Source organism: Pantherophis guttatus, chromosome 6, assembly GCF_059756535.1.
Source record: "Pantherophis guttatus breed Tessera chromosome 6, ASM5975653v1, whole genome shotgun sequence".
NCBI lineage: Eukaryota > Metazoa > Chordata > Lepidosauria > Squamata > Colubridae > Pantherophis > Pantherophis guttatus.
In genome coordinates, this window is record NC_142068.1 from 5,364,416 (window position 1) to 5,487,500 (window position 123,085).

General features: G+C 43.8%; 3 protein-coding genes across 4 annotated transcripts in view; 2 read left to right on the plus strand and 1 right to left on the minus strand.

Moving 5' to 3' along the window:
• The first annotated feature begins 7,139 nt into the window (after window positions 1–7,139).
• LOC117659653 (cytochrome P450 2J2-like) lies at window positions 7,140–32,562 on the plus strand. 2 transcript variants are annotated; one of them, XM_034407698.3, is made up of 9 exons: window positions 7,140–7,384; window positions 15,071–15,233; window positions 19,085–19,234; window positions 22,041–22,201; window positions 24,825–25,001; window positions 26,534–26,675; window positions 28,242–28,429; window positions 29,912–30,053; window positions 31,053–32,562. In XM_034407698.3, the coding sequence occupies exons 1-9, from the start codon at window positions 7,214–7,216 to the stop codon at window positions 31,241–31,243; spliced, it is 1,485 nt and encodes a 494-aa protein (XP_034263589.2). In that variant the 5' UTR covers window positions 7,140–7,213; the 3' UTR covers window positions 31,244–32,562. The 2 variants fall into 2 exon arrangements, with proteins under 2 accessions (XP_034263589.2, XP_034263591.2); XM_034407700.3 differs by having other exon boundaries at window positions 7,177–7,379.
• An 11,375-nt stretch (window positions 32,563–43,937) lies between these two features.
• Window positions 43,938–75,721, minus strand: LOC117659652 (cytochrome P450 2J6-like). The gene is made up of 9 exons (XM_034407697.3): window positions 75,482–75,721; window positions 64,801–64,963; window positions 61,816–61,965; window positions 59,006–59,166; window positions 54,726–54,902; window positions 53,597–53,738; window positions 50,976–51,163; window positions 46,502–46,643; window positions 43,938–44,718 (listed from the first exon to the last, which is right to left on the minus strand). The coding sequence occupies exons 1-9, from the start codon at window positions 75,653–75,655 to the stop codon at window positions 44,453–44,455; spliced, it is 1,563 nt and encodes a 520-aa protein (XP_034263588.2). The 5' UTR covers window positions 75,656–75,721; the 3' UTR covers window positions 43,938–44,452.
• A 26,110-nt stretch (window positions 75,722–101,831) lies between these two features.
• LOC117659655 (cytochrome P450 2J2-like) overlaps window positions 101,832–123,085 on the plus strand; it is a 32,811-nt gene continuing 11,557 nt past the window's right edge. Inside the window, exons 1-5 of the mRNA XM_087872400.1 lie at window positions 101,832–102,133; window positions 110,444–110,606; window positions 117,772–117,921; window positions 120,393–120,553; window positions 121,504–121,683. Of these exons, the coding sequence (XP_087728526.1) occupies window positions 101,969–102,133; window positions 110,444–110,606; window positions 117,772–117,921; window positions 120,393–120,553; window positions 121,504–121,683 (819 nt within the window). The 5' untranslated portion in view covers window positions 101,832–101,968. The remainder of the gene's footprint in view (window positions 102,134–110,443; window positions 110,607–117,771; window positions 117,922–120,392; window positions 120,554–121,503; window positions 121,684–123,085) is intronic.

A 123,085-nucleotide genomic window follows, 5' to 3' on the forward strand; every position in this document is an offset into this window, starting at 1 on the left:
CCCAGGCCTACCGGAAGAACCAGGTCTTCACCGCTTTTCAGAAGGCCAATAGGGTGGGGATGGTCCGGACCTCAGGAGGTAACTGGTTCCAGAGAGCTGGGGCTGCCACAGAGAAGGCCCTCCCCTGTGGGCCCGCCAGCCGGCATTGTTTAGCTGACGGGACCCGGAGGAGACCAACTCTCTGGGATCTTACCGGTCGCTGGGAGCTATGCGGCAGAAAGCGGTCTCGAAGATAACCTGGCCCTGAGCCATGTAGGGCTTTAAAGGTATTCCTGATCAATTGTATGGTTCTAGTCCTTTTGCTTCAGTTGATGCTCAGGTTATTCTGCCAGCAGCCATTTTGCAAGTTTCTTCTGAATGTGCTTATCGAGCCTTCGGAAAAGTGCCTGTTTCTGACAAGCCTCAACAAGCCTTCTCTAACATCAGGTAGAAGGCTAATGAACAGTATCCTGATTTTATTAACAGATTACAGGATGCTTTACGGCAGTGTTTCTCAACCTTGGAAGCTTGAAGATGGGTGGACTTCAACTTCCAGAATTCCAAGGTTAAGAAACACTGCTTTACGGCAACAGATAGACAATCCTGAAGCTCAAAATGAGTTGTTGATGAGGCTGGCAAAAGACAACACCACTTCTGAATGCTGAAGAGCAATTGTTGGGTTGGGAAAAGATCCTGATTTGGCAGATATGATTAAAGCATGTCAGGATATAGGAACATTCTCTTATCAAACCAATTTGTTAGCAGCTGCTTTATCACAAGGCAGCAAACCTCAAGGAAAATGTTATAATTGTGGAAAACCTGGTCATTTTAAATGAGAGTGTCGAAATCCAGGGGGGGTGGGTATGTCTGCAACATCTCGCCCTCCCTTTCATCAGGGATCAAGGCCGAAAACAAAATGCCCAAAGTGTCAGAAAGGTTATCATTGGGCAAGTGAATGTCGTTCGGGGTCGGGAAATGGCCGGCCGGGTGAGTCTCTGGCCCCAGTCCAAACAGAGACAATAAATCAACAATAGAAAATACTCCTGCAGCTACAAAAGGTAGTGCCGGTATTGATTTAATCCTGCAGGAGGAAGTGAATTTTAAATTTCCTGGGGAGGTTCAAGTAATTCCATCCCAATTATCAGGCCCTTTAACAGAAAATCATGTAGGACTTGTCCTCCCACGATCAAGCATGGGTAAAAAAGATATTTTTCTCATTCCTGGAGTGATGGTTTCGGACTACGCTGGGATTATTTATCTTCAATTGTGGATCAATTTGCCCCAAACTTTGCCCATTTATACTAGCCCTGCTCAACTCCTGCTTTTGCCTTATTTTGTCCCGGTGGGGGGAGAGCAAAAGGAGAGAGGGACAAGTGGCTTTGGTTCTACTGACCCAGCCACCTCTATCATAGCTGCCATCATTACCCCTACATCCCAACGGCCCCGTCAGATCATTGTGTTGCAGGGAAAGCCCTTTGAGGAAATTTTGGACACTGGAGAGGATGTTTCAGTGATTTCTGCCAAGCAGTGGCCTGCTGCCTGGCCAACTGAGCCCTGTCCAAGTTTGTGGGGTGGGGGGGGGGGTCAACAAACTGCACGTCAAAGTGCAGAATTTATTTCAGCTCACTTGCCTAATTCAGATTTGGTCATACAGGTCCGCCCTTTTATATTAGATATTCATGTCAGCCTTGTTAGGATATGGTGTAAGTCTAACAAGTTGTTCAGGCAATATATGTGTTCTATAATGTTAAATGTATTATGTAACTTTAAGATGTAATGTTGAGTACTGATGAGTTATTGTAACTGACTGCTGACTGACTGCTGACTGCAATTATCCTAATTGTACTGTTGAGTCATTGCACTGCTGACTTCACTTATCTTAAGTGGATAATTACTAGTGTAAACTGTATATAAGGACGGAGCTGAGCTATAGTCATTGTTGGACCTGCTCTCATCATTGTTGGACCTGCTCTCATCATGTATGAAGGAGTTCTCATCGCGGATGGATATGCTACCATCGTGATTTGTCACCAGCGTTGAATTGCTGTTTATTACCTACTGCTGTTTGTATGGTAAGAAGATATCTGTAACTTCGGACTGATTTGAATGGCTAAAGACTTGGGTTGATTAAAAGACTATGCAATTGTTTTTCACTACAAAATAAAAGCTTTGTTAAACCAGTTTGTATGTATTGTATTCACTGCTCTCAGTACCGTTTCTCTGTGCGCTTACTCTGCTGGTTGGTAACACAACAATATCCTTAACAAGCCTTTGGGGGCGCGACCTGCTCAGTAAATTGGGGGCCATCCGCACTTTGAAGGACTGAAATTACTGCCCTCCCACTGACTTGGATGGTTAAAGAGCCGGTGTGGATTGACATGGCCCATGTCACACAAAAAATTAACGACCCTCCAGCAGTTAGTACAAGATCAGCTGCTTGCGCTGTGCCATCCACTAGTCCATGGAATACACACGGAAATTTGGCTTCCAAATGGCCAAGGTCTGGGAAAAATCCACCCACAGACTCAATGGGTCTATGCCAGCAAAGGAGGTTTACCCAGGCCAGGTCCGTTGGTCAAGTTAGTTTGGAGTCGCATCTTGGGATGCCAAACGATTGGAAGAAATATCCGTCTACTTCGGTTCCAAGCCAGGAAAAAGACACTGGAAGTAGATTCATCACACCCTTTTAATCCAACTGAATCAGTCTAATTTAGAAAAGACACCTGTTGTCTGATGAAAATGAATATGTAACAAAGCAAACTGCAGTTTTTGCAATGGCCGCATAAGGGAGATCCAAACATGCATACTGACAAATAGGGCTTTTTAATATTAGTTTAGTTTAGTTTAGTTTATTCATGCTTATATGACGCCCTTCTCCTGAAGGACTCGGGGTAGCTCACAAAGATAAAACAACGGAACAATAAAATTATTACTAAAATAATCCAATTAAAATCCCCAAGAAGTTAAAGCTAAGACTCCCAGCAGATCAGACAATTTTATTTATTTATTTATTTATTTGATTTGATTTGTATACCGCCCTACTCCCGAAGGACTCAGGGCGGTGAACAGCCAAACAATAAAATACATAAATACAAAAAAATTAAAAAACCAGATAAAATCGAATTAAACAATTTTGGCCCAGACAAATTAAAACACCCCAATAATTTAAAAACAGATTAAAATTTGCATATTAAAAAGAGGGAAAAGATTAGGCCAAGCCCGCCTGGTGGAATAAAAAGGTCTTCACACCGCGGCGGAAGGTGCGTAGATCCGGGATCCTCCGTATCTCCGGGGGGAGCTCATTCCAGACAGTAGGTGCCCCCACAGAGAAGGCTCTCCCCCTAGGGGCCGCCAGTCGATATTGTTTGGCTGACGGCACCCGGAGGAATCCCTCTCTATGAGAGCGTACCGGACAGTGGGCGGCTGTTGGTGGTAGTAGGCCGTCCTGGAGCACTCTAAAGGAGTGGTAACCAAAACCTTGAAGCGCACCCGGAAGACCACCGGGAGCCAATGCAGCTCACGCAGGAGAGGTGTTACATGGGAACGCCATGTCACTCCAATTACCACCCGTGCGGCTGCACTCTGCGCCAGTTGGAGCCTCTGGGTGCTCCTCAAGGGGAGCCCCATGTAGAGAGCATTACAATAGTCGAGGCGGGCGGTGACGAGGGCATGAGTGACCATGCGTAAGGAGTCCCGATCCAGAAAGGGACGCAACTGGCGAATCAGGCGAACCTGATGAAAAATCCTCCTGGTCACGGCCGTCAAATGCTCTTCTAAAGACAGCCGTGAATCCAGGAGGACGCCCAAGTTGTGAGGCCTCTCCGTGGGGGCCAATGATTCGCCCCCAATAGTCAGTGATGGTGCCAACTGACTATATCGGGACGTCGGAAACCACAGCCACTCGGTCTTGAATGGGTTGAGCCTGAGCCTGTTCCTCCCCATCCAGATCCGTACGGCCTCCAGGCACCGGGACATCACTTCAAGGGCATCGTTGGGGTGATCCGGGGTGGAGATGTACAGCTGGGTGTCATCAGCGTACTGGTGATACTTCACCCCGAAATCACAGATGATCTCACCCAGTGGCTTCACATAAATGTTGAACAGGCGAGGCGAGAGGACCGACCCTTGCGGCACCCCACATATGAGGGGCCTCGGGGTCGACCTCTGGCCCCCCTGTCAACACAGACTGCGACCGGTCAGAGAGAAAGGAGAACCACTGTAGTACGGTGCCTCCCACCCCTAACTCTTCCAACCGGTGCAGCATGATACCATGGTCAATGGTATCAAAAGCCGCTGAGAGGTCTAACAGGACCTGGACAGAGGAGCACCCCCTGTCCCGAGCCCTCCAGAGATCATCAACCAACGCGACCAATGCCGTTTCCGTGCTGTACCCAGGCCTGAAGCCAGACTGGAACGGATCCAGATACGTCGTTTCATCCAGGTGCTGGGGGAACTGTTGCGCAACCATACTCTCAACAACCTTCGCCACAAAACGAAGGTTGGAGACCGGACGATAATTAACCAACATTGCTGGGTCCAGGGAAGGCTTCTTGAGGAGAGGCCTCACCACTGCCTCCTTCAAGGCAGCGGGAAAGTCACCCTCACCCAACGAAGCATTTATAATCCCCTGGAGCCAGCCTCGTGTCACCTCCTGGGAAGCCAGCACTAACCAGGAGGGACACGGGTCCAATAAACAAGTGGTCGCTTTCAGTCTACCCAGAATCCTGTCCACGTCCTCAGGGGTCACAGGATCAAACTCATCCCAGATAACATTCTCAAGACCTGCCCCAGTCCCTCCCCCGAGACTACCCAGTCGCAGTCCAGATCTTCCGGAATCTGAGTGATTTTGTCATACAGATATTGAACAAAATCCTTGGCTCTACCCTCCAAGGGGTCCTCCTGCGCTTCCTGGTGGAGCAGGGAGCGGGTCACCCTAAACAGGGCGGCCGGGCGATTATCTGATGATGGAATAAGAGCAGCAAAATAGCTACATTTTGCTGCTTTTATTGCCACTAGGTAATTTCTAAAATGAGATCTTACCAGTGTCCGGTCAGATTCAGAAAGACTGGCCCTCCAACTACTCTCTAGGTGTCTTTTCCAGCGCTTCAACTCCCTCAGCTCCTCAGTGAACCAAGGAGCTAAATGAGATTGGCGCCAGGTCAGAGGCCGCAAAGGCATGACCCGGTCCAGACCTCCAGCGGCTGCCCTATCCCAGGCGGCCACTAGGTCTCCATTCGAGGCGTGTGCCAGAGCCTCAGGAAATGGCCCAAGCTCCATCTGCAACCTGTCAGGTTCCATCAGGCGCCTGGGGCGGAACCATCTTACCGGCTCCGCCTCCCTGCGGCGGGGTGCAGCAGTTCGAATGTCAAGACGAAGGAGAGAGTGATCAGACCATGACACGGGCTCGGTGACTATATCCCCTATCTCAAGATCACTCAACCACTGTCCAGAGACAAAAACCAGATCCAGCATGTTTTCCCCCGTGTGGGTAGGGCCATGAATTAACTGGGTCAGGTCCATAGCTGTCATGGAAGCCATGAACTCCCGAGCCACCTCAGACGCCTCGCCCACGGACGGTAGGTTGAAATCCCCCATGACCATAAGCCTGGGGGTATCAACCGCCACCACAGCAATGACGTTGAGTAGCTTGGGCAGGGCTGCTGCCACGTGGCAGGGAGACAGGTACGTGATCAGCAAACCCATCTGAACCCCGTGGCCCCATTTCACAAGGAGGGATTCTCAGCCGGTCGTCTGAGGAACAGTGGCCTCTCTCGGTTTCAGACCTTCTTTAATGATAACCGCTACCCCCCCTCCCCTCCCCTGTGACCTCGGCTGATGGAATGCGTGGAAACCTGGTGAGCACATTTCAATGAGGGGAACCCCCCCCCTCCTGGCCCAACCAGGTCTCCGTAATACCTGCCAGGTCCGCACCCCCCCTCCTGAATAAGATCACAAATGAGGGGGGCTTTATTTACTACGGACCTGGAATTGTATAGCATCAGCCGAAGGCCCGGGCCCTGAGGGTCTATGCAACCTGGGGAACGGGTGGAGCCTTGGGGGCTGGAGCACGCCATCACTCGTAAACAGCGAGTGCGCGCTCCCCTAACATCATATGGCCCCCTGCTCCCACCATATCTACCCCAATTTCTTGGAAAAGCCATGTCTTCAGGTCACCGCGGAAAGAGCGGAGGTCGGGGGCCTTCCAGAGCTCAGTGGGTAACCCATTCCGTATTAGAGGGGAAATATTGAACTGATATGGACTGTTCTCATTTTAGATGAATTTGCTAAAATTTATACTCACAAATATACGTATCAAAGATAACTTCTTTATGCTTCTGTAAATTCTTTTTCTTCAAGAGGCACGAAAGGCTAATTAAAAAATATCAGTTCCCCTTCATTTTTTTCATTTTTATGTGATTCTGCAAAAATGAGCTGATGTAGATAGCAATAACACTTAGACTTATATACCGCTTCATAGTACATCACAGCCCTCTCTAAGTGGTTTACAGAGTCAGCTTCTTGTCCCCAACAATATGGGTCCTCATTTTACCCACCTCAGAAGGATGGAAGGCTGAGTCAACCTTGAGCCAGTGAGATTCGATCTGCTGAACTGCAGCTAGCAGTCAGCTGAAGTAGCCTGCAGTACTGCACTCTAACCACTGCGCCACCTCGGCAGCCTTCAACTTGATTGGTGAATACAGTTGTGGTCCTTAGAAGTTAGACACCCCAGTATAAATTTTGTTAATCCTGTCCTGCCCATCAATTAATCCAGAGGTCCTCAACCCCTGGACTCAAGGTCATCTTGCCCTGCACCTGGACGGCTGGAACTGGGAGGCATATCCAGTTGGGACGGTGTTTGGATTGGACCATGTGATGGACTTGTGGGTGTTGGGCAGGGACTTGAACTTTCCTTTGGGTGGGGAAAACCTGGAAACTTTCAGATTCGGATTTTCCTAGATGTGCCAATATGACATCTCTAATAAAATGGAACTTTGAGAAAACTCAAGCCTCAGAGTTTTCTTTCGTTGAGAGTGTTAATTGGAACCCTGATACCGAGTACTGGGATTATATGCATAATTCGATTTTCTGTCTCTGAAATAGAAAGCTTTGGATCAGATCAATTCCAAGATCCAGGCCAGGATTTGGAAATGCTCAAAAACACAACTTGGCACCAAATGAACAATTAGCAGCTGAATCAAGGACAGATTCAGATTGCAGCAGAAAAAGCTGGGAAATGGCCGAGATCTGGGAAGTTCTCACTACTGTGCTGGTGGGATTTCTGATCCTGGATTTTCTAAAACTGCTCTGGTCCAGCAGACATTATCCTCCTGGCCCTCTTCCTCTTCCTCTCATTGGTGGACTCTGGCGGATTGGGACCAAGCTTTCCAATGATACTTTCAGTAAGGTATCTGTCTGTCTGTCTGTCTGTCTGTCTGTCTGTCTGTCTGTCTTTCTATCCATCTATCTATCTATCTAAGCCACGTAGCACAGTAGTTAGAGCAGTGGTGGGTTGCTCCTGGTTCTGTCCGGTTCTTGAGAACCGGTAGTAAAAGTGGCAGGAGGCTCCGCCCACCCGCCCAGATGTCATAATTGACATTCTGCGCATGTGCAAAAGCACAAGCGTGCTCCCGTTGCAAAGGTAAGTAGAACTCACTCCTGGGTTAGAGTGCAGTACTGCAGGCTACTTCTGCTGACTGCTGGCTGCCTACAATTTGGCAGTTCAAATCTCACCAGGCTCAAGGTTGACTCAGCCTTCCATCCTTCCGAGATGGGCAAAATGAGGAGCCAAATTGTTGGGGGCAAGAGGCTGACTCTGTAAACTGTTTAGAGAGGGCTGGAAAGCACTGTGAAGCAGCATATAAGTTTAAGTGCTATTGCTATTGCTATTGCTATTGCTATTGCTATTGCTATTGCTATTGCTATTGCTATCCATCCATCCATCCATCCATCCATCCATCCATCCATCTATCATCTACATACCTACCTATCTATCTATCTTCCTACTTAGCTATCTAAGTGGTCCCCAGAACTTTGATCTATCTAATTTTGAAACCATCCACCTTTCCCCCAGAGGGACTCTGGGCAGCGTACAATAAAATTTCAAAACATAAAAACAGTATATAAGAGTTGAAATTTAAAAGAAGGCAAGATTGATTAAAAACAATGTTAAAAAATAATTGAAAGGTAAAGAAGGGGGACTTTCAGGGGTGTTAATCACTTGTTCTCCCCCAAGGAGGAAACAAAGCCACAGAGCCACATTTTCACCCCTTTCCCAAAAGGTAAGAGAGTGGGAGCCCCCCTCACTCTTGGGGGGGGAAGGATGTTCCGCAGGGTGGGGCAATGGCAGAGAAGGATCTCTTCCTGGACCCCACCAGTCTTAATTCTTTAACTGACAGGATCCACAATATCCCTTCCCTGCCTGACTGGACGGGAGGGGCTGGTATAATGGGGAAACGTAGGGATTTATTTATTTATTTATTTATTTATTTATTTATTTATTTATTTATTAAATTTATATACCGCCCTACTCCCAAAGGACTCAGGGAGTAGGTCCTCAGCCAAAAGATAAAATACACATAGTACAAACATTAAAAAAACCATTTAAAAATACATTAAATACTTTGGCCCAAAACAAATTTAAAACACCCCAATTTATAAAACAAATTTAAAAGCAATTAAAAGGGAGGTTAGGCCAGACCAGCCTGCTGGAATAAGAATGTTTTGAGGGCACGGCGGAAAGTGCGCAAATCCGGGATCCTCCGTATCTCCGGGGGGAGCTCGTTCCAGATAGTAGGTGCCCCCACAGAGAAGGCTCTCCCCCTGGGGGCTGCCAGTCGACATTGTTTGACCAATGGCACCCTGAGAAGACCTTCTCTATGGGAGTGTACTGGTCGGTGAGAGGCTACTGGTGGCAGAAGGCGGTCTCGTAGGTACCCCGGTCCTAAGCCATGAAGCACTCTAAAGGTGGTAACCAAAACCTTGAAGCGCACCCGGAAGACCACTGGGAGCCAGTGCAGCTCGCACAGGAGGGGAGTCACATGGGAGCGCCACGTCGCTCCCGTAACTACCCACGCGGCCGCATTCTAGACCAGCTGGAGCCTCTGGGTGCTCCTCAAGGGGAGCCCCATGTAGAGGGCATTACAGTAGTCCAGGCAGGAAGTCCTAACACCTTGAATTGAGCCCAGAAGCAAACGGGCATCTAATGTATGCTCGTGCAGTAAAGGTGTTACATGCACCATTCTTTGGGTTTGCAAGATTGCCCATATAGCCCCATTCTGCACCAGCTGAAGATTTCAGATATTTTCAAAACTGGAGCACCCTGTAGAGTGTGTTGCATTATCCAAATGGGGAATGGCCAGATCATAAGTGACTGAGTCTCCCTCAAGAATCACTAAGCTACAGAAACTAAGCAGGAGAACTTATTTTTTTAATGAGGGCAAGAACGAGTTTCTGCGTGCAGTGCCTGAAAACCTACTGCTCCGTTGTATACCTCAGAAAGGTTTGACTATTTATTACATTTGAAGTAATGCCAGTGCCATAGGGAGAAATCTTCAAATGACTGCTTTCTCTCTTTTTTTCTTTTTTTTTAAAAAAGTTTTTTGTTAATCATTCAAAATTAAAAACATCGGACATAGATATGACATCACTGGTTAACAAATTATGTTAAAGTTAATATTATAATATAATTCTTTAACCTTATACGTTACTTACACATAACATCGTACTAACAATCTATATCATATTTCTACACAATTATATAGTACATACTTGTCTATTAATCTATACCTGTACCTATTTATGCAATTTACATACATATTTATCCGTCATAACGTATATATTTCTCATCCAACATTACACCCTTGTCTCGGCTATCCTCCTTTTGTCTAGCCATTTGTAAAAAATTTTCCAGATTATATAGTACTGTGTTTCACATTTATCCTTGAGCTCCAAGGAAGTCTGTCCATTTCTACTTTTTTTTTTATTTTTATTTTTATATGCCGCCCTTCTCCGGAGACTCAGGGCGGCTTACAATGCGTTAAGCAATAGCCTTCATACTTTTGTATATTTTATACAAAGTCAGTTTATTGCTCCCACAATCTGGGTCCTCATTTCACCTACCTTAGAAAGGATGGAAGGCTGAGTCGACCTTGAGCCTGGTGAGAATTGAACTCGCAGTAATTGCAGGCAGCTGGATGTTAAATGCTGGTTCAAAGCCATTGAACCAGTGTTATCCGAAGATATTTCTGTGGTCATGTGGTCAGCAGAAGATCACGGAGCAATGTTACCTTGCCACTGAAGTGGTACCTATTTATCTACTTGTATTTGCATGCTTTTGAACTGCTAGGTTGGCAGGAGTTGAGGCAAGAACAGGAGCTCACTCCGTTGCATGGTGCTCGGGTCTCAAACATGGGTTGCCGGCTTTCCAGCTAAACCAGCAAGAATTTTTACCACTGAACTTAACCACAAAAGTCCCAATATGTCACGTGACGACACAAGTTTGACACCCTGCTCTCCAGCCTCACTGATACGCTCTCCTGCTTTTGATTAAGGAGGAAAGTAGCTTGATCTAAAATGGACTGCTCCGACAACCTTCATTTATGTCCTACTTGATTTTAGAATTTGGGCTGCAGCATTGTCAATCCCCTTTGAAATTGACATGCCCGTGGGAGAAAAAAAAAACAGATAAAAGTATCAGAGGAGGGAATTAAAGCAAGAAGGAGTTCTATGAACTTGCATTCAGGGTCAGAGACACATTCAAGGGGGAAGAGTCAATATTCTTGGTCCTCTTGATGGAAAAAGCGATCAGAACTCTTGTATGGAGTATGGCTACTTCTGACCCGACCATCGATTTTCCCAAGAGGTCAATAACCTTCTGAAATAATTTCACAGACTGTGGAGGTTCTCAGTCATCTGGGATCGTGGTTATCCCAAAGCTGCCTTTTGAAAAGTCAACTGAACTTTGTTTTTCCTTGATAGATAGAGAGCTTTATTGATTAGCCTATAGGCCATGTCAAAGCACAAAGTCCAAACACATATCACCAATAAAATCCTATACAAACAATTTAAAATAAGAGTTGGGTAAAATACAATAATAATAATAATAATAATAATAATATAATAATAATATAATAATAATAATAATAATAATAATAATAATAATAATAATATAATAATAATAATAATAATAATAATAATAATAATAATAAAAATAATAATAAAAATAATAATAAAAATAATAAAAATTATTTTGGCAGCTCAAGAACAAGCCCTAGCCACAAACTGTATGAAGGCAAAAATTCAACATGTTACCACCAACAGCAAATGCCGCCTCTGCAATGAAAAAGAAGAGACAGTTGACCACCTGATCAGTGGGTGCAGCAAAATTTCACAAACTGACTACCTACAACGCCATGACTGTGTTGCTAAAATCATTCACTGGAAATTGTGCCAGAAGTTTGGATTTGAGTACAGCAAAAACCACTGGGAACATCAGGTTGAGAAAGTTTTAGAGAATGAGAAACTCAAGATCTTGTGGGACTTTAGGATTCAGACTGACAGGCACTTGGTCCACAACACACCTGACATAACAATAGTTGAAAAGAAAAAAGTATGGTTCATTGACATTGCAATACCTGGTGATGCACAAATTGAAGATAAGCAGCAAGAAAAAATCACAAAGTACCGGGACTTACAAATTGAAGTTGAGCGACTGTGGAAAAAGAAATCGTGTGTTGCCCCGATTGTAATTGGAGCCCTTGGAGCAATACCCAAAGGGCTACCCCGCTATTTAGAAATTCTAAATTTGCCGGACTTGAACATTTTGACTCTACAAAAAACCACCTTACTCGGAACAGCTTACATCCTCCGACGATACCTTAACAGTTCCTAGGTCCTTGGTTAGGACTCGAGCTGCTGAGCTATTAACCAGCCTCAAAGGCTGTGAATCTCACTAAAGATTAACCAATAAATAATAATAATAATAATAATTTTATTTCTATACCGCCCTTCTCCCGAAGGACTCAGGGCGGTGTACAGCCTAATTAAAAACAGAATAAACATCAATTTAAAATAATTTAAAAATATTAAATAAATTTGGCTTAATTTAAAACCCCAAAAATTTAAAACATCCAATTTAAAATTATGTTGCTAGTTATAGGATAAGATACAATATAATTTAATACATAAATATATAAAATAGAATAAAATGACATAGAATTATATTTCAGTGTCACCCTTACAATCTACCCCAATCAGTCCCACGTATGCAGATCTCATCCGATCCATTTTGTTTAAGGACTGTGCTGTGTTCAGTGTTATTTTCAGGTTCTGGCTGCACCTAAAGTAAGTTGTTTTGATGTGGGGATCCCAATGGGTCATTCGTTTGGTATATGGACCAAAATACCTGCCTCTCACCCCCTTATACAAGCAACAATCAAACAGGATGTGAGCCAGGATCTTCTACCTCTGCCGCTCCACAGATGCAGAGACGCTTATTGTAGGGCTTTTTCCTTGAAGATGTTTCGCATCTCATCCAAGAAGCTTCTTCAGTTCTGACTGAATGGTGGAGAATGGAAGGATTTATATTCCTTGCCAGTCATCTGGTTGCATTCTTTCCGAGGCCACTTGGAGGTTTATCTGTGCCCTCATCTGAATAGTGCAAATGGGTGTGGAGCAGGGGTGAAATGCTCCCGGTTCCGACCAGATCGCCTGATCCGGTAGCGATGGAGGCGGGTGGTTCAGAGAACCAGTAGCAAAAATCCCTGCCCCTGCCCCTGCCCCATGCCCAGCTGCACCGCACAATCATCAGAGGCTTTTTTTTTTTTACTTTTGAAAGCATTTTTTCTACAACCTCTTTGGCTAAAAAAATGCTTTTAAAAGTAAAAAAAAAAAGCCTCTGATGATCGCGCAGCTCAGCTGGGATTGTCACTTTTTTTCTTTTAAATGCCTCTGATGATCCAAGCTGAATTGCCTGATCGTCAGAGGCATTTAAAAGAAAAAAAGCCTCTGCCAATCAGGCAACTCAGCTGGGATTGTCAGAATCTTTTGAAAGCATTTTTTTACAACCTCTTCGACAAAGAGGTTGTAGAAAAAATGGTTTTAAAAGTAAAAAAAAAAATTGGCCACGCCCACCCAGTCACATTACCACCACCCCCCAAGCCACGCCCATAGAACCAGTAGTAACAAATTTTACATTTCACCACTGGTGTGGAGCCTTCTTGGAACTGCTGAAAGGACAGTGTTGTAGACTAGAGATAGATGGTGTCGTATCCTAATAACCAAATGTCTGCAAGGAATACAATTCCCTTCACAATTCTCCATCATTTACTCAGAACTGAAGAAGCTTCTTAGATGAGAAGTGAAACGTCTTCAAAGAGAAACAAAGTTCAGTTGCCTTTAAAAAAAAAAACACACACACACTTTTGCAACAAATTTTCCAGATTCTGCCATCTAGAAATCATCTAGGTCCGTGGTTCTCAACCTGTGGTCCACAGACGCCTGGGAGGGGATCGCTATGTCATCACAGGGGGTCCGCGAATGCTTGAAGAAATGTAATGATTTAAATCTTAAATCTTGGGGGTCCATGGTGAAGGAAAGACTGAGAACCACTGATCTAGATAATCACAGTGTCAGGTTTTGATGCTATCTCAAAATAAATGGATTTCCAAACTGCCGATCTTTAAGGAAATTTTCTCTTTATTCGAGCACAGCAATCTGATCCTGACTCTTTCACGGTCAGTACTGACCTTTGCCCCCCAATCCCTCCCTTTCCGATCCCCTATTCTCTGCTTCTCATTGGCTATCTTCCAAGTCACTTTCCTGATTCCTTCTTCGTCAGATCACAGGAATGTCTCCCCCCTCCCCATCTCCGAGGAGACAGAATCTTCAAAGGGATTTAGCAGGCAAAAGTTCAGGCTTCTCCTCCCTTTATTATATGTCAGTGCTGGGACGCTGACATACAGGTTGCCAGCCAGCGATTGCTACCGGTTCGACAAACCAGCCCCAATCTCCGCTACCGGTTCTCTCGAACCGGTCCAAACTGGTAGCATTTCACCCCTATATTATATGCACCGTTCTTTGGGCTTCTAATATTGCCCACACAACTCCATTCTGCATCAGATATTTTCAAAACAGTAGCACCATGTAGATTGTGTTGCAATATCCAAACGGGAAATGGCCAGAACATGGGTGACTGAGTCTTCTTCAAGAATCACTAAGCTACTAAAGCTACAGAAGCTAAGCACGAGAACTTATTTGCTTAATGAGGGCAAGAACTAGTTTTGGCGCGCAGTGCCTGAAAACCTTCTGCTTTGTTGCATACCTTAGAAAGGTTTGAATATTTATTATGTTTAAAGTAATGCCAATGCCATGCTTACCTGGAGCTCATGGGTGTTTCTCTTTTATGCACTCCAGGACCCAAATGACTTAGGACCGTGATGGCGAACCTATGGCACCGGTGTCACAGGTGACACGCAGAGCCATATTGGTGGGCACGTGAGTGTTGCCCGAGCTCAGCTCCAGCACACATGCGGCCAACTGATTTTCAGGCCTTCTGGTCCCCCCGGAAGTCGGGAAACTGGCTGTTTCTGGCCTCCAGAAGGCCTCCGGGGGGATGGGGAAGGCTGTTCTTGCCCTCCCCAGGCTCCTAGAAAGCCTCTGGAGCCTGGGGAGGGGGGAAAACAGGCCTACCGGGTCCATCGTGCCATCGCGTGCCAAAAGCAGGGTGAAGTGGGGGGAGGTCACATGCGCATGCGTGGGAGGGCGGGGAGCATTGAATTATAGATGTGGGCACCCGCACCCGTGACCCACCCCATTCCCCCCGCTTTTGGCACGCGACGGCAAAAAGGTTAGCCATCACTGACTTAGGAAAACAGAGATGGGACCCAAACTGGTCAGAAAGGAAATCCTAATTTCTATGGAACTGTTCCTTGGCATTTAATCCAAACCGCACCAGAAATAGATCAGGGGGACTTTTGGGGTCACATGGGAAATGGGATACTAATTCTAGCTCCTGTCATATAAAGGTGATGAAGGTTCATCTGCCTGCTATAAAGTCCGAGCTGTTTTCTCTTTTTTCTGTCCCAAATGTCAGATGAGCAAGCAATATGGAAACATTTACACTATGTGGGTGTGGCATCAACCTGTGGTAGTAATTTCTGGATTTCATGCAATGAAGGAAAGCCTGATCCACCGTTCGCAAGATTTTGCTGATCGGCCCCTTTCAACTTTTCTTTTAAAAATATGTAAAGGTAAAGGTAAGTTCTTCTGAAGACCAAGGTATTTTATGCAGGGGTGAAATTCACTTACCTTCCCTACCAGTTCGTAAATATGCGTGTGCCAGATGCGTGTTCGCTCCGCTCCTGTGCACCATCATCTGCGCATGCGCAGAGGCTTAAAATGTCACAAAAAAGCGACATTATGACATCCGCACAGGTGGGCAGAGCCTCCCACAACCGCTGCTACCAGAGTTCTCTGTGACTTTGTGAGGTTCCTGCTGTCAACTTGCAAAGCTTTCAAGTTGCCATGAGCAGGAGGGAGGGAGAACTGATAGAGCTGATTGATTTCCCTAACTGAAGTGCATTCCATACATTCTTCCTGACCGCAATCAGAAGGAGGGTGTTGGATTTCACAGCCAGCCAAAGTGGTTAATTGGAGAATGTGATTTATGACATGGCCAGGGAGGAGGGGAGAGACAGGGTCATGGGGGAACGTAAATCTACGTGGGATTAGTTCTAACTGCATCCGAATATTGCCGAAATGGTGCTCCTAATAAATGACTGTATTTCTTTTGAAGTTCGGCTCATGGCTCATGAATTAATTAGGGCATCTTTCGGAAACTTCACACCTGCTTGTTGCAGGGGCCATTTTGTGTGAACTCCAGCTGCTTTTGCATTGTGTGTGAGTCAGTTGTGTAGCTTTTGTGTTATTTTTGTGTAAAGTGTGATAGTTGGTTTTTCCAGTCACATGTCCACCAAGCCACGCCCACCCAGTCACATGACCACCAAGCCACGCTCCCAGAACCAGTAGGGAAAATTTTTGAATTTCACCACTGGGCATAAGGTTTTTTTGCCTCAGCTGGTGACTAGAAGACCTAAAAAGTCCTTTTAAACTCTGTTATTCTGTTAAATAGAGCATCAATATAGAAATTTATAGATTACAGCTATTTTTATTTTTATTTTAACTTGTAGTAATAGGAAAATGGTACCGTAGAATAAGACAGGAGTTTGTTTTGTGTCGAAGAAAGAAATACAATCCTAGTGTCCATTTTCTATACAGGTTCTCAGGTTAGACCAGAATGGAGCCTGTCCATTACAGTTGTAAATTGTAATGATTATAGAAACACAACGGAACCGATATTATGATATTTATTTATGTTAATATTAGGTAGTTTTGCCAAACTTTGGAAGGAAGTTCGGGTTTTCAGCAAAACCTTCATAAAAGTCAGTGACATGATCACAGGACTCTGCAGATAGCCATAAATGCAGTGGTGAAATCCAAATTATTTTACTACCGGTTCTGTGGGCGTGGCTTGGTGGGCGTGGTGTGGCTTGGTGGGCATGACAGGGGAAGGATACTGCAAAATCTCCATTCCCACCCCGCTCCAGGGGAAGCATACTGCAAAATCTCCATTCATTTTCCACTCCTGGGGGAAGGATATTGGAAAATCTCCATTCCCACCCCACTCTGGAGCCAGCCAGAGGTGGTATTTGCCGGTTCTCTAAACTGCTCAAAATTTCTGCTACCGGTTCTCCGAACTGCTCAAAATTTCTGCTACCGGTTCTCCAAACTGCTTAAAATTTCCACTACCGGTTCTCCGAACTGCTCAAAATTTCCACTACCGGTTCTCCAGAACCTGTCAGAACCTGCTGGATTTGATCTCTGCATAAATACATCCTTGTTGCCAAGTACCCAAAGTAGAGTCATGTGAACACAAGAGGGTGGGGGGTGGGTGGGTCTAACCATAGTAACTTTGGATCTGGGTCAGATGTCTCCATTTTCAAATAGTTTATAATTTTGAATGATCACTAAGTGACCGGTCATATGTCATGGACTACCTGTACCATATTTTTTAAAAAAAACATTAACACCTTGAAACCATAAATATTAGTTCGCAGAACGTATGAAAGTTAAATTTTTGTCATGTATTGTACAATCTACCTGTTGTTTCCTTGTGCTTCTCTTATGGCCACAACAAAAAGAACCCTCCGGTAAGGAAGGGGATAACTCGCCACAGCCAACTGACTGCGGAACAATCCCCAACCATTCGATTTCATTGTTTAAAATAATTTTTAAAAATATTTTAATTTTTCGTCATTCACATTTCACTTTGTCCCTCGTTTGGCCTCCTTTCTTCAATAATTCTATCCCATATTTAACGGCTTCGATGTTAGTGTCACTCTTGTCCCATGGCGAATTGGCCATGGAGAGTTGTCCTAGACCAGGGGTGTCAAACACAAGGCCCGCAGGCCATATATGGCGCATGATGTGGTGCAGAGGTGGGTTTCAGCAGGTTCTGACCAGTTCTGGAGAACCAGTAGCGGAAATTTTGAGTAGTTCGGAGAACCGGCAGTAAAAATTCTGACTGGCCCCGCCCCCATCTATTCTCTGCCTCCCGAGTCCCAGCTGATCGGGAGGAAATGAGGATTTTGCAGTAACCTTCCCCTGGAGTGGGGTGGGAATGGAGATTTTACAGTATCCTTCCCTTGCCATGCCCACCAAGCCATGCCACACTCACCAAGCCATGCCCACAGAACTGGTAGTAAAAAATTTTGAAACCCACCACTGATGTGGTCGCATCTGAACCACAGGGCTGTCCTGGAAAATGTAAGGGGCCAACCTATGTCGCTTCGGCCCAGTCTACCCAATGCAAAGAGGAAACATGCCAGCAGTTTGGGGAGTGGCGTCAAGCTGGCCACGCCCACCCATTCAGCCATGCCCAGTGAGTGGCATCAAGTGTCAGGGTTCCGAGTAACACCCCCAACAAGGGGGGAGCCTGGATAGCTCAACAGACAGAGCTCTGTAATTTAACACCAGCTGTCTGTAATTAAAGTAAGATCGAATCCCGCCAGGCTCAAGGTTGACTCAGCCTTCCATCCTTTCTAAGGTAGGTTAAATGAGGACCCAGTTTGTGGGGGCAATAAGCTGACTTTGTATAAATATACAAAAGTATGAAGGGTATTGCTTAACACATTGTAAGCCGCCCTGAGTCTCCGGAGAAGGGCGGCATATAAATCAAATAAAAAAAACAAAAACAAAACAAAACAAAAAAACAAAAATCCGAGTCTTGAGTTTCCTCAAAGTTCCATTTCATTAGAGATGTCCAGTAGTGGGTTCCATTTACCTTCCCTACCAGTTTGGAACTGTGAGCGTGCGCGGTGCTTCTGCGCATGCGTCCATGATGACGTCTGGGTGGGTGGGCGGAGCCTCCCACCGTTGCCACTACCGGTTCACTCAAACCAGGGCAAACCGGTATAAACCCACCACTGGAAATGTCATATTGGCACATCTGGGAAAACCCGAATCTGAAAGCTTCCAGGTTTTCCCCACCAAAAGGAAAGTCCAAGTCCCTGAAAGTCCATCACATGGTCCAATCAAAGCATCATCTCAACTGGAGATGCCTCCCAGTTCCAGCCCTCCAGGTGCAGGGCAAGATGTCCTTGACTCTCTGAGAAAGGAATGTTATTATGACTACGTATCACCCTGGCTCCATACAATCCCCCCTCCCAGTCTCCCACAGTAGGAAATGTGGCAGGCCTGAAGGCCCAACGAAACAGATGGCTTCTAGGCCTGACCTCAAGCTGGCTACGCCCACCTAGTTGGCCACACCCACTCAGTCGGCTCCTCGAAGTCAACCACAGCCCTGATGTGGCCTCCAATGAAATTGAGTTTGATACCCCTGTCCTAGAGACTCTTTGGTAGAAGAGCAGACAAGGCGTGCGAGTGAATGTGGGAAAGAGTGCAAGGGAAACTAAGAACAAAAAGGTTGCAAGAAGTTTTAGATAGTTATCCAGTTGCCTCACACACTGCAATTATTTGTGGAACTTGTAAGTCATGCTTACGGGGCTTTTTTTTTTTTTTAAATGTGACTCTCACATTGATTCCTCAGGGATTGCATTTTCAAATGGTCACGCCTGGAAAGAGCAGAGACATTTTACCATAAGCGCTCTCCGCCTGCTGGGACTGGGAAAGAAAGACATGGAACATAAACTAGAAGAGGCGGCACATCAGTTGGTGGAGATCTTTGCACGCACAAAGGGTAGGAAATAGTTTGACAGTGATGATATGGAGATTGGGATGAACTTGCAGGATTCAAGTGTTTTGTTCTCCAATCCTATATTCATTCATTCATTCATTCATTCATTCATTCATTCATTCATTCATTCATTCATTCATTCAGTTTAGGCATCACCCATCACCATATCAACATTGTGCAGCTCACCACGTGAAACAAAATGGCAGGTGTATAATCAGACTAAAAATACAAAACGTGAATGCAGCCCATGTATCGGTCACCCAGCAAAGGATTCCAACCAACTGAGGCCAGAGCTTGGCCTTCTCGAACACCAAAAGAATAGGGCCACCCAAATTTCAGGGGGAGCCTCATCTCTCCCCAGACTCCAGGACTGGCCTCTGTTCCTCCCCAACCTCCTCACTGTCCGACTCTGCTGCCAGTTGTGGTGGACCACAACAGTTATATCCAGCACTCTGAATCATACCTGGAAGCAAATAGATAGTTCAGTTTTGATTTATCAAAATTAATGAGTAGTTACGATCAACCTTTCCTCTCCCCTTCTCTCCTTCAGGCTGGCCCCACAGAAGCCTCTCCTCTCCCCTTTTGTCCCTCAGCCTTGCCCCACAGAAACGTCTCCTATCCTATCCCCTTCTCTCCCTCAGGCTTTCTAGCCCCTTCTCTCCATGAGGCTTGCCCCACAGAAGCCTCTCCTCTTTCCTTCTCTCCTTCAGGCTGGCCCCACAGAAGCCTCTCCTCTCCCCTTCTCTCCCTCAGCCTTGCCCCACAGAAACGTCTCTATCCTATCCCCTTCTCTCCCTCAGGCTTTCTAGCCCCTTCTCTCCATGAGGCTTGCCCCACAGAAGCCTCTCCTCTCCCCTTCTCTCCCTCAGCCTTGCCCCACAGAAACGTCTCCTATCCCATCCCCTTCTCTCCCTCAGGCTTTCTAGCACCTTCTCTCCATGAGGCTTGCCCCACAGAAGCCTCTCCTCTCCCCTTCTCTCCCTCAGCCTTGCCCCACAGAAACGTCTCCTATCCTGTCCCCTTCTCCCCCTCAGGCTTTCTAGCCCCTTCTCTCTGTGAGGCTTGCTCCACAGAAGCCTGTCCTCTCCCCTTCTCTCCCTCAGCCTTGCCCCACAGAAACGTCTCCTATCCTGTCCCCTTCTCCCCCTCAGGCTTTCTAGCCCCTTCTCTCCATGAGGCTTGCTCCACAGAAGCCTGTCCTCTCCCCTTCTCTCCCTCAGCCTTGCCCCACAGAAATGTCTCCTATCCTGTCCCCTTCTCCCCCTCAGGCTTTCTAGCCCCTTCTCTCCATGAGGCTTGCCCCACAGAGGCCTGTCCTCTCCCCTTCTTGCCATGAGGCTTGCCCCACAGAAGCCTCTCCTCTCCCCTTCTCTCCCTCAGCCTTGCCCCACAGAAACATCTCCTATCCTATCCCCTTCTCTCCCTCAGGCGTTCTAGCCCCTTCTCTCCATGAGGCTTGCCCCACAGAAGCCTCTCCTCTCCCCTTCTCTCCTTCAGGCTGACCTCACAGAAACGTTTCCTATCCTATCCCCTTCTCTCCCTCAGGCTTTCTAGCCCCTTCTCTCCATGAGGCTTGCCCCACAGAAGCCTCTCCTCTCCCCTTCTCTCCCTCAGCCTTGCCCCACAGAAACGTCTCCTATCCTGTCCCCTTCTCCCCCTCAGGCTTTCTAGTCCCTTCTCTCCATGAGGCTTTCCCCACAGAGGCCTGTCCCCTCCCCTTCTCTCCTTCAGCGTTGCCCCACAGAAACATCTCCTATACTATCCCCTTCTCTCCCTCAGGCTTTCTAGCCCCTTCTCTCCTTCAGGCTGGCCCCACAGAAGCCTCTCCTCTCCCCTTCTCTCCCTCAGCCTTGCCCCACAGAAACATCTCCTATACTATCCCCTTCTCTCCCTCAGGCTTTCTAGCCCCTTCTCTCCATGAGGCTTGCCCCACAGAAGCCTCTCCTCTCCCCTTCTCTCCTTCAGGCTGGCCCCACAGAAGCCTCTCCTCTCCCCTTCTCTCCTTCAGGCTGGCCCCACAGAAGCCTCTCCTCTCCCCTTCTCTCCCTCAGCCTTGCCCCACAGAAACATCTCCTATACTATCCCCTTCTTTCCCTCAGGCTTTCTAGCCCCTTCTCTCCATGAGGCTTGTCCCACAGAAGCCTGTCCTATGCTATCCCATTCTCTCCAGAGTTATTTTCAAGTTGGGAGGGGAGTAGAACATCTACCTAATTAGCATCAGAGCGTGTTATAATAGTATAGGAAATACTAATGATCTGATGGTCATTTCGAAAAATCCTTTTAGTGAGCACCTAGAAACCAAGAGGAACATACGTGGCAAATGTCAATTTTGTAGGCTTTACGGTTCTGGAGTGGTGGTTTTAGCTTTTATATATATAGATGGGAGACAGCGTTGAGCTATGAGACACCCCAAAGAGAAGGGTTCTAGGGAATGCCATATCCCCCAAAACCGACATTGGGGCTGACTGAAATCAGCCCCAAAGGAAGGAAGAGAACCAGCCTAATTCCCCTTCCTCTACAATCAAATCATATTTCTTGTTAGAATTTTTCCGACATGGAGAACAATCAACCCATGGAACAGAAGTTGCCTTCAGAAGCTGTGGGAGCTTCATCACTGGAGGCTTTCAAGAAGAGATTGGACTGCCATTTGTCAGAAATGGTGTAGGCAGGTCTCCTGTTTGGGCGGGTGGTTGGACTAGATGACCTACAAGGTCCCTTCCAACTCTGTTAATCTGACCTGATCATGAAGTCCTGCTCAACCTTCAAGCTGGCATATTGTTAAGACGATAATGTATAATTTCATTTACAGGGCAGCCAATTGATCCTTTACCGGCCATCATTAATTCAGTCTGTAATATGATTTGCCTCTTGAGTTTGGGATACCGGTTTCCCCCTGAAGACGGAAAGTTCCAGATGATTATAGAAGACATTAGCAATTATATGAAATTTGGCGGTTCCCCTTTGTTATTGGTGAGCAGTCAGTTTCTTATTGAGTCCCTTAGGACTTTCTGAGTCTCTTATTAGTACTCCGAAGACCACTGTAGTAAAGTGGTTAATACTGTATATCTAGGCAAGTAGGCCAAAGTTTTAATTTATTTATTTATTTATTTTTATTTTACAGATTTCTATACCGCCCTTCTCCTTTCGGACTCAGGGCGGTGAACAGCCAAAATAAAACATTTGTACACAAAAGTTAAAATCGATTAAAAATAATTCAATAAAGTTTGGCCCATAATTTAAAAACATTTCAATTAAAATCAATATCAAATTTTAAAAACTAACCATAAAATCAGGACAGCCCGGCTAACTGAAAAAAGTAGGTTTTAAGGGCCCGACGAAAAGTCCGGAGGTCTGGGATCACTCGTATCTCTGGGGGTAGATCGTTCCACCACAGAGAAGGCTCTTCCCCTGGGGGTCGCCAGCCGGCATTGTCTGGCCGACGGCACCCTGAGGAGGCCCTCTCTGTGGAAGCGAACTGGCCGGTGGGAGGCAATTGGTAGCAGAAGGCGGTCCCGTAAGTACCCTGGCCCTAAGCCATTTACACAGATACATGAACTAATTCAAGTGAAGTTCAAGGTGTTGGTGATTACCTATAAAGCCCTACAAGGCTTAGGCCCGGGGTATTTGGCGGATCACCTGCGGCCAGCAACAGCTCCCCATCGCCCGGTGCGCTCACACAGAGAGGGCCTACTTGGGGTCCCGTCGGCCAAGCAATGCCGGCTGACGGCTCCTAGAGAGCGAGCCTTCTCTGTAGGCGCACCTACCCTCTGGAATCAGCTCCCCTTGGAGCTCCGGGTGGCCCCCGACCTTCGCTCCTTCCGCCGTGACCTTAAAACATGGTTGTTTCACCAGGCTGACCTGGACTGAAGGGGTTTTAATGGGAATCTTAGATTCTTTTATCTTTTATCATTTGAATTTTAATCTGGACTTGTTGTTGCTTTATTGCTGTGAGCCGCCCTGAGTCCTTGTGGAGAAAGGGCGCATATAAGTCCGATAAAATAAATAAATAAATAAATAAATAAATAAATAAATAAATAAATAAATAAATAATTCCAGTTTTAAAGTTAATATTATAATATGCTCTTGGAGAAGAAAATGCCCAATGTTAGCTCCACATTCTTCTCCTTTGCCCCTGAACATTTGATATAGGGCTACAATGGAAAGAATGTATGGAATGTATGGAAACCACATAGCGAATTCTCTTGTGACTGGGCAAATGTGATAGAAGGTTAAGGAGTTGTCCTGAACTTCAAGAATGGCATAGGGCCTAGCTATCTTCGAGACCGCCTGCTGCTACCGACGACCTCCCAGCGACCCGTGCGCTCCCACAGAGAGGGCCTCCTCAGGGTGCCATCAGCCAATCAATGTAGGCTGGTGACCCCCAGGGGGAGGGCCTTCTCTGGGGGGGCACCTACCCTCTGGAACCAGCTGCCCCCAGAGATAAGGAGAATCCAAGACCTCAGTGCCTTCCGCCGTGCCCTTAAAACCCACTTTTTCCAGCAAGCTGGGCTGGCTTAGGAAGAAATTTTTAAACTTTTTAAATGTTTTAATTGGTTTGTGATTTTTAAATTTTTGGCCCAAATTTATATATATTTTAACTGTTTTTAATATTTGTATTTTATGTTTTTAATTCTGGCTGTGCACCGCCCTGAGTCCTCAGGGAGAAGGGCGGTATATAAATTGAAAAATAAAAAATAAAATAAAAAAAGAAGAGCAAGTTGCATGCATGTATCCTAATGTTCAACCAAAATGCTGGAGATGTGATTGCTTAGATGCTACATATTATCATATATGGTGGACATGCAAGAAAGCCAAGGCTTTTTGGATAAAAATTTGGTGGGTTGTGCAAAATGTTTTGAAGAAAAAAATTCAATTTTCTCCTCAATTGTTTTTACTGGGTATAGTTAAGGGCTTTTCAGTGGGTGAAACAAAATTGATATTGTGTATGGTGACAGCAGCTAGGTTATTGATTGGTCAATATTGGAAAAGGGATGATATGCCTACAATTCAAGAATGGACTTTGAAGATGGCCCGTTTTGCAGAAATGGCGAAGATATCAGCATATTTAAAAGACCGGACTCAGGAGACTTATGCATGGGAATGGAAGAAATGGATAGATTATGTGCAGAATAAATACCAAACTAGGAAGTACCAGATAGCTTTTAGCTGAATGTTGTGTAGAAATGTATAGTATATAGGGGGCAATATAGCTTATTGTTATGTAGAAATGTATGGTGCACAGGGGGGAGAATAGAGGGGTGGTAAAGCATGTTATAATACAATGTGGACGGATTTCACCTTGGGGAAGTCATGGGAGGAGGGGAGGGTTAGGGGGGGTTAGGGAGGGATGGGGGTGGAAATGGGGAAAAATTGGTATTTGTAAAACTTTTTTTAAAAAAAATAAAAAATAAAATAAATATACAAAAAAAAAAAAGAAGAAGAGCAAGTTGCAATTCACCTTCTGATACTGTATGGAAGTTCTAGCCTTGCACAGTCACTAAACGAACTGTTGTAAGTTGAGGACTGCCTGCATTATCTAACTCATCAGGGAGCTGGTAGGATTTTTATTTTATTTTTTTTACTTCTGTTGTAGTTCTATGAATTGTTTCCATGGCTAGTGAAACATCTCCCAGGGCCTCATCAGAAGATACAAGCATCCATCCAGACAGGGATGTCAATTGTAAAGGAAGAGTCAGAGAAACACAGCCAAGATTTGGCCCTGCGTCAGCCAAAGGATTTCCTGGATCTTTATCTTCTCCAGATAGAAAAGGTAAGGATCTTCTGGGAATTTTAGTCATGCCTGCTGGGATCCACAGATATGTCAAGAGGATTTTTTGATCCTTTGAGAACATGGGCTTTTCAGAGCTATTCAAGTTCTTAGCCTGTGTTAAAAACTGCCTGTTTGTTTGTTTGTTTGTTTAACCCTTCAGAACAGATAATGCACACTCCCCATGTGCTTTTCTGCTTAACTGCAACAAGGAAGCAGGAAACTTTATTAAGAGAAAACACATAGATTAGTATACCATAGATGGAGCTCCAAATTTATAAGCACTGCCATCTATTGTCTCTAATGAATATTGCTGTAGTTCAGTGATGGTTAATCTTTTTGGCACTGAGTGCCGAAACTGGAGCACACGCACAGCAGAGCACCAGAACGTGGAAGAGAGCAGCTGGCCGGTTCGCATGTGCTTCTCCAGATAGGAAAGGTAAGGGAGTGGTGCGGTGGCCTAGAGGTGGAGCTCTTTGTCCCGGTTTGGATTTTGACTGTGGGCTAATCTTCTCACCCTGGAGCTGAAGGCCTTTTGTCTTGTAGATAGGATGGCCCAGTCTTTTTGGGGCTATTAACAAAGGTGGGGGCTGCTTTCCAAGAGCACCTTTCTCCTTTTCTCATCCAGGGAAGTATAATATTCTGCCTTTTTAATATTTCCTAGAATATTGTTAGAGTTTGCAGCAATCCAACCCACACACGTAAATAATTCAGCAGGATTCATTTATAGAAGAAACTTGTTTATATACAATACTATAAAGCATGATGCATGTATACAATACACATGCAGCAGAAGCCAGAACCCCAAGCCGTCTCCCATGGCTCACAACAGATCCTTTTCCTTAGTCACCAAACAGTTCCCATTGGCTGACTTGTTGTTATGGCTATCCCAGCTCATAATTTCTTATACACTGACAAATATTTCATTCTTGTAGGACAGGGGTGGGTGCTAACTTATTGGAAAGGTAAACTGAGGCAGAACCTAGAGCCAGATTTGGCTTTCACTTCCTACATAACCCAAAGTTGGAAGGCACCAAAGTTACCGGTTGCCCTTCGGGTGAGGTTCAAGGTGCTGGTTATTACCTACAAAGCCCTTCATGGCCTAGGCCCGGGATATTTGTCGGAGCCCCTGCAGCCAGCGACAATTCCCGATCGCCCGATGCGTTCCCACAGACAGCGCTTCATCAGGGTGCCATCGGCCAGACAGTATCGGCTGGCGACCCCCAAGGGGAGAGCTTTCTCTGTGGGTGCATCCACCCTCTGGAACCAGCTTCCTTTGGAGCTCCGGATGGCCCCTGACCTTCGCTCGTTCCACCGTGATTTGAAGACCTGGTTGTTCCGCAGCCTCGACTGATGGGGCGGGAGTTAATGAATTTTAAATTGTTTTAAATTGGGATTTTAATTTTATATTGGCGGGAATTGTTCATTTTACCGTTGTGAGCCGCCCTCAGAGATAGGGCGGCGTATCAATTGCATAAAATAAAATAAATAAAATAATAATAAAAATTTATTACTAAAATCTCTCCTTTTGTTAGAAACAGAGTGATCCCAACTCAACCTTCGATCATGAAAACATGGCTCATTGCATTATGGAATTTTTTGTTGCCGGGACAGAAACCACAGGAAGCTTTCTGCAATGGGCTCTTTTGCTCATGGTGACTTATCCAGATATCCAAGGTAAGAAAAAGGGTAGTTCTGGCTCGTCTGGGAAATAAGACTGAATACAACAAGACTGTAAGTCCTCATTCCAAGTTACAGCAGCACTGAAAAAAGTGATTTAAGACCATTTTTCACAGTTGCAACCTTTGGAGCACCCCCACGATCATGTGATCAAAATTCAGATTCTTGGCAACTGGTTCATACTTATGACCATTGCTGGGTCCCAAGGTCATGTAATCATCTTTTGGCAAGCAAAGCCAACGGGGAACCAGATTCACTTAACAACCGGGTTACTGACTTATCAATTCACTCAACAAAAAAGGTCGTATAATGGGGCCTTAACAAATTAACAAATGTCTCACTTAACAACAGAAATTTTGGGCTTAATTGTGATCGTAAGTTGAGGACTACATGTGAACCATCATAGAGATGAATGTCCCCTGTGCCCAGACTCACCTTGAAGGATGCAACATAATATCTGCCAAGGAAACCCCCAATTCCAGATCTCCCCTCCCATTTTTCTGAAGATCTTGGTGAGGTGATGGGAGTGAGAATTTTAATGTGCCTTGTTTTTTCGGGACTTTTTAAGACAGTCATGCAGAGTGACATTATACAGTCGTAAAGGATCTCCCCTAATCAGTGGTGAAATTCAATTTTTTTTACTACCGGTTCTGTGAGCGTGGCTTGGTGGGCATGGCAGGGGAAGGATATTGCAAAATCTCCATTCCCACCCCACTCTGGGGCTAGCCAGAGGTGGCATTTGCTAGTTCTCCGAACTACTCAAAATTTCCGCTACCAGTCCTCCAGAAGAAGAATAGAATAGAATAGAATTTTTTATTGGCCAAGTGTGATTGGACACACAAGGAATTTGTCTTTGGTTCATAGGTTCTCAGTGTACATAAAAGAAAAGATACATTCATCAAGAATCATAAGGTACAACACTTAATGATAGTCATAGGGTACAAATAAGCAATCAGGAAACAATATCAATATAAATCTTAAGGATACCAGCAACAAAGTTACAGTCATACAGTCATAAGTGGAAAGAGATGGGTGATGGGAATGATGAGAAGATTAATAGAACCTGTCAGAACCTGTTGGATTTCACCCTAGCCCCTAACACTCTCTACAATGCTGTGGTTTATTTGAGCTCAAATACAATAATACCAGTGGTGAAATGTAAAATTTGTTACTACTGGTTCTGTCGGCTGAAGAGGTTGTAAAAAAAATGCTTTTAAAGCCTCTGACGATTCCAGCTGATTTGCCTGATCGGCAGAGGCTTCCTTTTTTTTTTAAAAGCCTCTGACGATCCCAGCTGACTTGCCTGATCGGCAGAAGCTTTTTTAAAAAAAAAGCCTCTGATGATCCCAGCTGACTTGCCTGATCGGTAGAGGCTTTTTTTCTTTTTAAAAACATTTTTTCTATAACCTCTTCGGCTCAGCTGGGCAATGGGGGGAGGGGCGCAGGGATTTTTGCTACTGGTTCTCCGAACCACCCACCTCCATCGCTACCGGATCGGGCGATCCGGTCTGAACCGGGATCATTTCACCTCTGAATAATACCCTTTTCTAACATTTCACCCAGATAAAGTCTACAAAGAAATGGAAACGGTTTTGGGTTCCTCTGACTCAATCTGTTATGAAGACCGGTGGAAATTGCCTTACACTCAAGCCGTCCTTCATGAAATTCTGCGTTCAAAATACGTCTTATTGTTTGGTGTTCCCAGGAAAACAGTGAAAAATGTAAACGTGTGTGGCCTTTCTATTCCAAAGGTAAGAGAATAGATAATGGAATAACAGAGTTGGAAAGGATCTTGTAGGTCATCTAGTCATCTAATCTATTCATAAGCAAAACATCTTCAGCTCCAGAGTGCTGGGATTAAGAAGGTCAGGGCATGACATTTTAGGACAGGTGTGTCAAACTCGATTTCATTGAGGGCTGCATTAGGGGGCGTGGCCAGGGTAGGCGTGGCCAGCTGAACATCACTCATGTCGGGGGTATTTGTGGCGGCCCTGAGCGCTCGGCTAGCGAAAACGGGCTCCCGAGCTCCATTTCCAGCTGCGACAGCTTCCTGCAACTCTCTGCCAGCAAAAATGGAGCTGGGGAGGGCCGCGCACAATCCTCCTGAGCTCTGTTTTTGCTGATAGACACCACGGCCTGGTCCTTTGCTGTTGCCAGATCCAGCCCCGCAAGCCCTGAGTTTGACACCCCTGTTTTAGGACATAATAGAAATCTATAAAGATCCATCCACTCATTCAACCGTTTGATCAGCTTTCCCAGAACAGCAGGCTGTGTTTGTGTGTGTGTGTGTGTGTGTGTGTGTGTGTGTGTTGGTTCTGTTCACCAATAAACAGAATCTTTCTTTCTAATCACCCTCCGTTTTATTCCCAGCTTGGAACTGGACCTTGATTTTTCTTCCAACAGTACTTTTTCAAAAGCCGACTGGAACGTTTTTTTTTCCTTGAGGAAGAAGAAGACGTTTCGCTTCTCATCTAAGAAGCTTCATTGGTTCTGGCAAAATGGCCGGAGCTACGGAGGGAGTAGTTGCGACAGGATGGGGAGGGGGTGGAATGGAAGGATTATATTACCTGTAGTTGTTGTTGTTGAGTTTGGGTGAACCGCAATGTCTCCCAAAATATTGTGATGTATCCCCTTTAACACATGTGTCATAGGTTCACCATCACTATCCCTTATCTAGTTTAATTTCCAAAATTATTTCTCCTAAGGCTCAATCCCACATCTGCCCCACAATCCATCTAGTCAGAGTGCGCAGACTGTGCACAGTGTGACTATGTGAGACAACCCAGGAGCAAATACAGTAAACAGAGGTTTGTATTTAAATCGTGGTTTTATCTACAAAGAATATATACATATACGTACTTTAGTCAGATCTCAAACAAACAGCAATCAGCAATTACAGCACGGAAGCATACACGGAGAGAGAGATATGCCCCAACAGGGCCTCTTCTTATTACAGGATCTTAAAGTGATATCAGCCCAAAGACCTTCCGATCCGAACCGGGAGCATTTCACCCCTGAACTAGCCCCACCAAATTCAGAGAAGCTGTGCTGGATTGTTGCCTAAAATGACTGTAATGGTACAAGGTTTGGTTCTGGAGCTGCAGCTGAGGGATGAAAGAGCCGCATGTGGCTCCAGAGCCACGGGTTGCCGACCCCTGGCTTAAGATGAGTGTAACGGTAGTCAAAGGCTAAAACTGAGTTGGCTCAAACCTTGTCAATTGTCTTCCCTTCAGGAAACTTTAATTATCGCAGATTTCCATTCGGTTCTTCTGGATCCCAAGCAATGGGAGAGTCCCGAAGAATTCAATCCAGATCATTTTTTGGACAAAGAGGGAAATTTTATGAAGAGAGAAGAATTTCTGCCATATGGAGCAGGTAAACTCTCAATCGTTTTCCTGGTGGTTAGAAAGAGGATTGAGAAGAAAGGAGTGGGACATCCTTGATTGGGCCTCCCAGATAAGTGCAGGGAGGCCTACTAGGCCCAAAATGGGGCATGGGGGTGCAGGAGCACCCGGCCTCCTGCACCCCCCTGGGAGCAAAAATGGCCCGGGGGAGACGCTCCTCCCTCATGCCCCGCTTTGGGCCTAGTAGGCCTCCCTGCAGCCTCCTGGGAAAAAAAGACGGGCCACGGGTGGGCGCGCCACACCCTTGGACTCCATTTTGGGCCTAGTAGACCTCGCTGCAGCCTCCTGGGAGCGAAAATGGGCTGTGGGGGGGGGCATTGCACCCCCGTGCCCCATTTTGGGCCTAGTAGGCCTCCCTGCACTTATCTGGGAGCCAAAATGGGGTGCTTGGGGACTCCTAGAAGGGGAAGGGTGGGGCCAACCAGCAATTTAACTACCGGTTTACCCAAACTGGCCCGAACCAGCTGAATCCCACCACTGCTATGACCCCTACATAACCCCTACATCAGCCAATAGAATACATGTTCTTGCACAGGAACAGGAAGCTCAAGTGCAAAGCCCAATAGAAGGTATAAACCACCAACAACCCACTCTCGACTCCATGTGGTCAACTGCACAGAATCACATGTGGTTCCGCTTCACCGTTAAACCATCTTTCCAATCAGGCTCCATATTTCCAGGGTCTTTCTCTCGGCTTGGAACTGAACCAGATGGATATTTCTTCCCACAGAAATTGAAGCTGATTCACAGTGTAGGAAAATTGGCACAGGAAAAGAAAATCTCGAGACCCCCCCCCCCAAAATGTGAAATGCACAAAGCAATTCTTGGCTCCCTCCCTTCAGGTCCATCTTGGATTGATTTATTTATTTTAGTCTTCAGTATCTTTGCCCTTGATCGATGTCAAGACTGCTCTCTCAGGGATGGGTATAATTCTTCCCTTTCTTGTTTTTTTCTAATATTTCCTTTGCAGGAGCTCGGGTCTGTGTAGGGGAAAACTTAGCGAGAATAGAGGCTTTCCTTTTGTTTACCAACCTGCTGAGAAGCTTCAAATGGCAGCTACCCGAAGGAGTGAAAGAACTCAATCAGGAACCGCTAGTAGGAATCACCTTACATCCTCAACCTTTTAAACTCTGTGCCGTTCCTCGTTGCCGGTCATCCTAAATTAGATTTAAATGAATATAGGGCGAAGATATCACTGATGTGGCTTTTATAATGATTTCTCGGCCATTCCCTTTCCTTTCGTGGAACGTTTTGCCTTAACTTGCTCTTAGCTCAAGCTTTCTCTGTCCTAAAGCAGTGTTTCTCAACCTTCGTCGTTTTTAAGATGGGTGGACTTCAGTTCCCAGAATTCCCCATTGCTGGCTGGGGTATTCTGGGAGTTGAAGTTGTGGGAACTCTCTCCCCAGAAGTATGAAATATTTTGGGAAATACTTTTTTAAAAAGGCAGAATATTATATTTCCCTAAAGGAGAAATGGAGAAACATGGTTTTTTTAGAGGCAGAAAGCAGGCCCCACTTTCCTTAATAGCCCACAACAGATGTCAGCACTTAAGAGATAAAGAGCTTATTGAAAGAGAAAGACAAGTATCTAGATAGCTCTATTCATCAGCAAAGCAAATACCTCAGGCAGAAATCCATTCAAGACAGGATATTTTGAAACTCCCTGCAGCGAAGTCTGAACAAAGGCAGAATGGTAGGATTAGAAGCAGCCCCTCCTCACCCAAGATCCAACACAGGAGGGAAAGCCATTAAGCCACAATAGGAATTGCCCAACACCCTTTCAGAACACAAGCCCCTTCATTGCACCAGAGTAGTCGAAACTTCAAACCTGGGAGCTCAGATAAATAATAAGCCAGAGGTTGACCAGATTAGTTCAGACAAACATCTAGGATTTGCATTTCCTTTTTTGCCTATAGAGCCAGCCATGACCCCTACATGACCCCATAGGAATCTGACAACAGCCAATAGAATACATGTTCTTGCACAGGAAGTCCAACTACCAAGCCCAAGAGAAGGTATAAAAACCCCTCACTCTCAACTCCATGTGGTCAGCTACCCAGAATCATCTGGGGCCGCCATTCGTGTGGGGATCGCCATTCCGCTGTGGCTCACTTTCACCGACGACCCTTCCTGTGTGCTGCTCTGCTGGGTCGTCAGCCCCGAGGCATGCCTCTCCCTTTGACTTTCCAACCGCATGCTAGATGAGGTCAAGGTCCTGCACTGAAGCAGTTTATCACCATCTGTCACTTTAAGGAAAGACGGAGCAGCGCGGAACAACTGAAGCGGCTTGTGATGGAATTGGGGAGGGAGAGGGAGGATACGGGGTAATTGGATAATTGAGTGATTGCACTGGGGTGGAGCTGTATGATGATTAAAAGGTGATGGGGAGCACGGAGCATCAGCTCCAGCAAAGATTCCTTTCTGTAACACTTTAAGGTGATCAGTTAATATCGATATCAGGATAAACAAACTTGGTTACTGCTTTTGCGTGCTGAGGTTTATTTTTCCAGTCTTTACGGAACCTGACACATTGTTGGCGCTCACTTCAAACAGCTATGGCTGAGGGTGTCAGGTATGCTTCCTTCAATATCCAGGAAAGAAAACCCCAAACTCAAGCATTTTGAAGAATTTGGTACTTTTACTGAATATGAAATGATTAACAACCCAGTTAAAGCTGGAAGTGAGCAAAACGCGCGAAATGCATCTACTAAGCTTCTTCCCCCCCTCGTGTTTATAAATCATCAGCCAATCCAAAGGTCTTCCAAAGGTCAGGTGGCAACACGTCTGGCAGCGTCATTCATCAGGAATGTCGGACAGTTGGTCAGCCGTCCCCTTTTGAAGATTCAGTTTCGTTTCTCACGAAGTCCCCTCCTACAAAGACAAAACCACCTCCTGCTCCCTTACCCCACTTTGCTCCATAACTAATCCCTCCCCGTTTCTTATGGCAGCTGAAGCAGGCAAGCTGAGGCTGACAGAGGGGACTATTCCAGACCTAGAAGCAGCAGACCTGGAGGAGTCTGTTGCAGCAACAGAGGTAACGGTGGTGGGTGTGCTGGAGGATGGGGCAGAGGCTATGATGGATGTGTGACCAAAGCAGTGGTGGGTTTCTCCCGGTTCAGCCCAGTTCGGCCAAGCCGGTAGTGGTGACGATATGATGTCATCGAACCGGTTCTCTTTGTTCAGGAGCTGGGCCCTCCCACCACCTACCCACGTTATTCTTACCTTTTATTTGGCCCCACCCCCAATCTATTCACTGCCTCCCAAGTCCCAGCTGATCGGCTGGAAGGAAAAAAACTGTTTAAACTCTTGCCGTGGAGCTTCAAAGGGCCGCCCTACAGCTGATCAGTGTTAAAAGGCAGTGTGGTGGTAGACCAGTGCGCTCAAAAAACAAATGGGTAGATCGGTGCGCTCCAAAAACAAATGGGTAGATCGGTGCGCTCCAAAAACAAATGGGTAGACGGGAATGCTCCAAGAACAAATGGGTAGAGTGGTACAGCTCTGCAAGCAGTTAAAAGTCTGGTAGACCAGTACCTCTGCTAAATCCTAAAGAATTGTCACATGACCATCAAGCCACGCCCACAAAATAAGCCACACCCACAGAACCGATAGTAAAAAAATTTAGAACCCACCCCTGGACCAAAGGAATGGCCAGCTGTGGCCCAGGGGCTGTTGGAGGCATCAGAGAGGCTACCTGAAGGCCATGGGGTCGCTGGGACATGGTGGTTGGGCTCTCTGGAGCATGGCGAGCCCTGGGTCTCGACTGCTGCAGGTCCTGACCTAACACTATCAGGCATACATTTTTACCAATGGAGGGAGTGGAGAATCTCGGAGGAGGACAACTGGAGCTATTCCACGGGTGTGGGTAGTCAGACCAGGGGTGAAATCCAGCAGGTTCTGACAGGTTCTGGAGAACCGGTAGTGGAAATTTTGTGTAGTTCGGAGAACTGGCAAAGAACCGGTAGTTCGGAGAAATTTTGAGTAGTTCGGAAACCGGCAAATGTCCAGTTCGCTGGCCCCATAATGGGGTGGGAATGGAGATTTTGCAGTATTCTTCCCTTTCCATGCCCACTAAGCCACACCCGTCAAGCCACACCATGCCCACCAAGCCACGCCCGCAGAACCGGTAGTAAAAAAAATTGGTCTGGCTCACCACTGAGCCAGACCATTGAGGTCCTGCAAGAATTGTATGGGGCTGCTGGGTTTTGGGGTCTGGGGCCAAGAGATGGTTGGCACGATACCCCTCCCACACCCTGGCTTTGGCCTCAACCACACCAACTGGGAAGCATAGATAGAGGTGTCCGGTCCCCTGGTGGTGTCCAGCACATTGGGCCACATCACACCTTGACCTCAGAGGTCCATAGGCCACCCGTAGAATGGGCACGAGTTGGCAGGGAAGATCGTGGTTTAGGTGGGGAGGGCCTTAGGGGCTACAGAGACCATCAGACGCATCACCCAGAGGCCAAACTGGGACCGGCTCTGCAAGTACTGGGCCGCTGGTACCCATCGGTTATTAGAGCGACCTTCAATGGAGAGTCAGGGACGGTGGCTTTATTTATTGGCCAGGTTTTGAACCACATGGACAGGTATGGACACCTTTATACCTCCCAGTGGGACAGTGGGATGGCAGTAACAACTGCAATGGAGGATGAGGCTGCAGAGTGGGTGGCCAGCCTCTATGGAGAGCGTGCGGTGGAGCTGGGGGACCTGGGCCTTTTCCTGGGCACTCTGCAAGAACATTTCAAGGACGAGACTGTAGCACTTCAAGCTGAAGGAGACCTTTTAGGGATTAGACAAAGAGGTAGGCCTGTTAAAGACTACAGGATTTCCGCCGCTTGGCGGGTTGGGTACAGGGCTAGCCTGAGCACTTATTAATGCATCACTTTAAAGGGGGACTTGACCGAGTACTGAGACAGGTGTGCATGTGCCGAGGCTTACCATACCACGTAGACGTGGTATCAGGCTGCTACAGAATTAGACACTGAGTTTAAGGAGGATGTTGTGGCTCCGTTACTGGAGCCTGTGTCATCGGCAGGAGAGGACTCCGAGAGTGAAGGAGAGGAGTTGGCAAGGCCTCCCTCTCCAGGACCCTCCTCTCTGGCAATGCCTTCGGTGTCCACCGAAGGGCAAAAGATAGGGCCGGGGCCAAGCACGTCCACGCAGCCACAGGTGGACAGTGATGAGGGTAATGAGTCTTGGCTGGATCCTTGGCAGCATCGCAGAAATAAGCGCGCGCAACAGAAGAAAAGGCGTGCCCGAGATTAGGCTGAGTCACTGGACCACACCCCACAGGGTATAAAAGGGAGCGTGGTGGCCAGTCAAACCTTGTGACGAACAAAGCTGAAAGCTTCCACGCCATTCTGCATTGCCGGACTTTTGCTATAGACTTTGCTGGATTATCTCTTGACTTGATTGTAATTATTGAGCTGTTTCTTTTGATGTACCAGGAGTGGGGAGAAGTTATCTCTCCTCTTCGTAAATAATAAACTCTTGGCAGGCAGCCACTAGGTTGTTGCCAAGTTCCGTTATCATAAGGAAAAGGATTTTGCTGGCTGGTTTGGTCTTTAACTCTTGAACGTCTGTTGGTGTGTGTGCGTGTGGCTGGGGACAGAACAGAGGACGTGGGGCCCTCCTGCTTCAAAGGGCTCATTTAGGCCTAAAGAACCGGTAGTAATTCAACCCCTGGAGAACCCCTTGTTCTCGGTGGCAGACTGGGGGGGGGGACGCTTCATTGACACTCTTCAGGATTCCAGTATGTGCATGTGCACTGGCTAGCTAGCCTTCATGAGCTGATGCATGCCAGAAACCAGAAGACCAGGTGACTAGTGCCGGCATGCAGGCACATCTGCGCGCACGCGCTCCCGTTTCAGTGCCGAAAAGTTTTGCCAACCCTGTCCTACAACACCTTGAATCTCCGAAGACCTACGCAAGGGTCCTCTTTGAAGACTTTAGTTCAGCATTCAATACCAGCATTCCAGACACTCTTCTAACTAAGCTAAACCAGCTAGCGGTACCTGAACACACTTGTAAGTGGATCATAAGCTTCCTAACAGACAGGAAGCAGCAGGTGAAGCTAAGCAGAATCACATCAGATACCTGTACAATTAGCACAGGGGCCCCCAAGGATGTGTGCTCCCTCCACCTCTCTCTATATACCAATGACTGCATCTCAAATGATCCATCTGTTAAACTACTGAAGTTTGCAGATGAATGGTGTGAATGAGTTTTAATGTTTTTAATTCTTAAATGTTTTTTATAATGATTTTAAATGCATTGTGAGCCGTCCTGAGTCTCCGGAGAAGGGCGGCATATAAATCAAATTAAAAAAAATAAATAAAAAAAAATGGTGGTAGACCTTAGGAGAAACCCTCCCATACTACCACCTCTTACAATACTAGACAACACAGTATCAACAGTAGAGACCTTCAAATTTCTAGGTTCTATCATATTTCAAGACCTAAAACGGACACCTAACATCAAAAATGTCATCAAAAAAGCACAACAAAGAATGTTCTTTCTGCACCAACTCAGGAAGCTCAAACTGCCCAAGGAGCTGCTGATCCACTTCTACAGAGGAATTATGGAGTCTGTCAACTGCACCTCCATAACTGTCTGGTTTGGTTCTGCAACCCAACAAGACAGACACACACTTCAGAGGATAGTTAGAACTGCGGAAAAAACAATTGCTACCAACCTGCCTTCCATTGAGGACCGGTATGCTGCACGAGTCAAAAAGAAGGCTGGGAAAATATTTACAGACCCCTCACATCCTGGACATAAACTCTTTCAACTCCTACCCTCAAAACGACGCTATAGAGCACTGCACACCAGAACAACTAGACACAAGGACAGTTTATTCCCAAACGCCATCACTCTGCCAAACAAATAATTCCCTTGACACTGTCAAACTATTTACTAAGTCTGCATTACTATTACTATTAAACTTCTCATCGTTCCTATCACCCATCTCCTCCCACTTATGACTGTATGACTGTAACTTGTTGCTGTATCCTTATGATTTATATTGATTGTTTCCCAGTATGATTTGATTGCTTATTTGTATCCTATGACTATCATTAAGTGTTGTACCTTATGATTCGTGATGAATATATCTTTTCTTTTATGTACACTGAGAGCATATGCACCAAAGACAAATTCCTTGTGTGTCCAATCAAATTTGGCCAATAAAGAATTCTATTCTGTTCTGTTCTGTTCTGTTCTGTTCTACTCTACTCTACTCTACTCTACTCTACTCTACTCTACTCTACTCTACTCTACTCTACTCTACTCTATTCTATATATATATATATATAAAGATTTTGCATGTATTTACAGGATTCCTGCACATTTCTGAGATGATGGGAGAAGGTTGAAGGGAGGAGGCATTCATTAAGCCTAGCAGAAGCTTCTTAATTGCCAACTGCTGCATCAAAGCCCGCGTAAAGGAGAATTTGAAAAAGGGCCTGTCCACAAAGTTTTAGAAAAGTTAAAACTTTAAAAAGGTTTAAAAAGCAGCATGTTGTGACATCTAGTGGTAGACGTGGATATTACATCAGGAGGCTTTCAAGTTTGGATTTAAATACACAAGATAGGAGAGAATAACAGAGTTGGAAGGGACCTTGGAGGTCTTCTAGTCCAACCCCCTGCTCAAGCAGGAGACCCTATACCATTCCAGACAAGGGGCTGTCCAGTCTCTTCTTAAAAATTTCTAATTATGTAGTACCCCCGACTTCTGAAGGCAAGCTATTCCACGGGTTAATTGTTCTCACGGTTAGGAAATTTTTCCTTAGTTCTGCGTTGCTTCTCTTCTTGATTAGTTTCCATCTGAAAGGGACATAGTGACAGGAATCAATCTAACCTTTGCTATTTGCTTCTGTTAAGAATTGCTTGTGCTGTTTTGGAATTATTTATTTGGAATTAATTCTGTAACCCTCGCTTAGCAAGAATCGTAACCTTTGCTATCCGCTTTCTCGTTTCTGTTGTTCACTTCAAAGACTAGGAACATCCTTGGTGAATAAATAAGAAAGATAGAACAAAACAGTTACCCAGGAACATCCTGCTCCATAGATAACCTGCGCCTTGGTGGCGCAGCAGACTAAAGTGCTGTTAAATAGCACCAGCTGCCTGCAATCACTGCAAGTTCGAATCTCACCAGGCTCAAGGTTGACTCAGCCTTCCATCCTTCCGAGGTAGGTAAAATGAGGACCCGGATTGTGGGGGCAATAAGCTGACTTTGTATAAAAAAAAAGAACACCGCTTGTGGGGGGGGGGAAAGACCTACTAAGCAGGTATATACAAAAGTATGAAGGCTAGTATGAAGTCCGGTCACATAGGGCTGCCCTCCTCTGGGTGCCATCGGCCAGACAAGGTCGGCTGGTGGCCCCCAGGATGAGGGCGTTCTCGGTGGCCGCACCGACCCTCTGGAATGGGTTTCCCATCGGGCTCCAGACGGCCCCTGACCTACGCACTTTCTGCACCGACCTGAAGACATGGCTGTTTCAGCAATTTCCCTGATTTGCTACGAGATTTTATTCCGTTTGGGGTTTTATATTGGCTGTTTTTAGGATTTCTTATTGTTACATGTTTTTATTCTGTGCGCCGCCCCGAGTCCTACGGGAGAAGGGCGGCATATAAATTTAATAAAATAAATAAATAAAATAAATATTGCTTAACGCATTGTAAGCCGCCCTGAGTCTCCAGAGAAGGGCGGCATATAAATCGAACCAATAAATAAATAAATAACGGGGACTGCCCAGGAGCGCAAACACACACGGCTACAAGGGATGCTCTGTAAGATAATGAAAGCATGGACAGGACATGGACGAAGGATGCTCCATGGATAAGGGAGGCATGAGCAAGATATTGCCCATGCTAGGTAACAAACGTTTGTCTCTGATTGGCTACCTGTGGATATAAGATGTTGGGGTCACACTCTTCTCGGGTGTGGCTTTTTCCTTGCATGGTTGTTGTCTGTATGTTGTGGAATAAGTCCCCCAGCTCTTTCTTTGTACAAATAAAAGCTGTTATTTTCCAAGCCTCTTCCTGAGTCTCTCTCTCTCTCTTTCTTAGGCATTCTGGTGACTCAAGTGCATTTTTAATTTAATATAATTTAATATTTAAATTTATACACCGCCCTTCTCCCGAAGGACTCAGGGCGGTGAACAGCCATAGGTAAAAAAACATAGAATACAAAATTTAAAAACAATTTAAAATATATTAAACAATTTGGCTCGACAGTTAAAATCCCCCATTTAAAATTAAAATTTAAATTACACCATTGGAGAGTTAGGCCAGCCCAGCTTGATGAAATAAAAAAGTTTTGAGGGCCCGACGGAAAGTACGTAGATCCGGAATCGTCCGTATCTCTGGGGGGAGCTCGTTCCAGAGGGCAGGTGCTCCCACAGAGAAAGCTCTCCCCCTGGGGGCCGCCAGTCGACATTGTTTCCCCTCTCTGTGGGAGCGTACTGGCCGGTGGGAGGCTCTCAACGGCAGAAGGCGGTCTCGTAGATATCCAGGTCTAGAAATGGATATCTCGTAGATATCCATTTTTGAACCTTACACTTCCATTGCTTCTTGTCTTGCCTTCAGGTGCTTTGGAAAATAGTTTGATTCTTCTTTGTGGCAGCCCCTCAAATATTGGAAGACTGCTATCATGTCACCCCTGGTCCTTCTCTTCCCTAAAGTAGACAAACCCAATTCCTGGAACCATTCTTCATATGTTTTAGCCTCCAGTCCCCTAATCATCTTTTTTGCACTCTTTCCAGAGGCTCTGCATCTTTTTTTATCCTACGGTGACCAAAACTGGGATGCAGTTTTCTAAGTGTGATGCAGTATTTGAAGAGCCTTGGTAGCACAGTGGACTAAAGCACTGTAATTAACATCTGCTGCTTGCAATTACTGCAGGTTCGAATCTCACCAGGCTCAAGGTTGACTCAGCCTTCCATCCTTTCTAAGGTAGGTAAATTGAGGACCCAGTTTGTGGGGGCAATAAGCTGACTTTGTATAAATATACAAAAGTATAAAGGCTATTGCTTAACGCATTGTAAGCCGCCCTGAGTCTCCGGAGAAGGGCGGCATATAAATTAAAGCCAAAAAAAAAAAAAAAAGTGTGGTCTTATTAAGGCTTTATAATGCAGTACTAATACTTCATGTGATCTTGATTCTTTGCCTTTGTTAATGCAACCTAGGATTGCATTGGCCTTTTTGGCTGCCGCCGCACACTGCTAGCTCATGTCTGTAACATCCAGGTCGTGGTTGTCCCAAAGGTGATTTTTTCCAAGAGGCAACTGGACTTTCTGGTTTTTCCTTGAAGATGTTTCACTTCTCATCCAAGAAGCTTCTTCAGCTCTGACCGGATGGTGGGGAATGGAAGGATTTATTCTCCTTGCAGACAGCTGGTCATTTGCATTCCTTTTAGAGAGTCCTTGAGGCCACTTGGAGGTTGATCTATGTACTCAGGGTTGATTCCTCCCAGTTCCGCCAAGGTGGTAGCAGTGACAATATGACGTCACCGAACCGGTTCTGCCTCCCACCGCCCCCCCGCCCCCCGCGTTATTCTTACCTTTTATTTGGCCCCACCCCCAAATCTATTGCTGCCTCCTGAGTCCCAGCTGATGGCTAGAAGGAAAAAAACTGTTTAAACTCTTGCCGCAGGGCTTCAAAGGGCCGCCCTACAGCTGATCAGTGGTAAAAGGCAGTTTGGTGGTAGACCAGTGCCTGCAAAAATACATGAGTAGACCGATGCCTGCAAAAATACATGAGTAGACCAGTGTCTGCAAAAATACATGAGTAGACCGGTGCCTGCAAAAATACATGAGTAGACCAGTGCCTGCAAAAATAAATGGGTAGACCAGTGCCTACAAAACTAAATTGGTAGACCCATGCCTGCAAAAATACATGAGTAGACCAGTGCCTGCAAAAATACATGAGTAGACCGGTGCCTGCAAAAATAAATGGGTAGACCAGTGCCTGCAAAAATACATGAGTAGACTGGTGCCTGCAAAAATACATGAGTAGACCAGTGCCTGCAAAAATACATGAGTAGACCGGTGCCTGCAAAAATAAATGGGTAGACCGGTGCCTGCAAAAATACATGAGTAGACCGGTGCCTGCAAAAATACATGAGTAGACCAGTGCCTGCAAAAATACATGAGTAGACCGGTGCCTGCAAAAATAAATGGGTAGACCAGTGCCTGCAAAAATCAATGGGTAAACCAGTGCCTGCAAAAATCAATGGGTAGACCAGTGCCTGCAAAACTAAATGGGTAGACCAGTGCCTGCAAAACTAAATGGGTAGACCCATGCCTGCAAAAATACATGAGTAGACTGGTGCCTGCAAAAATAAATGGGTAGACCAGTGCCTGCAAAAATAAATGGGTAAACCAGTGCCTGCAAAAATCAATGGGTAGATCAATACAGCTCTGCAAGCAGTTAAAAGCCTGGTAGACCAGTACCTCTGCTAAATCCTAAAGAATTATCACATGACCATCAAGCCATGCCCACAAAATAAGCCACACCCACAGAACCGGTAGTAAAAAAATTTAGAACCCACCCATAATTCAGCCTTCTTGGAACTGCTGAAAGGACCGTGTTGTAGACTGGAGATAGATGATGTCGTATCTCTCCCCTTCTGTTGAGGCTGTTCAATTTTGACATAGATGGTGTCTTTGACCAGCTGCCTGCAAGGAGTATAAATCCTTCCATTCCCCACCATCCGGTCAGAGCTAAAGAAGCTTCTTGGATGAGAAGCGAAATGTCTTCAAAGAAAAACCAGAAAGTCCAGTTGCCTCTTGAAAAAAAGCACCTTTGGGACTGCTGGCTGATATTTAAGTGATTGTCTGCTAGGACTCAAATCAAATCAAACCTTTATTGTCAATGCACAACATGTGTACAATGAAATTGAATGAGCCTCCCTTGGTGCAGCCCCTCTCCTCTCCCGGAAACCCAAAATACACCTCAATAACTCAATAAATGAAAGAAATAGAATCCCTAAACCCAAATAAGTAATAACTAACACACGTTCCCATATACCTATATGTATGTAACATTATATTATATTATATTACATCGGTATGAACATGTTGCGCGTTGCTAGTGGCCCTGTGAGTTTATCATATTAAACCTGATTGCGGTGTTATGTTGCGTTCAGAAGTCTGACAGCCCACGGATAAAAGCTATTTTTCAGCCTGTTTGTTCAGCTGGTTATGCTTCTGTATCTCCTGCTGGATGGTAGGGGAGTAAAGAAGTGCTGATCTGGGTGCGAATCACCCCTGAGGATTTTCCTCACTCTGTTGAGGCAGCGACAGTGGTGGGTTGCCCCCAGTTCAGACCGGTTCGCAAGTACCAATAGTAAAACTGGCGGGAGGCCCTGCCTACCGCCCTGGATGTCGTCATCAGCGATCTGCGCATGCGTGATCCCGTTGCAAACCGGTAGTAAAGGTAAGTAGAACCCACCCCAGGCCAGCGAGTCCTGGCGATTTTGTCCAGCAGTGTAAGGGGACAGCCAGTAGTGGGTTGCTACCTGTTCGCCCCGGATCAGGCGAACTGGTAGCAGCTGTGGCGGGAGGCTCCGCCCACCTACCCGGACATCTCTGTGCATGTGCAAAAGCTTCTGCGCATGTGCGGAAGTGTGCTCATGAGCGAACCAGTAGCGGCCGAAATTGAAACCCACTACTGGGGACAGCCCATAGTTTTTCAAGAAAATTATTATTAAAATTATTTCAACTCCAAGATCCCTCTCACAGTTACTGCTATTGAGTCAGGTTTCACCCTAATCTGTATCTGTACATTTGATTTTTCTTGCTTAAGTGTAAAATCTTATTTTTCTCTACATTGAATTTCATTTTGTTAGATAGGGCCCAGTGTTTAAGTCTGTCAAGATCCATCTGGATTTTGAGCCTATCTTCTGGGGTATTGGCTATTCCTGCCAGTTTAGTGTCATCTACAAATCTAGTGAGTTCCGCTTCTGTTCCCTCATCTAAATCATTTATATTGAAGAGTACTGGGCCTAAAATAGAACTTTGGGGTACCCTACACTACTTACTTCCCTCTATGTAGATTCGAATCCCAGAAGGGTATGGCTAGCTGATGAGAGCTAAACAGCTTGAAATAGCTATACTAGTCTCCCTTTATTTCTTTGTCGGTAAATTTAAATTTAACTCTATGTAGATGTAATTCCATTGAGGTGATCCCTCTCGTAAGTCCAAAGGATCATGAAAAAAAAAGCAAAAATTCCAATTGGAGGAAAAAAGAATCTCTCCTAGAAGAGAGTAATAATTAGCATTCCTTTTTTGGGAAGATTCATCTGGGAGATTACTGCAAATATACTGTTTATATTATTTTTAAATCTTTAGCTTTCCTCATTTCACTGATATCAGCAAAATATAAATTTGGTATAAAATGGTTTGTCGTGAATGCGACTGCTTGAGGGCTCCTGGATTGGAGCTGAATTGAAGAGGGAAGGAAAAAGAGGAGAAGGAAGGAAGGAAGGAAGGAAGGAAGGAAGGAAGGAAGGAAGGAAGGAAGGAAGGAAGGAAGGAAGGAAGGAGATTATAATGAGAGTGAGGGTGGGTCTGAGGGGAGTCCTGCCTTAGCAGTTGGCCACTATAGGCGCCCCTGACATGCCCACCGTGGCCACACAAATTCCAGCCCTCCGAGGTCAAACACAACCCTGATATGGCCCTCAATGAAATCGAGTTTGACACCCCTGGATTAGAGGCTCAGTTAGAAGGGAGCAAGTGGAACTAGATAAATGACAACAACATAGAGAACGGCCCAATGCTGATGTTGCCGGCCTGGCTGTATTCAAAAGCCCATTGTCAGGTTCCAAAAGTCTAGGAAAAAAACTCAGCACGCAAAAGCAGTAACCAAGTTTGTTTATCCTGATATCGGTACTAACTGACCACCTTAAAGTGTTACAGGAAGGAATCTTCGTTGGAGCTGACGCTCCGTGCTCCCCATCACCTTTTAATCATCATACAGCTCCACCCCAGTGCAATCACTCAATTATCCAATTACCCCGTATCCCCCCTCTCCCTCCCCAATCCATCATAATCCGCTTCAGTTGTTCCACGCTGCTCCGTCTTTCCTTAAAGTGAGAGATGGTGATAAACTGCTTCAGTGCAGGACCCTGACATCATCTAGCGTGGGCTGGGAAGTCAAAGGGAGAGGCATGCCTCGGGGCTGATGATCCAGCAGAACAGGCACAGAGGAAGGGTCGTCGGCGAAAGTGTGCAGCAGAAGAACGGCGATCCCCACATGAATGGCGGCCCCAAGTACCGTCGCAGGGCTGGGGCTGACACCCATGTTGCAGAACGAGACCAGGTTGCATATATTTTTCTCCCACAACAAGGAGGGCTCAAGACTTGCTTTCTTTTCAGGCAAAAGTTGGAGGAGGCAAACCCAGCTGCTTGGATTCCCAATCCCAGTATCCACATCTGCCATTCAGGCCTGATATATGGGCCTCTCGAGGAATTGCACAGATGTCAAAGGAATGAGGCTTCAGAGTGCCTCCCCAGATCGGGTCAAGTTTTATATCTTTTGATCCGTCGGCCAAGTGGAAGTTGAACGTTTGCACAAGGTTGCTAAAGAACAGGAAGAGCTCTGTCTTTGCCAAATTATCTCCCAAACATGCTCGATGACCTAGGAATGGAGAGGAAAACAACAAATCAGTGCTGGCAGTGATTGATTAGGAAAGAAGTGGAGAACAAGGCCCCTTTACAACTTCTGGGCTTCCACTCCCAGAAATCCCTCACGGCTGTCTCAGGAATTCTGAGAGTTGAAGTCCCTCACGATTATCTCAGGAATTCTGGGAGTTGAAATCCCTCACGGCTGTCTCAGGAATTCTGGGAGTTGAAATCCCTCACGGCTGTCTCAGGAATTCTGGGAGTTGAAATCCCTCACGGCTGTCTCAGGAATTCTGGGAGTTGAAATCCCTCACGGCTGTCTCAGGAACTCTGGGAGTTGAAATCCCTCACGGCTATCTCAGGAATTCTTGGAGTTGAAGTCCCTCACGGCTGTCTCAGGAACTCTGGGAGTTGAAATCCCTCACGGCTGTCTCAGGAATTCTGGGAGTTGAAGTCCCTCACGGCTGTCTCAGGAATTCTGGGAGTTGAAATCCCTCAAGGCTGTCTCAGGAATTCTGGGAGTTGAAGTCCCTCACGGCTGTCTCAAGAATTCTGGGAGTTGAAATCCCTCACGGCTGTCTCAGGAATTCTGGGAGTTGAAGTCCCTCACGGCTGTCTCAGGAATTCTGGGAGTTGAAATCCCTCACGGCTGTCTCAGGAATTCTGGGAGTTGAAATCCCTCACGGCTGTCTCAGGAACTCTGGGAATTGAAATCCCTCACGGCTGTCTCAGGAATTCTGGGAGTTGAAGTCCCTCACGGCTGTCTCAGGAATTCTGGGAGTTGAAATCCCTCAAGGCTGTCTCAGGAATTCTGGGAGTTGAAGTCCCTCACGGCTGTCTCAAGAATTCTGGGAGTTGAAATCCCTCACGGCTGTCTCAGGAATTCTGGGAGTTGAAGTCCCTCACGGCTGTCTCAGGAATTCTGGGAGTTGAAATCCCTCACGGCTGTCTCAGGAATTCTGGGAGTTGAAATCCCTCACGGCTGTCTCAGGAACTCTGGGAGTTGAAATCCCTCACGGCTGTCTCAGGAATTCTGGGAGTTGAAGTCCCTCACGGCTGTCTCAGGAATTCTGGGAGTTGAAATCCCTCACGGCTGTCTCAGGAATTCTGGGAGTTGAAGTCCCTCATGGCTGTCTCAGAAATTCTGGGAATTGAAATCCCTCACAGCTGTCTCAGGAATTCCGGGAGTTGAAGTACACAGGTTGCAAAAGGGATGGGCAACTATGTTGGTGGCCACAGCTGTATGATTGTAGAATATGAAAACTAGGTAGCATTTGGATTGCATCATCATGGCTGCCATCATGATTTTTTTTTTTAACCACAATCTACAGACATCCCTGTTAACAATCCACCACAAAGTGCTTTTTTCTGATTTAAAACACTCTTGGTACAGATTACTATATTCAATGAGGAATGTTGACAGTAGCTCTATCTTTCAAGCTCCCCAAAATCAGAAGGTGTGTCCATCACTAAATACATGTTTATAGAAGTGAAACAGGAATAGTCAATAGCAATACCACTTAAAACTTATATATCACTTTACAGTGCTTTACAGCCCTCTCTAAACAGTTTATAGAGTCAGCCTATTGCCCCCAACAATCTGGGTCCTCATTTTACCGACCTCGGAAGGACGGAAGGCAGAGTCAACCTCGAGCCGGTTAGGATCGAACTGCCGAACTGCTGGCAGTCGGCAGTCAGCAGAATTAGCCTGCAGTACTGCATTCTAACCACTGTGCCACTGGGGCTCTAATGCATCTCATTAAAGAATCTATGAAAATGTTAGCAAGTTGAACGAGCACCCATAGAAAATGGGATGAAAGCTTCTGGGCAGGTGAAATTCCCGTCTTTGTCAAGGAAATGGTTTGGGTTGAAGGTGAGGGGTGCCTCCCATTCGTTGGGATCATGCAAGGCCGACGCCATGTTCGGGAAAAAGGTGGTACCCTGTCAAAAAGAGAAGGAGGACTTAAGTTTTGCCTTTCACTCTGAGGGAAGAAAAAAAATGGTTATATCTGCTGGCAACGAGGCTGAAGTGAGAAATCCCAAGGAAATTTCATCATCGATACATGTCTTTAAAGAACACTCTTCTAAAAAATACAAATAGGCTTAGAATTTAGAATAACAGAGTTGGAAGGGACCTCAGAGGTCTTCTAGTCCAACCCCCTGCTCAGGCAGGAAACCCTACATCACTTCGGACAAATGGTTACTCAACATCTTCTTAAAAACTTCCAGTGTTGGAGCATTCACAACTTCTAGAGGCAAGTTGTTCCACTTATTAATTGTTCTGACTGTCAGGAAATTTCTCCTTAGTTCTAGGTTGCTTCTCTCCTTGATTAGTTTCTACCCATTGCTTCTTGTTCTACCCTCAGGTGCTTTGGAGAATAGCTTGACTCCCTCTTCTTTGTGGCAGCCCCTGAGATATTGGAACACTGCTATCATGTCTCCCCTAGTCCTTCTTTTCATTAAACTAGACATATCCAATTCCAGCAACCGTTCTTCATATATTTTACCCTCTCCAGTCCCCTAATCATCTTCGTTGCTCTTCTCTGCACTCTTTCTAGAGTCTCCACGTCTTTTTTACATCATGGCGACCAAAACTGGATGCAGTATTCCAGGTGTGGCCTGACCAAGGCCTTATAAAGTGGTACTAACACTTCACGTGATCTTGATTCTATCCCTCTGTTGATGCAGCCTAGAACTGTGTTGGCTTTTTTGGCAGCTGCTGCATACTGCTTTAGGTTAAACAACAGTCATTATTATTTTTTTAAACAAAAAAAATCCTATTCTAATGAACCTAATTTTTGAAGCTGAATTTGGCTGATCTAAAAAAAATTAAGCAGGTTGGGACGATGGATGAGAAACCATCAGGAAATCTATCTGAGCTCAACGTCTGTGGAGATTCTCAGTCATCCTGGTTATGATTGTCCCCAAAATGCTTTTTCAAAAGGCAACTGGACTTTCTATGTTTTTGCTTGAAGGTATTTTGCGTCTCATCGAAGAAGCTTCTTCAGCTCTGACTTCCCCACCGTCCAACCAGAGCTGAAGAAGCTTCTTGGATGAGAAGTGAAACGTCTTCAAGGAAACCCGAGAAAGTCCACCTGCCTTTTGAAAAAGCACCTTTGGGACATCTGAGGTCAATGTTAGGCTGGGCAGATGAAAAAGAATTCCTCCTGGGAGAAAGCAAAGCGGAACCATTTCTGATTTGTTGCCATAAAAATGATATACAGGTCTCTATGAAGTGACAGCAGCTGAACTCCACTCAAAAGAGATCAAACGTCCATTTTGTGTGCGCAAATCAAGAAAGGACTTTGTGTATTTTCAATGTTTGCGCTTCAGCATTAACAAAGAATAACCTTAGTTTCAGACAAAGATTGATGAGGACCTAACATGCCAAATCAGAGTGAAGGACGGTCATTGGAAACAGATGCACTTCATAGCTAACCCCAAGGAGTACAAAATATGGGTCGCAATCTCACAACACAATCTCCCCCTTTGAATTTTGGGCACATCGAGTACATCTTGTTCTCATTTTCTCTGCCCTTCAGCAGGGAAGAGGCGTGTCAGGAAACAGACGCAAAACAAATGAACGGTGATAATTATTCCTAATATTACAGTAGGTGTTTGGGAATAGCTTTGCTCATGACCTTGTAGGTATGAAACAAAGGCCAATAAATTATTGCTGCTTTCTTTCCCCCATGTGCTTGACCTCTCTTGAAGTGCTGCAGCTTTTCGAACATATTGAAGTCCAACATTTCTGGAGAACAGCTGTGATTATGAATATATACAAATACAGGTAGTCCTCTGTTAACAACCGTATGTTCAGCAACTGCTTAAAGTTACAACAGTGCTGAAACAAGGACTGATGTGTTGTGGCTCCGTTGCCTGAGCCTGGGCTATTGACAGATGCAGACTCTGAGAGTGAGGGAGAAGAGTTGGCAAGGCCTCCCTCTCCAGGACCCTCCTCTCTGGCAATGCCTCCAGAGTACACCGAAGGCCAAGAGATAGGCCCAGACCCAAGCACGTCCCCGCAGCCACAGGTGGACAGCGACGAAGGAGATAAGTGCTGGCTGGATCCTCGACAGCGGCACAGGGAGAAGCGTGTGCAGCAGAGGGGAAGGCGTGCCAGAGATTATCTGAGTCACTGGACCACACCCCACAGGGTATAAATGTGGGTGTGGTGGCCGGTTCAGTTTGTGACAAGCAAAAACTAGAAATAATCCATGATCTCTGCATTACTGGACTCCTGCCTGCCTTGTTGGACTGCGTTTGGACTAATCCTTGTATTGCTGAAACTTTGCCTGCTTTATCGGAATGCTTGCAGTCTAATCTTTGTTTTATGTGAGTAAAGCCTGAATTGGCAGCTAGCCACTGGGTTGCTGCCAGTTTTATCTTTAAAGACTTTGTCATGTGGCTTATTAACTCCGGGCCGTCTGTGGGGGTGCGTGTGTGGGACGGGGACAGAACATAATGGCTGATCCTCAAAGTCTCAACTATTACACTTCCCACAGTCAGTTCCATCCATCCTAGGCATCATAAACAGAGGGATAAAATCAAGATCACGTGAAGTGTTACAGTAATACCACTTTATAAGGCCTTGGTAAGGCCACACTTGGAATACTGCATCCAGTTTTGGTCGCCACAATATAAAAAAGATGCTGAGACTAGAAAGACAACAGAGAAGAGCAACAAAGATGATTAGGGGCTGGAGGATAAAACATACGAAGAACGATTGCAGGAATTGAGTTTGTCTAGTTTAACGGAAAGAAGGACCAGGGGTGACATGATAACCATATCCTAATGTTTGAGGGGCTGCCACAAAGAAGAGGGGATCAATCTATTCATCCAGTTTTGGTCACCACGATATAAAAAATCATTGTTGATTTTTTACAGCGTGTTGAGACTCTAGAAAGATGTTAGGGGACTGGAAGTTAAAACATGACAAGCGGTTGCAGGAACTGGATATGTCTAGTTTAATGAAAAGAAGGACCAGGGGAGACATGATAGCAGTCTTCCAATATTTGAGGGGCTGCCACAGAGAAGAGGGGGTCCATCTATCCTCCAAAACCCCTGAAAGCAGGTGGGGGCACCTACCCTGTAGAATCAGCTGCCCCTGGGGTTCCGGGTGGCCCCTGACCTTTGCTCTTTCCGCCGTGGCCTTAAAACATGGCTATTTCGCCTGGCCAGCTTGGACTGAAAGGGTTTTAGAGGGGATTTCAATGGTTTTTATAGTCTTATAGTTTTATTGGGTATTTTTAAAGGAAGGATTGGACTGTATGTGTTTTATTGTTTTTTTTGTTTTGTTTTTAATTTTGATTTATATGCCACCCTTCTCCGGAGACTCAGGGCAGCTTACAATACACTAAGCAATAGCCTTCATTCTTTTGTATATTTATACAAAGTCAGCTTATTAAACTGATCCGTTTCGGGGTACACTGGTATAATTTTAAATCGTTTTTTAATTGGGTTACTGATTTTAATTTGGTATTGTATTGTGATTTGTATTGATGTTGTCATTTTGTAAGCCGCCTTGAGTCCCTAGGGAGAAAGGCGGCATATAAATCGCAATAAATAAATAAATAAATAAATAAATTGCCCCCACAAACTGGGTCCTCAATTTACCTACCTTAGAAAGGATGGAAGGCTGAGTCAACCTTGAGCCTTGGCGAGATTCGAACCTGCAGTAATTGCAGGCAGCTGGTCTTAATAACCAGCTTAATAACAGGGTGCCTTAAACCACTGTACTACCAAGGCTCTTGTTGTGAGCCGCCCTGAGTCCTTTTGGAGAAAGGGCGGCATAGTAAGTCCAAATAATAAATAAATAATAATAAAGAAAGAAACAATGGATGGAAATCAAGGAGAGAAACAACCTAGAACTAAGGAGAAATTTCGCGATACTTAGAATCAGGGGAATGACTAATCGTGATTCATGTGTTTGGCAACTGGCTTACAATTACGGCGGTTGCAATGTCCTGCCGTTTGCAACCTTCACCGCCGGCTTCTGACAAGCAAAATCAGTAGGAAAGTTGACAGGAGTTCACAAATGTCAATCGTGTGATATTGCACCTAACGACTGCATAGAATTCACCTAATGAGCGTAACAGGAATTGCCAGAACCGCCACTGTAAGTGGATGCAGTCCCATGACGTTGCGCTTAACAACAGAGTCCTCGGTCCAATTACCATCGTTAACCAGTGACTCCCTTTATTGCATGTGCTTCGTTCTAGCAATAGGGGGAGGAGAAGAAAAGAAGGCTTCAGATCAGAGGGATTCGATTACCTTTTTAATGTGAAACTTCTGGATCTTTGTGTCTCTTAAGCAGAATCTGGGCATTCCAATCGAAATGATGTTGCTAAAGCGCTGGATTTCGTGAATCACAGCATTTGTGTACGGAAGTTTCTTGCGATCCTCGTAACAGATCGACTGGCCCGGTGTTAGGAGGGTATCTATTTCCTTTTGGACTTTGGCTGTGGAGAAACAAAGATTTTGCACATTAACTAGAGCTAGGATTGAATAAACATCCAGGAGTGGTCCCAGCTGTCCATGGTCTATTTATTTATTTATTTATTTATTTATTTATTTATTCGATTTGTATACCGCCCTACTCCCGAAGGACTCAGGGCGGTGAACAGCCAAACAATAAAATAACATAGACATAAAAAATTTAAAAACCAGATAAAATCAAATTAAATTATTTTGGCCCAGACAGATTAAAACACCCCAATAATTTAAAAACAGATTAAAATTTACATATTTAAAAGGGAAGAGATTAGGCCAAGCCCGCCTGCTGGAATAAAAAGGTCTTCACAGCGCGGCGGAAGGTGCGCAGATCCGGGATCCTCCGTATCTCCAGGGGGAGCTCGTTCCAGATCATAGGTGCCCCCACAGAGAAGGCTCTCCCCCTAGGGGTCGCCAGCCGACATTGTTTGGCTGACAGCACCCGGAGGAGTCCCTCTCTATGAGAGCGTACTGGCCGGTGGGAGGCTATTGGTGGTAGTAGGCGGTCCCGTAAATAACCAGGTCCTAAGCCATGGAGCGCTTTAAAGGTGGTAACCAAAACCTTGAAGCGCACCCGGAAGACCACCGGGAGCCAGTGCAGCTCGCGCAGGAGAGGTGTCACATGGGAGCGCCACGTCGCTCCCATTACCACCCGCGCGGCCGCACTCTGCGCCAGTTGGAGCCTCCGGGTGCTCCTCAAGGGGAGCCCCATGTAGAGAGCATTACAATAGTGCTAATAGTACAATATTAATGGCAGAAGCTCAGCCTAGCAGGAGGGAATGATCTAGACCAGAGGTGTCAAACTCTTTTTCAGCCTCTGAAACCTCCGTTTCAGAAGCTGGGCGGGGCTACATTCAGAGTATAAGATGCACCCAGATTTTCACCCTCTTTTTTGGGGGGAAAAGATGTGTCTTGTACTCCGAAAAAAACGGTAGTTCTCAGTCATGATATTCCGAAGGCCATTCCCTTCAGCTAAGCTCTCAACAACCCTTGAATCAGCAGAAAATTTTACCAACATATAATTTGCTATTGCTGGTCCTTATCCAATCACAGACACAAGACAGCAAATATGTCCCACTTAAATTCAGGGCATATTAAAGATAAGGGTTAGTGAATTCTCCTGGCACTTTCTCACTCTCCACCTACCAAATGACATGCTCTAGTAGGAAAACATCCAGCTATCTTTCGCCTTGAGGTTAGGGTGAGGCTGTGAAGAGGACAAATTTTGACACATATCTTGCTCAGCCCATTAAGCAGTCTGTCAGAATGTGCTCTGGATTTGCCCACACATTTTACACAACTGGCATCTCCATTGGGATCTGGATTTAGGGCTCCTCTGGTAGAGCACTAAACCCTTTGTGCTTTATTTTAAAAATCAACTTCCATGAGGGTCAGCTTATCTTTCAGTTGGGGGCCTCTTTCCCATGCTTCAAAGAAGTTTTTCTTAGAATGTATTGTCTCAGGAGCTCTTCCCGCTTTTAAAAAAAGTATAGTAAGGGGGTTAAGAAGAGATTGGACAGCCACTTGTCTGAAATAGTATAGGATCTCCTGCTTGAGCAGGGGGTTGGACTAGAGAACCTCCAAGATCCCTTCCAACTCTGCTATTCTGTCATTCTTTCCCCTGTCAAGTTATTCCTGACTCCGTTTCCCTTTCTTAGCTGAGGAAGCCAGCATTGTCCAAAGACACTTCCATGGCCATCTGGCTGGCATGACTATACGCCAACGCACATGGAGCGCTATTAGGTACACCTAGGTACACCCACATTACACCAATTCTCCACTCCACTGGCTCCCTATTGGTCTCCGGTCATAATTCAAGGTGCTGGTTATTACCTTTAAAGCCCTACATGGCTCAGGGCCAGGTTATCTTTGAGACCACCTTCTACCGCATAGCTCCCAGCGACTGGTAAGATCCCTCAGAGTTGGTCTCCTCCAGGTCCCGTCAGCTAAACAATGCCGGCTGGCGGGCCCGTGTGGGAGGGCCTTCTCTGTGGCTGCCCCGGCTCTCTGGAACCAGTTACCTCCTGAGGTCCGGACCATCCCCACCCTATTGGCCTTCCGAAAAGCGGTGAAGACCTGGCTCTTCCGGCAGGCCTGGGGCCGTTGATCTCGCTCTTGCGATCTGGCAAGATCTGGCTATGACAGTCATTTAACAACCGCAAGGAGGATTGGAGGGATTGGAGTCCTTGAACGAGGCGATTGCATGGGCACCTCGCTTAACAAATGTCATGACTTGAGACCATAAGGAGCAGCCTCCATTATGATTGTAAGTTGAGGACTACCTTTAACTAAAGAATTCTTTCAATAATAATTGTCAATTGCAGATGAAGATGAAGATGCTACAAGTAGCATAGATAGGTTAAAAAGGTCCTATCTCATCCATCCCATGATGCTTCTCTCACCTTGAATGTCAGGATAAAGCACCATATATAACAATCCCCAGTGGAGAGTGGTGCCTGATGTCTCTGTCCCCCCCAGGAAGAGATCAAAGATGCTCTGAACCATATTTTTTTCATCATAGGGTGATTTGGGTTGGTTCTTCATCTGCAGAACAAAAATGGAGAAATGAATATCTGAGAAACCTTGAAGGTCATCTCTTCCTTCCAGTCCTTGCCTGTTGCAATACATATTAGAATCTATTTTGTATTGTAACAATTACAAAATCATTCAGCTAGGAGATGGCAGTGTTTAGTTTGCATCTATGGTTATAATCTATGGTTCTATTTGTTCTGAGGAGAGTTTCCTGTTTCCTGTTACAGTTTAAAACAGTTGAGCAGTAAAGCACATGGTGACTGTACTCTTTGTTTGCTCTGTGGTACTACCCGCGTTTCCCCAAAAATAAGACCGGGTCTTATTTTCTTTTGGGCCCCAAAATAAGCACTAGGGATTATTTTTGGGGGGTGTCTTATTTTTTCCCCCAATGTATGTGAGGCTCATCTTCTGCTTGCTTGCGGCGTACCAGTGCTGCCACTGCCATGAGGAGCTGCCCCATACGGCCTGCAATGGCTTATCTCAGGGCCCCTGCAGCCAGTCCAACCATGCCCCGACACATGGGGCAGTTCCACCCCCACCTCACCTCATGGCTGTCATATCATGAGCAATCAGATGGAACGGGCTAGCAGCCAGCTGCGCAGGCTCTTAAGTAAGGCTTTTTGGGGGGTAGGGCTTATATTAGGCACACATGTAAAAACATGCTAGGGCTTATTTTTGGGGTAGGTCTTATTTTCAGGGAAACAGGGTATATATAAACAGACTTTTTAACATTGCCAATTTCAACAGTTGCAATTTCTCTCTTTTAGGAAGGCAGGGACAAAAAAGGCAGTCATTTGCTCCTATAGATCTCAGAGCCCTGTTATCCACTCCGATGCTGCATTGTCACAATCCCCAGAGATGACGGTACTCAAGGCTACTATACAGCTTGCTGGCTGGGGAATTCTGGGAGTTGAAGTCCACCCATCTTGAAGTCGTCTAGATTGGAAAGCCTTTATATTATAAGTTGTCTAACAGTCACACAAAAGAGTATCCACTTACTTTCTCTATTTCATCCAGGTACAAATGGATGAAGTCTTGGGTTTTTTCTCGATGGTCTGCTTCTTGGTGCTTCTTGATCTCCTCTCTTATGAATGACTGAACAATGTCACGTGAGCAAAATGCCTTCTGGTGACGTCCTGGGACATGCTGCATAATCCAGGGGAAAATATTGTACAGCTGATGGAAGAGAAGAAACATCACCTGAGTTAGGCAGCCATATCGATGAAATGAAGACATAAGGATTAAACAGAGGCAAAAGGAACTGAGAGCCACAGTGGTGCAGTGGTTAGAGTGCAGTACTGCAAGCTACTTCTGCTGACTGCCGGCTGCCTGCAACTTGGCAGTTCAAATACCACCAGGCTCAAAGTTGACTCAGCCTTCCAACTTTCTGAGGTCGGTAAAATGAGGACCCAGATTGTTGGGGGCAATATGCTGACTCTGTAAACTGCTTAGAGTTTACAGTAAACTGTAAAGCACTGTGAAGCAGTATATAAGTGCTATTGGTCTTCCTTCCTTCCTTCCTTCACTCACTCACTCACTCACTCACTTTTGTGGTGACACAGTGGTTAAAATCCAGTATTGCTAGCTAACTCTGCCCACTGCCAGCAGTTTGATCCTGACCAGCTCAAGGTTGACTCAGCTTCCATCCTTCTGAGGTGGGTAAAATGAGGACCCAGATGGTTGGGGGCAAGAGGCTGGCTCTGTAAACCGCTTAGAGAAGACTGTAAAGCACAGTAAAGCAATATATAAGTGCTATTTCTATTGCTATTTGAGAGCAAAATGGTGGAGAACGATCTTGAGAATATTCTTGGCAGAAATTATCAAGACTTTGATATGACCAGAACCTTCTACTCTACTTTCTTTAACTTGAGGATGAATTAAATTCTAGTTGTTTTGAACATCTTTGGAGGAAGAGGCATAAGAAAAAAAACCTGAGTGTCAGTGAATGATTATTTCCTTATGTTTCTAATTCCTCCCCACCCCTTATTTTTATTGCTCTTATCTTTTGGTTTTACTGTTGTATTTGCAAATATCTTAGCATTGTATTCTCCTTTTCAGGGTTTCTGAGAATGTCCAGGCAGTTTTTTCTTTTATTTTAGTAGAACATAATATTGAGGCAGAATTCTAGGTCCTTCGTTGAATCAATCAATCAATTAGAATAAATAAATGACCTTTGCGATCAGATTATAAGCAATTGCGTTTGCTTCGCCGATGATGTAAAAATATTTAACACCATCGACAATGCTGCTACTCTTCAAAAAGACCTTTGAGTTTGTGTCGAAATGGTCAAACAATTGGCAACTCCAAATCTCAACCAACAAATGCTCTGTCTTACACATTGGCAAAAGGAATCAGAACACAAAGTACCAGCTGAGTGGACACGACCTTGTAGATGATCCTCACTCTGTCAAGGATCTTGGAATACTCATATCTAATGATCTAAGTGCCAAAGCCCACTAAAAAGGCATTACGAGTTGTTAACCTAATCTTGCGTAGCTTCTTCTCCGGTAATATCACACTACTAACCAGAGCATACAAAACCTTTGCTAGACCAATTCTTGAATACAGCTCATCTGTCTGGAACCCGCACTGCATATTGGACATAAATACAATTGAGAAAGTCCAGAGATATTTTACGAGAAGAGTCCTCCATTCCTCTATCCGCAATAAAATACCTTAGGCCACCAGACTTGAAGTTCTGGGCTTAGACAACTTAGAACTAGGCCGCCTTCGGTCGGACCTAAGCGTAGCTCATAAAATTATCTGCTACAATGTCCTTCCCGTCAATGACTAATTCAGCTTCAACCACAACAATACACAAGCACACAATAGATACAAACTTAAAGTGAACTGCTCCAAACTCGATTGCAGAAAATATGACTTTAGCAACAGAGTGGTCAATGCCTGGAATGCTCTACCTGACTCTGTGGTTTCATCCCAAAACCTCCAAAACTTTAACCTAAGACTGTCTAGTGTTGACCTCCCCCAATTCCTAAGAGGTCTGTAAGGGGTGTGCCTAAGCCCACCAGCGTGCCTACCGTCCCTGTCCTAATGTTTCCTCTATTGGTACCTATTTTATGTATCCAATTATGGTTATACTTATTGCCTAATACATTCTTGACAAATAAAATAAAAAAAAAATTAAAAATTAAAAAATAGAATAGAGCTGGAAGGGACCTTGGAGGTCTTCTAGTCCATCCTCCTACTCAAGCAGGAGACCCATTTCAGACATGTGGCCATCCAGTCTCTTCTTAAAAAGTGATGGAGAACCCAGAACCTCTGGAGGCAAGCTGTTCTACTGGTTAATTGTTCTAACTGTGTGAGAAAAATAGGAATTATTCCTGTAAAAGCATAACCTGAGTTACGCCATTTTGAAATCATGTTAAGGTTTTGTTTTACTTTGTATAACCTGATTATATAATTTAGCTGACATTTAAGAACATGAGAAAGGAAATGTGTAATTCCTGTTTTTGAGAAGATGTTTGTTTTGCAGGAAATACGTTCCTGGGTTAACTTGCCCTTATTAATTAAAGGAAGTACGCAATTGATGTTTTTGAGGGGTATTTCTGTTGGGAATTGGGGAATTTCCAGGGTGGAATTATGTACTGCATATGTTATATAAGATGTTATGTAAGATCTGGAACTGATTCCCAAGGTACTTTATTGACGTGTATTCTGAATGTCCTGAAGACTATAAAAACTTGTGTAAATTGTTTTATTTCCGTCTTTCTCTACTTTAGAGAGAAAGTCCCTTTGCAAAGAATAAACTCTGTTACAGGATTATTTCGGTCTTTGTCTCTTTAAAACGATAATGGGATTTACCTGTCGACCACAAACTGTCAAGAAATTTCTCCTTAATTCCAGGTTGCTTTCCCCTCTTGGTTAGTTTCTATCCATCAAAATAAAACTATAAAGCAGGAATAAGCAAGAACATTAAGTCTAGAGTCTCAAATTGATGTATCTGTCCCTTAAAGTCCGAGATTATCATTTCCCCTTGGAGGGGAACATTGGACAGTATCATTCTTCATCTTAAAAATGTGGCTGTCCTTGTCCCACAGGTGCTTTTTCAAAAGGCAACTGGGCTTTCGTTTTCCTTGAAGACCTTTCGTTTCTCATCCAAGAAGCTTCTTCAGTTCTGAGGAAGATCTTCAAGGCAAAACAAAGTCCAGCTGCCTTTTGAAAAAACACCTTTGGGACAACCATGATCTGGGTGACTGAGAATCATTACAGATGATTGGTCACACAATTTTACCGCCAACACAAAAAGTTTTACGACCAAAACAAATGACAACCACCATGGGCTGGCTCCATTATGGTCGTAACTCAAGGACTATCTGTACGGGAAACCCAACCAATCTCACTCGGCAAGGATGGGATCAAAAAGATGGCTGCCACCACAATTCAATCAAAGACCTGTCCTTTTCACATCTGTGCCACCTGTGTGACCCACCCAAAAAAGGGGCTGGGTTTTTTATTGCACCGTCGTGGCCGCCATTTTGACTTTTTGGACTCCTCTCGCTGCAGATAGATGTTGTGGCTCCGTTACCTGAGCCTGTGTTATCGGCAGGAGAGGACTCCGAGAGTGAAGGAGAGGAGTTGGCAAGGCCTCCCTCTCCAGGACCCTCCTCTCTGGCAATGCCTTCAGTGTCCGCCGAAGGGCAAGAGATAGGGCCGGGGCCAAGCATGTCCACGCAGCCACAGGTGGACAGTGATGAGAGTAATGAGTCTTGGCTGGATCCTCGACAGCGTCGCAGAGATAAGCGCGGGCAACAGAAGAAAAGGCGTGCCCGAGATTAGGCTGAGTCACTGGACCACACCCCACAGGATATAAAAGGAGCATGGTGGCCAGTCAAGCCTTGTGACGAACAAAGCTGAAAGCTTCCACGCCATTCTGCATTGCCGGACTTTTGCTATAGACTTTGCTGGATTATCTTTGGACTTGATTGACTCTGTAATTATTGAGCATTTTACTTTGATGTACCAGAAGCGGAGAGAAGTTATCTCTTCCCTTCGTAAGTAATAAACTCTTGGCAGGCAGCCACAAGGTTGCTGCCAAGTTCCGTTATCATAAGGAAAAGGATTTTGTCGGCTGGTTTGGTCCTTAACTCTTGGACGTCTGTTGGTGTGTGTGCGTGTGGGACGGGGACAGAACAATAGACCTGCTTCCAAGCTAGCCTTTAGTCCCCATTGCAGGTTTTTTGACCCACAACCTGTAGGATTGTTCAGTGACCGTCACATTTTGATTTTCTTTAGAAAAAGGAAAGACGGAATCAGCTCACATTAAACATGACACTGTCAGAGGCATTGAAAATCTTCTCCATGGCTTCCAGCAGGTGGTGAAAAATCTTGTCTTCTGTGGAGAAACGATGTCCAAAGACTACCGCACAAATCACGTTGGAAACCGCGAGGTTCAGGGCGAAAGAAGGATTCATGGGTTTTCCTGCAAAGAGAAAGAGGGACTCGGTGACTGGCATGCCTCTTGCAAAGATTGCATAGGGCCTGCGGAGAAAGACTAAGGATGACATGATATCAGGGGTGAAATGCTCCCGGTTCGGACCGGCTCGGGCGAGTAGGTAGCGATGGCGGCGGGCAGTTCGGAGAACCGGTAGCAAAAATCCCTGCCCCCCATCCCCCCATGCCCAGTTGAGCCGGGTGATCATCAGAGGCTTTTTTTTTTCTTTTAAATGCCTCTGACGAGCCAAGCTCTGATGATCCAAGCTCTGACGATCCCAGCTGAGTTGCCTGCCAATCAGGCAACTCAGCTGGGATCGTCAGAGCCATTTAAAAGAAAAAAAAGTTTTTTTCTCGTAAATGGATCTGACGAGCCAAGCTCTGACGATCCCAGCTGAGTTGCCTGATCGACAGAGGTTTTTTTAAAAAAACCTTCTGACGATCAGGCAACTCAGCTTGGATCGTCAGAGCCATTTAAAAGAAAAAAAAGTTTTTTTCTCATAAATGGATCTGACGATCCAAGCTCTGACGATCCCAGCTGAGTTGCCTGATCGACAGAGGGTTTTTTTAAAAAACCTTCTGACGATCAGGCAACTCAGCTGGGATCGTCAGAGGCTTTTGAAAGCATTTTTTTTACATGGTTTTACGTGTAAAAAATGGTTTTAAAAGTAAAAAAAAAAATTGGCCACGCCCACCCAGTCACATTACCCCCCCCCCCAACTAAGCCACGCCCACAGAACCGGTAGTAACAAATTTTAGATTTCACCATTGCATGATATGATAGCATCTTCTAGTCCTCGAGGGGTTGCCACAACGAAGAGGGAGTCAACCCTGAAGGCAGGAAAAGAAGCAACGGATGGAAACTAATCAAGGAGAGTCTGTAGAGATTCTCAGTCATCCAGGTCATGCTTGTCCCAAAAGTGGGGAATGGAAGATTTATATTCCTTGTAGACAGTTGGTCATTTGCATCCTTTTAGAGGGTCCTTGAAGCACTTGGAAGTTTATCTGTATAAATCCCTCCATTCCCCACTATCCTGTCAGAGCTAAAGAAGCTTCTTGGATGAGAAGCGAAACGTCTTCAAAAGAAAACACAAGAAAGTCCAGTTTCCTCCTGAAAAAAAGCACCTTTGGGATAATCAAGGAGAGAAGCAACCTAGAACTAAGGAGAAATTCCTTGACAGTGAGGACAATTAGCCAGTGGAACAACTTGCCACCAGAAGTTATGGATGTTCCATCACTGGAGGCTTTTATGAAGAGACTGGACAACCATTTGTCTGAAATGGTGTAGGGTCTCCTGCTTGAGCAGGGAGTTGGACTAGAACAGGGGTCTCCAACCTTGGCAAATTTAAGCCTGGCGGACTTCAATGCCCAGAATTCCCCACTGGGACGTCATATGTGTGAAGAATGGTCAAAAATCCCTTTTCCAATGCTGTTGCAATTTTGAATGATCACTAAACGAATGGTTGTAAGTCAAAGACTACCTGTACATTCATCTGTATCTATTTATCTATCTGCCTGTCTTTCTCTCTATCATCTATCATCTATCATCTGTCCATCCGTCTGTCTGTCAATCTATCTATCTATCTATCTATCTATCTATCTATCTATCTATCTATCATCTATCTATCTGTTATCCATCCATCCAACCAACCATTTTTCTGTCTATCTATCTATCATCCATCCATCCATCCATCCATCCATCCATCTAGCTAGCTATATAGCTATATAGCTATATAGCTATCATTTATCTATATAGCTATTATCTATCTTCTATTTATCTATTATCTATCTATCTATCTATCTATCTATCATCTATCTATCATCTATCTATCTATCTATCTCTATTATCTCTCTAGCTCTGTCTCTATCTATTATCTATCTATCTATCTACTATCTATCTATCTATCTATCTATCTCTATTATCTTTCTCTCTCTTTCTCTCTCTGTCTCTATCTCTATTATCTCTCTAGCTCTGTCTCTATCTATTATCTATCTATCTATCTATCTATCTATCATCTATCTATCTATCTATCTATCTATCTCTATTATCTCTCTAGCTCTGTCTCTATCTATTATCTATCTATCTCTCTACTATCTATCTATCTATCTATCTATCTCTATTATCTTTCTCTCTCTTTCTCTCTCTGTCTCTATCTCTATTATCTCTCTAGCTCTGTCTCTATCTATTATCTATCTATCTATCTACTATCTATCTATCTATCTATCTATCTATCTATATTATCTTTCTCTCTCTCTCTTTTTCTCTCTCTTTCTCTCTCTCTCTTTCTCTATTATCTCTCTATCTATCTCTGTCTCTATCTATCTATCTCTATTATCTATCTATCTATCTATCTATCTATCTATCTATCTATCTATCTATCTATCTATCTATCTATCCTCTCTATTTATCAAATATATTGGCTCATCTTACATTTCCTTGCACAAAACATGAAAAAAAGGATCAAAGGTTTTATTGGGTGAGCCTCCATCTTGATCTTTTTTTGCCTTCCCTTGCAGACATTGAAGAAATGACTTCAGCCTGTCCTTTTTGTCTTAGCTTGTACATTTTGGAAAATTAAAACAAATAAGAAAATACAGGTTTCCGGCCAAAAGATGAAGGCATTCGCCTTTGTAGTACCTTCACTTTTCCTGAACACTTCCACCAAACTCTCTGCCTCCTCTTGGATCTGATACTCCAGAGCGCTCTTCCCCAAACCGAGGTTCTTCAGAGCCGCCATTGAAAATCGTCTTTGCTGCTTCCAGGTCAGGCCCGTGGAAAGCAGAATTCCTGATGACACAGAACCACCAAATGACAGATTATCGGCCTTATTCAAGTCTTTAGAAATGACAGAAAGGCAAAATACCTTTCTCCGAATATTGTGATAGAAATAGCAATGGCACTTAGATTTACCATATTTTTCGGACTATCAGACGCACCTGAATTTAGAAGAGGAAAACAATAAAAAATGTTTTTGGCCTACTGTTTTCAGGCCTTTTCCAGTCTTCTGGGGCTTTTTTGTCTCATTTTCTAGGCTTTTTTTGGCCTGTTTGGGGGGCTTTTTTCAGCCCATTTTCAAGGTTTTTTCAGCCCATTTTCAAGGTTTTTTCAGCCCATTTTCAAGGCTTTTTTGGCCCGTTTCTGAGGGTTTTTTCAGCCCATTTTCAAGGCTTTTTTCAGCTCATTTTTTCAGCTTTTTTCAGCCCATTTGTGAGGCTTTTTTTTTTTTTAAATTTGATTTATATGCCGCCCTTCTCCGGAGACTCAGGGCGGCTTACAATGTGCTAAGCAATAGCCTTCATCCTTTTGTATATTTATACAAAGTCAGCTTATTGCCCCCACAAACTGGGTCCTCAATTTACCTACCTTAGAAAGGATGGAAGGCTGAGTCAACCTTGAGCCTTGGTGAGATTCGAACCTGCAGTAATTGCAGGCAGCTGTTCTTAATAACAGGGTACTTTAGACCACTGTACTACCAAGGCTCTTCAGCCTTTGAGGCTTTTTTCAACCCATTTTTGAGGCTTTTTTCAGCCTGTTTTTGAGGCTTTTTTCAGCCTGTTTTTGAGGCTTCTTTGGGGCAATTTTCAAGAGTTTTTTCAGCCTGTTTCAGGTCTTTTTTTGGCCCATTTTCAAGGCTTTTCGGCCCATTTTCGAGAGGTTTTTTGGCCTGCTTTTTTGCCTTTTTTTTTGCCTGTTTTTGAGGCTTTTTTGGGCCTGTTTTTTCAGAAAAACAGGCCCCAAAAGCCCTGAAAAGGGGCCAAAAAAGCCAAAAAAAATGGGCCAAAAAAGCCCCAAAACAGGCTGAAAAAAGCCAAAAAATGGGCCGAAAAAGCCCCCAAAATGGGCCAAATAAGCCTTGAAAACAGGCCAGAAAAAGCCTCAAAAATGAGCCAAAAAGGCCTGGAAAAGGCCCCAAAACAGGGCATGCAGAGGCCAAAAAATGGCTGGCAGGTGGGTGGGGCTTTGGCAATATTTGGTCTATAAGACGCACAGACATTTTTTTTTTAATTGAAAAAGTTTTACAAAAACCAATTTTTCCCCCTTTCCCCCCGCATCCCTCCCTAACCCCCCCAACCCTCCCCTCTTCCCATGACTTCCCCAAGGTGAAATCCGTCCACATTATATTATATCATACTTTACCACCCCTCTATTCTCCCCCCTGTGCGCTATACATTTCTACATAACAATATGCTATTTTGGCCCCTATAAACTATGCATTTCTACACAACATTCAGCTAAAAGCTATCTGGTACTTCCTAGTTTGATATTTATTCTGCGCATAATCTATCCATTAAGACGCACAGACATTTTCACCCCCTTTTGGGATACAAAAAAGGGTGTCCTATAGTCCAAAAAATATGTTATATCCCACTTCAACATGCTTTACAACCTTCTCTGAGTGGTTCACAGAGGAATGTAAAACTGCCTCTGAAACGTGAAGTCCAGTTCTGCCAACTGGGCAGCATAGGCTTTGGAGTTACTAGGAAACTATCATAAAACAGGAAGCCTAAATTAGGAATAACTAAAAGGGGACAAGAGAATGAAGGAAAACAAAGCAAGAAGACAAGCAGAAAAATATTAGAAATAAACAAGTAAATGACAAAGAAAAATATTGAGGGGAAAAAAAGAAGAAATAAAGTTATAAAGGAAACCCCTCAAAACCATGCGATGAATCTATTCAAATTTCAAAATTACATTAACATTCTACCATTCTCAAGAGTTGATTTTTGATTAATACAAATTTGTATTTGTTAAGTGAGTCCCATCCAATTTTACAATCTTTTAAATCTTTTTTAATAAGCTAAGTGCTATTGCTCTTCCTTCCTTCCTTCCTTCCTTCCTTCCTTCCTTCCTTCCTTCCTTCCTTCCTTCCCTCCCTCCCTCCCTCCCTCCCTCCCTCCCTTTTGTGGTGATGCAGTGGTTAAAATCCAGGATTGCAGGCTAACTCTGCCCACTGCCAGAAGTTTGATCCTGACCAGGTCAAGGTTGACTCATCCTTCCATCCTTCCAAGGTGGGTAAAATGAGGACCCAGATTGTTGGGGGCAAGAGGTTGACTCTGTAAACCGCTTAGAGAGCACTGGAAAGCACTGTGAAGCAGTATATAAGTCTAAGTTCTATTGCTTTTCCTTCCTTCCTTCCTTCTTTCCTTCCTTCCTTCCTTCCTTCCTTCCTTCCTTCCTTCCTTCCTTCCTTCCTTCCTTCCTTCCTTCCCTCCGTCCCTCGCCACTTTTGTGGTGATGCAGTGGTTAAAACCCAGTATTGCAGGCTAACTCTGCCCACTGCCAGAAGTTTGATCCTTGACCAGTTCAAGGTTGAGTCAACCTTCCATCCTTCCGAGGTGGGTAAAATGAGGACCCAAAATTGGCTGACTCTGTAAACTGCTTAGAGAGGGCTGTGAAGCGGTATATAAGTCTAAGTGCTATCGTTAGTGCTATTGCTTTTAGGCACGGTTCTTGAGTGAATCACTGCAGTTGTTTGGTGAGTCACAATTTCCCCCCATTGACTTTACTTGTGAATGTGGTTGTAAGTAGAAGACTAGCTGAACCACCAGAAAGGTGACACCAAAGAAATGGAAATTGTCCTGCCTCCGGTACCCACATCTGAAGAAAGTTGATTGTTCTTACCTTTGTTATTTGCCAATGTTTTGAAAAAGGGGAGCAGAGGCCGGCCAGAAACATCTTCAGGGTGGGTGGTGAGACCATCCTTCACAGCTTGGTAGCCTTGTAATATAATCAGAGGGTAGGGTCCGAACCACAACGTGAAGATATTCCCGTAGATCTTGGACATCTGTTAGAAAAATGATCCCGGACAGTCTTTAAGATTCCTGGGCTAGACTGGTGACTATATTGCTTTATTCTCATTTGAATAAAAGCTTAAATTCATTAGATTCATTACGGATAGGAGAGAGAGGAGCAGGAGGAGGACTGTGGGGTCCTTGGTGCTCTCTGAGGTTGGTTGTTTTCTTGCAGACATTTCCAGTACCCAACTAGGTAACATCATCAGTGCTGGAAGGGAGAGGGGTTTGCAGGGAGGAGGAGGAAGAGGAGGAGGGCTGTAGAATCCTTGGTACTTTCTGAGGTTGGTTGTTTTCTTGCAGACATTTCAGTACCCAAATGGTAACATCATCAATGCTGGAAGGAGGTGGGGTTTGAAGGGAGGAGGAGGAGGAGGAGGAGGAGGAGGAGGAGGAGGAGGAGGAGGAAACCGATAAGGTGGACTCTATTCCTGTTCCCCGAAAAAATAACTTTTGTCCACTGTCCAGTGTTATCCCAGAGATTTTAGATGAGATGGGTGGTGCAAAAATTTGATAAATAAATAAATCTACTCTAGCTGCACACTAGATAGCACCTTTATTAAGTTAAACAACAACAGACACAAGGGAGTGTGCAAACGTTTCAATTCCCTGAAAGATTTCATTTGATTAGACAGTTTTTTAAAAAGAAAGCAGGGAGAAAGGGCATCATTTTTTTTAAAAAATGTTGTTTGTGTTGTGAACAAAGTTAAGTGGAATAAGGAGATTTTTAATTTTCCTGGAAAGTTACTGTAGATGACATCCAGTTTAATTTCCACCCAGTCCAATCCTTACATTCAGAGCACAGCAAGTGCAAATGGTACTCGCTTTAGTTAGCAGGAAAAAAAGTTGTTTGTTTATTAGACATCAGCAAGCATCAAAAATAGTTAACGGGCATAAATGAAATAAAATGTAGGCAAAAGCAGGGAAATACAGAAGTATTTGCACAACAGACAACATTTTTCATTATTGATATATTTCTTTATGCCAAAAGGGGGAAGAATTTCACAGAGCCCCCCAAAACCATCCTGTGAGTAAGTGGCATGTAGAGTAGCCTTTGGTTACTCCAGCTTTAAGCCTTCTATGTATAGAATGACAGCGGAATAGAGTTGGAAAGTTGGACATCAGGTGATCCCGCCTCTTTCCTGAACCCTCAATGTAATACAGGTGGTCCTCGACTTACAACCATTCATTTAGTGACCGTTCAAAGTTACAACAGCACTGGAAAAAGTGGCTTACGATAGTTTTTCACACTTACTTTATGGCCCAGGTGGTCAAGGCAAGGCAGGCGTTGCGAGAGTCCTTCGTTGCTCTCAATAAATGGTCCAACAAATGGACCCCCCAATGACCGGTAAAGCTCCAGCACCAGGCTACCCTAAGGGCAGCCACCCTCAGTCCCCCCAAACAACAGTCCCTAAGTCCACAGAATAGGAGAATGTTCACAGGGCACGGTCCAGGGTCCCAAGTTCAGTCCCCCCGCCTAAGTGAGTCCACAAGGCAAAGTCAAGGCACAAGAAAAAAGGCAGAAGGCAGTCTTCAAGGCCAGGTGAGGCAAGGCAAAAGTCACAAGTCAAAGTCGGGGAAGAGTAAGACCAAGCCAAACAATTGTTCCTGGCAAAGACTAACTGCCCATGACTTCTTAAATTACTCCAGAACAGCTTTAACAAGAATAGCAGAGTTGGAAGGGACCTCGGAGGTCTTCTAGTCCAACCCCCTGCCTAGGCAGGAAACCCTACCACCACTTCAGACAAATGGTTATCCAACATCTTCTTAAAAACTTCCAGTGTTGGAGCATTCACAACTTCTGGAGCAGAGGTGAAATGCTCCCGGTTCAGACTGGATCGCCTGATCCTGTAGCGATCGTGGCGGATGGTTCAGAGAACCGGTAGCAAAAATGCCTCCTTCCATGCCCAGCTGAGGCACACGATCATCAGAGACTTTTTTTTTTTTTTACTTTTAAAAGCATTTTTTCCTTCGGCCAAAAAAATGCTTTTAAAAGTAAAAAAAAAAGCCTCTGATGATCGTGTGGCTCAGCTGAGATCGTCAGAGCCTTTTAAAAGCATTTTTTCTACAACCTCTTTGAGGTGGAAAAAAATGCTTTTAAAAGGCTCTGATGATCCAAGCTGAGTTGCCTGATCGTCCGATCAGTTGGCCACGCCCACCCAGTCACATTACAGCCACCCATCAAGCCACAGAACTGGTAGTAACAAATTTTACATTTCACCACTGTTCTGGAGGCAAGTTGTTCCACTGATTAATTGTTCTCAGTCAGGAAATTCTTGTTTGTCGTTTGGTGCATGTAACTCTACCAAGAGTATTTGTTTGAAGTTCATTCTTACTTCCACCATCAAAATCCTCCCTTCTTCCTCCACAAATATTAATTTAGGATCTAATTTTTCTTTAATATTCAAAGCTACTCCTCTCTTGTTTTCTGATATCAGTGAAGTAAATAAAACTCCTAATTTTGAATATTCTAATAGTTAGTGTGTTGTTTTCTAATGTGTACTTCTTGTAAACATATAATGTCCATCTTTAATCTATTTAGTTTGTTTAAAATTCTATTCCTTTTTGTTGCTGAATTCAGTCCATTTACATTTATTGATATTGCTTTTATTTCTTCTTCCATGCTTTATTTATTACTAGTTTTTAATTTCATCGCTCTTGTCTCTCTTTGTTCCTTTAGGTCTTTTGCCCTTGCTCCTTCTCTTAGTGCTCTTTTGTCCTATTCCTTTATCCTTTCTTTGTTTTCCTTATGTCATCTGTATGTTCAATCTCTCTTGCCACTCCCACTCCATCATCTAGTGGTCCACAAAATTGCTATAGAATAATTTCGCTTTTTCAATGGAGTCTAATCTATGTCTTTGTTCTTGCCATGTTACCAAAATTCCTTTTGGTATTAACCATCTGAAACTCACTCCTTTTGTTATTAAAAATCTTGTTAGGAAATGATATTCTCTCCTCAAGTCTCTAACTCTTCTGGATATTTGTCTGAATACTGCTATTTCTTTATCTTTGTATTTCAAAACTGTGTTTCTTGTTTTCTGTAGTATCTCGGTTTTTATTGCTTTCTTTGTAAATCTTACATGGACTTCTCTCGGTAATTTGTTTCTCATTGCTTATCTTGTATATACTCTAAAGGCCTCATCAATCTCATTCAAAATCTTCTCCTTGGGTTCTTCCATGACCTCTGCCAACATCTCAGCAATCACATCTGGCAAATTTTCCCCTTTTTCTTCCTCTATATTTTGAAATCTTAGGTTAAAATCAGAACGGTCCATCTGCAATGAGATAATTGTCCTCTCTTGATTTTTGTCAACTGATATCAATTTTTCTTCTAGTTCTTCAACTTTCTTTTCTGTCAAATCTGCTTTTTCCTCAACTTTTTGAATTCTTTCTTCATTTTTCCCAATCAACTCTTTCATTTCTTTTAAGTCCTGTTTCAAATCATCGTGTAGTGATTGCATAAAATTCTTTAACTTCATTGTCTCCGATATTTTTTGTGTTTCTGTCATTGAGGGACTTGCTGTTGGGTGCAGGTGTGCTGCAAATTTCTTCATGATGCTGTATAAGATAAATTTGTAATCCACTTATGGTTTATTTGTAATCCAAATATCTAATCCTCCCCGTTGAGTGGATTAGAAAAAATTGATGAAAAAAAGAAGAAAGAAACAAACAAACAAAAAGAGTCAATCACCCCCTCAAAAACAATATACTAAAAATATTACCAATCCAAAAGTAAAAAGAAAAAAGAAAAAGAAAAAAGAATCTTAGGAGCAAAGAGAAAAGTGAAAGTGAAAAAAAAAGCCAATAAAATTTCTTCAGGCTCTTCTTGCCTTAATCCAAATTCTATATATGTCACTTCTTTTCCAATCATGCAGAGAGGGAAGAAAAAAAAAGAAAAAAGCCAAGAAGAGTTTCACCAAAACCAATCTAAAACAAAGTACTTCAAAAAGCTCAAAAAAGTAAATAAAGAAGCAAAACAGAGAAAATAAAACTTGAGACATGGGACAAAGTTAACAATCTAATCTCTCTCTCTTGCACATCTGCTTTCTTATCACTCCCGTCCAGATAGTCAAGGTCAGTTTACAAGCTATAGTTAATTCAAACCTTCTTTTTCTTCTGCCACTAGCTGGCACTGCAGACTATTTCATTCAGTAAAACAATGCCATTTCAAAGTTCCAGTTCTTTTTAGTACTTTTTAGTTAATTCTAGTCAGTAATTTACATCAAAATTATTTAAAGTCATTGCATTTTATTGTAAACAGGAAAATCCAGTCAGTTCTCTATCTCCTCTTGGTTAATACACACTTTTAAAGAGAGTTCCCAATCACTTTCCTTAATTCATTCAAAAACAAAAGCAAAAAAACCTTTTTGCCTCGGACTTTCGCTTTCTTCGCCGCCCAATTACCAGAGGTGAGAGCCAATACACATCTGCTCTCCCTCCTCATTTTCAGCCTCTTTTCTAGATGAAACACTCTGTCTTCATCTTCTTCTTTCCGCTGTGACTGCCCCAGCTTCCTAGCGACTTCTATGGCCGCTTTCTCCGCTGCCCAGTTTGAGGAGCTTCTTCTGATCCAGCCAGGGAGTTTGCGATCTCCCTGTGTCAGTCAGTCCATGGTCCTCTTGTTCATCATCTCTACAGGATGATTTAGGTCATTCAGGACTCCCCGGACAGCGGAGATATCAACGGTTGTTTAGGAGCTTCTGAAGTGCCCATCGTATCGCCATGACGTTGGCCACACCTCCTCCATGTTCTTAATCTGTTTTTTGTGGTGCTGTTTTTGATAGGTTGGACTGTTTTTTCCCTTTGTGTAAAGACAGATGCAAAAAACAAGTTAAGTAGTTCTGCTTTCTCTCTGTTGCTTGTTACCTTCTTGCCACTTTCTCCCAGCAATGGACCAATTGTTCCCTTGACTTTTTTCTTGCTTTTAATATGCTGGAAGAAGCTTTTTTGGGGGTTATTTTTTACTTTTGTTGCAAGCCTTTGTTTGTTGTGAGCCTTTGCTTTCCTCACTTCATCTTTGCAGACTCGGACTATTTGCTGATATTCTGCCTTAGTTATGTGCTCCTCTTTCCACTTTTTATACTTGTCCTTTTTGTCTTTCAATTTGTCAGAGAGTTCTTTATGCAGCCACGCTGGTTTCTTTTGAGAGCTGTTATTTTTTTTCTTCATTGGTATTGTGTTAGACTGGGCTTTTATAGTCTCACTTTTCAAAATTCCCCAAGCTTCTTGAGTTGTTTTTCCTTAAAGATTCTCATCCATGGAATCTTTCCCAAGCTGTCTTTAAGTTTATTGAAATGAGCTCTCTTAAAGTCCAAGACTCTAGTTTGAATTTGTTCTATTACTTGTGCTTGCATAATGTTGAATTCCAATATTGCATGATCACTCACCCCCAAGGTTCCGGTAGCTTCAACACCTTCTATCATCTTATCTCTGTTAGTGAGAATTAAGTCCAATATGGCTGAGCCCCTTGTTCCCTTTCTCTACTTTTTTGAAAACAAAGCTGTCTGCTAGGTTTGTTAGGAACCTGTTGGATCTTCCTCTTGGTGCAGAGTTTTACTCCCAGTTGATGTCAGGGTAGTTAAAATCCCCCATTACTATTGTGATGTGCTTCCTACATACCTTAGTTAGCTGACTAGCAAAAAGTTTATCTATTTCCTCTTTTTGGTTGGGTGGCCTATAGTATAGACATGTGGCAATGTCATTTTCCACCCTTTAATATTGACCCAAATGCATTCAAGATAATTTTCATCATTGTTATGCTCTATTTCTGTAGAGATGTACTTATTTCTTATATATAGTGCAACTCCACCTCCTTTTTTATTTGGCCTATTTCAGGGGTGGGTTCTAAATTTTTTTACTACCGGTTCTGTGGGCGTGGCTTATTTTGTGGGCGTGGTTTGATGGTCATGTGACAATTCTTTAGGATTTAGCAGAGGTACTGGTCTACCAGGCTTTTAACTGCTTGCAGAGCTGTTCCGGTCTACCCATTTGTTTTTCGAGCACACTGGTCTACCACCGCACTGCCTTTTAACACTGATCAGCTGTAGGGTGGCCCTTTGAAGCCCCGCGGCAAAAATTAAAAGTTTTTTTCCTTCTAGCTGATCACCTGGGACTCGGGAGGCAGCGAATAGATTGGGGGTGGGGCCAAATAAAAGGTAAGAATAACACGGGGGAGGAGGGCGAGAGGGCCCATCTTCTGAACAAAGAGAACCGGTTCGGTGATGTCATATTGTCACTGCTACCAGCTTGGCCGAACCGGGAGGAACCACTGGTCTATTTCTTTTAAATAATTTAAATCCCTCTAGCTGTATGTTCCATTTGTGGGTTTCATCCCAGCAAGTTTCTGTAATGGCAACAATATCATATCTGCCGTCATTTACTTGAATTTCTAATTCACCCAGTTTATTCCTCATATTCTGTGAATTGGTGTATAGACATTTAAGTCCATTTTGTTGGACCCTGTGTTTACTGTCTACATAACCTGTGTTGTCCCTGACTGTCCCTACTTTCTTGCCACCTGTTTGATTAGTGCACATGGTATGGACTCACTATTAAATGCTTGGTTTTGCTTGACAGCAAGGTTGATAATCTTACCCGCACAGAAATCTATGTTACATGCACCCTATTAATTTTAGATTGCTTGGGACAGAAATGTTCTGTATCAATTAATTCTCTCTCCCCGCTGTTCAGTTTTAATGTTTATCCAGAAAACTTGTGAATTTAATGCCAAGTAACTCAGTCCCTTTCTTTGCTGGATGCAAGCCATCTCTTTTGTATGCTCCAGGTGTTCCTTGTGAGCAGTGGTGGGGCAACTTCCTCCTGAGTAGTCTTACAGCCCATCTCTGAGCTTGCCTAAGTTCTGCTGTCCGTGCCCTTGGATCGAGCGGGGGAGGCAGCTGTTCCTCATCAGAGGGGATCTGCTGCCAATCAGCTCCTGTCAGCAACCGATTCTCCCCAGTGTCTGTGACATCAGGCAGCTCTCTGTCCAGTCGACCACCTCCCCCAATGCCCGAGGCAGTGGTGGGTTCCTCCCAGTTCGGTCCGGTTCGGCCGAGCCAGTAGCGGTGACGATATGACGTCACCGAACCGGTTCTCCCCCCCCCGCCCTCCCACCCCCCCACCCCCCCACGTTATTCTTACCTTTTATTTGGTCCCACCCCCAATCTATTGCTGCCTCCTGAGTCCCAGCTGATGACTAGAGGGAAAAAAACTGTTTAAACTCTTGCCGCGGGGCTTCAAAGGGCCGTCCTACAGCTGATCAGTGTTCAAAGCAAACAAATGAGTTGGGTTGTAAGTGCGAGGACTGGTCGTAAGTGCGAGGACCTTCCAGAAATGACTCTGATCAGCTAGCCATGCCCACCTAGTCACATGACTTCCAAGCCACACCCACAAAATAAGCCACACCCACAGAACTGGTAGTAAAAAAATTTAGAACCCACTCCTGGCCCAAGGGGCCCAGGACAGCGTCGTCCTCATTTCCTGACCTCTCCAAACATGCCAAAGGATATGTGCCATCCCTATTGGACGGCCTCCTCCTCCTCCAAAACGGGCTCCGATGGGGCCATGACTACTTCTGACTGTTGCAGTATCCCCGTGGTCACATGATTAAAATTCAGTACGCTTGGCAATTGAGTCCTATTTATGACGGTTGCGGTGTCCATGAGTCATGTGATCTGCTTTTGCGACCTTCTGACAAAGGGGGAAGCCAGATTCACTTAATAACTGCGGGGATTCACTTAACAACTATGGAAATGAGGTCCAACTGCTAGGTTGGCTTCTGCCAACCTAGCAGTTCGAAAGCACATAAGCTTTCGAGAGGAAGCACCGCCCCCTAGAGTTGGGAACGACTAGCACATATGTGCGAGGGGAACTTTTACCTTTACCTTTAGACCAGGGGTGTCAAGCTCAAGGCCAGCGGGCCAGAATCAGCCCACGGGGCGCTTAGTTCTGGCCCATGGGGCCACCCTGGGAACAGCAAAGGACTGGCCCGCGGTGTTTCTGCCAATGAAAATGGGGCTATGCGCGGCCCTCCTGAGCTCCATTTTCGCTGGCAGAGGGCTAGAAAAACAAACTAAAAACAAAACAAAAGGAGAAATGTTTCCTCTTTTGCATTTGAGCATGCAAGAAGGGACAGGAAAGGAGAAAGGGAAAGAGGAAAGAAAAAGAATGAAAGATGGGAAGAGAGCAAGAAGGAAAAATAAGGAAAGTATGCAATTAGGTGTTCAAATAGAATAGAATAACAGAGTTGGAAGGGACCTTGGAGGTCTTCTAGTCCAACCCCCTGCCTAGGCAGGAAATCTTACACCATTTCAGACAAATGGTCATCCAACATCTTCTTAAAAACTTCCAGTGTTGGAGCATTTACAACTTCTGCAGGCAAGTTGTTCCACTGATTGTTCCCTGGCCATGCCCACCCGGCCCTCCAAAGTCAAACACTTTTACCAGAGAATTACAGTAAAGAAGATACATATTTGATTATTCATATAATAACAGCGGCTAGAATTGTACTTGCACAAAATTGGAAAGCAGATAAAATCCCGTTGGAAGGAGAAATTCTAAAGAAAATTTTAAAGTGTGCAGGAATGAATAGATTAACATTGAGAATAAAAGATAAAGAGGAGTCGATGTATTTCAAGAGATGGGAAAATTTTTATGATTGGTTAGAAAGGAAATATGAATAAGGGTATAGAGATAAAATAGATAGAGAAAACAATTAAAAAAATGGATACCCAGACGATGCCAAGTAAAAGGAGAAAGGAGGGGGGGGGGTAAAAGGGGAAAAAAGTGAGATATTATAAAAATGTACACAGCTGATGAAATAAAAATAAATATTAATTGAATAAGAAGTTGAAATGAGAATAAAGATAATTAGAAAATCGGGGCTGCTCTAATACCACTTTAGATTGAACTGAAAAGGGAAACAACAAGAGAGAGGGGAAGGAGTAGAGGGAGAGGAGAGGAGAGGAGAGGAGAGGAGAGGAGAGGAGAGGAGAGGAGAGGAGAGGAGAGGAGAAGAGAAGAGAAGAGAAGAGAAGAGAAGAGAAGAGAAGAGAAGAGAAGAGAAGAGAAGAGAAGATTAGAAGGGGGGAAGAAGAGAGGAGTGGGGGAATGGAAGGGGAAGTAGGAAAGAGAAGGAGAGGAAGAACGAAGAAAGTAGGAGGAGAAAGAGGAAGGAAGAGAAGGGGAGGAGAAGAAGAAAGATTGGAATAAAGGTAAAGGGTAAAAGAGCAGCCCCGAAAAAGTAAAAATTAAAAATGAAAGTTAAAAGAGAAGATGAATGAAAAATGATGGATAAATGACCGTACATGTAAATGTGTTTATGAGAAATAAAAATAAAAAAACTTTTTTTGAAAAGAAAAACACAAAGTCAAACACAACCCTCCACGAAATCGAGTTTGACACCCTTGCTCTCTAAACAGCCAAGTAGCTCCAGAAGACACCATGTCACAGAGCCTCATACAAGGCAAGGTCTCAAGTCTTCCAAATAGTCATCGGCAAGTGATGCGTTTGGCCATTGCCAGCACAAAGGCTGAAGCAGGAAAAGCACGAGCAGCCTTTGCTCAAAATGAAAAGAGAGAGAGAGAGCACGGTTAGATACTGAAAGAATGGAGCAAGAGGCATCCTGGGAAATATTAGATTTGTTTGTTTGTTTGTTTGCTTGCTTGTTTCTTTCTCTTGCCTAAGTTAGATGTCCCAATCTGGAATTTCTATAAATCTTAAAATTAGTGTGTTGATCTCTCCCAACGCACTAATGTTCTCACCATGTTCCTCTAGAACACGGTGAACGCAAACAGTAGCTCTTACGAAAAAGAAAAATAGATTTCACCGCCACTCCCTTTGGTTACACAAAAGCCGCAATGTCGCTTAGCAATAAATGGCAGGTCCTTGACTTATGACCACAATTGAGCCCCGACATTTCTGTCGTGAAATGAGACATCCGTTCAGGGCGTTTTGCCCTGTTTTACGACTTTTCTTGCCACGGATGTTAAGCGAGTCACTGCAGTTGATAAGTTAGTCACACGGTTGTTAAAATAAGCCTGGCTTCCCCATGGACTCTGCTTGTCAGAAGGAATCACGTGACCTTAGGACACAGCAACGGTCATAAATATGAACCAGTTGCCAAGCATCTGAATTTTGATCATGTGACCATGGAGATGCTTCAAAGGTCGTAACTGTGAAAAATGGTCATAAGTCACATTTTTCAATGCCATCGTAACTAAATGAATTGTTGTAAGTCAAGGACTAACCTGTTCTGTTCTGTTCTATTCTGTTCTGTTGTTACCTGTATTGTTGCCAAACACCTGAATTTTGATCACGCGATTATGACTTTGAACGGTCACTAAACAAACTGTTGTAAGTCGAGGACTACCTGTATTGACCTCCGAAGGGGCATCTTCCATGCCTTCATTTCTTTCCTTATAAATATGTATCGGTGCCTCTTTCCTCTAACAACAATTCAGTTTTTTTTATTCTGTGTCAATCAGCTGATGAAAGGGATAGAAAATTCTTACCTCTATCAAGAGTTCCCGGGTTAATTGAAAAAATTTGGGGTGCCATAAGCACCCGATGAAAGGCAGAGGAGTCGGTCCAGGTGGGTAGTGTCTTCTACGCAACTGGAGCTTCACCAGTTGGACAATCAGAAGGCAGAGGACGAGCAGGAGGAAAATTGAGCTTAGGGCCATCATTTCTGTGCACCTTCTCCAAGGCGTCTGCTCTGTGATAAGACTTTGTCTGAAAAATCCTTTTGCTCTTCTAATTTTGTTCCCATGGGCGGGATCCTATTCAGAGGATTTAAATTTGCCCTCCCTCTTTGGCAAGACTGCTTCCCATGCTACATCTATGCTCTTGGGGCATTTTCCTCTCGGGAACCGGCTCAGAAAATTATGTTGTAAGGTTAAATGAAAGAAACAGCCAGCCTAACCTGAATAACTTCTCTTACACTTTATGTGTAAGATTAAGAGGGCAGAATATTAAGCTGTCAGAAAATTTCTCCTTATTTCTAGATTGAATCGCTCCTTGATTAGTTTCCACCCATTGTTCCTTGTCTGGCCTTCAGGTGCTTTGGAAAATAGATTGTTCCCCCAACTCCTCTCTGTGGCAGCCCCTCAAATATTGAACATGGGGCTATCTTGTCCCAAGGAGTCCCTTTCAGTCAATCCTGAAAGAAACCAACCTTCTTTGGAAGGACAGATCCTGAAGCTGAAGCTCAAATATTACTAACGAGGGCATACAAATCCTTTGTCAGACCAATTCTTGAATACAGCTCATCTGCCTGGAATCCACATTGTATATCGGACATTAACACGATTGAGCGGGACCAGAGGTATTTCACGAGAAGAGTACTCCATTCCTCTACTCACAATAGAATCCTTTACACCACCAGGCTTGAAATTGTGGGCTTGGACAATCTGGAACTGCGCTGCCTGCAGTCTGATCTAAGCATAGTACCCAAAATTGTCTGCTACAATGTCTTACCTGTCAACAACTTCTTCAGCTTCAACCACAATAATACACAGACAAACGATCGATACAAACTCCAGGTGAACCGCTCCAAACTCAATTTCAGAAATATGAATTCAGCAAAAAAGTGTTCAATGCCTGGAATGCACTACCCAACTCTGTTGTTACAGCCCCAAACCCTCACAGCCTCAACCTCAAACTGTCTACCATGGACCTCTCTCCAGGGGTGGGATTCAGCTGGTTCGGACCGGTTCAGGCGGAGCGGATGTTAATTTTAATCTGGTTCGCCGAACCAGTTGCTACAATAACTGGCTGACCCCGTCCACCCTGCCCCTCCCCTCCCAGGAGTCTCCACACAGCCCATTTTGGATGCCAGGTAAGTGCAGGGGCTGCATGGAGGTTCTGGGAGGGCAAAAACGGGCCTACTGGAAGTTTCAGAAGGCTGGAAATGGGCCCATTTCCGGCCTCCGGAGGGCTTCCGGAGCCCGGGGGAGCCATTTTCGCCCTCCCAGAGGCTCTAAGAAACCCTCCAGAGCCTGGGGAGGGCAAAAAAATGGGCTGCCCAGAAGTACCGGAAGTATAAAAACAGGTCCATTTCTGGGCTCCGGAGGCCCTCCGGAGCCCAGGGGAGGCTGTTTTTGCCCTCCTGGAGGCTCGAGGAAGGCCTCCAGAATCTGGGGAGGGTGAAAATGTCCCCCCTTGATGCAGGAGGCCAAGTAGGCCATGCCCACCATGGCACTGCCCACCCAGCAACCGGGCAGAGAGCCGGTTGCTAAAATTTCTGAATCCCACCCCTGCCTCACCCCATTCCTAAGAAGTCCATAAAGGGGGCATGCATAAGTGCACTGTTGTGGTCCACCAGCAGCCTGTGGAGCTGGCAGCAGAGTTGGACAGTGAGGAGGCTGGGAAGGAACAGGGCCAGTCCAGGAGTCTAGGGAAGGCTCGGACAAGGGCTCTGCGTCAGAGGCAGAGAAAGGGCCATCTGGAAGGTACGTGCTGCCTCTGGAGCCTCCAGAGCCTCAGCGAGGCAGAGGAACAGGAGGAGCCAGTGCGTGCATGCGCAGAGCTGCCACAAGGCAAGAACAGTTAAAACAAAAGGGACAACTCGGGAGTAGGGCTTGGAGATGATTGGCCCCTCTCATAAGACTTAAAAGAGGAGCAAAGGCACACAGGCCTTTGTAGGAAGCAACGTTTGTTCATTCTGTGCAGTTTAAAGTCTGAAGCTCTGTTTGATTCTGGCCTCCATGTGGCTTTGCCAATTAGGTCTTTGGCAGCGTGTCAAGGGAGATAAAGGTGGGTGATTATCAGCCTTATCCCAAAGGACTCTTTACAACTATTTGGGACTCATCTGTGAATGAACAGAATTCACAGCTGTTAAAATAAAACAGGTTTTTGGGACTATCATGTGTTTTACTGATTCAGGAAGCCTAGGTCAGAACACACACCAGCGTGCCTACCGTCCCTGTCTTACTGTCCCCATTTACCTGTACTTATTTCCTTTGTTTATGTCTATGTTTATACCTATACCTGCTATCTTGTACATGTTTGACAAACAAAATAAGTAAATAAAATAAATAAATAAATAGTTTGGCCACTAAATGAAAAGAGAGAAATCCTTGGAAAAGACCCTGATGTTGGGAAAAGGCAGAAGGAGAAGGGGATGGCAGAGGAGGAAATGGGTAGATCAGGAGTGAAATGCTACCGGTTCGCTTCTGTTCGGGCGAACCGGTAGTGATAAAAACTGCCGGTTCGGGCTAACTGGTAATTAAAAAAAGCTACTGGTTCAGGCGAACCGGTATTTCCAACGATCAGCTGTGCTGCGCGGTTTAGCTTCGCTAGAAAGCCAGAAATCACGCGGTACAGCTTCTCCCCCCACCCGCTGTTCCACTTACCTAGTAAAGACTTCTTTTTCTGCACAAAGCATGCGTTTGGTGTGCACTCCGCATGTGCGTGTAGTGTGCCTTTGGCACACGCTGCGCACGCGTGTGCAAAGTGTGTTTTTATCACGCACCGTGCATGCACTCACATAGCGCATGTTTGACATGCACCACACATGCGCGGGAGGTGAACCGGTGGTCATTCGAGGAGGATTTCACCACTGGGGTAGATGGTATCATATAGAATAGAATAGAATGGAATAATTTTATTTCTATACCACCCTTCTCCCGAAGGACTCAGGGCGGTGTACAGCCTATTAAAAACACAAGACAACATCAGTTAAAATAATTTAAAATTATTAAATGAATTCGGCTAAATTTAAAACCCCAGGAATTTAAAACCCAATTTAAAATTGTTATGTTGATAGCCCATATACACAATGAACATGAATTTGGGCAAACACTGAGAGAAGAGAGAAGAGTCGGACGTGACTTAGCGACTGTACAACACACAACCTTCCACAAATTAGAGAAAACATAAAGAATATGAATAAAGGCAGCAAAACTACTAATTACCAGCATTAGTATATATTATAGTATATAACACATATAATATCACAAGCATGAAACCAGTCTTCTCGAGATTAGTGGGACACAACATGGAGCCACTAAGAAAAGAGTTCCACAATTTGAGGAAAGCAAACCCTAACCCTAACCCCCCAAAAACGGCTTCCCTCTCTCTCCATTTCGGTTTTATTTTCACTGCGTGACATTCTGATCTTCCGTTGGCCTGGAATTAAAAACTGCTGCAGCAAAATCTGGGGACAAAATGAAATGCAAGTTTTATTGCCTTCGCAGGGGAGCGATCGAATTCCCCCAAAAGGCAGAAATAAAGAATGAAAAGGGCTCTTCTTGACAGCTAACATACAGAGTGAACAAAAAGAAAAAAGAAAAGACGTTTGATAGAGAAATACGCAGTTTGGGAAAGAGAAATAAAACGATCGGTTTCCTCAGATGGCTTGTCAGAAAGATCTTGGAAACGTAGGTGGCTACAAACCAGTTATGAGCCAGCCTTTTGCTGTGGCTGCAGAAAATTCAATATTGCATCATCAAGAATATATTTTCCAAATCATGGCAATTAATTGGAGCACAGGTAGTTCTCGACTTACAACAGCTCATTTAGTGATGGTCCAAAGCAGGGGTGAAATGCTACCATTTCAGGCCGGTTCACCCGAACCGGTAGTAAAAGGTGCTACTGATTCGCTATACTGGTAGTAAAAATGTAAAAATGTTAAAAAAAAATATGTAAAATTGTAAAAATGTAAAAAAAGATGAAACTTAAAGTAAAGTAGTTATCTTTGAGACCGCCTGCTGCTACCGACGACCTCCCATCGACCCGTGCGCTCCCACAGAGAGGGCCTCCTCAGGGTGCCATCAGCCAAACAATGTAGGCTGGTGACCCCCAGGGGGAGGGCCTTCTCTGTGGGGGCACCTACCCTCTGGAATCAGTTGCCCCCAGAGATAAGGAGAATCCAAGACCTCGGTGCCTTCCGCCGTGCCCTTAAAACTTTCTTTTTTCAGCAAGCCGGGCTGGCTTAACATATTCTTAAATATTTTTAATTGGTTTGTCATTTTAAACTGGGGCCAAATTAATATATATCCTTTTAATTGTTTTTAATGTTTGTATTGTATGTTTTTATCTGGCTGTACACCGCCCTGAGTCCCTCGGGAGAAGGTGCGGTATATAAATTCGAAATAAAATAAAAAATAAATAAATAAATAAATGAACAACATTAAACAAAGAGATGTAAATATAAATGAATATAAATGTGTAGATAAGAACAAATGAATATTATAATGTGTATATATATATGTGTGTGTGTTTTTCTTCTAGCCAGGTTTTCCCTACGTAACCAAGGTTTTTTGTAGCTCCTTTACAGGGAGGATACATAAGACATGGGTGTGGCCTACTGATGAAAGCAAACGAGCTAGAAATGGATCTATTTAGGTCTCCCACCTAGCAGTTAGAGCTTGCTAGGTGTTAGAAAGGAAAAAAGCCCAGAACCGAGTGGATGTGATTCTACTGAGCTGGAGCTACAAAAAAAACTTGGTTACATAGGGAAAACCTGGCTAGAAGAAAAACACACATAAACCCTACGAAGAAGTAAGAATATATATATATATATATATATATATATATATATGTCAGAGTAATGCGATTATTCTACTATTGAGTAGTAAATAGAAATGATAGACTAGAGAGCTACAAAAGCAAAGTACGTAAGTTGATATGAAATGCTGTAAAATTACTATTAATGTTATGTAATGTTCAATACTTTATGTTTTGACATGTTTTGTCTTTATATATGTGTGATTGTTTTTTGTATTGTTTTTAAAGACAAACTGTTTAATAAAAAGTATTTTTTTAAAATGTAAAAAAAGAAAAGAAAAGGCTCTGACGACGATCAGCTGAGCAATACTCGATCATCGGACCTTTTTCCTTTTTTCCTTTTTTAGCATTTTTTTTACTGCCGGTTCTCCAGCTGATCGTCGGAGCCTTTTGTTTACTTTTTTAAAGCATTTTTTTTACTACCTATTCGCCCGAGCCGGTAGTAAAAAATGCTTTTAAAAGGTAAAAAAAAAAAGGCTCTGATGATCACAGCTGTGTTACTACCGTTTTTTCCTTTTTAGCATTTTTTAACTACCGGTTCTCCAGCTGATCATCGGAACCTTTTTTTTCTTACTTTTTTAAAGCATTTTTACTACCTATTTGCCTGAGCCGGTAGTAAAAAATGCTTTTAAAAAGTTTTTTAAAAAGGTTCCCACGCGCGCCACAGCTGATCTCACACACACCCCTGTGCGCTGTTCTACTTACCTTCCCAAGCCTCCTTTTGGTGTGCGCTATGTATGCGCACACACAGTGCGCATTTGGCACATGCGTGGCCAGGGAAGCGGTAGTAAACCGATTCAGATTTCACCACTGGTTCAAAGGTACGACGGCACTGAAACGTATGTAACATATGAACATTTTTCACACTTAGAACCTCTGTAGCGTCCCCCTGCTCGTGTGATCAAAAATTCAGACGCTTGGCAGCTGGTTCCTACTTTTGACCATTGCTGTGTCCCAAGATCACACAATCCCCTTTTGCACTTTTTGACAAGCAAAATCCATGGGGAAACCAGATTTATTTATTTATTTATTTATTTATTTATTTATTTATTTATTTATTTATTTATTTATTTATTTAAATTTCTATACCGCCCTTCTCCAAATAGGACTCAGGGCGGTGAACAGCCAAAGTAAAAAACAATACATACAAAATTTAAAAGCAGTTTAAAATAATTAAATATTATTTTGGCTGTAAATTAAAACAACCCAATTTAAAATCAATTTAAAATTTACTTCAACAACTGTGCTACTCACTTATCACTGCAGTGTTTCACTTACTGTAACAATCGTGGTGAGAAGACTCGTGGTGTAAAAGGGGACAAAACTCACTTTGCAAAGGTCTCACGTCACAGCCAAAATTTTGGCCTCAATTGTGGTTGTAAGTCTTGGACTACGTGGATCTGTTTGTCACAAGTGTGATACACACACACTTTTTTTCAAATTTTTTTACTACAGGTTCTGTGGGCGTGGCTTACAGGGCATGGCTTGGTGGGGGTCATGTGACTGAGTGGGCGTGGCCAACTCGATATCACCCCGCCAAGCCACGCCCGAATGGGTTCCTAACCGGCTGAATACCACCTTTGGTGAGCACCCAAATTGTATCTGTTTGTCACAAGTGTGATACACACGCAGAAACAAAACCAAGGAAAGATTTGATCACAGTGTTGCAGCAGCCACAATGATTTTAATTAACATCTGTGTGGACATTCTTGGCAATGGCTTGGACCTACCTTGACTATCTGGGCCATCAAAGACTCCCAAAAGGAATAAGAAGGAAGGGAGAAAATAGGACAACGCCTACTTCAAAAATGGTTCAGAGACAATGCTTGGAGCTTGCAGAGCCAAACACAGTCCATTCTCTGCTTTTTATTAAAGCAATCTCGGTTTTTTCTCAGCCTTCCACATAAACCTGAAATGTGGATGCTTGAAAAATCAATGTATTTTTATTTCATTCATCTTATCTTTTAACTTTCTTTTTTTTTACAGATTAAGAGTTGGAAGGGACCTTGTAGGTCATCTAGTCCAATTCCCCGCCCAAGCAGGAGACCTTACACCATTTCTGATAAATGGCAGTCCAATCTCTTCTTGAAAGTCTCAAGTGATGAAGCTCCCACAACTTCTGAAGGCAACTTCTGTTCCATGGGTTGATTGTTCTCACTGTCAGAAAGTTCCTCCTTGTTTCCAGGTTGAATCTCTCCTTGGTCAGGTTCCATCCATTGTTCCTTCTCTGGCCTTCAGGTGCTCTGGAAAACAGCTTGACCCCCCTCCTCTCTGGGGCATCCCCTCCAATATTGGACGACTGCTATCATGTCTCCCCTGGTCCTTCTCTTCACTGGACTAGCCATGCCTAGTTCCTGTAACCGTTCTTCATATGTTTTAGTCTCCAGTCCCCTAATCATCCTTGTTGCTCTTCTCTGCATTTTTTGCTAGAGTCTCAACATCTTTTTTTATAATGTGCTGACCAAAACTGGATGCAGTACTCCAGGTGTGGCCTTAATAAGGCTTTATAGAGTGTTATTAGTATTTCTCTTGATCTTGATTGACCTTGATCTTAATATCTCTCTGTTAATGCAATGTAGGATTGCATTGGCTTTTTTGGCTGCCGCTGCACACTGTACGAAAGTGACCTCTTGTTGGCTGTGCCGTGAAGGTGCCTTCCTGGCGTTGAGGGACCTCTCTTCATGAATGAACTCCATCTCTTTCTTAGCCCACTGCTACGGCAGCTTGAGGCCATCCTTAGATATCCAGGTTTGGGAATGGTGGCTTTCCTTCTTCGCCCTACTCAAGGCTGGCCACCCCAACAGTGTAAGAAGCTGAGGAACCTAATGGAGATGACCATCTGGGCAAAGTGATCTATCCCTGCTCCAACGTGGCCTAAGACTTGGTCAAGCTTGTTGCATGAAAACAACCAATGAACTACACTCAACACTAGCTGATGGCCTTGAATTAACCTTTGATGGCCTTGAAATTCTGCCCTTGATCATTCAGTAACACGGCTGCTTTCAATAGTTCAGGCTTTAGATGGGATCCGGTCTTCTCCTTCATCTTCCTTTTCTCCTGGAGTGGCAGGGAAAAGGGTCTAAGGCAGTGTTTCCCAAACTTGGCTATTTTAAGATGCATGGACTTCAATTCCCAGAATTCCCCAACCAGTATGCCTGGTTGAGGAATTCTGGGAGTTGAAGTCCATACATCTTCAAAGGGTCAAGTTTGGGAAACACTGGTCTAAGGACAACTTGCCTTAATCAACTCTTGGCTGCCAACTCACCACAAGGACAACTGCACAAAGCCAATGCACCATGGAGACAACTTGGTTGGAGGGAGGGAGAGCCGGGAAGGTGTGCGAGTGAGTGAGTGGGCAGAGCACAGCGCACATTGTTGTGGGTGGCAGGGATGCGGCAACAGGGGACTTCCCATTTTCTCAACCCCTGCCGCAGCTGCCGTGCCAAGCTCAAAGCTGCCACAGCCGCCATATTAAGCCCGAGTTCACTGTGGTGGCAGAAGCTCCGGTGGCAGCAAGGGGTGTGAAAATGAGAAGCCCACAGCTGCCGCCGCCTGCCTACCACCCGCCCCAATCTGTTCTGCATTCTGCCCATCCACACGTTTGCTCGGTTGCCCATGGAGCTCTCCTGTCAGCTCAGAAGCGAACCTGGCTGCAGCCATCTTGTGCTGCCTCATAGTTGCCATGAACTTTGAGTGGGGGAAGGGAGGGGGAAATAGATAGCCAGCTATAGTCAAAACAAAAGGTTTTCTTGTGGGAACCAAGGTCATCTCAACAGGTGGTAGTTGAAGGAGGAGAGGCGTGACCAAGCAGCCTGCCAGCCACTTTCATTGGACAATGTGACCGGTGACATCTGGGGAGGGAAACATTTGCTCTTTTAATTAGGGGGGAAACTGCAGGAACTTTTAGAGTTGGCTTTCACCGGCTGTGCCGATATAATGTATCCAGTAAACATGTTCTTTGAGGAATCTACCTGCCTTGGAATCCTGCTTTTGGCGGATGTGTTACTTGGAACACTGACGTTATTAAGCCCGAGTTCACCGTGGTGGCAGAGGCTCTGGCGGCAGCAAAGGGTGTGAAAATGGGAAGCCCCCAGTCGCCACTGCCTGCCTGTCACCTGCCCCAATCTGCTCTGCATTCTGCCCAACCACTCCTTTGTTCGACTGCCCACGGAGCTCTCCCTCTGGCCATCCACGGTGAGTTCTCCCTGTAGAAAGTTGGCCATGTGGAGTTGGCAGAGACGAGCTGGTAGAGGTGAGTTGGCTGCAGCAGGCAAACCACAGCGAGTTGTCCCATTCCACAGAGAAACAAGGGAGAAGAAAGAGATAGAGTGAGCAGAGTAGTGGGATTCAGACGGTTCTGGCGAACTGGTAGCGGCAGCTGCGGGAGGCTCTGCCTACCCACCTGGACGTCATCACGTCCCGTTTTTGACGCTCTGCGCATGTACGGAAGGCTCAGGCAGACCACGGTGAGTTTTCCCATTCCGCAGAGAAACAGGGGAGAAGAAAGACGTAGCGTGAGCACCAGTGGTGGGATTCAAATTTTTTTTACTACCGGTTCTGTGGGCGTGGCTTACTGGGCATGGCTTGGTGGAGGGGGTATCATTTGACTGAGTGGGCATCGCCAACTCGACATCACCTCGCCTAGCCACACCCGAACCGGTTCCTAACTGGCTGAATACCACCTCTGGTGAGCACCCAAAATGGAGAAGGCCGGAGAACTTTTCTAGAACTTCTTTCTCCATTGGATTCATTGTCTCTGCTTCTCCATAAGCCTCCCAGTTCTTGTTTTCCATCTACCACTCTGACTGCCTTGCCCAGAAAGGTGAGATACCAAATCACACCAATCAGATACAGGTAGTCCTCGGCTTACGACCACAACTGAGCTCCAAATTCTGTCGCTAAGCGAGACAGTTAAGTGAATTTTGCCCCATTTTACGACCTGTCTCTTCACCGTTGTTAAGTGAATCACTACAGTTATTAAGCTAGCAACACGGTGGTTAAGTGAATCTGGCTTCCCCATTGACTTTGCTTGTCAGAAGATCACAAAAAGGGATCCCATGACCCCAGGACAATACAATGGCCATAAGTTTGAAAAATGGTCATAAGTTTAAAAAAAAGTGTTATTATATAAATGTATAGTAATGTCGAGAGTTGTGTAACCAGCAAAATGGAAAAGAATCTGAAAGGGGAGTATAAGTAAACAGATAATTGGGACTGCTCCAATACCACGTTGAAAATATACTGAATGGAAAATAAACACAAGAATGCAGAGGGGTAGGGGGTAGAGGAGAAAGAGGGAAGGAGAGAGGGAAGGAGAGAGAAGGAGAAAGGAAAAGGAAGAGGAGAGGAGAGGAAGGAAAAGAGGGGGAAGGAGAATAGGAAAGAAGGTTAGGAAGGGAGGAAGAAGAGAGGAGTGGGGGAAGGGAAGTAGGGAAGGGGAAGGACAGGAGGAAGAGGAAATTTGAAAAGGATAGGAGTAGAGAGGGAAAGGAAAGAGAAAAGAAGAGATGGAAGGGTAGAAGAGCAGTCCAGAGCAGAGGTGGGTTTCAGCAGATTCTGACCAGTTCTGGAGAACCGGTAGCGGAAATTTTGAGTAGTTCGGAGAACCGGTAGTAAAAATTCTGACTGGCCCCACCGCCATCTATTCTCTGCCTCCCAAGTCCCAGCTGATCAGGAGGAAATGGGGATTTTGCAGTAACCTTCCCCTGGATTGGGGAGGGAATGGAGATTTTGCAGTATCCTTCCCCTGCCACGCCCACCAAGCCACGCCCACCAAGACATGCCACGCACACCAAGCCAGTAGTAAAAAAATTTGAAACCCACCACTGATCCAGAATATATCTTATTTCAATTATTTAAGGCAGAAAAATGAATTAATAGGGAATCTAAAGATAATACGTACGATTGATACTGGTTAAAAGTTTATATATGTCTGTTTATGAGAAATAAAAATAAAAAAACTTTAAAAAAAGAAACGAAAAATGGTCATAAGTCACTTTTTCCAGTGCTGTTGTAACTTTGAACATTATTGTAATTCAAGGACTACCTTTAAACGTTCGTTGGTAAAGAATGCAAGTTTTAAAAGATGCTTTTTTTCTGATTGTCTCCTGCAAAATCTTTTGCTTCCAGATGCCGCCTCGTCTTCAAGGTGGTGCAAGTTCCTTTTCAAAGGTGTGCTTGTGTATTGTTAATTCCATATTCACAGCTAATTGCTCTAACAACCCACTGCCAGAACAGTTTGTAAGATTGCACAATCAGCTGAGTACGAATAAAGCTGCAGTATGATGACACTAATCCACACAGCAGAGATAATACAAAATTTCCCCAGCTTTAATTATTACTGATTTATAACACTATGAATCATTATGCAATACAGAGCTGAACACTTGATTTCTTCAGACTACTTTTAAAATCAGGTCCTATATTCTAATGTCGCAGACAAAATCTTGCAAGTTGCAAAGCGCCAGAACTGACTGATGGCACACACTTAAATATATAAATAACAGAGTTGGAAGGGACTTTGGAGGTCTTCTAGTCCAACCCTCTGCTCAGGCAGGAAACGTGAGGTACTAATACCACTCTACAAAGCCTCAGTAAGACCACATCTAGAGTACTGCATCCAATTTTGGTCACCACACTATAAAAAAGATGTTGAGACTCTAGAAAGAGTGCAGAGAAGAGCAACCAGGATGATTAGAGGACTGGAGGCTAAAACATATGAAGAACGGTTGCAGGAACTGGGCCTGGCTAGTCTAGTGAAGAGAAGGACCAGGGGAGACAGGATAGCATCTTCCAATATTTGAGGGGCTGCCACAGAGAGGAGGAAGGGGGTCAAGCTATTTTCCAAGGCACCCAAAGGCCAGAGAAGGAATAATGGGTGGAAACTGACCAAAGAGAGATTCAACCTAGAAATAAGGAGAAACTTTCTGACAGTGAGAACAATCAACCAATGGAACAGAAGTTGCCTTCAGAAGTTGTGGGAGCTTCATCACTGGAACCTTCGAGAAGAGACCGAACAGCCATCTGTCAGAAAATGGTGTAGGGTCTCCTGCTTGGGCGGGGGGTTGGACTAGATGACCTACAAGGTCCCTTCCAACTCTGTTATTGTATTCTATTCTAAACCCTACACCATTTCAGACAAATGGTTGTTCAATCTCTTCTTAAAAACTTCCAGTGTTGGGGCATTCACAACTTCTGGTGGCAAGTAGTTCCACTGATTAATTGTTCTCACTTTCAGGAAATTTCTCCTTAGTTCTAAGTTGCTTCTCTCCTTGATTAGTTTCCACCCATTGCTTCTTGTCCTTACGCTCAGGTGCTTTGGAGAATAGCTTGACTTCCTCTTCTTTGTGGCAGCCCCTGAGATATCATAACACTGCTATCATTTCACCCCTGGTCCTTTTCATTAAAGTAGACATACCAAATTCCAGCAATTGTTCTGTATATGTTTTATCCTCTAATCCCCTAATCATCTTTGCTGCTCTTCTCTGTAGATCTTGAGATCTTGGTGTCCTAGTGGACAATCATTTAAATATGAGCCAGCAGGGCGCACGATCGATCAATTAATGTTCTAATGAATTTGCTGAGCTGTGTTTGTTTTGCTATTCTGTCCTTGAATATTGTTCTTTAGAAAAGAGAGGTGCGTAATAAGTACAGTTAATATATAATAAAATGTTAGAGTAATTAAAGGTGCTGTAATCATCATAAATAAGTAAGATGGGAACTGTTAGAGAAAAAGCCCTATAGCAGACATTACAGATTGCAATTCAGATAATTCTGTCTCTGCCTTTATCAGCAAATCTTTATTTTAAAGCATCTTTTCTTTGAATAGCTGTTGGCTTCAAATCTGTTTTTAATATGACAAATACCGTGAAGGAAAGCAAAGTTTCTGATAGCTTCTTTTTTTTAAAAAAAAGTTTATTTTCTTTTAATACAAAACATTCCACCATTCATTAAACAGTGTGTCACCGGTACAAATTTTTTGTGTCATAACAATTAAAGCTTACCACCATTTTCATTATTTATATCTACTCTTGTTTTAATATTAATGTTTAATGCTTAATATATCTATTATCATAACATTTCTCTTCTTAATTTATTTATTATACATTGCTTTCATATTTATTCTCTAACCATTGGTATAATAAATCCCATATATTGTAATAATCAGATTCTTCCTTTCCCTTAATGGCAAGTGTTAATCTATTCATTTCTGCACATTCCAATATTTTCTTAATCACGTTTTCATCTACAGGAATCTCTTCACCTTTCCAATTCTGTGCAAATACAATTCTAGCCGCAGTTATTACATGAATAATCAAGTATACATTTTCTTTACTATAATTCCCTGGTAAAATCCCCAACAGGAATATCTCAGATTTTAAATCAATATGCCACTGCGTCATCTTCTCCAACCACATACGAATTTTTCCCCAATATTTTTTTTGCTTCTACACATGTCCACCACATACGATAATACGATCCCGGTGTCTGATGGCATTTCCAACATTTAGTTGATTTATCTTTAAAGATTTTTGCCAGTCTATAAAACATCTTGTACAGGTTCTCCTTGTATGCAGTTGACATTGTTAATTTATAATTCCTATCCCATAATTGTTGCCATTTATCTAACTCTATCGTACGTCCAATATTTTTTGCCCATGATATCATTGTTTCTTTAACTTGTTCTTCTTCTAATTTGATACTCAATAAATAACTATACAATTTTCTTAACACTCCCTCATCTGTTCCTGTTAATATCTTATCTAATTGTGTCAATTCCATATAAAAACCACGTAATTGTGTATCTTTTTCGTATCTAGATTGTACTTGCAGTTGTGTATACCGCACCATATCAATCCCCTGTTTTTCCAAATCTTCTTTCGTTTTAAGTTCCCTCTTTTCTGACAAAATGTCCTTATATCTAACAATGTTTCCCATATTAATAATATTTGGATGTATAAGTGCTTCCATTGTCGAAAGCCAAGCTGGTATTTTCAAGTAATGTTGTTCTCTAATTTTCTCCCATACTAATAATAAAGCATTTCTTATATAATGTCTTTGAAAGTAACCATGTATCTTATTTTTCCCATACCATAAAAAGGCGTGCCAACCAGAGGTGAGTTTTAGCCGGTTCTCACCAGTTCTGGAGAACCGGTAGCGGAAATTTTGAGTAGTTCGGAGAACCGGTAGTAAAAATTCTGACTGGCCCCGCCCCCATCTATTCTCTGCCTCCCGAGTCCCAGCTGATCAGGAGGAAGCCACACCATGCCCACCAAGCCATGCCCACAGAACCGGTAGTGAAAAAATTTGGATTTCACCACTGATGTAATGCAATAACTTTTATGAAGGATTTGCTATTAGAATAGCAGTTACAGTACAAAGAAGAAAAGTGAAACACGTAGAAAAAACAAGATATACAAAAATTATCACCATGTCAATTAATCCTTAGTTGGGTAACCTTTAGCATGAATTATGGCCTTACAACATCTTCCTATGGAGTGAACCAAGTCTTTGAGTTCTGCAGCTGTTATAATGTAAAACCAAGATTGAATGATGGCTTCTTTTAACTGGGTTTTATTGCTGGGTCGCTTCTGACTAACAAGTTTCCTTAGTCGGCTCCATAGATTTTCAATTGCGTTAAGGTCCCAGGCCATTCCAGCAGTGGAATAGGATTCTCTTGAAACTCCAAAAAAGAGTGGTGTTATTAGCCATCAAACCTCAAAAATACACTTTCCCCACTACTGTACTTCAGATAATAGCTCACACAGTCCCACACATCTCATCCTGAAACTCAAGATTTTCAATCTATCCTCGCAAAGCAGATTTATGAGATTACTGCTGCTTACAAGCACTTAAGAAATTAATTCAGGAAAGCCAACCTGGGCATGAGGAGAAAAATCCCGGATTAAAAGCTTTATATTTGTATCGTTATCCCTGGGAATGGAAACTAGCTCATCAGTTTAGCCAACATTTTCTTAGGAAGATGCATGAGGCTCCATCTCCAGTGTCTCCAGAGGTTTTTTGGAAATTCTGTGAACATTGCTACCAGCAAGCACACAGATGGTCAAAAGATTTGGCTTGGAGACCTGAAGGAGAGAAGATAAATTCCAAAAGGGCCACTTAGAGATGTTAGCTGCCAGCAGGCAAGGGTTAAAGAAAACGGGATCGACTCGTCTGACTTGTTCAGACAATCTAGGAGTGCTTCATAAAAGAAAAAGTAGCCTTCCACCCAAAATTTTATAAAGTGTAAAGGGCGCTTACAAAACAGATAGCGGTTTTCCTGCACAGCCAATGTTCGGTGTGCCTTTGAACTGTATACGAATATTGCTGGGAATTTCAGAGGAGGGATGAATACACCTGTAAAACTAGTTTAAATGATTGAGTAATGATTTCATTGGCACAATACCAGTGAAGAATAAAAATAACAGCTCTCAAAAGAAAACCAGCATGGCTGCATAAAGACCTCTCTGACAAATTGAAAGACAAAAAGGATAAGTATAAAAAGTGGAAAGAGAGGCCCATAACTAAGGCAGAATATCAGCAGCCTGTAAAGATGAAGTGAGGAAATCTAAGGCTCACAATGAACAAAGGCATGTGACAAAAGTAAAAAATAACAAAAAGCTTCTTCCAATATGCTATAAACACAAAAAAAGTCAAGGAAACAATTGGTCCATTGCTGGGAGAATCTGGCAAGAAGCAACAGGGAGAAAGCAGAACTACTTAACTCATTTTTTGCATCTGTCTTTACCCAAAGGGAAAAAACAGTCCAACCTATCAAAAACAGCACCACAAAAAACAGATTAGGAACACTGTTGTGGCTCCATTGCCTGAGCCTGGGCTATCAACAGATGCAGACTCTGAGAGTGAGGGAGAAGAGTTGGCAAGGCCTCCCTCTCCAGGATCCTCCTCTCTGGCAATGCCTCCGGAGGACATCGAAGGCCAAGAGATAGGCCCAGACCCAAGCACGTCCCCGCAGCCACAGGTGGACAGCGACGAAGGAGATAAGTGCTGGCTGGATCCTCGACAGCGGCGCGGGGAGAAGCATGTGCAGCAGAGGGGAAGGCGTGCCAGAGATTATCTGAGTCACTGGACCACACCCCACAGGGTATAAATGTGGGTGTGGTGGCCGGTTCAGTTTGTGACGAGCAAAAACTAGAAATAATCCATGATCTCTGCGTTACTGGACTTCTGCCTGCCTTGTCGGACTGCATTTGGACTAATCCTTGTATTGCTGAAACTTTCCTGCTTTATCGGAATGCTTGCAGTCTAATCTTTGTTTTGTGTGAGTAAAGTCTGAATTGGCAGCTAGCCACTGGGTTGCTGCCAGCTTTATCTTCAAAGACTTTGTCGTGTGGCTTATTAACTCCGAGCCGTCTGTGTGTGTGTGTGTGTGGGACGCGGACAGAACAAACACAAGTTAAAATAGGGAAGAATATGGTAAGTGAACACCTGTCTACCCTAGACGAGTTCAAATCACCAGGACCAGATTTATTTATTTATTTATTTGTTTGTTTATTTATTTATTTATTTATTTATTTATTTATTTATTTATTTGTTCAACTTGTATGCCGCCTTTCTCCGAAGACTCAAGGCGGCTTACAATGCATTTAAAAAACATATATAAAAACATTAAAAGTTAAAACATTAAAAACAATTAAAACCCATTCACACCATTTCATGGCCGGATTTCGCCAGATCATAACAGCGAGATCAACGGCCCCAGGCCTGCCGGAAGAGCCAGGTCTTCACCACTTTTCGGAAGGCCAATAGGGTGGGGATGGTTCAGATCTCAGGAGGTAACTGGTTCCAGAGAGCTGGGGCAGCCACAGAGAAGGCCCTCCCTCACGGGCCCGCCAGCTGGCATTGTTTAGCTGACGGGACCTGGAGGAGACCAACTCTGTGGGATCTTACCGGTCGCTGGGAGCTATGCGGTAGAAGGCAGATGGATTACACCCCAAGGTTCTGAAGGAACTAGCAGACGAGATCTCAGAACCTCTGAACTATATCTTTCAAAGATCCTGGAGCACTGGGGAACTGCCAGAGGACTGGAAAAGAGCTGATGTAGTCCCCATCTTCAAAAAAGGGGAAAAAATAGGCCCAGAAAACCACAGACCTATCAGCCTGACGTCCTCAATTCCAGGGAAGATTCTGGAAAAGATAATCAAGCAACGAATCAGCAAACACCTAGAAGCAAACAAAGTAAGAACCAAAAGCCAACATGGGTTGGGTGGTAATGGGAGCGACATGGCGTTCCCATGTAACACCCCTCCTGCGCGAGCTGCACTGGCTCCCAGTGGTCTTCTGGGTGCGCTTCAAGGTTTTGGTTACCACCTTTAAAGCGCTCCATGGCTCAGGACCTGGGTACTTGCAGGACCGCCTACTACCGCCAATAGCCTCCCACCGGCCGGTATGCTCCCATAGAGAGGGGCTCTTCCGGGTGCCGTCGGCCAAACAATGCCGACTGGCGGCCCCCAGGGGGAGAGCCTTCTCTGTGGGGGCACCTACTATCTGGAACGAGCTCCCCCCGGAGATACGGAGGATCCCGGATCTGCGCACCTTCCACCGCGCTTTAAAGACCTTTTTATTTCACCAGGCGGGCCTGGCCTAATTTTCTCCCTCTTTTATAAAAGATTTTTAATTTTTAATATTTTTTAGTATTTTATATATTCAAATTTTAAAATTGGTTTTAAATTGATTGGGGTTTTAATTTGTCCGGGCCAAAACTATTTAATTTGATTTTAATTCCACTTTTAAATTTTGTATGTATGTATTTTATTGTTTGGCTGTGCACCGCCCTGAGTCCTTCGGGAGTAGGGTGGTATAGAAATCAAAATAAATAAATAAATAAATGGGTTTGTCAAAAACAGATCATGTCAGACTAATCTTATTTCATTCTTTGACAAAGTGAAAAAATTAGTGGACCAGAGGAATGCTGTCAATATAATTTACTTGGACTTCAGTAAGGCATTTGATAAAGTAGACCATAACCTACTACTAGATAAATAGAAAAATGTGGGTTAGACAGCATCAATGCCAGATGGATTCATAACTGGCTGACCAACCGCACTCAACGTGTAGTCCTCAATGGAACGGCATCTACATGGAGGGAGATATGCAGTGAGGCACCCCAAGGCTCTGTTTTAGGCCCAGTACTCTTCAACATCTTCATCAATGACTTGGACGAGGGGCTAGATGGGGAACTTATCAAATTTTCAGATGACACCAAGCTGGCAGGAATAGCCAACACTTCGGAAGAAGGATCTTGACAGACTTGAACATTGGGCCCTATCTAACAAAATGAAATTCAAGGGTGAAAAAAGGAAGGTTCTACATTTAGACAAGAAAATGCACAGGTACAGTATATTTGGTTCCTTGCTCAATAGTAGTAACTGTGAGAGGGATCTTGGAGTCCTAGTGGATGACCATTTAAATATGAGCCAGCCGTGTGCAGCAGCTGCCAAAAAAGCCAATACAGTTCTGGGCTGCATCAACAGAGGGATAGAATCAAGATCACGTGAAGTGTTAATACTACTTTATAAGGCCTTGGTAAGGCCACACTTGGAATCCTGCATTCAGTTTTGGTCGCCACGATGTAAAAAAGATGTTGAGACTCTAGAAAGAGTGCAGAGAAGAGCTACAAAGAGGATTAGGCAGCTGGAGGCTAAAAGATATGAAGAACGGTTGCAGGAACTGGGTATGTCTAGTCTGATGAAAAGAAGGACTAGGGGAGACATGATAGAAATATTCCAATATTTGAGGAGCACAGAAGAGGGAGTCAAGCTATTCTCCAAAGCACCTGAGGGCAGGACAAGAAGCAATGGATGGAAACTAATCAAGGAGAGAAGCAACTTAGAACTAAGGAGAAACTTCCTGACAGTGAGAACAATGAATCAGTGGAACAACTTGCCTCCAGAAGTTGTGAATCCTCCAACACTGGAAGTTTTTAAGAAGATGTTGGATAACCATTTGTCTGAAGTGGTGTAGGGTTTCCTGCCTAAGCAGGGGGTTGGACTAGAAGACCTCCAAGGTCCCTTCCAACTCTGTTATTCTATTCTATTCTATTCTATTCTATTCTATTCTATTCTATTCTATTCTATCAAAAACATGTTTGTTTATTTATCTATTTATAAACTGTTTCAGTGAAAATAACTCTAAGCAAGCGGCCAGCCCCTGTAGCCAAATCAGTCATATTGCAAAAGGAAAGCTTTAAAATTTTAAAATAGTTTTGTAGGGTTTTAGTTACTTATTTATTCCTTTGCATCCTGCGTTTATTGTTTTTACAAATAACTCAAGGCGGTGAACAGAGCCAACACATCTGTCTCCTCCTATTTAACCCACGACAGCAACCCTGAGTTGGGCTGAGAGAGGGGGACTGGCCCAAAGTCATCCTTCTGGCTTTTGTACCTAAAGTGAGACTAGATGTCCCAGTCTCCTGGTAATTGGCCCCAAATCACCCAGCTGGCTTTCATGGCTAAGGCAGGACTAGAACTCCCAGACTCCTGATGATTGGCCCCATGTCACCCAGCCTGCTTTCATGGCTAAGACTTGACTAGAACTCCCACTCGCCTGGTGATTGGCTCAAAATCTTCCAGCTGGGTTTCATAGATAAAGCAGGACTTGAACTCACAAGCTCCCGCTTTCTACCCCGCTCCTTTAATCCCCTAAAACCTAGATCAATTTGATTTTCTTTCTTTCTTTCTTTCTTTCTTTCTTCCTTCCTTCCTTCCTTCCTTCCTTCCTTCCTTCCTTTCTTTCTTTCTTTCGTCATAAGTCACATTTTTCAATGCCATCATAAATTTGAACAGTCACTAAATGAACTCTTCTAAATCGAGGATTACCTGTTCTGTTCTGTTCTTACCTGTCCTTCCTTCCTTCCTTCCTTCCTTCCTTCCTTCCTTCCTTCCTTCCTTCCTTCCTTCCTTCTCTTCATTCCCATCACCCATCTCCTTCCACTAATGATTCCACTTTGTTGCTTGTATCCTTATGATTTATATTGATATTGATTGTTTCCTGATTGCTTATTTGTACCCTATAACTATCATTAAGTGTTGTACCTTATGATTCTTGATGACCGTATCTTTTCTTTCATGTACACTGAGAGCCTATGCACCACAGACAAATTCCTTGTGTGTCCAATCACACTTGGCCAATAAAAAAATTCTATTCTATTCTATTCTGTTCTATTCTATTCTATTCTATTCTATTCTATTCTATTCTATTCTATTCTATTCTATTAATTTCTGTTCTGTTCTGTTCTGTTCTATTCTACTCTACTCTACTCTACTCTACTCTACTCTACTCTACTCTACTCTACTCTACTCTACTCTACTCTACTCTACTCTACTCTACTGTCTTGTGCACCACACATCCCTTGGGGACTGAATTTACCTGCTCTGTGAGTTTGGTTCAACAGTGACACATCAATGAAACAATGCAGCTGAAACACCTCAAAAATCAGACCCACAACATTGCAATTAATATTAATCACGCTTATTATACAAGGTAAATGCTTCCGTCCGGCTTTTAACTGACCAATGAGTATATTGCCTGACACACCTATGTGATTGTAGAAATGCAACTTTGGGGATAAAGGCCCCAATCTGATAGATTTTTTTTTCCACTGTGTGTGTGTGTGTGTGAAATATCTCCATTTCATGACATTTGACTCGTAGAAATCCTCTTTTACCGCAATTGTTTACAAAAAAGAAAAGATCGCTTATCGCATCGTCTTACATCTGGAACAAGGGCAGAATCGGAGCAGGAAAAGCAGCAGAAACTAAAAACATTTTAGTCTCTTAATATAAAGCAGAAAAGGAGATTTTTTAAAGGCAGAAGAAAAAATTTTTAGACCACCAGGTGAATATTCATCTGTTGGGAGGAAAAAAAAGACATTTTAATAGCCTTGATGGATCATTCATCCAACAGTTGTTTTATTAGCAGACATTCAATACCACTTTGGAGAAAAGCTGCATTAAATATCCTTTAGTAACGCTGTATTAAATATCCGCCGTTAGGGAGGCATAAGATTAAAGACTACTCAGAGGCAAATGTAGAATTTTAAGCCGGCTTTTAAACAAGAAACAGTTCCAGAAAGCTGTTCCATGTAAGTTTTAGATTTATGCAATGGCTTTTTTTTTTTTTAACCAATACTAGCGTCTTCTCTGGGACATTACAGGTAGTCCTCGATTTATGACCAAAATTGAGCCTGATGTTTCTGTTGCTAAGCGAGACACTCGTTAAGCGTCTGAATTTTGATCACATGACCATGGGGATGTGCAATGGCCTTAAGTATGAAAAACGGCCTCAAGTCGCTTTTTTCAGTACCGTAGTATCTTTGAACGGTCACTAAACAAACTGTTGTAAGTCAGGGACTACCTGAATTTTCCCCAGGCCTGGACATGAGAAGGGAAGTTTAATGGTGAAAGAAGAAATGTGAATTTCTCCCGGTGGTCTTCCGGATGCGCTTCAAGGTTTTGGTTACCACCTTTAGAGCGCTCCATGGCCTAGGACCGGGGTATTTACGAGACCGCCTTCTGCCACCAGTAGCCTCTCACCGACCAGTATGCTCCCATAGAGAGGGGCTCCTCAGGGTGCCGTTGGCCAAACAATGTCGACTGGCGGCCCCCAGGGGGAGAGCCTTCTCTGTGGGGGCACCCGCCATCTGGAATGAGCTCCCCCCGGAGATACGGAGGATCCCGGACCTGCGCGCTTTCCGCTGTGTCATCAAAACATTTCTTTTCCAGCAGGCCGGCCTGGCCTAACCTCTCTTTTAAACTTTTTTAAAATTTTAAAATTCTTCAATTTTAAATTTGTCTTATGAATTTGGGGTGTTTTAAATTTCGTTTTCCGGGCCAATTATTTAATTGTATTTTAATGGTTTTTTAACATTTGTATTATATGTATTTTATTTGGCTGTTCACCGCCCTGAGTCCTTCGGGAGTAGGGCGGTATACAAATTCAATAAATAAAATAAAATAAAATAAATAAATTTAATTTTAAAATTGATGCTTATTTTTGCCTTTTATTGCATATGGTAAAGCCCAGAATCTCAAGCCTGGTTTAGACCTAACACAATGTTAGCATGTTGTTTAACTCTGGCTTAGCAGGCTGCCCACATCCAGACTATGGTTTGCAAACCAACATTTGACGCTTCACTCACTTCCAGCAGAATGAATGGAATTAACAAATCCTATTAAAAAAAATTTAAAAAATAAATGATGAAAGGATTTTTTAAAAAAGTTTTTTTTTATTTTTTAGACAAACAAACATTTAATACATCAGTCATTCCTTCCATGTGACATCTCAGTTTTTGTCTCCAGAAATTCTTCTTTTTGTTGCTTCTTCTATCTTCCTTCTTGCCAAATCCATTACAATTCATCACTAACAAAATATTCTAATTATAGCATTTTTATATATAACTATTAATTACTTATTTGTATCTCTTGTCTAACCAATGGTAAAATTGATTCCATATCTTAAAGCATTCCGAATCCCCTCTTTCTTTAATCATCAAAGTTAATCTATTCATTTCTGCACAGTCTAAACATTTTTTAAATTACTTCTCCTTCCAAAGGTATTTTCTCTGCTTTCCAATTTTGTGCATAAACAATCCTTACAGCTGTTATTACACGAATAATAAGAGATTGTAGGGGGAAAAAATCCCTTTAAAAGCCTCTGGCGATCCCAGCTGATTTGCCTGATTGTCAGAGGCTTTTAAAAGCATTTTTTTCTGCAACCTCTTAAGGTTGTAGAAAAAATGCTTTTAAAAGGTTTTTTTTTTAAAGTTGGCCACGCCCACCCAGTCACATTACCCCCCCACACACAAGCCACGCCCACAAAATAATCCACGCCCACAGAACTGGTAGTAAAAAAATTTAGAACCCACCCCTGACTCAAACCTTGAATGACCTGGAGGCTGTTAATATTGACATGTTTGCAACCCTCAAGCCAACGTTCACGGCACGACATATGGTAGTCCTCAACTTATCACCAGAACTGAGCTCATTTCTGTTACTAAGCAAGTAAGCTATGTTTGTTAAGTGAGTTTTGCCCATTTTGCAGCCTTTCTGGCCATGATTGTTAAGTGAATCACTGCCGTTGTTAAGTGAGTAACGTGATTCTTAAGTGAACCCGGCTTCCCCATTGACTTACTTGTCAGAAGTGCCGCAGAAGGAGATCGCGTGACCTTGGGACTCAACAGACCTCTTCTTTGTTGCAGCCACTCAAATATTGAAAGACCGCTATCGTCTCACCCCCAATCCTTCTTTTCATTAAACACTCCTTTTTTTTTTCCATTCAGTAATAGCACAGGTTTACTTCTACAACAAACTGAACCAGATAACGAAATGTTTAAACCCACTTTAGCCTTGTCTAGACTATAATTATTGCACTCCTAAATCCCACTGACTTCAGAGAGACTTAAGTCTGGCTACTGTACACAGATCCTGGCTTATAATTCCAGACTGGATTTGATTTGTACTTTTTTTTTTTGCTCGTAAGACATCTAGATATCTATGCAAGCAGGGAAGAGAAAGAGAAGATTATGGGGGCCACATTTATTTTTTAAAAAAATTAATCAAGTATAGGTAGTCCTCAGCTTACAACAGTTCATTTAGTGACTGAAGTTTCAACAGCCCTGAAAAAAAGTGACTTATGACTGTTTTTCACACTTACGACCACCGCAGTATCACCATGGTCACATGATCAAAATTCAGACATTTGGTAAACTGACTCGTATTTATGACAGTTGCAGCATCCTGGGCAGTAGTGGGTTTCAATTTAGTTTGCTACTGGTTCACTTGTGCGTGTGTGCTCGCGCGCGCAATGCTTCTGCACATGTGCAAAAGCATCCGGGAGGTTGCGCAGAGCCTCCAGCTGCCGCCGCGATCAGTGGTGGGTCCCAAGCAAAGTCAATGTGAAGCCGGATTCGCTGAACATCCGTGGTATTAACTTAATAACTGCAGTGATTCACTTAACAACTGTGGCAAGAAGTGGGGCAAAACCAGGGGTGAAATGCTCCCGGTTCGGACCGGATCACCCGATCCGGTAGCGATGGCGGCGGGTGGTTCGGAGAACCGGTAGCAAAAATCCCTGCCCCCCCCCATGCCCAGCTGAGCGGTGCGATCATCAGAGGCTCTTTTTTTTAACTTTTAAAAGCATTTTTTCTACATCTTCGGCCGAAAAAATGCTTTTAAAAGTAAAAAAAAAAAGCTTCTGATGATCGCGCGGCTCAGCTGGGATCGTCAGAGGCTTTTAAAAGCATTTTTTCTACAACCTCTTCGGCCGAAGAGGTTGTAGAAAAAAAAATCCCATGCTAGAAGATAATCATCTGTTTTGGTAATGCTGTATAGATGCAGACCTCACAGCATCAATTCTGTGATTTATTTTTTCTATTTGACTGCCTTTAATACGTTGCATTTGATACACAATATTCTGTGACAGGCGTTATTGTGCATGCTGCTTTCTCAAATATGCACATGCAAATGTATATATGTAAATATGTTTTTCCCCCCCAAATGCAAAGCACTATATTAATTATCTGAGTTGAGCAGATACCTCAACTGATTACCTGCATTCTTTTTAATCCATGTGTTGTGGCTCCGTTGCCTGAGCCTGGGCTATCAACAGATGAAGACTCTGAGAGTGAGGGGGAGGAGTTGGCAAGGCCTCCCTCTCCAGGACCCTCCTCTCTGGCAATGCCTCCGGAGGACACCGAAGGCCAAACAATAGGCTCAGAGCCAAGCACGTCCCCGCAGCCACAGGTGGACAGCGATGAAGAAGATAAGTGCTGGCTGGACCCGCGACAGAGGCGCAGGGAAAAGCATGCACAGCAGAAGGGAAGGCGTGCCAGAGATTATCTGAGTCACTGGACCACACCCCACAGGGTATAAATGTGGGTGTGGTGGCCGGTTCAGTTTGTGATGAGCAAAAACTGGAAATACTCCATGATCTCTGTGTTACTGGACTTTGCCTGCTTTATCAGACTGCGTTTGGATTAATCCTTGTATTGTTGACACTGCCTGTTTTATCGGAATGCTGGCAGTCTAATCTTTGTTTTGTGTGAGTAAAGTCTGAATTGGCAGCTAGCCACTGGGTTGCTGCCAGCTTTATCATCAAAGAGTTTTGTCGTGTGGCTTATTAACTCCGGGCCGTCTGTGGAGGGGGCGGTGTGGGTTACGGGGACAAAACACCATGTTCCATTCAGGGCCATATCACAATTTTGCTTTGAAAGAAAACGAGGGCAGAATTCTTGCCGAATTCTTCAAATAAATCTTTCCTAACCTGTTAACCTTGGAGAAGTCACACACACACACACACCAACAATTCCCTTTTTCCAACCTTGCAGGGGTCTTTTATTACATGTTTTTATTACTTTATTATACTGCATTATCAAAAAAACAACTATAGAGGTAGTCCTCGACTTACAACATTTCATTTAGTGACCCCTCAAAGTTACAAGGGTACTGGAAAAAGTGACTTTTTAACCAACTTCCTTTAGAAATAGAATAACAGAGTTGGAAGAGACCTTGGAGGTCTTCTAGTCCAACCCCCTGCCCAGGCAGGAAATCCTACACCACTTCAGACAAATGGTTATCTAACCTCTTCTTAAAAACTTCCAGTGTTGGAGCATTTACAACTTCTGCAGGCAAGTTGTTCCACTTATTAATTGTTCTAACTGTCAGGAAATTTCTCCTTAGTTCTAAGTTGCTTCTCTATGATCGTTTTTTCACACTTACGACCTTTTTAGCAATCCCATGGTCATGGCCAGGTGATCAAAATTCAGATGCTTGGCAACTGACTCGTATTTATGACGGTTGCAGTGTCCCAGGGCCACACATTTTGCGGCTTTCTGAGAAGCGAAGGCCGTGGGGAAGCCAGATTCACTTCATTCTGTCACTGAGTGAACAACTGATTCGCTTAACAACGGTGGCAAGAAAAGCGGTAAAACGGGACAAACTCACTTAACAAATGTTCCACTTAGCAACCTTCATTTGCAGCTCCGTTGTGGAAATCCCTGATTACTGATTAAATTGCAGGGGAACGTTTTACACCGTGTTCTGGATTATCACTTTTATGCACGCATACATGTTTAGGACAGGGCTCCCGGGGTCTTTCAATACCCTGGATCTGCCTCGGTCTCCATCCTTCAGGATCCAAAATTTTACCACCGGGTGATCAGGAAAGGGAGGGGGGAGTGGTCATCTGTCCTGCAGATTTGTTGCAACCAGTTTTCATCAGAAAGAGCCAAACGATTGGAAATCATCGCCAGGGAAGGAGTGGCTTGGCAAAAAAAATGCAAAAAAAAAAAAAAAGCTTATTTCTAAGCCATAAAATAGAAGGGAGAGAAAAAAGAGAGGGAGTGAGAGAATGGGGAGGGAAAGGAGGTGAAGCGAAGGAAGAAGTCTGCACTTTCCGAGAATTAATATTTTTTTTTTTTAAGAAAAAAAAAAGCAAAAACCCAGGAGATTTGCAGAGAAGGGGCCGTATCCGAGATGCTGATCGAAGGATTCTTGCTTTTTGCCCTCTTGGTCTTCGCTTTCCAATTTCTACAGTTGCAACGGGCACGCAGTCGGCTTCCCCCTGGCCCACCTCCTCTTCCCATCCTTGGCAATTTATGGCTGCTGGATTTTGCTCTGAAACGAGAGTCGTTGGCGAAGGTAATTTGGTTATTTTTTTGTCCCCCCACAAATGTATTTATTTTTGCAGGATGGGAGAGAGTGGGAAAGGAGAGCGGAGGGAGGAAAATACAGAGGTTACATTAGCATTGATCAAACACACCTCCCCAACGAACGCTACGTTAAAGCTGACAGTAAGATGATCAAGTAACCCACCGGCGGGGTTAAATTGATTTTAACGTTTCCTTGTTCTGTTTTGAAAACCAACCAAGTTGTTAAAAGGAGAGGAGAGCCTCGTCGGTTGTTTAGAACAAACATCAAAGTTGGTGGACTTTGTCCGCTGGGGGGAAAAAAAAAAAAAACAAACATAGGAAAACTTCCCAAATGTTTGGCCAATTCGAAGGCATGAACCATTTTCGACCGTAAACAATAGAGGCCTTATTGTAGACTCTGAACCCAAGCAAGAAATCAATCTGCCACCAAGCGCTGACATGAGTTCACTTTGCCCAGGTAAATTCAGGTGTTAAATGGTCTTTCCAAAATCTCAGCTCCCTTGAATCGTCAGTGAACAAACACAAGTGGATTCGCAGAACATCCGGGTTTAATAGGACGTGTGAACAGAGCATAGAAGTGACTTGGGTGTTAGGCTTTTGTGTGGAAGCTGTCCCTTTGTGGCCACCCGCCAAAAGGATACGCTGAGGGCTTTTTTCTGATTCTTTCTTTCTTTATTTTATTTTATTTATTTGATTTGTATACCGCCCTACTCCCGAAGGATTCTCTAGCAACTGCCCATTTTATTTCTCGGTTTAGTTTGGTATTGTAGGTGTTCTTATTTCTTTTTAAGGTTGTGAGCTGCCGAGAGTCATGTCCTTGAAATGGGTGGTCAGATAAAGCAAAGGGATGAGCAAATGACCGTGATGAGGGTAAAAATAGGTTTAGAATTTAAATAAACCAGCATGTTTCTGGAAATATGTAACTTTAACTTCCTACAACAGCTTGGAGTTCACCTATATCTGGTGACAGGATGGCTTCCTTCCTTCCTTCCTTCCTTCCTTCCTTCCTTCCTTCCTTCCTTCCTTCCTTCCTTCTCTTTCCCTCTTCCTCCTCCATCCCTTCTTTCTTCCCCTGCCTTTTCCCTCCTTCCTGCTTTCCTTCCCCTCCTCCTTCCCGCCTTCCTTCCTTCCTTCACCTCCTCTTCCTCCTCCCTCCCTTCATCCTACTTCACCCTCCTTCCTTCCTTCCTCCTTCTCCCTCGTTCCTTCTTCCATTCCTTCCTTCCTTCCTTCCTTCCTCCTTCCTTTTCTTTCCCTCTTCCTCCTCCATCCCTTCTTTATTCCCCTCCCTTTCCCCTCCTTCCTTCTTTTCTACAACAGCTTGGAATTCACCTATATCTGGTGACAGGATGGCTTCCTTCCTTCCTTCCTTCCTTCCTTCTCTTTCCCTCTTCCTCCTCCATCCCTTCTTTCTTCCCCTGCCTTTTCCCTCCTTCCTTCTTTCCTTCCCCTCCTCCTTCCCGCCTTCCTTCCTTCCTTCACCTCCTCTTCCTCCTCCCTCCCTCCCTTCATCCTACTTCACCCACCTTCCTTCCTTCCTCCTTCTCCCTCCTTCCTTCTTCCATTCCTTCTTGCCTTCCTTCCTCCTTCCTTTTCTTTCCCTCTTCCTCCTCCATCCCTTCTTTCTTCCCCTTCCTTTTCCCTCCTTCCTTCTTTTCTACAACAGCTTGGAATTCACCTATATCTGGTGACAGGATGGCTTCCTTCCTTCCTTCCTTCCTTCCTTCCTTCCTTCCTTCCTTCCTTCCTTCCTTCTCTTTCCCTCTTCCTCCTCCATCCCTTCTTTCTTCCCCTGCCTTTTCCCTCCTTCCTGCTTTCCTTCCCCTCCTCCTTCCCGCCTTCCTTCCTTCCTTCACCTCCTCTTCCTCCTCCCTCCCTTCATCCTACTTCACCCTCCTTCCTTCCTTCCTCCTTCTCCCTCGTTCCTTCTTCCATTCCTTCCTTCCTTCCTTCCTTCCTCCTTCCTTTTCTTTCCCTCTTCCTCCTCCATCCCTTCTTTATTCCCCTCCCTTTCCCCTCCTTCCTTCTTTTCTACAACAGCTTGGAATTCACCTATATCTGGTGACAGGATGGCTTCCTTCCTTCCTTCCTTCCTTCTCTTTCCCTCTTCCTCCTCCATCCCTTCTTTCTTCCCCTGCCTTTTCCCTCCTTCCTTCTTTCCTTCCCCTCCTCCTTCCCGCCTTCCTTCCTTCCTTCACCTCCTCTTCCTCCTCCCTCCCTCCCTTCATCCTACTTCACCCACCTTCCTTCCTTCCTCCTTCTCCCTCCTTCCTTCTTCCATTCCTTCTTGCCTTCCTTCCTCCTTCCTTTTCTTTCCCTCTTCCTCCTCCATCCCTTCTTTCTTCCCCTTCCTTTTCCCTCCTTCCTTCTTTTCTACAACAGCTTGGAATTCACCTATATCTGGTGACAGGATGGCTTCCTTCCTTCCTTCCTTCCTTCCTTCCTTCCTTCCTTCCTTCCTTCCTTCTCTTTCCCTCTTCCTCCTCCATCCCTACTTTCTTCCCCTGCCTTTTCCCACCTTCCTTCTTTCCTTCCCCTCCTCCTTCCCGCCTTCCTTCCTTCCTTCCCCTCCTCTTCCTCCTCCCTCCCTCCCTTCATTCTACTTCACCCACCTTCCTTCCGTCCTCCTTCTCCCTCCTTCCTTCTTCCATTCCTTCCTGCCTTCCTTCCTCCTTCCTTTTCTTTCCCTCTTCCTCCTCCATCCCTTCTTTCTTCCCCTCCCTTTCCCCTCCTTCCTTCTTTTCTACAACAGCTTGGAATTCACCTATATCTGGTGACAGGATGGCTTCCTTCCTTCCTTCCTTCCTTCCTTCCTTCCTTCCTTCCTTCCTTCCTTCCTTCCTTCTCTTTCCCTCTTCCTCCTCCATCCCTTCTTTCTTCCCCTCCCTTTCCCCTCCTTCCTTCTTTTCTACAACAGCTTGGAATTCACCTATATCTGGTGACAGGATGGCTTCCTTCCTTCCTTCCTTCCTTCCTTCCTTCCTTCCTTCCTTCCTTCCTTCCTTCCTTCCTTCCTTCCTTCCTTCTCTTTCCCTCTTCCTCCTCCATCCCTTCTTTCTTCCCCTGCCTTTTCCCTCCTTCCTTCTTTCCTTCCCCTCCTCCTTCCCGCCTTCCTTCCTTCCTTCACCTCCTCTTCCTCCTCCCTCCCTCCCTTCATCCTACTTCACCCACCTTCCTTCCTTCCTCCTTCTCCCTCCTTCCTTCTTCCATTCCTTCTTGCCTTCCTTCCTCCTTCCTTTTCTTTCCCTCTTCCTCCTCCATCCCTTCTTTCTTCCCCTTCCTTTTCCCTCCTTCCTTCTTTTCTACAACAGCTTGGAATTCACCTATATCTGGTGACAGGATGGCTTCCTTCCTTCCTTCCTTCCTTCCTTCCTTCCTTCCTTCTCTTTCCCTCTTCCTCCTCCATCCCTACTTTCTTCCCCTGCCTTTTCCCACCTTCCTTCTTTCCTTCCCCTCCTCCTTCCCGCCTTCCTTCCTTCCTTCCCCTCCTCTTCCTCCTCCCTCCCTCCCTTCATTCTACTTCACCCACCTTCCTTCCGTCCTCCTTCTCCCTCCTTCCTTCTTCCATTCCTTCCTGCCTTCCTTCCTCCTTCCTTTTCTTTCCCTCTTCCTCCTCCATCCCTTCTTTCTTCCCCTCCCTTTCCCCTCCTTCCTTCTTTTCTACAACAGCTTGGAATTCACCTATATCTGGTGACAGGATGGCTTCCTTCCTTCCTTCCTTCCTTCCTTCCTTCCTTCCTTCCTTCCTTCCTTCTCTTTCCCTCTTCCTCCTCCATCCCTTCTTTCTTCCCCTTCCTTTTCCCTCCTTCCTTCTTTTCTACAACAGCTTGGAATTCACCTATATCTGGTGACAGGATGGCTTCCTTCCTTCCTTCCTTCCTTCCTTCCTTCCTTCCTTCCTTCCTTCCTTCCTTCCTTCCTTCTCTTTCCCTCTTCCTCCTCCATCCCTTCTTTCTTCCCCTGCCCTTTCCCTCCTTCCTTCCTTCCTTCCCCTCCTCTTCCTACTCCCTCCCTCCCTTCATCCTACTTCTCCCTCCTTCCTTCCTTCCTCCTTCTCCCCCCTTCCTCCTCCCTTTCTTCCTTCTTCTCATACATTTAAACTACTTTTATACATTCCTGACAATTTCTCTTCTGGTGATCTACACCAGTGGTATGTCATTTTATAAAAATTCTCTTTAAGTTTATAACAGTATAAACTTCAGTCCTATCATCATTATCTTCTTTTAACGACCCCATAATCCTTTGCGGGGTGTAGTTTGGGCAAGTGAATGGAGCTAGAAGAGTATTTACTGGCCAGATGCCCTTCCTATCGCCAATGCGGAGTTTTGTTCAGCAGATACATTCTCATTGTGCCCAGAGAGTGAAATAGCTCCCTCTACCTAGGATCGAACTCACAGCCTGATCATGGGACCTAAAATAAAACCAAGAGAAGCACATTGCAGAGGGATTTAGTTGCCAATGGTTCCCTTATCTATAATTAACAGAAAGATTTAAAGTAGACATTAAAGAATTTAGGAGCTCTGTAAGACTGACTTCACAATAGAAGGGTGTAAAAATGATTTACCTGCAATTGGTGAAATAGATAAACCCTTCTTGAAATTTGAAACAGGAGAACAAGTGACAGCATATAAGACAAAGGAAGCTAAGGCTTTTTGGCAGGGGTGAAATGCTCCCGGTTCGGACCAGATCACCCAATCCGGTAGCGATGGAGGCGGGAGGTTCGGAGAACCGGTAGCAAAAATCCCTCCCCCCCCGCCATGCCCAGCTGAGCCGCATAATCATCAGAGGCTTTTTTTTTTTTTTTACTTTTAAAAGAATTTTTTTCTACAACCTCTTCGGCCGAAAAAATGCTTTTAAAAGTAAAAAAAAAAAAGCCTCTGATGATCGCGCGGCTCAGCTGGGATCGTCAAAGGCTTTTAAAAGAAAAAAAACCTTTTTTTCTTTTAAATGCCTCTGACGATCCCAGCTGAGTTGCCTGATCGGCAGAGGCTTTTTTTCTTTTAAATGCCTCTGACGATCCCAGCTGAGTTGCCTGATCGGCAGAGGCTTTTTTAAAAAGCCTCTGCTGATCAGGCAACTCAGCTGGGATCGTCAGAGCCTTTTGAAAGCATTTTTTTTACAACCTCTGAAGAGGTTGTAGAAAAAATGATTTTAAAAGTAAAAAAAAAAATTGGCCACGCCCACCCAGTCACATTACCCCCACCACCACCAAGCCACGCCCACAGAACCGGTAGTAACAAATTTTAGATTTCACCACTGCTTTTTGGTGATAACCAAAAAGACCACCCCAATGATGCCCTTGAAGTGATGTCCCGGTGCCTGGAGGCCGTGCGGATCTGGATGGGGAGAAACAGACTCAGGCTCAACCCATCCAAGACCGAGTGGCTGTGGTTTCCGACATCCCGATATAGTCAGTTGGCGCCATCACTGACTATTGGGGCCGAGTCATTGCCCCCCACGGAGAGGGCTCGCAACTTGGGTGTCCTCCTGGACTCACGGCTGTCTTTAGAAGAGCATATGACGGCCGTGGCCAGGGGGACTTTTTATCAGGTCCGCCTGATTCGCCAGTTGCGTCCCTTTCTGGATCGGGACTCGTTAAATACGGTCACTCATGCTCTTGTCACTTCCCGCTTGGACTACTGCAATGCTCTCTACATGGGGCTCCCCTTGAGGAGCACCCGGAGGCTCCAGCTGGTCCAGAATGCGGCCGCGCGGGTGGTTATGGGAGCGACGTGGAGTTCCCATGTAACACCTCTCCTGCGCGAGCTGCACTGGCTCCCGGTGGTCTTCCGGGTGCGCTTCAAGGTTTTGGTTACCACCTTTAGAGCGCTCCATGGCATCGGACCGGGGTATCTACGAGACCGCCTTCTGCCACCAATAGCCTCTCACCGACCAGTACGCTCCCATAGAGAGGGGCTCCTCAGGGTGCCGTCGGCCAAACAGTGTCGACTGGCGGCCCCCAGGGGGAGAGCCTTCTCTGTGGGGGCACCTACCATCTGGAACGAGCTCCCCCCAGAGATACGGAAGATCCCGGACCTGCGCACGTTTCGCCGTGCTCTCAAAACTTTTCTATTTCAACAAGCTGGCCTGGCCTAACTCCCCTCTTTTAAATTCTTAAATTTTAAATTTTTTAATTCGTGATTTTATAAATTGGGTGTTTTAATCTGTGTTTCGGCCGAAATATTTAATAATTTTAAGGGATTTTTAATATTTGTATTGTCTGTATTTTATCTTGGCTGTTCACCGCCCTGAGTCCTTCGGGAGTAGGGCGGTATAGAAATTTGATTAATAAATAAATAAATAAATAAATAAATAATAAACAGGTGGAACAATGGGAAAATGTACAGATGATAGGATTGAATTAACAACCGAGGATTAACAACCAAGTTACTAATTTAACAACTGCAGTGATCCACTTAACAACTGTGGCAAGGAAGGTCGTAAAAATGGAATAAAGATCACTTCACAATTGTCTCACTTAGCAACAGAAATGTTGGGCTCAATCATGGTCACAAGTTGAGGACTACCTGTATAGCCGGTTTGGTGGGGAGGGGTGACCTGTGTCCAGACCAACACAGCAGTGGTAGGATGCTTCCGGTTCCCACCGGTTCGCAAGAACCGGTAGTAAAAATTTGTAGTAGTTCGGAGAACCGGTAATAACATTGGCTGGCCACGCCCCCGAACCGGTCCCCGGCCCTGTCGCCACTCGCTTACCCCGCCCACCTCATCAGAGGCTTTTTTTTTTTTTTTTACTTTTAAAAGCATTTTTTCTACAACCTTAAGAGGTTGTAGGAAAAAAAAATGCCTTTAAAAGCCTCTGGCGATCCCAGCTGAGTTGCCTGATCTCAGAGGCTTTTAAAAGCATTTTTTTTTTCTGCAACCTCTTAAGTTTGTAGAAAAAATGCTTTTAAAAGTTTTTTTTAAAAAAAAGTTGGCCACGCCCATCCAGTCACATTACCCCCCCATCAAGCCACACCCACAGAACCGGTAGTAAAAAAATTTAGAATTCACCCCGCAATACATGTGTGTTTGTTGCAGTATGAAAGGCACATACTGTGCTGTATTTCTGGCAGGTTATTCTGAGAAGCTCTGGGAACGATGTTTTATGCCAGTAAAACCAGCCAGGGAAGCAAGTTAGTAAAGCTGGGCCTGAGGGATCCCACAATCTCCAGCGATTGAAATAGAGCTGAGAAATTTATTTATTTTAAAATATATATTTTATATATTTATTTTATTTATGTATAATAAATACATATAAAATAATATGGGGGAAGGAGGCAGAACCAGAAGGCAAGCTGCCGGATGCAGGGTTTCTCGACCTTGATGGGTGGGCTTCAATGAAAGAGAGAGGGAGGGAGGGAGGGAAGGAGGGAAAGAAGGAAGGAAGGAAGGAAGGAAGGAAGAAGGAAGGAAGGAAGGAAGGAAGGAAGAAGAAGAAGAAGAAGAAGAAGAAGAAGAAGAAAGAAAGAAAGAAAGAAAGAAAGAAAGAAAGAAAGAAAGAAAGAAAGAAAGAAAGAAAGAAAGAAAGAAAGAAAGAAGGAAAGGTAAGAACAGAATAGAACAAAACAGAAGAGAACAATACCGGTAGCCTTGACTTACAACAGTTCATTTAGTGACCGTTACGATGGCATTGAAAAATATGACTTATGACCACTTTTCACAGTTACGACATTTGCAGCCTCCCCGTGATCAGGTGAACAAAAGTCAGATGCTTGGCAACTGGTTCATACTTACGACCGTTGCTGTGTCCCATGGTCACGTGATCGCCCTTTTGCGCCCTTCTGGCAAGCAAAGTCCATGGGGAAGCCAGATTCACTTAACAACCGCGTTGCTAACTTATCAACTGCAGTGATTCGCTTAACAACGGTGGCAAGAAATGTCGTAAAAATGGGGCAAAACTCACTTAACAACAGAAATTTTGGGCTCAGTTGTGGTCATAAGTCCGAGGACTACCTGTAGAGTTAGGAGGGACCTTGGAGGCCTTCTAGTCCAACCCCGTGCTAAAGCAGGAAACCCCCTACCGTGTCAGACAAATGGCAGTCCAATCTCTTCTTAAAACCCCCTAGTGTTGAATCATGCACAACTTCCAGTGGCAAGCTGTTCCACTGGTTTATTGTTCTCCCTGTCAGGAAATTTCTCCTTAGTTCCAGGTTGCTTCTCTCCTTGATTACTTTCCATCCGTTGCTTCTTGTTCTACCTTCAGGTGCTTTGGAGAATTAGATAAATAATCCTCCCTCCCTCTCTCTCTCTCAAACCATTACACTGTTTTTCTCATTTACTCGCTCATTCCATCTTTCAGTTAACAAGCCTCTATGGGAATATCTACACCATTTGGATGGGGACGGCGCCGATGGTTGTGCTGAATGGCTACAAGGCTGTGAAAGAAGGACTCGTCACTTACTCGGAGGAGACCTCTGGAAGGCCATTGACCCCTTTGTTTAGGGATCTGATGGGTGATAAAGGTCTGTTCTGAACTTCTCCGTAGGAATTGTACAACACAGTTTTGGGGCCTAACTGCAATGCCTTTAAGCACAGTTGTTTTTACCTTGCTGTTGATGTTTGTCTGTCTTTCCTCTAAGGTGGCACATATGAGGGTCTCCCTTAACTAATCCCAGAAAAACAGCAACCCCTTTGAGAAATGCTGGGCTGAGAGTATAGGTCCGTGATGGCGAACCTATGGCACGAGTGCCACACGTGGCACGCGGAGCCATTTATTTATTAGTTCAATTTATATGCTGCCCTTCTCCGGAGACTCAGGGCAGCTTACAATGCGTTAAGCAATAGCCTTCCTACTTTTGTATATACCTGCTTAGTAGGGCTTTCGGGGGCCCCCTAAGCGGTGTTCTTTTTTATACAAAGTCAGTTTATTGCCCCCACAATCCGGGTCCTCATTTTACCTACCTCGGAAGGATGGAAGGCTGAGTCAACCTTGAGCCTGGTGAGATTCGAACTTGCAGTAATTGCAGGCAGCTGGTGTTACTTAACAGTACTTTAGTCTGCTGCGCCACCAAGACTCGCATGCCCACATATCTAGCTCAGCTCCAGCGTGCATGCGTGCACTGGCCAGTTGATTTTCGGGCCTTCCGGGCCCACCGGAAGTCAGGAAATGGGCTGTTTCCGGCACCCAGGGGAATGGGGAAGGCTGTTTTCGCCCTCCCCAGACTCCAAGAAAGCCCCTGGAGCCTGGGGAGGGTGAAAAACAGGCCTATCAGGCCCACTGTGCCATCGCATGCCAAAAGCAGGGGTCACATGGGAGGGTGTGTGTCACGTGTGCATGTGCGGGGGCCGGGGCACATTGAATTATGGGTGTGGACACACATGCGTGCAGCACCCCTGCCTTCCCCTCGCTTTTGGCACGCGATGGCAAAAAGGTTAGCAATCACTGGTATAGGTAATCCTCGATTTACAACAGTTTGTTTAGTCACTGTTCAGAGTTACCAGAGGACTGAAAAATGTAACTTATGACCGTTTTTCATAGTTATGACCCTTAACAGGGGCAGGTTCCAAATCTCGTCGCTACCGGTTCGCTCGTGCATGTGCGCATGCTTGTGCGCTTGTGTGGCGCTTCTGGGCTGGGGTGCGAACCGGTAGCAACCCACCACTGCCTTCGTAGCATCCCCATGGTCATGTGATCAAACTTCAGATAGCAATAGCAATAGCACTTAGACTTATATACTGCTTTACCGTGCTTTACAGCCCTCTCTAAGCAGTATACTGAGTCAGCCTCTTGGCCCCAACAATTTGGCTCCTCATTTTACCCACCTCGGAAGGATGGAAGGCTGAGTCAACCTAAAGACTGGTGAGATTCGAACTGCCAAAATGCAGGCAGCTGGCAGCTGGCAGTCAGCAGAAGTAGCCTGCAGTACTGCACTCTAACCACTGTGCCTGTCAGCACTTCAACCTGCATTTACTCTAGTGCTGACATAAGAAGGAGAAGAGGGGGCAGCTGGCAAGAGGATGCTTGACATTTCACCTACTTATTTTCCCTGAAGATAATATCCCCTAGGAGATGAGATGGGAGGGGGGACATTCCTGGGAACTTAAGTAGTAGATATAGGGAGAGTGATTTGGAAGAAGGCCAATGAGACGCAGAGAATTGGGGAACGGAAAGGGAAGGTTTGGGGTCAGGAAGTCAGAGTTGGCTACGCCACGATCGGGGACAGGTTGTTGTGCTTAATAAAATGAAAGTTTTCTTCAAAGACTTATTTGTTTGGAAATGCAATTTATTTTATTTGAGACGACATCGAAACCAGACAGCGCCACTGCAACAGATCAGAGGTGGGTTTCAACAGGTTCTGACCAGTTCTGGAGAACCGGTAGCATAAATTTTGAGTAGTTCAGAGAACCGGTAGTAAAAATCCTGACTGGCCCCTTCCCCATCTATTCTCTGCCTCTCAAGTCTCATCTGATCGGGAGGAAATGGGGATTTTGCAGTAATCTTCCCCTGGAGTGGGGTGGGAATGGAGATTTTACATTATCCTTCCCCTGACACACCCACCAAGCCATGCCATGCCCACCAAGCCACACCCACAGAACCAGTAGTACAAAAATGTGAAACCCACCACTGGTTATAACAACTATAGTTGGTCACAGTTGAAACAAACCAAGATAAAAGAACCTCTTGTTGTCTATGGAAATCAGTCATCCAGTTCATGTTTGTCAAAAGGTGCTTTTTCAAGAAATTTCTTTCTTTCTTTCTTTCTTTCTTTCCTTCCTTCCTTCCTTCCTTTTCTTTCTTTCTTTCATCTAGCTCTATATCATCTATCTATCTATCTCTATCATCTATCATCTCTCTGTCTGTGTATCTATCTGTCTGCCTGCCTGCCTGCCTGCCTATCATCTGTCTATCTATCATCTATTTCTATCTATCTATCTATCTATCTATCTATCTATCTATCTATCTATCTATCTATTTATATCTATCTATCTATCTATCTATCTATCTATCTATCTATCTATCTATCTATCTTTTGGGTTTTTGGGTTTTTAACGAATCTTGGCCGTAAATGTAATAATTTTTAAATTTAATTGGGATTTGTATTGTGTTTTTTACTTGGCTGTGCACTGCCCCAAGTCCTTCGGGAGAGGGGCGGTATAGAAATAAAATTATCTATCTATCTATCTATCTATCTATCTATCTATCTATCTATCTATCTATCATCTATCTATCTATTTCTATCTATGAATCTATGTATATCAATTCTCACTCTCTCTATTTCTATCATCTCTCTCTATCTATCATCTATCTATCTATCTCTATATCTATCTCTACCTACCCTATGTATCTATGTATCTATCATCTATCTCTCACTCTCAGTCTCTATCCTATCTATCTACCATCTATCTATCTATCTATCTACCATCTATCTATCTATCTATCTATCTATCTATCTATCTATCTATCTATCTCTATGAATGCATGTATATCAACTCTCACTCTCTATTTCTATCATCTCTCTCTGTCTATCATCTACCTATCTCTATATCTATCTCTACCTACCCTATGTATCTATGTATCTATCATCTATCTCTCTCACTCTCACTCTCACTCTCTATCCTATCTATCTATCTATCTATCTATCTATCTATCTATCTATCTATCTATCTATCATCTATCTATCTATTTCTATCTATGAATCTATGTATATCAATTCTCACTCTCTCTATTTCTATCATCTCTCTCTATCTATCATCTATCTATCTATCTCTATATCTATCTCTACCTACCCTATGTATCTATGTATCTATCATCTCTCTCTCACTCTCACTCTCTATCCTATCTATCTATCTATCTATCTATCTATCTATCTATCTATCTATTTATATCTATCTATCTATCTATCTATCTATCTATCTATCTATCTATCTTTTGGGTTTTTGGGTTTTTAACGAATCTTGGCCGTAAATGTAATAATTTTTAAATTTAATTGGGATTTGTATTGTGTTTTTTACTTGGCTGTGCACTGCCCCAAGTCCTTCGGGAGAGGGGCGGTATAGAAATAAAATTATCTATCTATCTATCTATCTATCTATCTATCTATCTATCTATCTATCTATCATCTATCTATCTATTTCTATCTATGAATCTATGTATATCAATTCTCACTCTCTCTATTTCTATCATCTCTCTCTATCTATCATCTATCTATCTATCTCTATATCTATCTCTACCTACCCTATGTATCTATGTATCTATCATCTATCTCTCACTCTCAGTCTCTATCCTATCTATCTATCTATCTATCTATCTACTATCTATCTATCTATCTATCTATCTATCTATCTACCATCTATCTATCTATCTATCTATCTATCTATCTATCTCTATGAATGCATGTATATCAACTCTCACTCTCTATTTCTATCATCTCTCTCTGTCTATCATCTACCTATCTCTATATCTATCTCTACCTACCCTATGTATCTATGTATCTATCATCTATCTCTCTCACTCTCACTCTCACTCTCTATCCTATCTATCTATCTATCTATCTATCTATCTATCTATCTATCTATCTATCTATCTATATCATCTATCTATCTATCTATCTATCTATCTATCTATCATCTATCTATTTCTATCTATGAATCTATGTATATCAATTCTCACTCTCTCTATTTCTATCATCTCTCTCTATCTATCATCTATCTATCTATCTCTATATCTATCTCTACCTACCCTATGTATCTATGTATCTATCATCTCTCTCTCACTCTCACTCTCTATCCTATCTATCTATCTATCTATCTATCTATCTATCTATCTATTTATATCTATCTATCTATCTATCTATCTATCTATCTATCTATCTATCTATCTTTTGGGTTTTTGGGTTTTTAACGAATCTTGGCCGTAAATGTAATAATTTTTAAATTTAATTGGGATTTGTATTGTGTTTTTTACTTGGCTGTGCACTGCCCCAAGTCCTTCGGGAGAGGGGCGGTATAGAAATAAAATTATCTATCTATCTATCTATCTATCTATCTATCTATCTATCTATCTATCTATCTATCTATCTATCTATCTATCTATTTCTATCTATGAATCTATGTATATCAATTCTCACTCTCTCTATTTCTATCATCTCTCTCTATCTATCATCTATCTATCTATCTCTATATCTATCTCTACCTACCCTATGTATCTATGTATCTATCATCTATCTCTCACTCTCAGTCTCTATCCTATCTATCTACCATCTATCTATCTATCTATCTACCATCTATCTATCTATCTATCTATCTATCTATCTATCTATCTATCTATCTCTATGAATGCATGTATATCAACTCTCACTCTCTATTTCTATCATCTCTCTCTGTCTATCATCTACCTATCTCTATATCTATCTCTACCTACCCTATGTATCTATGTATCTATCATCTATCTCTCTCACTCTCACTCTCACTCTCTATCCTATCTATCTATCTATCTATCTATCTATCTATCTATCTATCTATCTATCTATCTATCATCTATCTATCTATTTCTATCTATGAATCTATGTATATCAATTCTCACTCTCTCTATTTCTATCATCTCTCTCTATCTATCATCTATCTATCTATCTCTATATCTATCTCTACCTACCCTATGTATCTATGTATCTATCATCTCTCTCTCACTCTCACTCTCTATCCTATCTATCTATCTATCTATCTATCTATCTATCTATCTATCTATCTATCTATCATCTATCTATCTATTTCTATCTATGAATCTATGTATATCAATTCTCACTCTCTCTATTTCTATCATCTCTCTCTATCTATCATCTATCTATCTATCTCTATATCTATCTCTACCTACCCTATGTATCTATGTATCTATCATCTCTCTCTCACTCTCACTCTCTATCCTATCTATCTATCTATCTATCTATCTATCTATCTATCTATCTATCTATCTATCTACTATCTATCTATATCTATCTATCTATCTATCTATCTATCTATCTATCTATCTATCTATCTATCTATTTCTATCTATGAATCTATGTATATCAACTCTCACTCTCTCTATTTCTATCATCTCTCTCTATCTATCATCTATCTATCTATCTCTATATCTATCTCTACCTACCCTATGTATGTATCTATGTATCTATCATCTCTCTCTCTCTCATTCTCACTCTCACTCTCACTCTCTATCATATCTATCTATCTATCTATTTCTATCTATCTATCTATCTATTTCTATCTATGAATCTATGTATATCAACTCTCACTCTCTCTATTTCTATCATCTCTCTCTATCTATCATCTATCTATCTATCTCTATATCTATCTCTACCTACCCTATGTATGTATCTATGTATCTATCATCTCTCTATAACTCTCACTCTCACTCTCTATCATATCTATCTATCTATCTATCTATCTATCTATCTATCTATCTATCTATCTATATCATCTATCTATCTATCTATCTATCTATCTATCTATCATCTATCTATCTATTTCTATCTATGAATCTATGTATATCAATTCTTACTCTCTCTATTTCTATCATCTCTATCTATCTATCATCTATCTATCTATCTCTATATCTATCTCTACCTACCCTATGTATCTATGTATCTATCATCTCTCTCTCACTCTCACTCTCTATCCTATCTATCTATCTATCTATCTATCTACTATCTATCTATCTATCTATCTATCTATTTATCTATCTATCTATCTATCTATTTCTATCTATGAATCTATGTATATCAACTCTCACTCTCTCTATTTCTATCATCTCTCTCTATCTATCATCTATCTATCTATCTCTATATCTATCTCTACCTACCCTATGTATCTATGTATCTATCATCTCTCTCTCACTCTCACTCTCTATCCTATCTATCTACCATCTATCTATCTATCTATCTATCTATCTATTTATCTATCTATCTATCTATTTCTATCTATGAATCTATGTATATCAATTCTCACTCTCTCTATTTCTATCATCTCTCTCTATCTATCATCTATCTATCTATCTCTATATCTATCTCTACCTACCCTATGTATCTATGTATCTATCATCTCTCTCTCTCTCATTCTCACTCTCACTCTCACTCTCTATCATATCTATCTATCTATCTATCGATCTATCTATCTATTTCTATCTATGAATCTATGTATATCAACTCTCACTCTCTCTATTTCTATCATCTCTCTCTCTATCATCTATCTATCTATCTATCTCTATATCTATCTCTACCTACCCTATGTATCTATGTATCTATCATCTCTCTCTCTCTCTCTCACTCTCACTCTCTATCATATCTATCTATCTATCTATCTATCTATCTATCTATCTATCTATCTATCATCTATCTATCATCTATCATATCTATCTATCTATCGATCGATCGATCTATCTATCTATCTATCTATCATCTATCTATCATCTATCATATCTATCTGTCTGTCTGTCTGTCTGTCTGTCTGTCTGTCCATCTATCAGTCTATCTATCTGAAGAAGAACTGAAGAAGCTTCTTGGATGAGAAGTGAAGCATCTTCAAGGAAAAACAAAGAAAGCCCACTTGCTTCTTGAAAAAGCGCCTTAGGGGACCCAGCTGTTGTTCCAAGGTTTGTTATACTCAAAAATCAGATGTTCCAACTTCGTGCTGCAGGTGTCTTTATGACCACTGGCCCCATCTGGAAACAGCAGAAGCGCTTCGTCATGACGACGCTGCGAAATCTCGGTGTGAAAAAGAAGATCTTGGAGAACCGGATCCAGGAGGAGGCACATCGTCTTCTGAAGGTGTTTAAGAGCAAGGAAGGTGATTTCTTTTTTTTTCTTCCTTGCACAATAAAACAGCAATGAGCAACCTTGCAATGGTCCAGGGTGATGTTGGGATTTCCTCCCCCCCGTTGCTCTTCTTTTAAACTTCGTTATGTCTAATTTATGCCCAGTCGAGTAGCAGCAGGTAGCCATAGCTTGTAGCATTGAAGCGTATTTCAGCCTGGTTAATACTTGGAAAGGAGACCACCAGGATATATCTGACTCTCAAGGACAGACATTAGAAAACCATCTGAGAGGAAGAAAATGGTGAACAATGTGACATGTTGTTTTCCCCAAAATGCATGGAACTTAGATAGATGATAGATGATGAGTGAGAGACAGATAGAGGATAGATAGATAGATAGATAGAGAGAGAGAGAGAGAGAGAGAGAGAGAGAGAGAGAGAGAGAGAGAGATAGATAGATAGATAGATGATAGATGATGAATGAGAGACAGATAGAGGATAGAGAGATAGATAGATAGATAGATAGAAAGAAAGAAAGAAAGAAAGAAAGAAAGAAAGAAAGATAGATAGATAGATAGATAGATAGATAGATAGAGATAGATAGATGATAGATGATGAATGAGAGACAGATAGAGGATAGATAGATAGATAGAAAGAAAGAAAGAAAGAAAGAAAGAAAGATAGATAGATAGATAGATAGATAGAGATAGATAGATAGATAGATGATAGATGATGAATGAGAGACAGATAGAGGATAGAGAGATAGATAGATAGAAAGAAAGAAAGAAAGAAAGAAAGAAAGAAAGAAAGAAAGAAAGATAGATAGATAGATAGATAGATAGATAGAGATAGATAGATAGATAGATAGATAGATAGATGATAGATGATGAATGAGAGACAGAGAGATAGATAGATAGATAGATAGAAAGAAAGAAAGAAAGAAAGAAAGAAAGATAGATAGATAGATAGATAGATAGATAGATAGATAGATAGATAGAGATAGATAGATGATAGATGATGAATGAGAGACAGATAGAGGATAGATAGATAGATAGATAGAAAGAAAGAAAGAAAGAAAGATAGATAGATAGATAGATAGATAGAGATAGATAGATAGATGATAGATGATGAATGAGAGACAGATAGAGGATAGAGAGATAGATAGATAGATAGATAGAAAGAAAGAAAGAAAGAAAGAAAGAAAGAAAGATAGATAGATAGATAGATAGATAGATAGATAGATAGATAGAGATAGATAGATGATAGATGATGAATGAGAGACAGATAGAGGATAGATAGATAGATAGATAGATAGATAGATAGATAGATAGATAGATAGATAGAAAGAAAGAAAGAAAGATAGATAGATAGATAGATAGATAGATAGATAGATACCATGTTTCCCCAAAAATAAGACATCCCCTGATAATAAGCCCAATCAGGCTTTTAAGCACATGCGCTAAAATAAGACCCCTGCCCGAAAATAAGCTCACCCCGAAAATATTTAAACGCAGGTGCAGCCGGTCTCTGCCATTTCCTCTGGTTAGGGTTAGGGAGACAGAGCTGGAAATCAGGTAAGATGGCAAGAGGAGCCCCGTCTTGCTCCACACGCCCCAAAATAATAAAACCTCCTCGAAAATAAGGCCAAGCACTTATTTCGGGGTTCAAAAAAATATAAGACACTATAAGATAGATGATAGATAGATAGATAGATAGATAGATAGATAGATAGATAGATGATAGATAGATAATGGATGGATGGATAGATAGATATAGATAGATGATAGAGAGAGAGAGAAGAGAGAGAGAGATCATATGATAGATTGAGAGAGATGGATGGATGGATGGATGGATGGATGGATGGATGGATGGATGGATAGATAGATATAGATAGATGATAGAGAGAGAGAAGAGAGATAGAGATCATATGATAGACTGAGAGAGAGATAGAGAGATGGATGGATGGATGGATGGATATATAGGCAGATAGATGATAGAGAGAGAAAAGAGATAGAGGCGAGATCATATGGTAGATATAGATAGATAGATAGATAGATAGATAGATAGATAGATAGATAGATAGATAGATGATAGAGATAGATAGATAGATAGATAGATAGATAGATAGATAGATGATAGAGATATAGATGATAGATAGATAGATATAGATAGATAGATGATAGAGATATAGATGATAGATAGATAGATAGGTAGATAGATAGATGATAGAGAGAGAGAGATGGATGATAGAGATAGATAGATAGATGAGAGATACATAGATTGGATGGATGGATGGATGGATGGATGGATAGATAGATAGATAGATAGATAGATAGATGGATGAGAGAGGGGGGGGCTAAGGGATGGATAAATACAATAGATAGATAAATAGATAATCTATATTCATGAGTTGTATGTATGTATGTATATATATATGAATCCAGCCACTCCTTCAGATCAAGTCCCCCCGTGTGAACACAAACTCTTATTTTCTCCCTTCCCAGGATCGCCCTTTGACCCCCGAACTCCTATATGCAAAGCGGTCGCAAACATTATATTCAGTTTTGTGTTCGGTCATCGTTTTTCCGAAGAGGATGCCCATTTCAACAAATTATTAAAAGCTGTCCACATGATTGTCTACATTTCTGGTAACGTCTGGGGCAGGGTAAGCGCTGTCTTTCTCGTTACTCCTTTGTGGATGTCTCTCAGTTGGAGTTGGCCCAATTCGGGGCTTGCAAGCCTGGAGCTATTGTGACCATATAGCTCAGGGGTGTCAAACTCGATTTCATTGAGGGTCATTTCATTGAGGGTTGTGTTTGACTTCGGGGGCGGGCGTGGCTGGGGTGGGTGTGGCCAGGTGGGTGTGGCCAGCTCGACGTCACTCCTGTCAGGGGCACCTGTGGTGCAGAGGTAGGTTTCAGCAGGTTCTGACCAGTTCTGGAGAACCGGTAGCGGAAATTTTGAGTAGTTCAGAGAACCGGTAAATACCACCTCTGACTGGCCGCGCCCCCATCTATTCTCCGCCTCCCGAGTCCCAGCTGATCGGGTGGGAATGGGGATTTTGCAGTAACCTTCCCCTGGAGTGGGGAGGGAATGTAGATTTTACAGTATCCTTCCCCATGGAGTGGGGTGGAAATGGAGGACGGCCCTTTGAAGCCCCGCGGCAAGAGTTTAAACAGTTTTTTCCCCTCTATTCATCATCTGGGACTCAGGAGGCAGCAATAGATTGGGGGAGGGACCAAATAAAAGGTAAGAATAACGTGGGTGGAAGGGCGGGGGGGTGGAGAACCGGTTCGGTGACGTCATATCGTCACCGCTACCGGCTCGGCCGAACCGGACCGAACCGGGAGCAACCCACCACTGGTTCCATAGAACTGGTACGAACCAGGAGCAACCCACCACTGCTCCGTGCGTGCCCTGCACTTACCTGCATCCAAAAAGGGCTATGTGGGGACTCCTGGGAGGGGAGGGGCCAGCCAGGAGTGGGATTTAGGAGTTCTCTGAACTGCACAGAATCTTAGCCAGAGGTTCTCCCAAACTCCTGCGAATCCTCAGCAGCCCACCCCTGATTCTCACTTAATTCTCCTTTGTCTCCATTTTGCTGCCTTGCTGTAGGCCTACGACTCTTTCCCCACAATTATGCGGAAATTTCAGAAGCCTTACCAGCAGTTGTTTGAACACAACGAATTCTTGCACAATTTCGTCAACGACAAGATGCAGAGTCACAAGGAGAGATGGGAAGAAGGCAACGAACCACAGGATCTGATTGACTCCTATTTGGAGTTCATATCCAAGGCAAGGAGAAGGCTTCTGCGTAGCTTCTTGTTCGGCTCAGCCTCCGCAGTTCTCAGTGACAAGCCGCCTTGGCTAGGGACAGGATAGCCAGGGGCATGTGGTGACGGGCCCAGGTCAAGATGGTGTTTGTAATCTCAGAGTTGTGGCCACCATCTTTACTGTGGGGTCCTTGGTGCTCTCTGCCCTTGGTTGTTTTCTTGCAAACGTTTCATTACCAATCGGGCAACAAAAGAGCCTTGGTGGCCTTGGTGGCGCAGCGGACTAAAGTGCTGTTAAATAGCACTTAGCTGCCAGCTGCCTGCAATTACTGCGAGTTCAATTCTCACCAGGCTCAAGGTTGACTCAGCCTTCCATCCTTCCGAGGTAGGTAAAATGAGGACCTGGTTTGTGGGGGCAATAAGCTGACTTTGTATAAAATAGAACACCGCTTAGGGGGGCCCATAAAGCCCTACTAAGCAGGTATATACAAAAGTATGAAGGTTATTGCTTAATGCATTGTAAGCCTCCCTGAGTCTCTGGAGAAGGGCGGCATATAAATCGAACCAATAAAATAAATAAATAAACATTAGTGTTCCTAGTTGGGTAATGAAATGTCTGCAAGAAAGCAACCAAGCTCAGAGAGTACCAAGGACCCCACAGTTTTCCTCCTCCTCCTCCTCCTCCTCCTCCTCCTCCTGATCCCCCTCCTCCTCCTCCTCCTCCTCCATCTGTCTACAAACCTCACTCCTTACTAGCACTGATGACATTACCTAGTTGTCAGACTTCAATGCTATCTCAAAATAAATGAATTTCCAAACTGCCAATCTTTAAGGAAATCTTTTCTTTAATTGAGCACAGCCACCGGATCATGACTCGATGCAGACAAGACTGACCTTTTGCTCCCCAATCCCTCCCTTTCTGATCCCCAAATCTCTGCTTCTCATTGGCTATCTTCCAAGTCATTCTTCAGACTTCTTGCCTCGTCATTTCCCAGGAATGTCTCCCCCCCTCATTTCCACGACAACCCGGCTTCAAAGGGATTTAGCAGGCAAAAGTTCAGAGCTTATCTCTCTCTCTCCTCTGCTCTCTATGCCAGCGTCGAAGCGCTGACACTAGTTGAGTAATGAAATGTCTGCAGGAAAACAAGAGCCTTTGAGACAGCTATTATCTGGATCAGAGGTGGTATTGAGCCGGTTCGTATGGGTTCATGCGAACCGGTAGCAGCGATTGTGGGTGGGCCCGTGAATCTGTAAATGTAACCTTACAACAAAGCAGAATGAGTTTACAAGTAGTCCTCAACTTACAACAGTTCATTTAGCTCCATGGCTGCCTTCCTTCGCCGATGGGTCGAAGACTAAGGCCGGCATTTCCGAGAACTTGCTTTTTCCCTATCCGTGCCAGCCTGCGTCTTCTTTCTTCACTG

Coding starts and splice junctions, on each gene's coding strand:
- LOC117659653 (XM_034407698.3), top strand. CDS start 7,214: ATGGCCGAGATCTGGGAAGTTCTCACTACTGTGCTGGTGGGATTTCTG. Junction 22,202..24,824: donor GCGGTTCCCCTTTGTTATTG/GTGAGCAGTCAG, acceptor CTTCTGTTGTAG/TTCTATGAATTGTTTCCATG. Junction 26,676..28,241: donor GACTTATCCAGATATCCAAG/GTAAGAAAAAGG, acceptor CATTTCACCCAG/ATAAAGTCTACAAAGAAATG.
- LOC117659652 (XM_034407697.3), bottom strand. CDS start 75,655: ATGATGGCCCTAAGCTCAATTTTCCTCCTGCTCGTCCTCTGCCTTCTG. Junction 61,966..64,800: donor AACATTGGCAAATAACAAAG/GTAAGAACAATC, acceptor CTGTGTCATCAG/GAATTCTGCTTTCCACGGGC. Junction 53,739..54,725: donor ACCTGGATGAAATAGAGAAA/GTAAGTGGATAC, acceptor TTTGTTCTGCAG/ATGAAGAACCAACCCAAATC.